Source organism: Talpa occidentalis, unplaced genomic scaffold, assembly GCF_014898055.3.
Source record: "Talpa occidentalis isolate TD23 unplaced genomic scaffold, MPIMG_talOcc4v2.1 talOcc4.14, whole genome shotgun sequence".
NCBI lineage: Eukaryota > Metazoa > Chordata > Mammalia > Eulipotyphla > Talpidae > Talpa > Talpa occidentalis.
Genome location: NW_023601433.1, coordinates 51,812,234 through 51,955,920, shown reverse-complemented (window position 1 = coordinate 51,955,920; position 143,687 = coordinate 51,812,234). Strand labels below are relative to the sequence as shown.

The 143,687-nt window shown below is 41.6% G+C and overlaps 4 protein-coding genes and 1 long non-coding RNA gene across 10 annotated transcripts in view; 1 reads left to right on the top strand and 4 right to left on the bottom strand.

Moving 5' to 3' along the window:
* Window positions 1-23,307: 23,307 nt before the first annotated feature.
* On the bottom strand, window positions 23,308-75,715 carry WDR37 (WD repeat domain 37). 4 transcript variants are annotated; one of them, XM_037510535.2, is made up of 14 exons: window positions 75,566-75,715; window positions 66,556-66,733; window positions 61,852-61,948; window positions 59,167-59,262; window positions 58,757-58,821; window positions 55,322-55,457; window positions 53,664-53,735; window positions 53,059-53,103; window positions 52,030-52,106; window positions 48,741-48,981; window positions 47,299-47,440; window positions 33,083-33,217; window positions 32,262-32,376; window positions 23,308-28,613 (listed from the first exon to the last, which is right to left on the bottom strand). In XM_037510535.2, the coding sequence occupies exons 2-14, from the start codon at window positions 66,691-66,693 to the stop codon at window positions 28,482-28,484; spliced, it is 1,491 nt and encodes a 496-aa protein (XP_037366432.1). In that variant the 5' UTR covers window positions 66,694-66,733; window positions 75,566-75,715; the 3' UTR covers window positions 23,308-28,481. The 4 variants fall into 4 exon arrangements, with proteins under 4 accessions (XP_037366432.1, XP_037366435.1, XP_054551029.1 ...); XM_037510538.2 differs by having other exon boundaries at window positions 48,741-48,978; XM_054695054.1 differs by lacking the exon at window positions 75,566-75,715 and adding an exon at window positions 73,321-73,921.
* Window positions 75,716-80,427: 4,712 nt separating this feature from the next.
* IDI1 (isopentenyl-diphosphate delta isomerase 1) lies at window positions 80,428-88,258 on the top strand. 3 transcript variants are annotated; one of them, XM_054695053.1, is made up of 5 exons: window positions 80,428-80,514; window positions 84,114-84,286; window positions 84,886-84,978; window positions 85,453-85,583; window positions 86,740-88,258. In XM_054695053.1, the coding sequence occupies exons 2-5, from the start codon at window positions 84,145-84,147 to the stop codon at window positions 87,055-87,057; spliced, it is 684 nt and encodes a 227-aa protein (XP_054551028.1). In that variant the 5' UTR covers window positions 80,428-80,514; window positions 84,114-84,144; the 3' UTR covers window positions 87,058-88,258. The 3 variants fall into 3 exon arrangements, with proteins under 3 accessions (XP_054551028.1, XP_037366431.1, XP_037366430.1); XM_037510534.2 differs by lacking the exon at window positions 80,428-80,514 and adding an exon at window positions 80,680-80,747; XM_037510533.2 differs by lacking the exon at window positions 80,428-80,514 and adding an exon at window positions 80,781-80,842.
* Window positions 85,363-103,882, bottom strand: LOC119244644 (uncharacterized). Its single transcript, XR_005125097.2, has 3 exons — window positions 103,706-103,882; window positions 91,813-91,992; window positions 85,363-85,572 (listed from the first exon to the last, which is right to left on the bottom strand). It is a non-coding gene; the product is annotated as an uncharacterized LOC119244644 (long non-coding RNA).
* A 1,049-nt stretch (window positions 103,883-104,931) lies between these two features.
* On the bottom strand, window positions 104,932-117,101 carry LOC119244162 (isopentenyl-diphosphate delta-isomerase 2-like). Its single transcript, XM_037509832.1, has 3 exons — window positions 116,921-117,101; window positions 105,739-105,869; window positions 104,932-105,249 (listed from the first exon to the last, which is right to left on the bottom strand). The coding sequence occupies exons 1-3, from the start codon at window positions 117,099-117,101 to the stop codon at window positions 104,932-104,934; spliced, it is 630 nt and encodes a 209-aa protein (XP_037365729.1).
* An 18,795-nt stretch (window positions 117,102-135,896) lies between these two features.
* Window positions 135,897-143,687, bottom strand: part of GTPBP4 (GTP binding protein 4) — a 21,770-nt gene continuing 13,979 nt past the window's right edge. Inside the window, exons 14-17 of the mRNA XM_037510532.2 lie at window positions 142,354-142,551; window positions 141,197-141,262; window positions 139,190-139,333; window positions 135,897-138,490 (exon numbers count right to left, since the gene is read on the bottom strand). Coding sequence (XP_037366429.1) covers window positions 138,338-138,490; window positions 139,190-139,333; window positions 141,197-141,262; window positions 142,354-142,551 — 561 coding nt within the window. The 3' untranslated portion in view covers window positions 135,897-138,337. The remainder of the gene's footprint in view (window positions 138,491-139,189; window positions 139,334-141,196; window positions 141,263-142,353; window positions 142,552-143,687) is intronic.

The window sequence follows — 143,687 nt, the reverse complement described above, 5'->3', positions numbered from 1 at the left end:
GTGGTTTAAATGTATTTTTTAGAGAAAGAATGATATCCCTAATACTGTTTTATTAATATCTCAAAAAACAATGGTGGCTACAGACTACGTGCCCTCTACCTGCTCATCCGGGAGCTACCCACTGGTGGTCACTTCACCAGCCTGTGCCTTAGTTCCTTCTTAATTCAATGGATGCGACAAGGTACCTACTCACAGTGTAGGGGACAGGCTGCACTCTGTGCCAACCACAAGGTCAGCACTCCACAGTATTAACCATCCCTGGGGGCAGGTGGCATGGATTCCTCTGCTCTACTCCAACACCAGCGAGTCCTGTCAGCAAGGTGATTTTGCCCTTGGGTTCAGACTTCTGCATCCTGAGCAAGAGGGCTCAGCACAGCACCTGCCTAGATGTTAATATCGAGAAAGGGTATGTATGGAGCAGGTTATAACTTTATCCCCAGAACTGGCCTAGAGCCCTTGGGAGCTGGGGATGCTGGGAATCCCAGCCCGACCTTGGAAATTCAGGGCACCACACACAAAATACCCGCTGCCCCACAGCTAATGCCACAGGGAATCATTTTTCAAAATAAAGCCAAGTGTCAGAAATGCCCCAATAGAATCTGACCAAAAATGATGGGGAATTGTGGGGAGGGGACTTCCACAGGTGCTAAAGGGGGCCAAGGACAGAGGTGTGGACAAGCAGAGCCAGAACTCTCTGAAGGTTGAAATTAATCAGCAGATGGCTTGCCCTGGAGGTCATTCTCCTCATTCAACCAACACAAGTGAATTTTTCACAAGTATCATCTTCTTTTAAAATTTCTCTTGCAATGTCATGATACAAACACAACCACAAAAAGGCTTTTGAAGTGACTTGGAAGCACCCAAAGTTACCCGTCCCCTCGTGGGTGAAAGTCCACCCAAGCAGGATTGGCCCAGAACAAGGCCCCAAACCCTGCCACAAGCCTAAAGCATCTTCCAGTGGGGACCCACAGAAAAGGTCAGAAAAAACCAGACAAGTCTCAGAGGAAAAGAGCAAAATCAAAATCAAGGCAAAAACCGCCAATGTCACCTCCCCACGGGTCTCACCCACATCTGTGTCACCCAGTCCACGACCAAAAGGCAAACGCAGTTTCTTCACGTGTCTCTAGCTCCATGTGCCTCCTCCAGGTCTCCTTCTGGCTCCATCCTGCTTCCTTCCTTCCTCAGTCTCTTCTGCAGCTTCTTCTCTCTCTGCTCAGCTCCACCCTCCTTTTGGGTGGGGCAGGGAACCTGGAACCTCCCCCTTTCCGGGGACCACCCTGTTACAATACCAGAGGGGCATTTTCTGTACTTTACCCATCCAATTCCATATCATTTGATAAAAATTGTATTTATGTGTATAGCATGGTGACCTGATTTACATACAGACAGTAAAATAATCACCACAATCAAGCTAATTAACATATCTCCTCATATAGTAACCATTTATTTGTTTTTCCCTCATATTTTTAGGGCTAGGTCCTGGAATCTACCCATTTAGGGAATTTCCAGCATTCAATGCAGTTTTATCTGTGGCCCTCAGGCCATGTGTCCAGGCTCTAGACAACTTTTCTCTAGGCAGATCTACTCTGATCCCTTGCAGAGCACCTCCCCGCTTCCCCACCTCTCACCCCAGGTGACCAGCATTCTGCTCTCTGCTTCTGTGAAGTGGACCTTTGAGATCCCACATGTAAGTAAGACCATGCACTGTTGTCTTCTGTGGTTAATTTCACTTAGCATATAATCAGTGGGGGAAATCTAAATCTTTTCCTCTAGAATCAGAAACAAGACAAGGAAGCCCACTCTTACTGTTATAGAGCAGCCCCGATATTGAAAGGTTTCCTGGCTGTGAGTCCTCACCCGCGCACTTAAAAGGGACTTATTAATACTCCACTACATGCACACACAAAAGGTTAATAAAAGGTTGATTTTGGGCCTCCCCGGTGGCGCAGAGGTTGAGCGCTGGGTTGCGAAGCTGCCCGCGGCCTCTGCGGCGCCGGTTCGATCCCCGGCTGCTCCCCGGCCACCAGAGGAGGGTCCCACATGGCGCGCAGACCTCTCCTGCCGCCCACTGCTCCCCTCAGCAGTGTGCTTCGGTCCTTCTGCCTGCTCTGCTCCCTGCTCTGGCTCTGGTGAATTCTCTCACCCTCCCGCGCTTCTGACTGTACCCAGTGCTTGTATAAACAAAACAAACAAACAAACAAACAAATAAATATATAAATAAATAAATAACATGCCTCTATTAAAAAAAAAAAAAGGTTGATTTACAAGGGAAAAGGAAATAAGGAAAATGTACAACTCAGGGAGAAAATAGGGAAATAAAGTCTTTAATGCGTCCTACCCGATCCGCCGACCTGGAAACCCAAAGTCACTCTCAGAGCTGGCCGGACACTGTGAGCTGGCGGGGAGCCAAAATGGGGGAACCCCCCCAAAGCCCACGTGTCTGGCTTTATACCAGCCTGGCTGCTTAGCCCCACCCTCAGGTCCCAGCCACCTTCCCTTTGGTGGGGATGGGATTTGGAGTTCCCAGTGTCTTTGGCTTTGACCTGGGGTGGGGGTGGAGTCCACAAAGCCTGTATGGAATTAGCTTTAGGACATCCTTTTCCCCCTAACATTACCACTTCTACTCAACATAGTGCTGGAAGTACTGACCAGAGCAAGAAAAAGATATAAACACCCAAAGTGGAAAGGAAAGAGTGAAAGTACCTGTTTGCCAATGACTTCATCCTGTGTATAGAAGACCCTGAAGACTACACACACACACACACACACACACACACACACACACACACACACACATGCACGCACCCCTGTTAGAACTAATAAACAAGTTCAGTAAGGTTTCAGAATACAAAATCAACCTACAGAAATCAGTCACATTTCTTCACCTCAACAACCATGTATTCGAAAGGAAATCGAGAAAACAATCCCACTAATGATAGCATCAGGAATAAGCCAAACTCCATTTTTGAATAGGAGAGTGCAGGCATCCGTGCAGAGTCCCACAGCAAAGAGAAAGAAGGAAAGGTCAGTTCCCCCCACAGGCTTCAGAAGCACCTGCCCAGGGGGCAGCTCCAGGCACAAAGGAACAAAGGACTCGCACTATCCCCAGCACAAGGGGCCTGCCCAGCCCTTGCCCTGCAGTGGGTGCTGAGAGGTGCCCACACAGGGCAGGGGCGCAGCCTCTGAAAACAGACCTTCACCGACAGCTCAGGGCCAAAGGACACATGCGCTGTGCTGCAAATGGAAGCCTGTGAAGCCCTATTTGTGCTCAAACACTCTACACATTTTCTGGCCACACCCAATGACAACGCTTCTGTGTTTACTTAAAACTGAATATTCGACTTGGTCTTGAGGAGAGAGCACACATCAGGTTTTACCCAGCGTGGGTAAAACGCATATGTGGACATGAGAGAAAAACGGGCCCAGATTCACAGCCGGTTCTGTCTCCCCTGGAGCTGCCTAAAGTTTCCGGTGTGATTTCTTCATTTATCAAATAGGATAATAGTGTAACAAGGTGGTCCCCAGGAAAGGGGAAGGTTCCAGGTTTCCTGCCCCACCCAAGGGAGGGTGGAGCTGAGCAGGGAGAGAAGAAGCTGCAGAGGAGACTGAGGAAGGAAGGAGCAGGATGCAGAGCCCAAAGGAGACCTGGAGGAGGCACATGGAGCCTAGAGACACGTGAAGAAGCTGCGCTTGCCTTTTGATCATGGACGGGGTGAAACAGATGTGGGTGAGACCCGTGGGGAGGTGACAATGGCGGTTTTTATCTTGATTTTGGTTTTGCTCTTTTCCCTCCAGACTTGTCTGGTTGTTTCTGACCCTTTTCTGTGGGTCCCCACTGGAAGATGCCTTAGACTTGTAGCAGGCTTTGGGGCCTTGCTCTAGGCCAATCCCATTTGGATGCAGTTTTACCCACAAGGGGACGGGTAACTCAGGGTGCTTGATTTAGAAACTAGATTCTTTGCCTTTCCTGTATTGTTTCCTAGTTGTATTAAAATTCTTTCCCATTAAAGTGTAAAGTCTCATATGTTTTGTGTTGATGTGGCGGATGGCAGAACCTATTTAGAGCAGGCAGGTTTGCAGGGTCTGGGCTGCCCCTCTCCCTGCCCTGTAACAATAGCAGCTAACTTGCAGGGTCTTTAGAGCACTAGAAAGAATGTGTAAAATATCTGTTATGTAACAGCCAAAAAATGAATATTATTATCTGTAATTGGCAGCTATTACAGTTATTGATAGTTATTATAGTTATTGTTTTCATTATAAGGGCTCAATAACACTTTATCAATAGTGATGCGGATTAAAGAGAAGCTCTCATTCCAGGAATATCAAAACACACCCAAACACGATTAGCTATAACTTTATACACACTTGTCTCACCAACTGACGGTGATTTCCCTGCAGGTACAGAGACATTTATCACAGGGACTTAATACCTAACTTTCCAGTCAGGGGATGTCCCCTTTGTCTAAGTGATCAGATTTTATCATGGGCTTTGTGTGTTAAAGGGGGTTGGTTTGTTTAATTATCTTTTATTTCTCTTTGGGAAATAAACAAAGATAAAGAAGAAGCACTGGATTGCCTAGTCCATCATGAAAAGATTCGCATTTTTGGCTGTTAGGTTAGTGCTCCAGCATAGCCACTGCACTCACAAATAATAAAGACACAGATGCCACCTCTTTCAGGAAACCTGAACCCCAAGATCAAGGGAACCACACAAATAGTCTATCCCCAAGATGATGCAACAAAGAAAATGCCAACTGACTAACTGTAAAAGCCCACTTTTAGAACTAAACTCCATTCTGATCCCAGCTTGTCATTCATTTATAATGGGATGTTTTCATTACCCAGAAAAACTTCAACAAAGTTTTCACACCATTTGTTCTTAGGAGATATGACTACATTTAAGACACCACTTCCACCGTGGAACTAAAAGTCTTGTTTATGAAATCATTGAGGGCACAAAGTAAGACCTATTTGTATTTTCAAAATTCTACTGACTACTGGAGAAATTTCTATTCTAGGAAAACCAGCCAATCTGGAGAAAAAAATCTCTCCCAGAGATTACAGAATATATAGAGAGTGCTCAAATACATACAAAACTAAATAAATTGTATGGATAAGTCAGCATGCATGGCTAGGACAGGGTACCATTTCATGTTTTATCAGAATGTTTCAAGATTGAAGAACACGTTCATGCTTTACTGTTAAGTGAAGAAGCAGTTCAAGACATGTGTAATCAGACTTGCAACTTTATCTGAAGATATTTAATTAAAAGACAAGTGTCATTAATGTTTCTCTCAGGGGTGGGGCTTTGAAATATTTCTACAATTAACACATTTTACATTCATAACTAGGAAAAGTCATTTTCAAAACATCAGTGCCCATGTAATGAAGCCAAAGGGTGATTGTGCTTAATATTTTAACATGATGCAATGATAAAGAACTCTTCACTTTCTACAATGAAGGTAATTTTCTTTGAATTTTTTTTCTTTCCTATGCAGGGATCTCTTTAAGCCCCTTTCATTTGAAAAGTTAATTAAAGAGGAGGAAATACCTAAAGACGTCCCTGGAAACAACCTGCCTCTTCAAGTCTGTCACAGCAGAGCTGTTGCTGCCTCCTTCTCATCCCATGGGTCCACCTGACAGGCCGGTCCAGATTGCATTTTTTCCCAACCTAAGCGCCAGCATTATTCCTGCATGACCCACACTTCCAGTAGATTCCACAGCATTGCAGAGCACAGCCTGCTCAGCACCTCAAAGGCCAAGTGTCCATCCACAGCTGAAGGAGGGATCCTGTGGTCAGGCAGCCCCCTGCCAAGGTGCAGGTAAGGTTCCTTCTTGAAGTTTGAATAATCACAATGCCTCAGCCTAGACCTCGCACCCTGGGGTCCTGGCAAAGATGTGAAAAGGTACAAGGAGAGTAGTGTGTGGGGATAGTGAGAAGGCAGGATTTAGAAGCCAAATTTCAACTACATCTCCCCCAGACCCCTTGGTAGTCTGTCACTGCCTCCTGGCCTCTCCCAGCCCCAGGAACCCTGCAAGTCCAGTCATGAGTGAGTGTGTCTCCATCCACAGCGGCCAGGCTGGCATCCAGATCAGCAACACCTGGTGGCAGCTCTGTTACAGGGCACCCCAATATAAAACGTGTTGCCTGACTGTGGGTCCTCACCCGTGCGCTTAGAAGGGACTTATTAATACTCAACTGCAGGCGCACACAAAAGGTTAATAAAAGGTTTGTTTACAAGGGAAATGTACAACTTAGGGAGAAAAGAGGAAGATAAAGTCTTAAATGCGTCCTACCCGTACTGCCGACCTGGAATCCCAATGGCACTCTGAGAGCTGGCAGTGAGCCAAGAGAGAGCCTCAAGACCCACATATCTGGTTTTATTTCAAACCTGGCTGCTTAAGTCCACCCTCAGGTCCCAGCAACCCTCCCTTTGGTGATGATAGGATTTGTCTTTCCCAATGTCTTGATGGCTTTGGTCTGGAGTGGGGGTGGAGTCCGCAAAGGCTGTATGGAATTAGCTCAGGACATCCTTTCAACCTAATAGCTCCACTGCCTGGAAACTGGCATCCAGCCCAATGGCCAGATGCCCAGTGACAAGACCTTCAGGGGAAGAGATGGCTCCTTCAACACCCTCTTCAGTGAGATGGGTGCTGGCAAGCATGTGCTCAGGGCAGTGTTTGTAGACCTGGAACCCACAAGTACCAAGGCACCATAAGCTGGTCTCCAAGTCATTACCAGAACCCCAATCACAAGGCTCACATGCATACAGATGGATGAACAAGGGTAAGGGGAGAGTTACAGAAGGAAAGTCAGAGGAAAGTGATCTGCAAAACCTGATCAGGTTCTTATCCACTTCCAAAGTGGCCAACCTCCCCTCATTGCAGAGGTAGGTGTAGGCCTGGGAAGCTACTGACCAATCATGGAGGACATGAATAGAAAAAAACTGAAAAGGAGGTGCACTACAAGACCAGAAACCTGGCTCACACAAGGAGGTGGGGGTAGAAGAGATTAGCACAGCCATTGACCCAGGTATAGAAACCAAGATCCTGTCCAGATTACAAAGCATAAGATCCAAGCTGGTGTCAGACTGCTGTGGGGAGTGTCCAGAGCACAGGCCCAAGGGTAAAGGTATGGAGATTGAGCCCAACAGACCCCAAAGGTAAAGATAATGGAGATTGAGCCCATTGTGGAATCTCGGGTCCCTTTCAGATTCTGCATAGTTATCCCAAATCAACAACTAATCTGAAGGCTCACAAGGAGTGGCCCCTCCCAAACAGAAGACTCTATCAATGCAGTCTCTGCTCTGGCTCAGGGCAGCAATCCCTCTGCCCACCTGTGCCTATGCAGGTGCCACTTTTCACCAGCTCTCTCCCTCTGCAGGGCAGCAGCCTCCTGCCTGCCCGTGACCTGCACCATGCCGGGACTTCTCTTCACTGACCTCCCTCAGCAGCAGAGGCAGCTCTCCTCAAGGCCGCCCGCCTGCAACCATGCAGGCCTCTCTTAGCAAACCTGTTCCTCTGGGGCAGCTCTTCCTGCCCGCTTGTATCTATACTTGATCTTAGCCAAAAGGCCGAGAAGCGATCCGCTTGTATCTATGCAAGTGTCCCTCATTTGTCTGTCCCCTTTCCCTAATAAACCTGTTCTTTAAATATAACTAACATTTCTGTCTCGTAGAGAAATTTACCTGGAAACTTGCCGCTTGTCACTGAAACAGGAGCTCTGGTGAAACCTTTCCCAGAGTGATCCCAAGGACCCCGTACTCCAAACCCACAGACTCCAAAAATGACACAGCCAAACTGTGTTTGCTGCAGGAGAATGGAGAGGAACTTTGACTCTGCCTTAGCTCTTGTCTTCCAAGTTTTCATGCATCTGTGATCTTTTCCTGTCACTGATGGCATGTAACACAGTGCTTCCTGCACAGCATCGCTGTTAAAGTAAATGAATCCCCATTTGGTGTTTATCTTAACTAAAAAGTGTCAAGTACTTGACTATAGATTGGGCACTGCTTCACCTTTCATTATCGTTTTTAGCCCTCACAACTTCAGGGAAAAAGAACTATGTCCTCATTAGTAAATGAAAACAATCCCCTGAGAGTCTAGATTACTTGCCTGATATGGTGAAGCTTCAAGGTCTGAGTTCTTCTCCCCAACACACCTTCCAGCCACCCCAGAGGGTCAAGAACTTGAGCAGATGGTAGTTTATCAGACTTGATTCTCTTCTCTTTGTCCAGTTAGAAGCTGTGGTTCTCCCATGAGGGTCTGAAAAATTTTCTGGGACCTGAAAGATAGTGTAACCCCAAATTCAGGTTTCCTTGGAATAAGCTCTGGAAATCAAAGAAATAGAAGATATTTGGGGTTGCTGACCTACACCAAGGAAACTACTGTGGTGGAGAGATGATAACCACACTGCACCTGCCGAGCACGTCTCTGGGTTTGCAGGCCAAGCACACGTGCTGCCAAGGGCAACCAGGGCTGCAATGGGATCAATGAACTGAATGGGACCTGCCTCGGTTTGTCACATGCACCTATACGCAATTTACATATAAAGAACATGTTATCCTCACAAGACTGGTCACTGTGGAGAAGTATCATCAACAATGATCCAAATCCCTGAGAGAGTTATTCATGAAATTCTGGGTCCATTAGCACAACCTTATGTCTCTCCCAGGGAAGAAAGTCTTAGTTGCATCAGGAATATGTATATCTAGGGGTCTGGAACACAGACCTACAACGGAAAACAGCCACATCTCCTTGGAGGCCACCTCCCCTGAATCATTTGTGAACTTGTTGGGACCATTTCTCACCACAGAGACTGGAAGTCCTACATAGACCACTCTGCACCCCCCCACCTCACCCACCCCACCCCCACACCCCACACCTAGCCCACCCCCTACCCCCCACCCCCCCACCCCGCCAACTCAGTAGGGAGGCAGGCTTGTGAATTAGCCCTGACCTATCCACACTCACCCCTGAAACTCAGTCTGGAGCTAACAACACAAGGAAACAGATTATTCCTGCTGAGCCACACCAGCACAGCTTCCATCCTCTTAGTCTCTGAGGGTGCTTTGGCTCTTTCCTATCAGCAAAAATCGTGCAGCTCCCCAGAATCCCAATGTCCTCATGTAACAGGGTAGTCCCCAGGAAAGGGGGAGGTTCCAGGTTCCCTGCCCCACCCAAGGGAGGGTGGAGCTGAGCAGGGAGAGAAGAAGCTGCAGAGGAGACTGAGAAGGAGGGAAGCAGGATGGAGCCAGGAGACCTGGAGGGGGCACGTGGAGCCGAGAGACACGTGAAGAAACTGCGCTTGCCTTTTGGTCGTGGACTGGGTGACACAGATGTGGGTGAGACCCGTGGGGAGGCGACAATGGCAGCTTTTATCTTGATTTTGATTTTGCTCATTTCCTTCCGGGCTTGTCTGGTTACTTCCGACCCTTTTTTGTGGGTCCCCACTGCAAGGTGCTTTAGACTTGTGGCAGGCTTTGGGGCCTTGCTCTGGGCCAATCCCATATGGATGGACTTTTACCCACGAGGGGATGGGTAACTTTGGGTGCTTGATTTAGAAACTAGATTCTTTGCCTTTCCTGTCTTGTTTCCTAGTTGTATTGAAGTTCCTTCCCATTAAAGTCTCATATGTTTTGTGTTGATCCAGTGGATGGCAGAACCCATTTAGAATAGGCAGGTTTGTGGGGTTTGGGCTGCCCCTCTCCCTGCCTTGTAACACTCATAGCACATTCCCTTTACAGTTAACCAGAGTCAACCTCTGTTATTTACATCTAGAAATCCCAAGTGATAAAACAACACACAGCCTGATGAAGAAGTAACACAATAGTGGAATATTTACATTATTAAGCAAGTTATTTCCAGGTTTAAATGTTACTATATTCGTTCATCTAGCAAGGCCTCCACTATAAACGGCAGACTTCCCCAAACCATGCAGCAATATTGTATTCCTTAGGTCTTTTTAGATTTAGAACCAGAGAGCTCATGGACATGCAGGTGCAAGTGATGGGCGCTGCACAGCTTTCACAGGTGGTATGAGAGTAACAGCAGTCAGCAAAATTAAAAGGTGTTTTCCTTTTAGCTAAATCAGGAGGGAAAAGCACTCTGGAACAAGACGTCACCAGTACCTTACTACACCGAGAGATTGCTCACCAGTGGAAGCAAGTCCAGGCTTCCTTGATGCTACATTCCCTCTTGCTACAGTTAACAAGTTTGTCTTCTCCCCAGTTTTTGCAATTTCCCCTTATTTAGTATTAACAAGATAAACAGTTTGCCTGTCGCCATTTGTTGCAGCTTCCCCTTCTCTTAAGAAGAAAAGGAGGGCCTCCCCGGTGGCACAGCGGTTGAGCGCTGGGTTGCGATGCTGCCCACAGCCTCTGCAGCGCCGGTTCGATCCCCAGCTGCTCCGGTTCGATCCCTGGCTGCTCCCCGGTGACCGGAGGAGGGTCCCACATGGCGCACAGACCTCTCCTGCCGCCCGCTGCTCCCCTCAGCAGTGTACTTCAGTCTTTCTGCCTGCTCTGCTCCCCGCTCTGGCTCTGGTGAATTCTCTCACCCTCCCGCGCTTCTGACTGTACCCAGTGCTTGTATAAATAAATAAATAAATCTTTAAAAAAAAAAAAAAAAAAAGAAGAAAAAGGAGCTGACACCCACCTGGCTCTGTGCGGCCCCTTCTGCCTCCCCTTCACAGACCCCTGCCCATCTCCCCCTTGTATAAATACACCTGCACTCTGCCAAAGAGCAGGACGGTTGTCTTTCAGACATGAGTCTGCTGCCCTCCTCACTTGTGGACAAATTAAACCACTTTCCTTTTCCTCGAACTCTGTTTCCTTTCATTGGCTGAGGGAAACTGAGGCCGGCATTCGGTAACAATTTTTCATCTCTATACTTTCAAAATGACTAGTGAATAGGGGCCTCCCTGGTGGGGCAGGAGTTAAAGTCTCACCACTATCAAGCTATCACCAACCACCGTGGCCTGAGTTCATACCCAGCCAGGGAGTTACCCACATGGCGCAGCAGACGGCTCCTGTCTCACCCACCGCTCCCCTCAGCAGTGAATATCAGTAGATCCACCTGCTCTGCTCCCCACTCTGTCTCTGGTGAATCCTCTCACCCCATCGCATCTCTGGCCTTCACCCCAGTTCCTGTATGCATAAGTGAATCTTTAAAAAAAAAAAAAAATGACGAGAAAAAAATCCTCTTTCCAAGTGGTTAACTATGACGAAGATCAAGCTGCAGTGGCTGCGGGTGTTTTAGAGTGAGGTTTGCTGGCTGGCACTGTATTTCTGATGCTCGTCCACCATCGCCAGCAGCGTGTCTAAATCCTGAGTGCAGAGAGCAGGGCATACCTGCCTACCGGGTATTTTCTTTCACATACTCCTGTGTGCTCTGACCACCTGAGGGACTCCCCTGCTGTACAGCCAGGTACTCACACCCCCGTGACCAGAAACTCCTGGGAGGGTGAGGGGGCAGACATGGAGGGGGGGGAGAACAAAACAAAATGAGGTTCCCAGCTCCTTCCCTCCACCCCTGGACCTCACACTGTGACACACCATCAGGTCTCACACCCACCCGTGACTGTTGGTGTGATCGTCTCTGAAATAGTCACCATCAAGTAAAGACCCTGGCAGTTCCTGATTTAAGAAATCAGATGGTCACAGTGCATCCAAAGTTGAGGAAACATTTTATAGATGAAAATTTTCACAGTTTCCTATGCTGCAAACATGGAGGACGCTCTCTGAATTTTCTGTTCTGTTTCAAGCCATTGACTGTTTCTTATTTCTCACTTTTTATTTATGACAAGCCAACCAACTAAAATTGATTTCATTCGACAGCTCCCCTAGCATGCTGGCTAGACTGTAATAATCCCCTGTTTTTGGAACAACAGATTACATCTTTGAAGGTTTCAGGTTGGGAGGCCTATCACTCATCAGCTATCTAACAGGATTTAAATGTTCTGAAAGCAAGTGACCCAAACAGACAAAGCTTTCTGGAAAGGTGACCTCAGATATTGAAAAGCAAAGTGCATGGGGAGCCTCCCGCTGGTCCCCAAGTCCATCAAGGCCATTGCTGGAGAGCAGCCCTTCTCCCCAGCACACATTAACGTGGGTATAGTGCTGGCCCTCCTGGAAGCAGATCTGACCCAAGGACCTAAAAGCAAATGATTTGTTAAGGACCTGTGTCCCAAAGAAAATGTCCAGGCTTTGGATGAAGAGAAGGAAAAGAGCCAAATGGATAGGATTGCAGGTGAAACCCAGTTGCTCCCTCATTGCCAGAGACCACCAGGTTCCAAGGTGCCATCAGTGAGCTCAGTGAAGGTGACGCAACTTCTAGGAAATGTCCTTTCATGGGGTATGGCTCCCAGGTGTTTGCATCAGTCAATGAAACTAAGGTTAAATGGTTAAATTGCTCTCAGACCCAAAAGTACAAAAGAAAAAGAAAAAAAACATTAATTTATCTTTGAGGCTTGTATTTAACTTCCATCCATTTCACCCCTCTTGCAACTCATTCACTCCCATATTATTCAGGCATTTTTGAGAAAGCTTGGGTCCCTGACTCAGACTATCCTTGAACTGTACTGCCTTGAAAACTGCTATTTCAGTAAGGAGAAAATAAACACTCTAAGCAATATAGCAAAATTTTTCAACATTTGCAGCGATATCTGCATATTTTTAATGACTCTAATGATCATAAAAAATTGATAGATAGCCCAAAAATCTCATTTGCAGGTATGGAAATTGAGGCGCAAAGAGGACTTGCTCTTGTTGAACAACTTTTGTCTGATTTGGACAGAAAAGGAGTGATAGTAGAGGCAGGTAAATACACTTTCAGAGAATGGCTAGAGGCTGAAGAGTATAACAAGAATCATATTACAAAGTCTATCAATGCTACAACACAAGAAGAGTTTAGAATTATACATAGTTTTAGATGACTGGATAAAAAAGTTGTGATATATATGTACAATGGAATACTATTCAGCCATTAAAAAGATAAATTCCTGCCATTTGCAGCAACATGGATGGAGCTGGAAGGGATCATGCCCAGTGAAATAAATCAGAAGGAAAAATAAAAATATTCCACTTGTAGGGGAACCAAACAAGGGATCAGGGGGGGAAAAAGTATCAGACAAACTATCGGAGATATTCAGCAGGAAAGGCAGAGGGAGAGGAATCAAAACGGGGAGGGAAGAGCACAAAAGACTATGGTAACAGTTCACAGGTAACTTGGTGGTGGGAATTTTATGGGGATTACACCTGAGAGGAGAAATCAAACACTGTACAAAATGAACAATGATGGGCCTCCCTGGTGGCGCAAGGGGTTAAGACGCAACCTTTGAAACTAACCACAGCCACTGCAGCACGAGTTCAGTCTCTGGCCTAGGAGCAACTCACATGGCTCAGCAGACCTCTCCTGACTCACCCGCTGCTCCCCTCAGCAGTGTATTTCAGCTGATCTGCCCTGTTCTGTTCCCCACTCTGTCTCTGGTGAATCCTCTCAACGCCCACCCCACCACCTCTGGTCTGCACCCCAGCTCTTGTATGCATGAAAATAAAATAAATCTTTAAAAAAATGAACAATGATGTAAAATATATCTATATAAATTTAAAAAATAAATTAAAAATAGAATTACACATAGTTTTAAAACATTATGTGATAAATTAAGATCATATTGCAGTCATGGAAAGAAAATTATTTAAAGAGCAATCTAAAATTTGTAACAGCTAAGAAAGATAGAAAAATGGCCCCCAAATGTCTACATCTTACCCCATATCCTGTGAATATGCTGTATCACTTAAGAATTGATGCTGAAGATGATGTTAAGGTTAAATTAAGGTTGCTAATTTATAGACCTAATATCCGGGAGCTTGGCTCTAAGTGTCCTCTTACAGCAAGGTGTCAGCCACCCTCATTGTGGCCCATTCAGTGATCTATATACCAAATCATCAAGCTGTACACCTTAAAAACATACAGCTTTTGTCAAGTATATCTGGGGAAAATTGGAGGGAAAAAAGACAGGGACTGAGGGCAGAGCCGCCCTCATAACTGCAGCAGAGGAGCCACGGGGTCCTCTATCGTGTGCATGTGTGCACACCTAGGCACAGGCATACGTGATAGCAGGGAGCTCAGGAGAGCACTGGGCACTTGCAGATGGATTAGGATGAAAAAAGCCACATGAAGGGGTTTGAGGACAAGGATGACGACAAAAACCACGAGTGTCCCAGGTCAGCTGCAGGCTCTGGCTCAGCTCTTTACCAGAGCATGGGCAGCACACAGGCACCGAGACCAGTTAATTGTCTCTCCTGTCAGGCAAGAGCAATGGTTTCAAAATGCAGAGATTGTGAGAGATGGCCCTCTCTCCTTATCTCTCCCCCTTCCACAAAGAGACTGCCGAGCCACTCAATCTAACAATAGATCAGCTTTCCCACCAGGCACTGATTTGCAGAAGGGACTAATGCGCGGATTAAAAGTGGACACTGCTGAGGGAAGCAATCTCCACCTAGGACATTTGAAAATGCGATAGCTGCCATAGTAACACCGCTGCATTGCTGCTTGCCGGGCAATGTCTCACGGCTGTTTATTGTGGCCAAGAGATGAAGATGCACCTGCCCTCTGGAGCTAGACAGAATGTGATTCACACACCTCACGGGAAGCCAGTGCCTCCATATTTACAGTTAAGTGGCTTAAGGGATGCTCTGGACTATTTAGAAGATGAAAAATGTTAGTTACTATTTTTGTATATTGAAATTTGTTTTTCGAGATTTGGAGAAATTTGCTGAGGCGATAGAATGGCCCTGAACAGGACCAGCAGAAAGCAGCACCTAATTCTGGAAAATTGTCTGCTCTTTTAGTTAAGATCATGCATGAGCAGTGGGGTCCCCTGGGATGGGGGTGAAGCGTGGGAGGGATGTGCAGCATCTTTAAATGAGCTTGTTGGATACATGAGGTCAGGAAACACAGCAGGTAAGAAGAGTGTCAAATCCAGTTTCACTTTCTTAAGAGCTCATTATCATTCACTAGCAAGCCTTTCTGAGGGCTGCCATGGGTTAAATCTAATGCTATATTTCCTGGAGGATCTTACAGTCTATGTGAGTATAAAAAATGTAAATAATGACAGTGAGAAGTTACAGATATTACAAGTTGGAAAGGAGTATCAATATCATGGAGGTGGAAAAGACACTCAAGCAAGCTCAAGAGAGGGATGTTCTTTAGGCTCAATCTTCAAGCGAAAGTTGTAGTATTTCCAGAAGTTAAAGGAAAGGTTGTTCAAATGTGTCTAAGCCCTCCAGGGGCAAAGGCACAGGTGCAATATAGCAAGACAACAAAGGATCTCAGAGGATGAGCAGTTCAAAGGGCAGAGCCAGAAAATCGGAAGGCATCAGATCATGAAGGCACCGAGTGCCGTGTTCAACTTCATGCCACAGACCAGGGGTCAGCAAGCTGTGTCCATGGCCCAATGTACCCCATGCCCATTGGTCTCATAGTGCTTTCTGGGCACACAGCCAAACCATGTTCTTATTTCCTGCCACATAGGCTCAGTTGAGCAGTTGCCACAGACTGGCCAGCAAAGTCAAAGAATTTACACTCTGACCCTTTCAGAAAAGGTTCACCAATTCCTGCCTAGATCAAAGAGAGCTAAAGAAGACTTTAAAGAAAATTGACCATTTGGGTTTTATCAACCTTTAAAACTTTTCTTCAAAAGATATTGTTAAGCTGCAACACCTTCCAGACTGATGATGACACAAACCCTCCTCTCCCTGCACTTCCCCCAACTCCCACCCCCACACTAAGGGCAACTCAACACCTCAGAAATAATACAGCTAAGAGGGGAGCCAATCAGGTCAAGAGAATATAGCCAGTCAGGAAGCCTAAGGACACTCCAGCACTCTTAAAACCCCCACCCAGCCTGGCTTCTCCAGCCCCCATCACAGCACCTCTGGCCCCCCAGCATGGCACCCCTAACACCTGCCCAGCCCAGCACCCCAACTCCCCCACCAGCCTATCACCTCCATTTGCCCAGTCCAGTACTCTAGCCTCTCAGCCTCATCACAATGCAGGAGTACATGTGATATGGGATGTCGATGTGGGGGAAGCAATACATGTATATATTAGGTCATTCAAGTATTTTATTTCTAATTGAATACAAATAAGTTACATTTAATATGTATATTTAATATATATACACACATACACATATGTATAGGGGCAGGGAGTGTATGGGAAATTTCTGTGTTTTCCACTCAATTTTGCTATGAACCTGAAACTGCTCTAAAAATAAGAGAGATGGTAAAGGAGAGGGAGGAACCAAATGTGATAAAACAATATAAAATTTTAATTATAAAAGCTAAATGGTGAAAATGTTTTCATTGTACATTCTGTTTTTCTGCGGTCTTGAGGATTTTCATAATAAAATGCTATAGAAAATAAATGTTGATGCACTGTGCTTTTGTCATTCAGGGCATCTAGGACATCCACATGGCAGTGTCTGGAGCTCAGATTGACTGGAAATAAATTTAGACAGTGATCAACATTGCTTTGAGGGTGCAAATTCCAATTCCTACAGGTGCCAGATTAATGTAACTAAGCAAAGTGAACTGGAAGAGATGGGCTGCCTGGAATCACAGCTGAGCTATGCAGACAGGGCAGCTCCTGCTGACTGCAATATGTAAATACTGTCCTGAATTGCCTGGTAACCTAACATTTTCAAGAAAAGGCAAAAACCTGAATTTTAAATGTGCTAAATACTGGTAACATCTAAATGTTAATTTTGAAGATAATACAACATGTCTGAAGGCTTCAATGAAAGTGGTCTTTGGGATTCTGGAAACCTCTTTCCTTATAAAATCTGGAATGATTCCAGATGGGTCATGTACCATTTACTGACAAGTGATCCAACTCATTTATCTAGTTGCTATGAGAGCCATATAGTCATACACGGTCTCCCTTCCACCCATGGTAGGTAATTCATTGGAGGGAATATTACTGCATTCCTCTTTCCTAGCACATTTGGAAATCTTTGCAATACAGAACATATCCACTAACCAGAAAATTAACAGAATTTACATACTGCTTCACAGATACATCAAATATTATATAAGTTAAATAAGTTCAAGACAAGCAGATACTATGAATTCCTAGGCAATCTCTATTGTGAAGTCTGGTGTGTTGCCCTCAGCCACAGCAGTGCATCCTTTTCCTGAATAGCCACGAAAGAATTAGAAATATTAAGTGAATGCTGGGAGGTCCACAATCCAGAGGGGTGACAGTGCTGCCCTCACTCATTTAAATTATAGTGAAATCCACATAGGTCTGGAAAATTGCCTCTAAGAGATTCTGCAGAGGACAATGGATGGAAGCTAACAGTACATGGATTCTACAGAGAATAATGGATGGAAGCTAACAACACAAGCATAAGACCGGAGGGGCAATGGTAGCACGGACACATCTCCATTTCTTTACATTTGTGCCATTTTCATGCTCAGTCCCTGTACGACAGTCTAACAATGGGTAAGAAAATAACAGCTTTTATAAATAGAGAAGAGTAGACCAGATGTTGGGAGTACCATTAAATAATCCCATTGTTGAAAACAGTACATGTCATGTAATAGATTTCAGCACAGGAGCAAAAGTTCTGGGGAGAAATCTCACCATAGCAGGCAGGAGCTGGATTAGAGTTGACAATCAGAAACCCTGACCCTACTGGAAGGTATAAGGGTCTTGTACCACACTGCCCTGTTCTCTTTCTTCAAACAGGCCAGTAAAGATAACTATGATATAGGATGAATTGAACAGAGACAATTAATAATCCATTGACAAGAGTCACAAAGGTGCAGATCTCAATGCTCCAGAATCCAGTAATTTGTTTTAAATTCAATTTTACATTTGAAAAATATATATTTCATACCGAGGAAAGTTTAAAATAACAATATAAAGTGACTGTGCAATGTTTCATGAGATAAAGGGCTAATTAAATGTGATATTGGTTTGGTAAAGATCTTTGTGTAACTTAATAAAATGTTTTTACTTGAAGAACAACAAAAAAACTGCAGTGTGTCACCTATTTTAGAAGTTCTTATAATCCACATAATTGGATATCATAGGAACATAATTTTCAAAAAATCTTCCAAGTGATGAGTTTTGGTGAATTAAAATTCATTTGTTAAAAATATGAAAATATTATAATTTCCAGTTATATTGCAAAAAGAATGATTTGGCATCAGAGAAGATACTTTTACACATAAAAACTTTTTCTATTTTTTTTGTTTTTGTTTTGCTGTGTAGGATTAATTATGCAGCAACATCTAAGGAGCATAGCCCTAAGTATGCAACAAATATTGATCAATGCATGTGAGAAAAACTGTCTAGGTTCAAGAAACAATGACCAGAAGGGATAAGCGGACCTATATCCACAGAGTAAAGACTGCTCCCACCAGCCAGACTCTACCCAGATCTTTACCCTAGTTTAATAAATAAATACTGTCTTTGTATTTGATTATAGCACTAAGTAAAGCACTTAGATGGATCTTTCCATAATACTAAGAGATAATTAACTGTAAACTAACTATTGTTCACACAACAGATCTTAAAAGCAAGACTGATAAGGATCAAATGATTTCAAAGTAACTTAAGCACACTTTAGAACAAAAAGCAAGAATATTTATAGGATCATATACCTAGCACAAATAAGAAAAAAATTCACATCTGGCATCTAATCAAACATTACATAGTGTGCAAGAAGAAGAAACATATTACCAAAAATAATGAGAAAAATCAATCACAAGTGACCCAAAATTGATACGGTTGTTAAAACTAGCAGCTAAAAAGAATATAGAGCTACACTAACTGTTCTCCATGTGTGCAAAAAGCTTAGAAAGATTGAATGTAATATACAGAGATGGAAAATTTAAAAAAGACTCAGCTTGAATTTGTAGAGATGGAAATTGTAAAAAAAAATGAAAAGCAAATTAGAAGGCATTAATTACATATTAACATTACAGAAGAAAATACTAGTGAACTTGAAGATAAATGAAAATTGAACACAATGAGAAAAACAACTTTAGAAGTATAAACAACTCACTGTGGGAAAACTTCAAGCAGCTAAATAAACAAACAATTGGAATCCCCAAAGGAGAAAAAAAAATGAACAGAAGGAAATAATATTTGAAGAAATAATGACTAAAGATGTTTCAAATTTTGTGACCATAAAAATACACAGATCAAGAAGCTCAATAAATGCTAATCCACAAGAAAGAGAAAGAAAACTAGACCAACACCTGCCACAAAATGTTCAAATCATGTTTAAAGAAAATATCTTAAAAACAGAGAAAAAAAGACACATTACACACAGAGGGAAAAACAGTTGACTTCTTATTGCAAAAGAGAAAGCAATAGCAATATTTTTAGGTACCTAATAAAAAAAAGTTTGAAAATATGAAAAAGCAAAAAACTGGTAGAATTGTAACAAGAAATAGGCAAATTCACAAATGACGGGAAAAATACTTTAAAAGACATAATGATCAGTATCAAGAGTGAAAGAGAGGACATTACTATAGATTCCACAGATATTATAGAATTACAAGTGAATAATATGAATAACTTTATGCCAATGATTCAACTGCTCAAATGAAATGAACATAATCTTGAAAACATAAACTTCATTACTCAAGTAAAAACATATAACCTGAATATGTATATATGTTAAATTTAACTTATTTGAATTCAAGTGGTAACAAATAACCTGAATAACCTAATATCTATTAAATAATTTTAATTTATAATTAAAACCCTTCCCACAAAATACAAAACAAACAAACAAGACCCTCCAGGACCACATGATCTCACTAGTGAATCCTAGCAGACATTTAAGGGGAAAATAATAGCAATTCTATGCAAATTTTTTTAGAAATTTGAGTAAGGCCTCTATTACACTAATACTAAAACCAAAGAAAGTACAAGGAACTACAATCCAGCATCTCTCATAAACATGCAAAAATCTTTAACAAAATGATAGCAAGTCAAATCTAACAACATTAAAAGGAATAGTACATGATGAGAAAATGGGTTTTATGTTAACCATTGTATTAAGAACTACAAATGAGAAACCATATGATTGTTTCAGTAAACACATCAAAAAAGCTCTTTAAAAATCCAACATACCTTCTTGATAAAAATTCTTCCACAATCTATGACTAGAAGGGAACTTCCTCAACTTGATAAAAAAAAAAAGCATTATAGAAAAAACAGCTAATATCGTAATAGTGAAACACTAACAGCATTCTCCTTCTCACCAGAAACATGGAGTTCATGTCACCAATTCCATTCAATGTTTTACTAGATTCTAGCAAGTGCAATAAGGAAATAAGAAACAAGTGGCATTATCAGTTATGTAGAGAATCTGACAGAATCTATTTTAAAGCTGTAGACAATAAGTGAACTTAGAAAACCTTCAAAATATGAGACAAATCTACAAAATCCTCCAATTTTTGTCTGAGAAAGTCTTCTTCACTTTTTTTTTTTTTTTAATTTATTTATATAAGCACTGGGTACAGTCAGAAGCGCAGGAGGGTGAGAAAATTCACCAGAGCCAGAGCGGGAAACAGAACAGGCAGACTGATGAAATACACTGCTAAGCAGAGCAGCGGGCGCAGCAGGAGAGGTCTGCATGCCACGTGGGACCCTTGCCGGTGGCCGGGGATCAAATCAGCACTGCAGAGCCTGCGGGCAGCTTTGAAGCCCAGTGCTCAACTGCTGCACCACCAGGGGAGGCCCAAATCTTCTTCACTTCTACAGGATAATTTTCTTAGACAAAATATTCTACATTGGAAGCTTTTCAAAACAAGTCTCCATCTCTCTGTTTACCATTCAGTTCTTGCATGTTGTCTACATTTCCCTTTACAACTCTTAAAATAATAATCTAAGTTCTTTCAAAATTTGACTGCAGGGCATGATGTATGAGGTTAGAAGACTAAGTCTGATTGGCCTCAGACTGGTTTTATTTTTCTCTGGCTAGGATGAGGCTGTACCCAGTGCTACTCTAGCTGTAGTGCAAAAGCTTCAGCTCCCTTTAGTGTCATGGGTTCTGTCCTCTGTTCTCTTGGTTTTCCCCAAAAACTCCTCAAACAGATGTGAATCTTGCAATTCTTTCAGCTGTTATTTTACAGAAGCCCAGTCAATATGGTGGTCAGGTGCAGGGACAGGAAGTGTTCATAGTCCTGAAAAGATCTTCAATCTTTCAGTGAGCTGTGCCCCTGGGATGTGAGTAATTCTCAGCATGTACTTGCCCCTTAGGTAAAATAAGAAAGCTACAGGGTGCTGGATCTCAGTAAGCCCCTTTCCCAAGTCAGACATGACACTCTGGTAAAGCTTTTCTTTTGGTCAGGAGGCATTTGTGGTAGAGAAAGCTCTAGCCTTAATTCAAGGTGGTGGTTCTTCCCAGCTGCAACCAAATATGAGGGAACTTCACTCTGATCTTCATAATGGGAACATGGTGGTTCATCTGGAAGGAAAGCCATGTAAGTGCACTGGCCTCTTAGTCTGGGCCTCTAACTTTTAACTCAATCCAACATACAAGTAACCTGCAGGAAGTATTTAGAGCTACTATCTAATATCCTACTAGTTAATATTCTCCTAAGTTGTGATTCTCTGATTCCACCCACCTGTCTCTCCAAGTTCCAACAATAGCTTGCCTTGTGACCTCAATTCTCTAAAAGACCTAAGAAAAGTCACTGATTTCAATTTGTTCACCTTTTTTCTGTCATGAAGGGGAGACAACTTCTAAGCTCTTTACATGTCCAAGCAGAACCAGAAGTCTCCAATCACTTGGAAAAGTTACTTAAAATGTTAAAAGCATATCAACCATATAATCCAGCCATTTCACTCCTAGTTATTTACCCAAAAGAAGTGAAAGTACATGTGAATACAAAGACTTATATACAGATGTCCATAGCAGGTTCATTTGTAATAGGAAAAACTGGAGCAACCTTAATCTCTAGTGCGTGTAAATGGATAAACATATGTGACATATCCGTACCATGAAATACCACATAGCATTAAAAGGAATGATTTGATACATATAACAACAGGAATTAGTCTTGGAACAATTTTTTTTAAGTGGAAGACAAAATTAAACACATATTGTATGACTGCTTTTATGTAAAGATTATAAGAAATGCAAACTATTCCTAGTGACATAAAGAGATCAGTGGCTTTCCTGAAGATGGGTGGAAGAAGAGGCAGCAGGTAGGAAATCAATGAGGCACGTTTGATTGATAACTACTTTACTTTCATTGTGCAGGTGATTTCATGGGTGATTATGTGAAAACTTTGCCAAACTGTATACTTTACATATTTGGTTTATTTTATATCAATTATACAACAATAGAGCTTTTTTAAAAAGAAAAAAAAGTTGTCTTAGCTTCATCTAACACTAGATAGGGATTGGTTACAGAATAAACACAATTTTATCACTGAAAAAGAAAAAATAAAGTTTACCAGTAGACCATCTTTATACTATTTATTGAGAATTAATTCAGACCCAGAAGACATATGTAATGCATCATAGCATCATAGAAAATTATATTTTTAGCAAATATACAAGAACTTACCTATCTAGTCAAATAAATGCTTTTTTCCCCCAAACACAGAATAAGGATAAAAATTCATATTCTGATATGTTACAACTGTGCAACACAATTTTTGGACCATCTCCTGGATTTGAAATTATTTTCAGTCCCAGTTTATGAACAACATAAGGAAACTACATTTATTGTTTTATGATCACACCTGGTAAATGAAATCCTTATTACATTTCCCACTTTAAAGCTTGGATTTCCAAAATGTATTTGAAAACAACCCAATTTTGACACAGGGTAACACACTGCCTTTTCACAATTTCCTCGGTGACTATTTTTTCAAGAACATTATCTTGGAACAAAATTGACTTTTCATTGCCTCCAATGGATGTACACACTGACTGAAAAATAAGACATTTCAGAATCATAAAAGTACATGTTTATAAGGGAAAAAAGAAGTAATAACTGAAGTAAAATGTTCTTATGCAATAAGCTTGAAATTGATGCTGTCAAAAATAATATAAACTCCCCCATTTCATTAGCATTCACTTTCTCTCTCTTTGGGATAACTTTAGAATTTTTTTATTACTCAACTATGTAATATTAGATACATCAGAGGAACATTTATAATGATATTTATGTTATAATGTATGTAAACTGGAACCGGTTAGTATACCCACCATTCAAAGAAAGAACTGGACATTGCCAATTCTGGGCTTTCACTGAACCCACTCTCTCTGCTCCCATTACACCCTTCAGTCCCTCCCCAGGAATGCCATGCTGAATTCTGGCTTCTTCATTCCTGTTTCCCCAAATAATTGATCGTAATTCTATCTATCTGATTGGGCTCGCTTGTGCTGCACAAAAAAAGTTTCATACTGTGTGTAGTTTTAGTGGCTTTTTTCATTCAGCACTATGTTCCTAATAACTGCATGTAGCTGTGTGTGATTCACTAGTTTACCGCTGTGCATATTTCATTGTGTAGACATAACAGTTTGCTGACCCATCCTTGCCGATGTGTGGTTGGGTTGTTTCTAGTTTGGTATTATATCCTTCCATGTAAGCACACACAACAGTTCTTCAGGACCATGGATCTCAAACCGAACAACAGAATCACATGCAGATTCTTGGATCCTATCCCAAGATAGAAATTCTGAGTCAGCGGTTCTTGGACCCAGGAATCTGTAATTTTAAGACACGCGAGTCTCCAGACATCACATTTTAAATAAACTATGTTCAAATACACACCTGAAAGTGCTGGAGCAGGGAGACAAGCATTCAACCAGACTTGGAAGATTGTGCTTTCCAATTTGCTATATTATTTTGTATCTAAACCAACAGTCCTAAAGAAAAGTTCCAACAGTCTATAGACTTGGCAGTTTTTCCCAGTCCAATGTTTGTGAAATGATATTCCATTTTGGCCTTAATTTTCATTTCCTGGTTTATTTATTGACTATTCAAGGTTCCTCTTTTGTGATACACCTATTCATGTCTGCTGACCATTTTTCAATTATTCTATAGACATGTCGAATTTTTTTATTGCCCTGGATAATAGTCCTTTGTGGATTACACATGTTGCAACTACAATTTGTGGTTTATTATTTCACCCTTCTAAGGTGTCCTATAATGCACAGATAATTTAACATGGTTGAATATGTCAATCTTTTCTAGTACAGTTAATGTATTTTTGGGTAGTTTAATAAACACAGTCACAAAAATGTTTAATGTCAATGTTTTTCCTTTAATATGCAATACTGGGATTGATTTTGCTTGGTATGGGGAAGGGACCCAAATTCATTTATTTTTTTAATATGAATAACCAGTAGCACTAAAATCATTAATAGGCTACTTCCTTTCCACATATAATCTGTTGTGAGAGTATATGAACTGAAATATTTCACATATGCATGAATGTATTTTGATACATCAATTTTTCCATCCCTTTGTCAATAACACACTTTTTCATTTACTACAGGCTTACTAGACTCAAAGCAAATCTCTTTCTCTTTTCCTCCTCTTCTCTTCTGGGCATTTGTCACCTAATTTTTGTTCTTTATGCCCTGATACCTTTATCAATCCTCAGACGTGAGTAAATCTCATCTCTTTAGAGAAACCTCCTTGACCAACTTGTCTAAAGTAGTTTCCTTGCCATTCTCTATTACATCTCACAAGTCAAAAACGGGCAGCATTTGTCCACTACACAGAGTTCTTAGAGTTCCCAAGAATCGGTTTCATCTATATTCATTTCTACCACAAGTTGCTTAGATATTTTAATAAAATTAATTTTGGATTACACAATACTTTGGTTTCATCTGTACTTTCTTCCCACCATAATATTAACATATTATGACTGCATATAACAATACAAGTGTTCCCAATTTTGGAATGTTTTTAACTGCTAAATTAAAAGAAAACAGAAAAATCTAAGAATAGGGAGCGATATCTTAGTAGCATTTTGAGGAAATCATATGAAACTCTTGAATCCTTAAATTTTTTATACTGCGAACTTTTGAATGTGACTATAGATTTAATTATGAAATTTAGACAACAATCATGTTTTTGAAGAGTAAAGTAAAAGTTAAATCAGTGGAAAATTTCTGCCTCTTGGGGACTGACTGTACCCTGTACCTGTACAAAGTAAGCAGTAAGCATGACTAGTTTAAAAAGGTACCATTGACAGGCAGCAAAGTCCAGGTAGTGTGTGAACACCTCCGGATGCAAGTCCTGCAACAATCACAGAGTTTCATTTACTTGGGAGAGAAAAGATCAGTGAGTAAACAGCCAACTGCCAATCCTGATTTGCATTCTCCCACAGAAAATGGGGCCTACTTTCTGTTACAAGAATTTTTTTAACTTTCAAAAAAGCTTAACTATAATAATAGAAATAGCATCACATGAAATGGAGAAACTTTGACAAATGCCTGTTTTATGTCAAATTATTAACATCCTTCAGAAATTTTGGGGGTGGTGATAGAGGAATGAAGAAGCAAAATCATGTATCGTTTAACTTTAGCCTAGTAGACAGATAGGAGATACATCTGATCTTTTAAGTCTAACATTAAAATTTTTCAAGTGACAATACTGTAATAAATTTGTTCAACTTCTACATCTTTTTTATGTTTAATAGCCAATAACAATGTTTCATAAAAGCAAAACATGAAAAAAGCTAAATAATAAAGACTCCTAATAACATAAAACATAATTACAATAGTAATTACAGAACATGGTTTTTAATGAATTTCATATTGCAATAAAGACACTGAACACTTAAAAACAATTACATCAATACAATAAAAACACTTGCTTCCACGTAACACTTACAAATGCATACTTCCCCCCCCAAAGAAAAACATTTTTTCACAGATTTAAGTAACAAATGATTTACACAGGATTCTTCAAAATTCCAAACTATATACAAGAATTTTGGACTCTACAGAAATGAATGTGCAGTGGTTGAGAGAGTGCTGCTTTGTCCAGCAACACATCTCTTATGCATTCTCTATCAACACACGTTTTTAGTGACCACGTATTTTCCTTCCATTGTAAATGAAATTCTGGACACGTCAGCATTTAGGACAAAACTTCCCATTTTCAAACACTATTTCAGATGAAATCACATGTGACTGATCACATGACTCAATTTCAGCTACACATTAAAACATACACGCACAGACTCACGCACACATGCACTCACTAGCCCCAATCTCCTTCATGACTCCTGAGAACACCAGCACAAGGCACAGAGCAGCTGGATGGAATCACGTCAGAGGATCATGTGGTGTCGGCAGTATCTTATCCTGCTCCTGAGAACTCGTTCGAGCACCATGAGGTCTACCGCCTAATAGAGACAGTGAGAATGTCGCTTCCTCCCCGCCCCCATCAGTGAGGGAAGGTGGGTAGCTGCTGGCCATGAAGCGTGCTCATCTGTACAGAACTAAATGGCCATCACAAATACACATTTTTAAAAACTTCAAATTTTTATCTGTTGTGTAAGTTTGACTTAGTTGTGTGCATACAATTTTCAATGCTCCTAACAATGATTCTAAGACACCCAGACATTCAAATTGAAACAAAAAAAAGAAGCCAAGTGTGGCTGTGCAACTTATCCTTCAGAAGCCATGGTGCCTATATCTTTGGGGTGTGGTGCCATGCAAAGAGATATGGCAATCAGACACTGTGTCTGACTTCGCTGTCAGTGTGACCAGGAGAAATATCAGGCTTTTAAACACAATAAACTCTTGAGATTTAAAGTTAAAATTAAAGTTGCTCTAAGACACTTGCTATTTGTCCTTTAGCAGCAACCGCAATTCTTATTACATCATTAATGGCTTTTCCTAGTCCCACCTCCCAAAAAGACCTGTGTGAATCATTTCAAAATCATTCCAATGACATAGAGCTTAAGTTCCTAAGATCAGCTACTGCGGAACCTGCACACAGGGCCACTGTGAGATGTGTCCACTCTTGGGTAGCTTGCAGCCAAGGACAACCTGCACACATTGCTCACACACCACCACACCAAAGGCACTCCAGCAGGTGCCAGCCCAGTCCTTCCTTCCCAGGAAACAGGGAATAGGGGCCACCCAGGACCATTTTTTCCACATGGCCAATCTCCGAGTGAACATATTCAAAAGATTAAAAATCTGGGGGGAAGTATACTGAGATGTCTCTTTATCAAAACTGTAACTTACTAAGAAACATGAACTTACAAACACCAGATGACAGTAACTCCTAAGAAGGCAAGAGTGACAGGCTCACTCTGGCAGTGGGAGGATTGGCACTGAGAGGTGTCCCAGCTGTGAGACAAAAGCATCTTGTTACCTGCAAACCACTGCTTTCACTATCCCCTGGTCAACCTAATCAAAGAACCTTTTATTTTCAGGATACATTTGCTATGATTGTCCTTCTTGCCTCCTGAATTGATTTCAATATTCCAGCTATCAGTCAAAAGTGCTTTAGCTAGGCAACAGTGAGACTCCCAAGTTTTCCAAATGCATTTATTTTTGAGGTAGTACTCATTTATTTGCATTGTTGGCTCTCAAATACCACCAAGGAAGTGAACCCATTTAGAAAATATGCAAACCAAAGGGTGTAGAAAATAAATAAGGTTTTGTTTTCAGGTAGCAGGGCCTTCTTAAAAAGGTCAAGTCACATTCAATGGATAAGTCATTTGAAACTTCTAAAAACTGTTTATACCATGACTATAGACTAAAGTGCTTTAAATTTTGCTCATTATCTGAAATCAGTGATTAGAATCATTAAATTTTAGAATTTGCTCATGAAATTTCAGGAAATTGAAATGATTTTCCATAAAAAAGAACAGAATCTTTTCTTTTCACAAGAAATTCTCTGAATGTTATAGTTCAATATTCTATGCTATTTTTTTAAACTTCTAAAACCCAGCTAATTTTACAGAACTGTAATAGAATATAGAGCTGAAGCTGGATTACATGATAGCACATGCTGAAACCTCACACAGAAATAAACATGGAGTTTTTGCTCATTCCTGCCATTCATCAAGCCTATACAGCTCTGCAACCTGCCTGGTACAAGGTAGGTATGTATTATTCCAGAAATGCAACAGACTAAGTACACAGGTTCACATTTAACTCACACAAATGTAATGCCCTCCTGTCATCTGTCAAATGCCAGTAACTTAAAATACACAAGGTGCTATGGGGAGAGGGGCTTCATTTCTACTGGCCAGAGGATGCCAACACATATAAGACAAAAATAAAAAACATGACCACACATTTCCCTGTACATTCATGCAAGCTTGGTACAATGTGAAAAGAACATACACAAATCACCCTTTTCAGGGTCAAAAGCTCACAAAAATGGCTGATCAGTATGAGAAAAGCCGGCACCAGTCACAAGGTCCATGGCAAACTACAAAACTAAGGAATGCTGGAGACCTCATTTTTCTTGTAACAATGCAGGGATGTTGATGTTCCAGCCAATGGCTTGCCTGTCAAAGCCGCAGGTGAACAGATTGCACATGGGGTGGTCTTCACTCCAGGCTGAGCAGCACACCATTCTTCTGTGGCCCTAGTACCAATCACACAAACAGAATTAGTGTGTTATCCCTGAAGCATGAGTGCTACAAAACTTCAGCCAAATTAACAACTATACCACTCAAAGCCACTGAATTGAAAGAAAAAAATTAACACAAGAAATGAGTCAAAGTGAGTCATAAATACTAAGCATGGAATCAGGCTTTGATGATGTGCTGGCAGAAAAGCCTCAATAAAATGAGTGAGAGAGAACACGTGATGAATTTAGTAAGACACACCAATGCACTTTATAATTCTTTTAACAAAATGAGCAAGCACAAAAGGTGCCAAGTCAGGAAAAGAGGAGGACTTGCTGAAGAGCTGCCATTTCTTCCACCTTCAGTCTCTGCATCTTTTGCAGAGCTTCCATCTGCGCTATCTGGGGACAGAGCATATTGAGGGGCACCACCTCTGTGGCCTGCAGAAGCCTTACAGGAGGGCCCAGAGAAGGATTTGTCATTTTCAGTGGAAAACAAATGAAAGTTATTAATTATGATAACTGTGTGCTTTGGTTCTGGATTTGTTGGACATTTTCTTTATAATAAGATAACAACAACTCAAGAAATAAGGATGATTTAGTTTATCCAAGAGATGCTTAAAGAGCAGCATTTTAAGAAGTACAATTTCTTTGAAATACCACTCTTGAACTCCGCATTCTGAGTTTACTTATGGTTGTAAATAAGCTTGGGAAATCTATCCTTAATGCCTCTTTGAAATACAATTTTTTTCAAAAATGAGGAAGATCATACAGACAGAAAAAATAATGATCAATAGAAATTTTTAAATGAATAAATGAAGCTAGATGATATTTGAGAATAAATTAAATGAAATTCACTCAGAGATGTCAAATGCCATTTTAACAAATAATTGGTTCAGGTAACAAAGGAACTAGAAAAATACATTTGGTGCCAAATAAAACGAGGATAAAATAAATGACCTATCAAGTAAATTCCTGTCATCTTCAGGAATTCCAGTTAAATATCAGAATGTGAGGAAAACTTACTACAAAATATTTGTGAAGTTTTTAATAAGACACACTTGATGAATATGTAGAGAGCAAGCAATGTCTTAAGATATATTCTTATGTTCTAAATTAATATGAAAGCTCTAATACACTGTCATCACTGTGTTTACACACAATAAACACATTTAAGGAAAGCTGACAAACTAAGTAAAAGAAACACTCAAAGAATGACACAAAATTCCCCTCTGCAAAACATTCCCATCAACAGCGCTATCTACATATTTGAGAGGAAAACAAACAGGTCATAAGAAAGGAAGCCACACAAGGAAGGGTCACAAAAGTTCTCCTATTGTTTTTCTCTTTAATAACTTTAAAAATGAACACCACATCTATTAACTGCAATAAAATCAAGTCTCTGGACAAGAATTAATCAAAGATGATAAGCTCAAGGCCCTCACCTCACCCAGGGACAAGGGATCACCTACTTGAAGGCTCCACACCCTCTCAAGAGTCAAGAAGATTAAAAGCCCTCTTAAAATAAAAGCCCTGCTTGCTTTCTATAAGCCTACATCTTACAAAGGCACTGTACCACAGAACCTTCCTTCCTGTAATTCCTGTTAACACGTCACTTATACTTTCCCAAAGTAAAACACTTTTAAACTTTTACATCATTAGCTCATTTCATTCTAGCTAGTAAGTTCAAGTAAATGATGATACTGTTTTCTCTTTTTAAAATGTGAGTTGAAAGAAGCTGGGATAATATAGCCCAGGGATTTCTATCTGAGCTTCAGTGCCTGAAAACCTTATTTATTTATCTGCTAAACGTTCAGATTGAAGGATTGAAGTCAAATGTTTCTCATTAATACCACTCACTTTAGGAGGGAATAAATTCAAGCATAGTAGAGTTCTAGAATTTCAACAAGGGGAAAGTTTACAGATAATTAAGAAGTGCAATGGCTTCCAGGGAATTAGTACCTAGAATGGCTTAGAACTATTTTAAGGGAAAATATTCTCAAAGTAAAGAAATCTTACACACACATACAACATGTGTGTTTCAAAATGCAGAATTTCATGTTGTATAGCAATTTTATTTAACTCACATAAACACATTCAAAGGAACTATGTTAAAGATGCAGCTTAAGTGTTTTATCAATGATATTCAGCAGTTGCCAAACTGTAAATTTCCCCTGGACAAGCAATTTATTAGGTGATGCTCTTTTCAGTTACTCTAATTTGAAGAGTAGTTTTTCCACTACGTGTGCTAAAAGAATTAAAAGCTCAGTACATAAAGTGAAACAACACAAGAACAGCTAGCCATGAAGGGCCAGAGTGGCAGATGCAGCCCCACCTCAGGGACAGAGAATTCTTGGAAAACTGGTCACTTTAAGGAAAAGGTACAACTATGTTGGCAGCAGATCCTCTGGTACAATTCATTTCCAAAACTATCCGGCTTCAGGTCTATAGCTTCTGAAGCCACACCCACCAAAGAGCCAGCTGCAGCTCAGTCAGGAGCTGCACAACGAGGCCTTGCACCCTGAAGGGTCTACACCAAAAGGCACTCGGGCAGCAGGGGTGGAGAACACTGGCGCATGCAGACACACTGGCGGCAGCACAGGGAACCTTGGCTTATCCACCACACAGCAGTCAGGGCACATGCAGAAGAAGCAAAGCAAGCAAAGACTATGGCAACCATGTGGTGGGGCTCAAGTGAGTACAAGTGCGCAGAAAGGGCTGCCTTGACAAGGGGTGGCATTGCAGAGATCGCAGCTACCTCCATACCCTGTGGAGGGGGGCTGAGTAGTCACCTGCTCAGACACTCAGGCCCTCAGGCTTCAAGTCACCCAAGGGACAGATCTAACAAGGGGTTCCTGGTGCCCCCAGAGATTCTGATCTAGTAAGTCTGAGCTCAATTCTTATCACAAATTCCAAGATAACTGATGAGCAGTCCAAACACCATACTCAACTAAGCCCTGACCCAACTCCTAGTCCCTGACCCAGCACATCATCTGGGCTGAACAAGGAGCAGTGACCAGCTCACAAAAAAAGCTGCATTTAAAATGAGTGTCTTCTTGTTCTGGTGATCAGCCATGGAAAGTGGTTTTCTGACTGAGGATACAGATTGGGGTTCTTTCTAAAGCACCACCACTGCTTCTGCTTGACTACATTAAATTCTTATCATTTAATATGTTTCCAGATTGTATAAATCCAATTGCAAATATCAAAGACTGCTTTCCAAGAGGGTAGCCACTAACACATTCACAAAGGAGCTCTAAAAACGTGTGAAACTGAGGAGCTAAACATTTAATTTTACTTAAGTTTAAACTTAAAACTCATGCTCAGTTCAGCAACTGGGAAACATTTTTGACTTTAGACTTTATGAACTCCAAACACAGATCAAGTATGTCCAATAAAAATCTAGCATTCAAAGATCTATTAAGAAAATAAGAATGTATATTCTCTAACATTTTATATTGATTACATGTTGAAATTACATTATTACAGATATATTTGGGTAAATAAAATACATTGTAAAAATTAATTTTTTAACGTGGATATTAGAAAACATAAAATATATAGAGGGTTCAAGCTGTATTTCTATTAGACAGTGATGATCTATGATGTACAATCCAAGTTCTTCCCAAGGTTCTTAGTGAGTACATACATCAACAGCATGGTTACCTGTCGACTGCTGCGGGGAAGCCGCGCTAGCCTCACACCTGACATATCAAACAATCTCACTTGTCGGTTGTCATGTGGAAGGGCAATGATTTTCTGGCCTACGCATACATTGATCCTGCAAAGCGGAGATAAAAATGGGTTATAAAACAATGACAGCCTAAGTTTTTGAGCTTAAAGATTATGATGCAGTAGGATATTTCTTACTATTTACATTTTAAGGCAAAACTACAGCAAACTACAGGTAGCATCTATCCACAGAATAGAGATAAAAGCCCTATCAAGTTTGACCATGAGTGGCTCACTCTTAATCTTACAAGACCTGTGACACCAACCTGATTTTATACTCACGTTTTAGTATTTGGGGAATCCTGAACTTGCATTAAAGGATCAATAAAAAGTATTTTCCTGGGCCTCCCCGGTGGCGCACAGGTTGAGCACAGTGCTGTGAAGCTGTCTACAGCCTCCGCAGTACCAGTTCGATTCCCAGCCGGCCAGGGAGAATCCCACATGGCATGCAGACCTCTCCTGCCACGCCCACTGCTCCCCTCAGTAATGTACTTCGTCAGTCTGCCTGTTCTGCTCCCCGCACTGTCTCTGGTGAATCCTCTCACCCTCCCACGACTCTGGACTGTACCCCAGCTCTCATATAAATAAAAATAAATCTTTAAAAAAAAAAGAAAGTATTTTCCTAAAAGTCTAAGCCACTTTTCCCAAGGTATGATAGGTTTAACCCTAAGTTTATAAGAACAACACATTATATTACAATCAGCCCTTTCAGGTCAAGCTAAACAATCATGTGATGGGCAGTTTAGTTTCCTTACCTGTTGATGGCAGAGTCTGTACGAATAGTTGCAATGGGGGACCTCATATTTTTTAAATCCCAGACCTTCACAGTGCGGTCATCACTGCCTGAAACAACATTATCTCCAACGGTGAAGACAGCAGAGGTCACAGTACTACAAATAAAGGACATAGGGTAAGAATCTCATCAATAAGCTCAGGATACAGGGGTCTCCCCTGGTGGCACAGGTGGTTGAGCGCCGCACTGTGAAGCTGTCCGTAGCCTCTGCAGTGTTGGTTTGATCCCGGCCGGCAGGCAAGGGTCACACATGGCATACCAGACCTCTCCTGTCTCGCCCGCTGCTCCCCTCAGCAGTGTATTTCATAGTCTGCCTGTTCTGTTCCCCGCTCTGTCTCTGGTGAATCCTCTCATCCTCCCGCACATCTGGTCTGTACCCTGGTTCTTATATAAATAAAATAAATAAATCTTTAAAAAAAAAAAAAAAAAGCTCAGGATAGACATGAGTTCTGTCCATATATTGCATAGTAAAGGCATGGTTGCAGTGACAGAGATTCTGGCAGGGAGTGGGTAGGGGATCAGAGATGCAATTTCTTCTATCCTATAATTGTTCCTCTTTGCTTAAACAATTCCTGCACTATCACAACAGCCAAGTTATGGGAACAAGTAAAGTGTCTGTGGATGGATAAATGGATATATAAAATGTGGTATATACACACACCAGATATTACTCAGCCATGAAAACGAAGAAAATCCTGCCACTTGTGACAACATGGATGAACCTTCACTTACCATCATGCTAAGTGACGTAAGTCAGAAAATGATGATGCTATATGATCTCACTGATGTAAATCTACAAAATAAAACTACTCACAGAAATACAGTAGAGTGGGGGCACCAGAGTCTTGGGGGTGTGAGGGTAATGAAGAGATACTAATCAAAGGTACAAACTTCCAGTTAAAAGATTAGAAAGTTCTGGGATCTAAAGTACAACACAGTAACTATAATTAACAATACTTCACTTCATACTGGAAATCTGCTGAGAGTAGAGATATTAAGTTTTCTCACCACACATACACACACACACACACACACACACACACACACACTAATTATGTAAGGTGGCAGATATGTTAAAATTAGTTTGATTGCAGTGATCGTTTCATAACATATACATCAAGTCATCACATTATACATCTAAAATATATTCATTTTTCATGTCAATTACACCTCAATAAAGCAGGAAAAATAATTTGTTGAATAACAAGAAAGAAAAAAGAAAATGGTCTCATATATTCCTTAGACAATTTTGGCCCTAAATAACAACCTCCCAGGATAGTTAAGAGCCATATTTTTTAGAGCCCTGAAAACTAACAGCACATATTTAACATATACGACCTCATTATTTCTCACAATAATTTCAAACTACTTTTATTTCACTTAGAGTCTAACACAGGAAATAAACTCCACAGGTTCAGAAAACCCAAATCCAACCAAACCTCAGATGTACAACTGCTCTACCAGAAAATACACAAAAGTCAAAACTGCAGAGTACAAACCAGAGTAATGCTGTCAACTTCAGCACTACTGGCAATGAAGGACCACTCTGTGCACGTAGGGGTGAGCATACTCCCAGTCTCTGCCCATCCACCCCCCTCAGAAATGGTCCAATGGCAGGCACCATGCTATACCCAAAGGGGCACAGAGAAAAGACCTCCTGCAGGAGGCTGTGAAGGACACAGGGAGCAGGCAAAGACAAAGCAATCCGGACAATGACCCAATGGCCCACCTGAACTCCCTATGGAAAACTGAGAACAAGGCAAATGTTACACTAGAAATGGGGTGCTGCTGAAAGGCACAGGTCACGTGGCTCTGGAAAAGCGTCACTACTGGCAGAGATTTAGAGCAAGTGCACAGAGCTTGTGATTTGTCTCTGCACTGCATTCTTCAGAAGGTTTTTGCCAAGTTAAATTTTCAGTTAACATTCTGCTAAATTAATGAAAAAAAGGCCTCCACAAAAGACCGCTAACCCTATGTTAATGAAATGCTGAAAGACATTTGGTTTTTAATAAATCACAATCCTGACAGGTATTGTGGGGCATCAAAGGGAGACTGGCAAGGAGGCGGTTGTTTTAAAGGCACCCTCAGACCTAGGTCCCGCGGGAAGCCAAGTGCCACAACCACTCACTGGAAAAGCTCAGACACTGCAAACTCCAGCCAACTCATTTATCTTGTCGCAAAGAGCAGTCGAGCATGTGCTTCCAGCTGACAGCGTGGTACCTCCTCGCCGCACACCACTGCCTGATCTGGAACATTCCGATCCCTCCGTGGGTCTCAATCAATGAAAGACTGTAGCGCTAGCACTCCTCATTAGGACTAACAGCTGTCTCCCCATCACACAGAGACACAAAACTGTTTTGCATAACAATCTGCTGGAATTTCACGGCTAAGAAAAAAATATACGATGTGGAAAATGCTGCAGCAGGGTGCTCTTTTTGGCTCCACCTCAGAAAATGCTGCAAAACTCCCATTTCTTATTTTGAAGAAGTAGCTTCCTACAAAACAAAGCACTGCATTTACCTCTGAAGACTAGAGCAGAACAATCAGCACTCCAGAAGAGGATGCAGGACAGGAGGGCTCTTCCTCGGAATAGTGGCTGTCAGCTCTGCTCACAGAAGGCCATACTTGAAGCATCTGCGTGGGTGTCAGTGTGACTTCTTCCTTGCGCCAGCTATCACCCAGGCATACTATGTGTTCACATAAAAGTGCAAATAACACCTGTATGGACATGGCAGAGGGACCGCCAAAACAGAACTCCCTCATGTAAACAGGCGACTGTGACTACACCCCATGTACAAAGTGGTCCAATGCCACATTCTTTCCCAACTATCATTTTCCACACAGTTTTTTAAAAGCTGAACTTTTGGCACATGAAACAAGTCTTCACTCTCAACAGCTTAAATAACTGACATTTGCCAATCTTGAAAAGCAGGTGCTTCTTTTGTCTTTTACAATCACATTTGCTTTTCAGAATTTAAAGAACTCACATCAGTCATATTTTAAGATCTCAGACACATTAAAGAGAAAGAGAACTAATCTCCAAATAAAACATATTCTGAATATTCCTGGAAGGCTAACTCCCCAAAATAGTAGATAGACATAAAAAACAAGTAAAAGTCAAACTTGGATCACACGTGATTTTTTTTCAGGATTTAATTTCAACTAGTCCCTGGGGAAAAAAAGACATTACTTCACCTTACATGCAGCCAAACAGGACCTTCCCTCTCCAGGAATAACTGAGAGATTTCCAGCCTAAACTGCTGAGAGGACTGAGCCACAGAACTGTTCACTGACAACTATTTCCTGAACACCTACTGTGCACCAGGTCCTGCTTGTATGACAACATGCAGCAGAGAAGAGGCTTCAATGTATTGTCCAGTATTGCTTCAATGTATATGTCCAGTGGAAGTGACCCACGTCACACAAAATATGTACTGATGTGTATATATAAAATAAGCAACAAGTGACCTCCAACTGATGCAGAAGTGGTTGCTGCTTAAGTAACTATGCTGAAGAACAACTATTTTAAAATGAAAAATTTGATTTATTCACAGAAGGACACTGAAAGAGAGAGATCAGTTGGCACCAGGAAGCATACAGACGTTCCACACTTCAGCAGGGAAGGTGACTGAAAGTCAAATTTCACTTTTTTTTAAAAAGATTTATTTATTTATTTATACAAGCACTGGGTATAGTCAGAAGCACAGGAGGGTGAGAGAATTCACCAGAGTCAGAGCGGGGAGCAGAACAGGCAGAAGGACCAAAGTACACTGCTGAGGGGAGCAGCGGGCGGCAGGAGAGGTCTGCGTGCCATGTGGGACCCTCGCTTGGAGGCCAGGGATCAAACCGGCGCTGCAGAGGCTGCGGGCAGCTTTGCAACCCAGCACTCAACCGCTGCACCACCGGGGAGGCCCCAAATTTCACTTTTAAAAGTTCAGAATTCATTATTATCTCAGTCCTTCAACATCCTGTACTTCCTTATTCGTTAAGAAGAGCCAGGCAGGTGAGCACCTCCTGCTTCTCTAGCACAAGATTCCCACGTGGTCCTAGGGGCCAAGGTCTGCAAGCACACAGCATCCTGTCACCTGAATGAGCCATAGCAGTTCTCTACACTAAACCCCACCCCTCTGAGGGATACACCCTGCATTGCTTGCTCCCCTTCCCACCACTACAAACCCCCACTCCCTACTGTAGCTGACCCACACATCCCCATCCTAAACAACAAATCCTCCTGACCCACCTCTCCACTCCCTGGGCAGCAGCCACCCTGCAGGTCTCACCATTCCACAGAAACGCTGCGTCCAGGCTGCCTTGAGAGTCATGGCTCATGGCCACCCACAGGACACCTGCGCAGCGGGGAGCCCACCTCCCCTCCTTCTGCATCCACTTCTTCACTCAGCCTCGCAGTCCACACTTGCTCTTCCTACTCAACAGCTGTTCTGTCCCATCATCCCTGGGAAAAAGCAACTATCTGACTCATGTTGTTCTTAAATGGCAACTCAGGTCATCAAGAAGTAATGCCTCTCCCTCAGGAAACTTTCCAACCGTGTAGTAGGTATTATAGATGTTGAAATAACTCCTTCTTGTAAAAGGCACTCTTTTATATAAATATAAATTTGTATACATTGTTTTTAATTCTCCCCACAGCCATTATTATCGAGAAAGTAGAATACCAAGCAATACTTGAATGGCAACTTTAAGCTATGACACCCTCCTTCTCAAATTGGACAAAACAACATTTTGAGTAATCTTTTTTGTTGTTAATCCAAATTAAGCTCACTTTATTAAATAATTTATGCTTATTATTTAATGCCTAAAAATAAGGTTCTAAGTTAAGCTCAATAATAATGGGGCACAGGGCCTCCCCAGTAGGGCAGCAGTTGAGCGCTGGGTTGCAAAGCTGCCCACAGCCTCTGCAGGGCCGGTTCAATCCCCGGCCACCGGGCGAGGATCCCACATGGCGCGCAGACCTCTCCTGCCGCCCGCTGCTCCCCTCAGCAGTGTATTTCGTCAGTCTGCCTGCTCTGCGCCTCTCTGACTCTGGTGAATTCTCTCGCCCTCCCACGCTTCTGACTGTACCCAGTGCTTGTATAAATAAATAAATCTTTAAAAAAAAAAAGACATCATTTCTCAAAATTTAAATAATAATAATAATAATAATGCAGCACAAAAGGACAGTGAGACTGTCAAGTGATTTACTTAGCAGAACAAGAGTATCATCTAATACATAAAGGAAGCAGAACAGCAACAGATACACCTATGATGCTGCCTGGTCGAATACCAGCTCTTAGCTCTGTGTTCTCTAGATGAAGTACTAGCTCTCATTGCTATGTTCTCCAGATGAAGTACTCGTGCCCAGTGCTGTATTACCTGAATGAAGTACTAAGACTTAGTTCTGGGATGTCTTACTTATCTTTCCAAGAAGATCAATTCTACTTAAGCACACAGACCCTCTTACAATCATCTGCTTTCAAGTGTCCTAGTCACATATACTCCTCAAATGTATGTTCTTGACTAACTGTGGAACATGTCTTCTCAGAATATGTCAACAGAAGAAAATTCCTGCAATCCATGCACGCATATCTTTTCTTTATAGGAATTGCTCTTAGGGTTTTCATTTAGGGTTAATGTTATATTACTGCAGTTAGAAATGTTAGGAGTACATGAGAAGAGGATATGATGATAGAAAGAGAGACATCAGCACAAAACCAAGCAAATGGTACCTGGCACAGAGACACAGAAATCAGTGCACACAGTGTGAAGGGCTGAGTGTGTGAGCAACAACATGCTGAATGTTGCTGCAAGCACCACTGTTCCCTCTCATTTCTCTCTCCATCTCTCTCTCCCCCTCCCTCCCTCTCTTGGTAGCTAACGTCTTAATTTACAAAGTTTTGCTCTTGGAGAATTCTGGAGAAAACACTGTGTGGAACATCTTGCCCCCGAGGCTGGCAGGAAATGAGCTGTTCTTCTGCACTGTCAGCAGCTCTGAACCCTGCAGCTCCAGCACCAAGATGAGTGGGGCCACAGCTGAGTGGGAGCAGGTGTAGGTGCCAATCAGATGAGCCAGGCCCACCTGGGCTCAGTATGTGCAGGGACCAGACACACCAACATGATCAACACCATCTTTCCAAACAGCCCAACTTCTGGCAGCCGCTCTCGTCCCCACTCTGCTCCTTGGATAGCATCACTCCATGGTCTCTGCCAACAACTGGAACCTGGTCCAGACACATCACTTATCTGTCTTAACAAATGAGTAACTGTGCATTTAACATCTTGAATTAGGAAATTCTTAGTCTTGGTTAATACTCTCATAATTCTTGGGTAGATCATCTCAATGTCAAGTACTCTGATAGATAGCAACAAAGCTGACCAGTATGACTTAAAGGCACTCATTTTCTGCAAGTCTTTTTCTTAATTAGTTGTTGAACAGCCATCTCAAATGATAAATTTTAAAGCCCAGAGTGGGGAAATGTTAAATCTCTTCTTTAAAAAAAAAAACTATACTCTGAATTGGAAACCAATCTAAAATATATCAACAGGAGATTGGTTAAGTGAATTATGTGCACCCAATCTACAGGTTAGAAGCAGAGAGAGATGGCTCAGTAGGTGCTGACGCATTAAGATCTAGACCTCTCAACCAAAGACAATGATTCTTGCAAGATGACCTCATTTACAGAAAAACACAACTAGTTTAAGAATGCAAGCGTGCAAATGCATACTTCTAGCAGCTTAAACTGCACACTGTTTATCAAATGCAATTGCTCATTTCCATGGTAAGACAAACATCCACTAATTAACACAAAATTAATCTGCCACAGATTCATTTCACAATGAAGTTGTGAAATGGGGTACTACATTGGGAGTTTTCACTGTTAATCCAGGAGGCCTTAGTGACCCTTAGTCTTGGCTTTATTATAACCATTGATATCAACCAACAATTGCCAAGAAATAGGTCTCTTCTAATTACTATCCATCTAACTAAAAAGAGGTAGAATCAGATTTCCAAGCATCTGGAATATAAACTTGAGAGGGAGTTTTAGGCTCAAAAGCATAAGCATACAGTCTCAAGGCCACTGTAATCTTACAAATCCTTTATAGTTTCACCTGTAATTTCCAGGCTGAGGCACTTCTGGAATTGTCATGCCAGTCCCTAAAAGACACCACACAATAGAGTATCTGTCTCTCCTCCTCAGATCACCGAGAATAACATACTTACAAACCAAGTGCAGTCTACCAAAATCTCAGCCTCCAAGGCAGTTTGCTGACAGACTGCTGCCCATCCCACATGACCTACACATAAGCCAAGCCACTGACCAGGCACATAATACAAGACAGTCAAACTCAACCACCACCCAGTTAGAAATATCATTCTGTAAAAACATTTTTTCCTTCTAAAAGCATAAAGAGAACCCTTAAATCCATAATGAAATGCAAAGCTATATTCGCCCTTGTAAGTTTATGATGCAGAATGTAATATTTAGTATATCTTTAGTATATCCTTCCTGGGTATTTGGTAATAAAAGCATATAAAAGTGTCACAACTATACAGCAATCATAATTTTTAAACTGATTTTCTTAAATTTTGTTTTGTTGGATGTGCTGACCTATTTTCTTTAGAAGAAAGTGCTAAAGTTCAAATATGGGGGTGAATTTACATTCATATGGAAAGAATAAAGTGAAAACAGAAAGAAAAAACTTTGCATTCTCTGATATTTTATCTGTGCTGAGCTCATTTCACTTTTTTTCAGTGCCAGAGTTTATTCACACTTATAAATACAGTCAGCCGGGTGTAGACCCGAGTCATTGGCCACCCACAGGGAAGCTTAATGACCAGTGACTGCCTAGACTGTTAGTCCCTTTTTATAGCAACTGAAACAAAAGGAAAATGGGGTGAGGGGGGCTCTACCAAGTTCCACAGGGAAGACAGATGGGAAGCAAAATCTAGGTCCTTCTGCTAGTGAACAATCTAAAAGGGAATCTCTCACTTCCTTTCAAAGGCAGTTAGTGAATTTAACGTGCAGAAATGTGCCTGGGTCCACAGCTCATTGTTGTGGGTCTAGCTAAAATGAGCTGCAAGCTATGCACAATGAGTACAGGGACCACAGTGAGAGGCAGCAGAATGTCTGATCTGACCAGACTTCTGAAATAGTCAGCTCAGTCTACCAAATTAAACCATCAGGTGAAAAACACATGTATATATAAAAGTATAGGTCATTTCAGATGAAAAGCACTAGATTTCAGTTCCAACTCTTGATGAGGAAATATATATATATTAATAGAAATACATGAGAAATAAAGTGCCAATGTTCGAAATGCCTGTGACATTCCAAAAGTTTCCAATTAAACGCATCTATTGTTTTTAAGAGTACACAGTACAATTTGTATTTTAGTTATTACAAAAACAATTTATTATATAATCTAAAATTACTTTTCATATACGTTGATACACCTTGAAATCACTAACAACCAGTCAAATAATAACAATCACACAATTATACCAGGCAAAGCCCACTACGGCAAAATTCCTATTTAATTGGAGATCTCATTATACAGAGTGAAAATAAACATAACACATCAAATTAAAAAAGGCTTATTTGTCCTTTCTAAAAATTTGCAATGAAAGCCTTACACAGAGCTTATGTCGAGCAGTTCTCTGGCTATCTAACAATAGCAATGCAGCCCAGGTTGCAAAGGGACCCATAGGGCTACAGATTTTTACCTTACACGAAAGCATTACAATGCAAACTCTACTTTTTCAAAAAGGTATAGAATCCATGTGAAAGTACAATGATGACAGAGAGGAAAAAAAAGGGGGGTGAGGGGAGGGAATACCACATCTCCCACTTCCTAGAGAAACTGAATTATAAAAGTAGGCAATAACATTGAAGCCTGTACAGCTACATCTTGCCTCAAGAAAACCCAATTACAGGATCCAAATTAATTGGACAGTGAAATAAACTACTCACATTATAAAAGACACTGAATTCTAGCATGCTTTACTAAAGAATTTGTGCTGGGTTTGATTAATGAAACCTTGCCCTAAGATAAAAGTTTTCTAGGATATTCCATATCACATAAATATGAAGTATATGATTACATACATTTAAGAAATATTGCCTCTGTTTAAGCAATGATCCACTAAAATAAGTTTACATACAATTCTTCAGGGCAACAACACCAAGATGTAAAGCACAGCGAAGTTCTTCAGAACTACATGTCTGAATTTGCTCTGCTTTTAATGGTCAGAAAAGAAATGGGTACAAGGACTCCAGGGAATCACCCTGGAACTCCAGGGGGTACCTGCCAGCTTAGGAAGCAGTGCTGCAGGCACAGAAGCCAGTTCCTAAGAGAACATTTCAACTCCCCCCCATAAGTGCAGGCACCATGCCAGCTAGCTGGGAATGGAGCTGGCCCACCAGTCTCAGGTCACTGAGCAGCCCTGGGTCAGGAGTAGAAACAGACAGGAGCACAGCTGCAGGGCATGAACACTTGAAGGAGAACCTCTGCACCAGGTTCACAGAAACGGGTTTGAGGGGAGAGAGAAGAAAAGTAATCCTCTGTGAGGAATTAGAACATATCACACGATCAGCTACTCCTTTGCTCTTAATAGCAAAGCAGGTGCTCAGGTTTGGTTTTAATAAAAGCATCCTTGCCTTTGAGTGGGTCCACATTTATATCCATTTGCAAAGGTGATATATTCTGTTGGTTTTGTCATTTGGACTTGAACCTACAAAGCTCATGCCAGAGACAAAAAGCAACAGCTCTGATTAAGAAAAGTCAATCTAGTGCCACCCTCTGAAGCCTCTCACTTCCCGATTTTCCTAACGAGGTATTTTTAAAGAAATACCTGAGGTAACACAAAAAAGAATGTGTTATATGGGATGAAGCAGCCTGCAGCCCCACCTGCTGACCATGGAGTGTGGGTCTCACCAAGCAGGGGAGCAACAGACACAGTGAAGGAATCTGGAGTCAGACCCACCAATTCCCAAAGGATTAAGAAAAGTTAACCCTTTATCTAATGCATACCTAAGGAAATTAGTGCCAAAAAGATAACTTTCTGAAACATATTTCTCTATATACAAATCAACAAAATATGCTGGCTCATACTTATACAATTGAGAAAAGAGAAAATGAAAATAATTCGATTTATATTCTGCTTTCTTTCAAAAGTTCACTTTTTCTCACAGTTACAGAGAAAGTGTCACTGGACAAGGTATCAACCTGGGGTTGACATCTGTATACAAGGTATACAGATACCTGTATACAAGGTATCAGTCTGTTCCCCCAAAAAAAGCAATGAGTCAAGAAAATTTATGGCAGCAGGTGTCTCGTCCAAAGTCATCAGGTTTTTTGTTTTCTTTTTTTTTAACTTCTTATTTACCAGCCTGTGGGAATAGTAAAATTCTTGCAAAATGTTGTCCTTGATTCCTATCTTGTCTCTGTTCTGGGGCCCTGTCTATTTCAAAAGCAAGCATATAACCTATCTTAGGAGATCCAAAAAGGAAACACGACTCCAAGTCCACTTTAAGCCACTTCTGATCCCACCAGAAAAAAACCTAAGAAACTGTATCACAGACCCACATTACCAAATAAGAATCCCTTTATAACTATAGTTCTCAAAAGTATGTCTCCAATAAACAAACATTTCATGCATTCACCAGTTTTAAAAAGATACCATAAATATTTTAAACGACACCAATATTCCCTATATTTCACAATCATAGGGAGATAGATGACCACAAATTGTTGTTAAAACACCTTTCAAAGCTAAACATGAACTTCCATCAATTCCCAGTAATGTAAATATATTCCTGGCTATTTTTGCACAAAACAAAAATATAATATTTCAGATAAATCAAATAAGGCAAAATATAGTATGTGACTAAACGTTCCTTAAATAAAATTTAGACACTACTCCAGAAGAACACTTAAATTCACCTCAAACCAGGTAAACTTCAGGAAACAAACTCATCTCTTGTACCTCAGTTTACCTTTCAGAACCTGGATGGACTGTGAGGATGGAACTAGTTGAGTATATCTTCACTCCTCACTGTGCTTGTCTCACACCACAGACTCAATACAAGCAGCTGCTACAATTCAAGTCTGCCCCTTCCAGACACTGGCCAAGAGCCAGTCCTCCCTGGATGTCCGCAGGCCTTTTACCTTCCATCCAAGCTGCATACAAAGTTTAAGTCCCAGTTACATTCTTTCTCCTAGAGGCACATCACAAGTACAGATGCCCTGCTCTCTAGGCACAAAACTCCCTTCTGAACCTAATCCTCACATCTCTGATGAGATTTTGCTCATCCAGTAATTATGGAGCAGAGCCAGTTTAGTGAGCAGACTAGGCTGCTCCAGTCCAGTGTAAGTTGGGAAGACTATTGTGCCAGAGGCAGTGAGTCCTTTAGTACTGGAGGGTAAAGTCAAATAGGGGAAGCCCACAGGAAGCACTCAGCAGTCAAATCTATAAACAACAGCATCCGTGAAAGTTAATGACAACAAAGTGAAAAAGTCCTTAAGTCTGTACTAATTCTGAACTATATTAATGAAGAAAATCCCAGCCAATGAACTGATTCTAGCAAGTCGCTGACCACGTCAGACCTACTGAATGAAAGGTATCTAGGGAACAAGATTTTCACCTGTCTCAAAGTGTTCCTTCACTTGTTTCAAAGTGCAACTTATATCTTGCAACAGGGAAGCCTGGAGACACCAGCTGGGGGCCAGTTCAGCACCCCCAATGGTGGGATGCAATGTATACCACAGGGGCTGTGAAGGACTTCTGGCAAAAAGGAAACTACAAGAAAAAACGCAGAGTATGGGGTATTCGAAAAAAACTGTCTTGGATTCTTCACAAAAAAACTGAACATCGCGAAAAATAACAAAAAAATAGGTGGAGGACTATCCTAGATTAAAAGACAGGAAGAACACAGAATCTAAATGCAGTGAATGAATTCTGATTAAATCCTAAACAAAAGACCCAAAGACACTTTGAGGGACAACAGGGATAACAATGAATATAGGTTGGGTATCAGACATTACAGAATCCTTCATTCAAGTGCTTAGGCGGATAATGGTACCGGAGTTAGCAGAGGGTAGGGAAACAGGAAGAAAGGTGTGGGGCTCCCGGGTTTGCAGTGTTTGTTTGGGCTCCACTCAGTTCCCGCTGCCCTGTGCTTAAATAACACCGCACTGCACAAATTACTGACTTCAGGATTTTCTGTAATGGGGCCTTGTTATGGAAAGAAAATGCCTCCCTTGAGTCAAGATGAAATCATTCCACATACTGAAGCTCTCAGAGCCAGTCATACACTAAGATCCCACTGTGTGCTGCTATTTACTGCTCACTGCAAACAGCTCAGCAAGCCTCAAACGACACCAACTTTTTTCCCCAACTCAATGTCTTAGAAAACTGTGCCCTAGTTTTAGATACTGCACCAAAGTTACTGGCCAGTTTGAGGATGCAGATGTTGACTAGAGAAAATGACTTACGCTGCTTTCAGGCTCTGCTCTTAACTATAGGAAAGAACTTGGTGCCTCTTCCTCTTGGAGTGAGTATTGATGGAAGACTGCTCCATCATCCAAAACTCACCTGAACCAGTTCTTTCTTGAGACAGACTATATTGAGACAAGTTGTCACCAGCAGAAGAAATTATGACCTTTATTAACAAAGGTGAATTAACCAAGAGCACACTTGTTGTTTATCCTAAAATTTTCTGTCTAGGTATTCTCTAAATGAGCTTATAACTCGTGCCTTCATTACCTGCATCTTCTGTAACCAGCAGGCCTAGATGGTGAAAATGCATAATAGTTCAGGGGTATAGGGAAATTGGAGAGAGGCTGAATCTAAGTTATACCTATTTAGGGCCTAATGATACCTTTAGAGACCTCAAGAGAAATCTTAGCCTCTCTTCATTTTCCACAGGGGCAAGGATCTTTTTACTAGTTTAGGATCCAGATTAATCCATTCAGGTATCTCCAGGCAGCCTCGTCAGAAACATCCCAGCCACATATACTAGCATTAATACAAGTGCTTCTTACTAGCTTTTGCTGCTTTCACCATGCGTCCTCAGTCTATTCTAACATCTTAAGTTATATCCTTTAATTTCCAACCTCTTAGGTCAGTTTCTTTAATAGGACAATGAAATTGGGATGAAGTCCTCCCTTCAAGTACTTCAGATGATAATTGTTTTGTCTTTGTAATAGCTTAATAAATCTAGGTTTTCTATTTTTAAAAAAATTGTCCTAGTTTTCAAAAAAATAAAGAACAGAACGTTTTACTAATTTTGAACATTAAATCTAAAATGTAGGATAAATGTCAAACACATAAAACTGCGTGGTGCCTCTTCCTCTGTGGAGTATTGATGGAAGACTTCTCCATCATCTAAAACTCACCTGAACCAGTTCTACTGCATGCTAGGAGGCAAAAGTATTCACTCATTAAAGTGTGTGTGAGCACTACCACATGCAAGTGCCTTTCTGGGCATTCAAGAGAAGGCAGTGTGTGGGGACTGTATGTCACAGTAGCAGAGGTCAGAACATGAAGAAAGTACAACTGGACAGAAGCCCTGCTCACAGGCTAGAGGGGCACAGTGGGAGAGGGGGAGGTCTGTGGCATGAGCAGGTGGTACGAGAGTCATAGCACTTATTAAGAAGGATCAGGCTGGGAGAACACGTTCATGGAAAGAAACAGATTTTTGTTAGACAAAGTTACGCCTGAGCTCTCCAACAGCCAGGCAGGCAGAAGGGGACATTACATTTAGAGGATCGGGGTGTGTCTGTCTCTTCTCCTGGAACAGACTCTGCAAACAACATGAAAACAATCCCAGTGAGATTATTTGTGAGTGGCTGTGAATAGCTCCATTCTAATCCTCTGTAAAGATGAGGCTCATGCCACCAACCCTGGACTATTTCTTAATTGTTCTCTGACCCTCTCTATCCCACTGCCCTACACTAATCCAATCCAATTTCTTGAGAAATCATCAAGGACTTCCTCTTAATTTCCTAAATTCTTTGAATTCTCCAAGATAGAGGTAAATGTTGAGAAAAAGAACGGCCATGATGAAAGATAGTGGAATTAGAAATTAATACTGAAAATTAAGATAAGAATTTTTAATACCAACCCACAGAACTTTTTTTCATGAACAGTGAAAAAAAAATCTCTAAACAACTGCAACTCACTCTGTGTGGCCCTGGAAAACATTCACGGAGTGGATGGAGGGGTCCCTGAAATCCCAAAGACGGAAAGTTGTGTCTCGGGAGGAGGTCACCACCAGCCTCTGAGTGGGGTGTGTGCAACAGTGTGTCAGCTCCTGGTCATGGCCTACAATGCAAGAGAACAAAAATGCAAGATCACCCAGCTGCAGATATACGGTCACATGACAATTTTTTAAACTGTATTGTCTTTTTATCGAGGTAACAATGGTATACAACACTATACAGACACAGAGGTACCACTTCAACAGTAAAACTTCTCAATAAACAGAAGAGTCAAAAAACAGTCTTTATGGGCTCCACTGCTAATATCCACTGTGAAAATAAACCTACAGAATCACTTAATAATAGCATATGGGGGTCACAGTGGGGCTCATTTTTACTCAGAAGCAAGAAGTCCTTTCCTTCATGCATTTAAAGGGAACAGGAAAATGTGAGCACAACCACTTTAAGACCTAACAGTTTGGAAGTCACACAAATCCCTTTAACAAATTAATTTTCATCTCTTCACTTTCAGAATAGCTTCTGATTACATAACATGTAAAATACAATCTTTAATACTCAATGAGGAAATGTATTTACTGACAAATTTGCAAAAACACCTATGGTGGGTAAATTGCTAAGATGGCTCAGAGACCCCTATGTCTGGTATACAACCTCTATGATGCTTTCCTTTGAGTTTGGGCAGAACCTGCCAATGTGATAACCTATCACTGTGGTAAATCATGATACATTTTAAGGTAAAATGGATTTTGCAATGTATTTAAGGTTCGTAAATCAGGTAGCACTGGGTTAATAAAAGGAAGACTGTTCTGGGTGCACCTGATAATTAGGTGGACCCTTTAAAAGAATCCAGCAGACACACTTCTGCTGGCCTGGAAGAAAGCAAACAGCCAGGTGGTGAAAGGCCTTTACAGGGAGCCACTAGGACAGCCTCTGGATGCTAACAGATATCCCTGCTAATAGCTAACAAGAAAGCCATGAGGAAATGACTCCTTCCAACAACAGTAAGTAAAAGGCTCCAAAACTTCAGATGAGCTCACAGGTCCAGACAACACTTTCACTTGACCTAATGACCCAGAGCAGAGAGCCACCAAGCATTCCCAAGGAATTCCTAATCCAGGGAAACCAGGAAGTTATAAATTCATGTTATTTTAAGATATTAAGTTTGTGAAATTTTGTTACAAAGTAACAGAAATACACCAACCATATTTCAAATATCTAGATACTACGTGCTACAATTAAATAAGATAATTTAATTACCAACAATTAGAAAGGATTTCTGAAAATTATAACCTGAAAGCCAAGATAACTAAAAACAAATCTGGACAAGAAATAATTTGCAAGATAAGATACAAATACATGATTATAAATGCAAAGTACCCAACTGGAAACAAACTTGACAGTACCTGTCAGAGAGTGAACAAGCTCTGATGTCTCCACATCATACAGATTCGCTGTTCTGTCCCATGAGGCTGTCACGGCCTGCTTCCCCCCAACCAGCCAGTCAGCTGCTATGACCACTCCCTGGTGGCTCTTAAGAGATGTCAGCGGCACCCGAATGGTAGGACAGTCACTGGACACATCACCATCTACGTCAGGCTCATCTTTATCAGAACACTCTACTTCATCCTCGCCACAGATCTGCTGCTGAAGGTAAAAGCAGAGAAATTCTCTGGGAATCTTATGTCTTTTCTAACACAGCTACATGATCAGACCTTTGTTATTCTAGGACTTAGTCATCATTATAACCAACACCAGCATTGTATCTGATGCTGGATACATGTTTATCATTTTTATGAGTATCCACTAAAATCCAGGACCAAATATAAGAAGTAAAAGATGAAGGCCACTGATATCAACCAAGGTATAGTAGTCTATTTCTACCAGCCAAAATGGCAAATGAGGTTTTTTTTGAGTTTTTGCCATTTATCAGTAGAAATGTAATTAAATTAAACCAATATAGTGGAAAGTCAGTAATTTATCACACTAAAAAACAGAATTCTCAGGAGCCTTTTAAAATATACTTAGAATTCTATAGCTATAAGTTTGCTTTATTTTGCTATAATATTGCTTCAATTTTTATCAAACACCAAGGATAAAACAAGAACATAATAGTCAACCTAGGCTTTAGCTCTTTAAGAAAATGTTTTATCATTCAACAAATACTTATCAGGGCCTTACCCAGAGCCAGGCCCTAGACATACAGCAGAGAAGGGAGCAGATGACCTATCTCTAACATACACAATTAAACTGTGTAGAGGCCATGTGATGAGAGCACTGGAATCAGAGACCAGCAAAGTCCTGCCTCACAGATCTTACAGACTAGCAAGACAGGTCACACACATACTATGCTACGTGGAGACACAGACACAAATGGCAAAATAGGGAATTTTGCCATTTGTATATAAAACACGGTATAGGAATATGTGTCATGTATACATAGTATAAGACTATAGATGACATAAGAGAAGGATATGTATTATATGTATACACATAATATAGGGGTGTGTGTCACATGTACACATATATTAAAGGGAAACATGTTAGGCAGTAGTAAGCAGGATGAGGGGTTGGATAGTTATGTGGGCCACTCTTTTTTACAAAATTATCAGGTGAACAGTCTGTGCTAAAGTAAATTTGAGCTGCTACATGAAGCAAACAAGAGAACAGGTATACAACTATTTAGGGAACAGCATTCCCAGCAGAAGGAACAGCATGTGCAAAGGCCCCAAGATCTACACAAAGAGCAAGGCTGCAGGAGTAGAAGTGGTAGAGGTAATTTCATGTCACCTGTGAGTAGTTCATGTAAAACATGACAAACCATGGACATTGAATTTCATTCTCTGTGTAATGGAGAACAGTTTTGAGCATGGAAGCGAATATGTAAATTACCTAAGGATCACAGTGCTGTATGAACATAACAAAAAGGGAAAAAACCGGTGTATGTAAATGAGTGGTCGAATATCCCCCCAAAATTTGTATGCTGAATATTCAGAAACAGTATGTAAAAGTGTGAGTTAAAATTTAGGATTAGAACTGCTAAGAAAAGCTGAGTTAAGACTGGCAGCAGGGCTGAAGAAATTAAGTTGTTTTCACTTGGAGAGTATCATTTACACTGGGAATGCAATCACAAAGGATGTGTTCATGCTCTACTAGGAACGAAACAGAAACACTCACCCCCCCACCCCATGGCAGTGTTCCTGCAGGGCCCAGTAATCATGTGATTCAGTGCACCTTGAGCCCAGAGGCGTTCCCCTTTGAGCCTAGGTTATGAGGCAGTTACTACCAAGTATGAAAAGTCCTTGTGTCCAATGCAAGCAAAATTACAAAAAGAAAATAAAATCAATTTAAAACTCTAAGTAAATTATTAAGTATTTTTCATGTAAGAACTATGCATGATTTTTCCCTGTGACAAACTGTTAATTTGAAAAAAATATCGAGGTTATCTCATTTTCTGAACTTTCTGAACATAATCCTCACCCTCATCTCTCTGCCCTGTCCCCCATCAGCATTCACTGCTTCTTCAATAAATGTATGCTAAATATGGCACAAATTCATATACAGCAGTATATCAATTAAAAAGGAACTAAAGCCCTCTTAGCTAAAGAAAATTCATTCTTACCCATCACTGGAATTTATTAAATGTTTAACCCATCTCCAAATAGCACAATGTTTAAAATGTTTTTAAGAGAGAAAAGTAAAAGAATATTCAAAGTCAGAAATACCAAAACTAGAAGATTACCATTATCCCTCCAACTATTACAGAAAAATCACAAACATAAACCTAACTTTCGCTTAGCTACATAAAAGCAAGGAACGCTCTGTCTGGGTTGTCATTTCTCCCTGCTTAAGCAGCGCAGGAAAGGGTTAATCATTTGTGACTACTATACAGCAGAGAGCTGCCCTGGACAAAAACTAGGAAGATCCTTTCTCTCAAATGGATAATATTCCTGGTTCTGAACACAGGGTGTTGGGCCAAAATGATGCAACTGTATTCAATAAGGCAAGACAACAGTAATTGAAGGGTTTTTGGTCTAAATACATTGATTCAGTGTTCTTAACATAAAACCTCTTTTGTTACCTATGTTAAAGCTTTTCCCACATAAAAATGCCATGCATGCCGCTGAATTACATGGCATATCTTACATGAAAGATAAACAAGTTGTCTAACATCAAATACATAAAATATTAAGAAGTATAATCTAATCATAAAAGAGGAAAAAAATGGTAAATTTTCAATACTCGTGGAAACAAAGGAAAAAGCAAATATATGCATATATAAATAAAGGTACTTCTTAGACACTGTCACAGTCTCTTTGGGCTACCAGAAGAAAACACCAAGACTGGGTGGCCACGGTCAAGGTACAGGCAGATTTGGATTCTGGTGAGGACTCTCTTCCTGGCTTGCACACAGCTACCTTCTCCTTATGTCCTTACATGGCCTTTCCTAGTGCCTGCGGGGAGACACACACAAGAGAGCTCTCTGGCGTCTCTTCTTGACCTGGACCCTTTAGAGGCCCCATCTCCAAGTAGAGTCACACTAGGGGGTGAGGGCTTCAATATATGAATTTGGGGTGGACACAAACATTCAGTCCATAACAGATATTATAAATTTATCCTAAAATTTGCAAACATCCAGAACCCTACCAACATACCCCATGTCGCGTTTTCAGGGTAAGTAAATGTGCTGCTTACACTAGTGTCAGCAATGGGCTGAGGTGTCGGCAGTTGAACCACATATCTCCAAATGTGAGCAGTCTGGTCTCCCGAAGCTGAATAGAGAAATAGGGGGGAAATTATCCAAAGAGCACACCATGTGTAAAAATGCTTCTTGCTAGGCTCTGGCTAAGCAACGTCAATCAGACTTTTGTAATTTAGTGTTCATTTAGTGAGATGAATCTATTTTCCTTAAAGAACTATTTCTGAAACTATATAACACTACTGAGAATAGAGTAGATGTACAAAAGTAAGAGAATGACCACTTATAAAAATAGCCCCTTTCATTTCAGAATATTAAGTAGTGATAATTCAAAAAAAATTTACAAATAAAATTTCCCTCCATAATCTGAGTGAAACCCAATTATATAATAACTTATGACTACAGTAGGTTCTGAGGTATATCACTTGAGTAACACAAAAATGTACGTTTTCATCCACACAAACCTCAATGACCAGGTGTTAGGCAATTTAATAGGAAAATATTCAGTACAGTTTAACAAAGATGTTCTCAAAGCCACTGTATAAAATTATGATAAGTCAAGTAAATACAGGTTAGGCAAACAGTCTAGACAGGAGCAAACATGCTGGCTCTGCAGATGGCCACGATCCAGGACTGCTATCCTTCTCATGTCTATATTTTGGGCACATACAGGGTTGAGAACTTGGCAGAATCAAAAGGGCTTCAGAGAACCAAGTTACAGTATATGGAGAATGGAGAACTGTCACAGTGCAAGCAGGGAAAGAGGCAATAATGAAGAATTTCACAAAAAGACTTCAAGAAGAACAGGAATCCATTTTAATCTCACAATAAAGTCAAGTTCATCTAAGTGGCAATTCACTGTTGATTAGTAATATATTTTTCTTTATTCATTTCTCACTTAAGCCATAAAATGTTTACCATGACTGTCCAACTTTTGTAAAAGGCTACTGATGCTACTGATAAGGAAACATTAGTTGTTTTAAGATTATCAATAATTTTGCTCAATAATGGAAAAGTCAACATACCAGTGAGAGCCAACTGCTCTGATGGATGAAATTTTATAGAATTTACTGCAAAATAAAAATATTACAAAAACAGGTTTATAAAAACAAGAAATTATATCAACATTATTATAGATACAGCATGTACTGTAAATTTTAAAACTGTAAGTCGGTGATTTTTGGTCACAACACTGCCCACACAGGGGTATAACTGAAAGGGTGGAGAGAGCTGCTACATTCCCTTCAGGTGTGCACCCCAGAAACATACAGCACCTTCACTAGCCATGAATACAGCCAAAGTACTGCTATATCTCCAAAATGGCACATAACTTTTGATAAGTAATGCACATTCATATTTCATGTCCAACAGTGTCACGTGTAGTCTTCTAGACAGTGTCAAATAACATGTAGACAACTCCTATTTGCATGCGATTGGAAAACTGAGCTTTTCCCATTAAGAAGCTCATATAGCTAGAGGCACACATTTGCTTCTTCGGCTGTGGGAATACACAAATGTCCTTCCTGACAGCCACATGAGCACACCTTTCCAACAGGAACTACAGTCAAGTTTATAACACAAGATTTTACCAAGCCCAAGCTGGAAACAGCACCATTCAGCATATGCTCACCTGAGCCCACATGGCCTGTGTACTTGACTAGGCACCGCCCTGTCTCAATGCTCCACAGCAAAGCAGTGTGATCTGGAAGACAAAAACCAAGAAAAGTGACTGCATCATCACCAATGTTATAGTTTTTTAAATAAAAGAGTAAGATGTATGTTTAAAAATGAGAAGTTACATTACCAGTAATACCTTGCACAACTCTAATTATACTACTCTGTAGTTTAATTGATCAAAGAAAGGATTTCCAAAGCGAGAGAAGTTGATGACTTGTCTGAGGTTATGGAAATATGGAGACCTGAGTTCCAAGTTCACTGCTGCACTGATTGTACCATGCTTGAAACTTAAATACAAAGGATGTTTATATCATGGGTTTATTTTGTGGAAATATTAAAACTTTCTATTTTATGTTTATCAGTAAAACATTCAGATGCAAATGGTGCAAATCCAGTTATATGTTATTTGAGATAATAAATACACTTTTGGACCTTTCCTCTTATGGGAAAATAGTAAAAAGAAAATTGGCATAACAATAAAAAAGCAGACAACAGAAAATCTGAAAAATATATGCCACTTAGTCCAAAGAGATTTCAGAACTATAAAAGGACCCTTTATTCTTTTTTTTTCCCATTATAATCTCCTGAGCTCATGTGTAAGCATCATTTCAACAAGACGAAGAGCTTTCTTCATTATTCTAACTAGGTGAACATTTTCTATTTCCACTTTAAAAGACAGAATCTAGTGAGCAATTAACTTCTCACAAGCTGGGAAAAGTCATTTTCAACAAGTGAGCACCTTGTATAATTTTAGCAATTCTTATCTGAAGGGGTATTAAGTGATGCACCTTAGATAACTCTCATAAAACATCTTTTCTTTAATAAGCAGGGGTCTCTGATTCGCCCACCCTCCCCGCTTTAGCCCCTGCAGTCAGTGACCCTGCAGGCAAAATTCCCACTATCAGCAGCTCCACTTCCACCCAATCCTGAGATAGAGTGAACCTTCAGGGATCAAAGACCATTTCCCTCCACTATACTTCAAGAGCACTTTCAAAGCAGATGTATACTTGGTTATGAATAAAAAGAAGAACACTAATCAAAAAATACTTACTATGGGCCTCCTGGTGGCAGAAAGGGTTAAGTCTCAGCACTATGAAGCTATTGCCAGACATTGCACCAAGAGTTCAATCCCCGGCCAGGGAGCTAACCCACATGGCACAGCAGACCTCTCCTGTCTTGCCTACTGCTCCCCTCAGTAGTGTATTTCAGTCAATCTGCTTGTTCTGCTCCCCACTCTGTCTCTGGTGAATCCTCTCACACACACCAACACCCCCGCACCTCTGGCCTACACCCCAGCTCTTGTATGCCTAAATAAAATAAATCTTAAAAAATAAAGTTAATATATTTAAAATGCATCCCTACTTTATGTTGACTCCGCTATTCAAACAGCAATTCCTTACCACAGCTACATCCCACAGAGCAGTATTCACCCCTCACAGCCTGCAGCAAGACAGGAGAACCAGGCCCATCAAGGTTGAGAACTTTTGATTTTTATGACTGCTCAGTCACATCTGCTTTCAGGGATCACTCTGCTACCTACACCTATAGGTCAGTGGTTTGCACCAGCTGCCACACAGTCATGCACACAAGCAGGGCTGGCTGTGCACTCACCTGCAGATGCCGTGCCCAACACCACAGGCTGTGTCCTGGCCACACTGACATCCCAGATGCCATCCCTGTGGCCAATGTACTCCTTCACAAGCTGGCACACAGCCCTCGATGTGGTGGTCTTGAAGCTGGAGACAATCTACAATTATGATGGGAAGGAGCATGTAGACAATTTATTGAGCAACTGTTTCTAAGTTTATAAAGGTAAAACAGAAAAAAGATGTTTTGTAAAACGCATAAATCATTGCTCAGAATATTTGAAACATTAAAACAGCAACACTCATCCAATTGGATATCACAAGCAGGAATGAAGGTCTTGCTAAGACCTCATAGGGTCTCACAGTTCTCCCACCCCACATAGCACACACATCCAAAGAAGGGAGCTTATTATGCATGACAAGTCACTCTCCCCCAAATCCAAACCACCAGACAAAATTTCAAAAATTAAAGAAAAAAAAAGTTAACTGGACATGAAAAAATGAGGAAGGTACCCCAAACCCTTTTAACACTAATTACTTTTATTATTGGAGGACTTTGATTTTTTTCTGTTTTTGGTAATTTATACCAACCAGACACTATCAGTAGGAAAACCCTCCATGGAAGGGAGGAATCAAAAGACGACACTTCTAACAGACAAGCAGTTTTGTCCAACAGTTTTTATTGAGCGCATGTTCAGTGCCAGCACTGTGCCTTGAGGTGTGAATGCAAAACACAGAGACAGTGGACCCTGGCCTCAGAAGCGCACAGTCTAATGGGGACAGAGCCAACAACCACACAGAGGCACACACGATGGGAAGGTATTATCTCATATGATACATGCAACAAACAGTTCTCACTGTCTCTCATAAGTAAAAATATAAAGTGCGTAAAGACATTAAACACAAAAAATACTTCAGTTCGGTTTTTAAGTTGTTCTCAGATACAAGAATGGCTTTTCAGTTTTTAAATAAATCAGAATAATGTAGATGAACCAGAATATTGAAACCATAAAATCAAGTGAAAAAGAAAAGCTGATGTTCTTATAGCTGTTTTAAACATTGATTTAGCAAAGCTCTGAAATGTATCTAAATTCATCCCTTATAAACACAGTAAAACATAATCCACTATTACATTAATTTGGTATAAGCATTCAAATTATTCCCCTGATACAGTGAAAGACTAAAACAAAATGCTTGATGAGGAGACAGACTTTTACCAGTAATGTAACAGGTTTAACTTGTTTTAAATTTTAAAGGAATTGTGAAAGGACTTGCTCAATCTCAAACCCATCATCAGCATCATCAGCATCATTTTTTCTTCTTGAAAGTTAATATCCTACTCATCCTAGCAAAGCTGTCCCTCCACCACATGAAAAGTGCTTTTGCTGGCAGAAGGTACCATTTAAATGTGAAGGAACAGAACATTAAGAAAGAATGATGTTAAAGAACATGCAAACTCCCCCACATATGTTGTAGTAAATTTCATTTTCCAAGTCTTCCACCACTTCTAAGACAACATTATGGTAAGAAATGAACCACTAGAGTCACATTACTCAACAACCCCATTCAAATGATAAGAACACACCGCCCAGAGACTCATACCAATAACATTTCCGGTGGAATCATCAAAGATAACAGGCAGTTTATGAATGTTATAACAAATTGTTTCATGTGTTGCTTCCAAATGCCCTTTACACTGACCATTTTAAGTGATATAACCTAAAATAGTTTAACAAAATCATAAATGGTTTTTTCCACAATGAAAGATATTTATCTTTATAAAAATATTTGGTGAAAATTTTCACCAGTTTCTTTAAACTTAGACCAGAGCTTAGACTGTCAACTCCTCCCTTCCAATGAAACATTAGAAATACATCATCAGTCATCCAAAAAGGAGAAAGACCTCTTCTAGGTTTTATTTTTAATAACCTTTGGTTGTCCCAGTATCTCACCAAACACAATACTTGCTTTTCACAGCTCCCACATCAGAGCGAGAATAAAGAACCTAGAATGTAGTACTTTACTTTTTGCATTCATACTTACAATGTAGCACAGATCAGAACACATTCTGTTATCAAATGTCTCTAATTTTCAGATGCCTCATATTTTCATTATTACTCTTTAACGTTAGGTACACACAGTGTACACAATGCTACAAAGATCATTAGCAGTATGTTTCTTATAAATTCAAATGTATTACTAGTTTCTAAAACAACTGGGGCTTTAAATATCTCTAATACATTTTTTAAAAGTATTATTGTGCATATCTTTACCTCTGCCCAAATATTTTTTTACTGTCATAAGAGACAATCTTATATAATGTTGTCTTCCTCTACTACAGAAATGATCAGAAAGTTTTAGAATTCCAAAACCACACACTGCAAACATGAACTGTAACCACTGGAATGCATAACACAATTTAAGATAACAAGAAGATAAATAAGGAAGAACATAATCTCACGCTACATTTTGGGAAAAAAAGTTTAATATTAATTTATTAAAAACTTTAAAACTCACACATGTAAGAATTATAACAAAAAATTTTAAATCAGTAACTTAGACTCTCAAACACAAGAAAATGGTCAGCAATATTCAGGTGCTTTTAGTAATAAAGAACTACCAAAAACTTTCAAATAGCATAAATAGCAGGAAGTCTGAATGTGATCTATCTTCACTGCATCTAATCTCTCTGTGGATGTCATGGTAAATAACTTTAAGCACAAGGGAACAAGTTGAAAAAAAAAAGAATGCTAAAAACGACGCTGTTATAGCAGAATCACCATAAATTTCAACATTTCCCTCAAAAGAAATGTACATTCATTGAGATTAGGTAATTGATTCATCTTTTATATATTCAAAATAGAGATGGACTCAAAATTATCCCAAAATATTACTTCATAATAGTATCCCTCATAAACTAATTCCCAAACAATTAATTCTTTACCACTCTCAGAAAACCAGAAAAAGACAGCTTTGAAAAAAAGCAAAATGCCACAAATGTCCCTATTTGCCTTGGTAGACAGAACCTCACTTCTTAATCATACTAGAAAATTAGAGAAGATGGTGAACTAAAGTGTTCATTCGAGCTCAGAACTATGCCCACTTACTAGCTTTATGCCCACTTACTAGCTTTATGCCCATTTACTAGCTTTCTCCAAACTCAGTCTCTATATTTAGCCAAATAAAGAAAAAATGTATTTCTCCTTGAAAAGAACAATCCTTTATTAACGCATAACATATTAAGTTCAGTAAGTAATAAGATACATTAGGGTTTACATGTCTACATACTATGGTCATTTAATATATTTATGATAGTCCTTTTAAAAATTACATTTTCCTAAACACCAGAGGTTTACCTTTTTCTATTACACATGTCTATCTGGAAAATATGCAGCTTAAAATACACATCTGCACACCTTAAATACCACATGATTGGCCCAAGAGCCAGCGTCTCGCGTACCTTGCTGGTGGAGGCTTTGTATGTGGTCTTCAGTTTCTGAGAAAGCTGGCTGGTACTATGACTGGCTGCAGAGACAGACAACCAAAAATCAATACATTTACACAACCAAAAAAAATCACAGAATCTCAGAACTAAAATAGACTGGGGATATCCAATCCACGATCATGTCACACAGGAAGACAATGGACCCCAGAGGACTTGTTTATCTACGTTGTCATGAAGACGATGGCAGAACTACAAGAATCCAAGTCTCCAAGCTCTGCATTTTTTCCTTCAATACCCATACTTGAATCATGTATTTCAAATATTCCGGACTGTAAAAAGCAAATAAATCCGTGTCCTTCGTTAAATTTCAAGTGTCCTCCACATATAATTTGTAGGGCAATCCTTTCAAGAGTATCCAGCCTTACCTTTTGTTTTGAGCTGGCCCTTACTCAGTTCTGCCCCATCGATCGCTTGTCCTTCAGCAGCTAAACGGTCATTAAGAGTGTCGATTTCTCTACGCACTGAGAGTTAAAAAACATTTTAAGGAAAAATATGTATGTTTAAACTCAACACTTTCAAAATCTGAGCACAGAAAAATGTTACATACTTATATTACCAAAACAAAACCATAAAGAATATCTTAATATACAAGATCACAGTTTTATAGTGTTATCCAAAAAAGTCGAGACCATCATTCAAGACAGTGTTCCAAAAATAAAGCACAAATGCTCTTCCTATACTAGGGAAGACATTATGCTATCAGGGTTCTGAAGCAAGGCTTTTGGATTTTAATATAGTTTCCTTGGTACTTTATTCTGTACATTAACAAATATTCTAGTACTGCCTGCAATTCAATGAAATACAGTATAGCTGAAAACAATAAAATGGGGGGACACATAATAAAAAGCAATTATTGCATGGCAAGATAGAGTACCAAGAGAGCAAGAAATTCAAGGAAAATTATGAAAAATGAATAAAACAGAATTATAGGGGCAAAGAGAAAACAAGGATGGACATCAGTTTTAAAGAAGAGAATGAGCAAAGTCACTGTACAAGATCTATGCAAGCTACAAAGTGATGGGTCAGGGAGCAGAGCCTGGGCTAGAGTGTGGGATAAGATCAGGGTACAAGAAGGCTGAAACAGATCCAGTCTAAGTAAATGCTATTATGTTTTACTAGCAGCAGCAAGCCAACAAAATCATTAAGCATGTGACAAAGTTAACTCAAGTACCTTTACAATTAATAATTTAAAATCCTGTAATTTTTCTTGAACAAACCTCATGAATTCATAAAAATAAGAATTTATGGGGGCCTCCCTGGTGGCGCAGCGGTTGAGCGCTGGGTTGCGAAGCTGCCCGCAGCCTCTGCAGCGCCGGTTAAATCACCAGCTGCTCCCCGGCCACCGGAGGAGGGTCCCACATGGCGCGCAGACCTCTCCTGCCGCCCGCTGCTCCCCTCAGCAGTGTGCTTCGGTCCTTCTGCCTGCTCTGCTCCCTGCTCTGGCTCTGGTGAATTCTCTCACCCTCCCGCGCTTCTGACTGTACCCAGTGCTTGTATAAATAAATAAATAAATAAATAAATAAATAAATCTTTAAAAAAAAAAAAAAGAATTTATGACAATGAAAAATCAATATTTCAGTTGTTAAAATCCCAGTAGTCTTAAAAAAAAAAACTTAAAACTATATGCAGTACATAATACTTTGATACTTAATTTTTACTTCATAAAAATTTGGAAAACCTCTCCCTCCAAAAATTTTCAAGGCAGACTTATAAGGAGAATCCAACATTAAAACACTAAATTTTCCAATAGCAAAATTTAAATGAAATAGTAATACATTCTCTTCATTAAGATTCAACTACAACACTTATTTCTTGAGTGAATAATATTTTAATAATGCAATGTTTATAAGGATTCAATTTTGGGAACTGAGTTATAAAGCATGAAAGACCTAATTATGTTTACATTTGCATAATACAGATTTCATAAACACAAACCCTATATAAACAACAAAAATTGGAAATGAACAGAGCAGAGCAAGATGAAGGACAAGGTTGTCTTGCTCCACTGTGAAGCAGTGGATCATAAAGTCTAGTGACAGAACTAAAAACGGAAGTGATTATTTTCCTTTGCAAAAATAATCAAAAAAGAGCTAAAAGCAAAAAATGAAAAAAATGCTCTCCTCTGCAGGAAGGTAATAAGCAGGCAGGGGTAATGGTAGGTAAGTATCTTTTCTCTTTATTCTATTTGATTTTTTAAGCATAGGAAGACATGCTTCTAAAATAAAATTTAAAACTATAGCCAAACTAAATAAAAATTCTTTTTATTTACCTTTAATAAGTCAAATAGATAATATACACATTTTAGGAAATTTTTATAATACGGCATATTTTCAAGAAAAACAGGAATCAAAGTTTTCCCAATTTATAGTACACAAAGTATACTACAGAATCATAACTTAGATCAACAGGTATGGTGAGCTAATTACTGCCTCCCCCTTGAAACCCCCCAGAGATGCCTATGACATAATTCCTGGAACTTACGAACATGTGACCTTCGTGGCAAAGAAACACTGCAGTTGTAACTAAGGTAAAGAAACTCCCAGTGGGGAGACCATCCTGATTGGCTTAGATAGCCCATCCTTCCAGTGTCTCAGGAGGGGTCACTGAGGCACAAGAAGGACTCTGCCACTGCTGACAGCTTTGAAGAAGCAGGAGCTTTCAGCCAAGGAACATGCCAGTAAGAAGATGAGAACCACTGTCCTAACAGTGCAAGGGAGTGATACCTGTCACAATCCAAACAAGCAGAACATATCTACCTTCATGCCTCCAGAAAGAACAGGGCTCTCCTACACCATGATTGTAATATGGATGCCAGTCATGCACAACAGTCATGCCAGACTTCTGATTTCAGAGTTGTAATCAGTTTGTGTTATTCTAAAGCACTAAATTCACTACAACAAAATTACAAATGGACAGAGAGAAAACTTTAAAATACAGTAAGAAAAAGAAAATAGACACAGTGGTGGATGTTCGCTCGTAAATTTGTCTGTCAAAGATTTCTATGGATAAATGAAAAGTAATAAAAGCATATTAACACAGGAAATACTCACATTCTAAGTTTTCAATATAAAGGTTTTCAAATTCTCTTTCTATTTGACCAAACAGTTCCAAAAGTGTACTGCGAACTGAGGAAGGCAGCTTAGAATCCTGCAGAAAAGAAAGATTTTATTTCGAATAAATATATGAATACTAGAGTGAATGAATGTGAGAAACTGATACCAAGTACCAAGATACTTTCCAAAGGGAATTATAATTATCATTTCTTAAAACTCTTATTATATCTTTAGATATTTTATTTCTTACATGGTAAGATGTAAGAAAATGGTAAAAGAACTTAGTTTCAAATTTCTATAGATGAAACTAAAACCAAATTGTACAAATGGTTGGCCAAGATAACATAAAATACAAATATAAGCACTTCTTAAAATACCCATTTTTTTCTTCTAAAGAGAGAAAATAAGCCTACCTGATTCAAAAACTTCCCAACTTGTGAAGAAGAAAAACAACCTCCATAAATGCAACTGTTACAAATAGTCTAAGTGCTATTATTTGGTACTATAAATTACTTTTAATATGCTATATACTAACAGACATGTCTTATAGAGTTCTCATGGTCAGTGTGCTTCCACCAAAATAAACTGAGTATTTCCTGTAAAACTATTCAATACCTACGAGAATGTTGTAAAAAGAGAAAAATGAAAAATCTCACCTGTAAGAGCACAATATGTATGAATTCAATGAAAACATTAGGTTCTCATCTGCATGCTCTGCAGGCTTGCATGTCTAAGCACCTGCTCTGTACACCTGTATAAACTTCCAGGGGACAACAGGCAAAAGCAACAGCCTGACTTTTTAAAGTATACTCAAAGTAAACGGTATCCTAGGCACCAACTGTGTTCACAAGATTTACTTTCCTGGGCCTCCCTCATGGCGTACGGATTAAGTCTCAGTGCTATTACTGCTGTGGCTTGAGTTATCAACCAATGTGGCCTGAATTCAATCCCTAGCTAGGGAGTTAACCCACATATGGCATACCAGACCTCTCCTGTTTCGCCCACTGCTCCCCTTAGCAGTGTATTTCAGTAAACTTGCCTGTTCTGCTTCCCACTCTGTCTCTGGTGAATAGTCTCACCCCCTGCATCTCTGGCCTACACCCCAGTTCTTCTATGCACAAATAAATAAATCTTTAAAAATAATAAACTCAAAATAGTCATGTATAAATATAAAACAAGACAGTTCAATAAAAAAAAAATACTTTCCTGGACACTGGCAATGATAGGAAACTAATACTGTCTATACTCCACACTTATCTCCTAAGAGCATGGTCTATAATTACTATTTTGTGTGGGAACAACCTCCTCCCAGCAAGTAGAGTGTTTTCAACAAAATTCTTAACAAGTATTTCTAAAATGCTTCAAATCCTAACTGCTGTCAGTGTAATTTTCTAAGTGACTTTTCAAATTTATACATAACACAAACTTTTTGATGTTTAATGAGTTGCAAATAAAAAATACAATGTTTATTAAATGTTTTCAGATTAATGTCTTAGGAAAACAAATTTTAGGGAAATGATTTCTAATGATATAGGCATGTTAGTAATCTGTTTTGAAATCACCACAGAATGCTCAAGTAAACTTTATAAGCTACTTAAAAATATATATGGAGCTATTTATTTAAAAGTACTCTGGTAGAATTAGTAATAGTCTCTCTCAGCAGCTGTCTAAAATAACAAAGAAGGGCCTCCTGGTGGCGCAGCGGTTGAACGCTGGGTTGCGAAGCTGCCCGCAGCCTCTGCAGCGCTGGTTCCATCCCTGGCTGCTCCCCGGCCACCGGAGGAGGGTCCCACATGGCACACAGACCTCTCCTGCCGCCCGCTGCTCCCCTCAGCAGTGCGCTTCGGTCCTTCTGCCTGTTCTGCTCCCAGCTCTGGCTCTGGTGGATTCTCTCACCACCCCCCACCCCCGCCCCGCGCTTCTGACTGTACCCAGTGCTTGTATAAATAAATAAATCTTTTTAAAAATAAAGAAAAATAAAAGAAAAAAATAACAAAGAAAAAAAATGAAAAAGCCCAAAAACTTAAAATAACAATAAAAATTAAAATAAACCATCAAAATTATGATTTAACACACTGCCTCTCCTCCCTCCCCCATGGTCTCTGCATAGTCCCTGCTCTGTGAGCCACATTCTTCCAACAGCCCTCAAGTGTCACTAGCTTGAGAATCCTTTCTGATTCTTGTACAGGTCTCTCCTCTATGTGTCTCAATTCCTAGTCATCTTATTACTCACCAACTAAAATACTGCACGCACCTTAATATAAAATATAATTGTAACAGGAGACAAAACTGAGATGTCAGTATTAATTTCATTTCATAAAACAATCACACAATGGAATGTGTGGTGAGAACTTTTCCACTAGAGGGCAAGAGAGCCAAGTCAGAGAGCTCCTTACAAAGATCCTGTTATCTTTTGTAACAGTTCTCCTTTCTAATGCTGTTCAATTTCAGAGACCCTGAATTGAGAGATGCTGAACTTCTGCTGCTAGCACTTGAGAAAATGCAAGACAAAGGAGCTACTGTGATCCAGTCACTTTCAAATGAGTCAGACTTTTATCACATTAGCACACACATAGACCAGGCAGACTGCAATGCCCATATGCAGGGGGTTTGGTGATATACCAATTTAGCACTTCTCTGTAAAAAAAGACCAGCCCTGCCCATGCTCATCATTGCTTCCTAAAATATTTCAAATTCATGAAACTAAGGCACATAAAATTACCATTAGCTCATTCACACTAATCTTCATCTCTTTTTAATGCTGTTCCCCAACACCTGAAGAAACATTACTATAACCTGGTCTAGAAGTAACAGTCTATTGTTCAAGTCCACTGGCAATGAGCCATCTGTGCTCTTAGACACTGGCACTTACACTTAACATGCCAAATGCTCACACCAAACACCAACACTATCTTCCAGAAAATGCTGGACACCAAGATGAGGGTTCTGGGATAGTGACTAAGCTGCTCAGGTTGGAGAATTCTGAAGTACATTCATAAAAGGTCACCTGAGATTCAATTACCTACTTTTCTACATCACAATGGAGGACAGGACACCAAGAGAAGAACACATTTATTTCATATGGGAGCTAACTCTAAAAAATGCTAGCACAGGTGACAGAATTGTCAGAGCTAGAAATACAAGTAAATCTAACAATTAGAAAAACATCTTAGACTACTCCCATGTAACATCCAAAATGGTAGCTAATAACCACATTTACTATTTAAATTTAAAAGTAAATTAAGCAAAATTTTATAAATTCACATGTGATTTAGGTCGAGAACATTCCATCATTATACAAGTTTCACTGCATAGTTCAGATGCAAACATTCACTTTCCTGAGAGTTACGGACTGAACTGTGCCCCTTTTCCTCCCAAACTCATATGTTAAAGTTCTAACCCCCAAAACTTTAGAATGTGACTAGATTTGGAGATAGCAACTTTAAAGGTGATTAAGTTAAAATGAGGTAATTAGGCCCTAATCCCAAATGACCAGAGTCCTTATGTTAAGAGAGTAGGACAGAGACACACACAAATGGAAGACCAAGTGAAGACACAGGGGGAACACGGCCATCTAATGCCACTGAGAAGGAGCGCAGAAGAAACCAGTCACTCCAACACCTGGTTCTCAGACTTCCATGCTCCAGGATGCCAATGAATGAATGCTGTATAAACCCTCATTCTGAGCTGCTTTTTCACAGCCACCTAAGTTTACTGACACACAAAGAATATCAACACCATTTTGAAGACTCTTTAAAGTCTATAGTTTTATTAAATTGAAATGTAATCATTTCTCGCAGATTCAGATGTTTGTTCACATATGCATCCATTCAACACAGTACAACAGGATTCTAATTGAATAGCCATGATGTGCCAGCAACTGTGCTGCACTCTGAGTGTACACTGCTGCCCTCCTAGAAACTACATCCCAGAGGACCAAAGAGATCAAAGTTCTGGGATCCATCATTCCAATGAACTAATTTCTCAGCTTTAAGCCTTATTTTCTTGTAACGTTATAATCCATGAATTAGTTCTAATTGTAAAAGAATGATTACAAATTTTATGTATTTATAGTTCTGCCTATAAATATGTATAAACTTACACAAACATGTATTATTTATTTCATCAAAACATATACTTTTATTTTGTCTCCATGGTATTCTTTAAAAATCCTAATAACTTTCATCATCATAGAGGAACTAGAAAAAGTATAAGTGAAATCTGTCAATAAATTATTAGTTCATTTAATCAAAGGGAACATCAAATTATGGGAAAGATATGCAATGTAATAAACAGCTGACAACACACTCACTACAGCAGACATAGGACAAAGCAAAGTTACTGAAAGGATGCATTCCAAAACTTCAGAAAACAGAAAGAGATCGTTAAAATTATATCTAATTCTGTTCTTTTCTTGGGACTATCAGAAACAAGAAACCTAAAATTGTACTGTCAATTAAACTGTACAAAGAATAAAAGCTGATCCAAACTTACACCACTTTTTTATTACTAGGTATTTTAAAAACATTAATCTGTCTCTGTTAAGCTGTTATACCTGGCTGCAGTTTTAGTTGGTTTATTGGAGTGAGGAGGGTGCTTTGCTTCTTGGTAACCCACATTTGTCCTTTGGAATTCTGTATACATTTAGCTTTTTTTTTTTTTTTTTAAGAACACCAGCTGCATGTTCACAGTAAGACTTACTTGTCCTTCTAACATTTCTCTCGGCAGACCCGCCCTCTCCTGCTCTGAGCTGTTTGTTCTTCGTATGGAAAGGCTATGAGATTTGCGTTTCTGTTTTGCTTGGCGAGCAGTTGAACAACTCCCGCTTTCTGTGGGCATTACTTCTAGAAGGTGATGTCCTGGTCACTCCTGCAATAAGCTAAACAAAAGCAGGAAAAACAACTACTTTATTTCTGACATGGCAAAAAGTCAAGAAAAACAGTGAACAAGACAATTATTACTTTTAATTCCAAACCTCTTTACTCTGGTTAACATTTACTATGCAATTTAGAATAAGAAAAATAAAGATGTTTTAAGGTAGAGACCACCACATTTGTTAGAGATTTTTTTATAAAATCTCATTAACACATTTTATTTTGTTTTTAAAGATTTATTTATTTATACAAGAACTGGGGTATAGGCCAGAGGCGCGGGAGGGTGAGAGAATTCACCAGAGACAGAGTGGGAAGCAGAACAGGCAGATGAACCGAAAACTGCTGAGGGGAGCAGCAGGTAAGGCAGGAGAGGTCTGCAGTGCCATGTGGGTATCTCCCTGACTGGCCTGGAATCGAATTCATGTTGCAGTGGTTGCGGACAGCTTCACAATGCTGTGCTGAACCCGCTGCACCATTGGGGAGGGCCCCAATTCCTTTTTAAATGTTAGTAGCTGGTATATAAAACTAAAACTGATTTTGTGTTATGCGCTTGTGTCCAAATTCTTACTGAATTTATTAATTCTTGATTTTTCCAGATTCACTGGCATTTTCTTTAAAAAGGACAGTTTTATTCCTTTCTGATCTGTATTGCCTCTTAGTGATTTCACTAGAAATTCCCGGACTATATTGAATTAGATTGGTGATTGCTTTGTTCTGATCTCAAGGTAAAAATATTGCTGGGCTTCCATTCAGAACCACCCAGCACACCCTAGTGATCCCAGCCTCCCTATCATCTGCCCTCTGATCTAGACCCCTCTGTGGTAGGGGCAGTAAGGTTTGGGGGTGATACAGCCTAGCAAACAGGAAGAACTGAGGCCCTACAGAATAAGCAGGGCTCAGGATCCTAATCCTGAGGGAAGGGGAACCTCACTCCTCCAGATCAAATTCCCACACCCACCTCCAGGGCAGGCCTCTACAACGACCAGGCTCATTTTCTCCTTCCCAGCAGATGTGGGGCAGCCCTTGCACACCAACCCTCTCTGCCCCATCTGCCATCCTCTATCCAAATATACACACGGTGAAATAAACCTCCCATACCACAAAAAAAAAAAAAAAAAAAAAAAAAGAAATATTCCATCTTTCACTTTTAAATAAGATGCTAGCCACAAGTTATTTGTAGGTTTTGTTTATCAAGTTAAAGTTCCCTCTGGATTTTCTTTTATAGCCTGCTACAGGGATGGTTTCCAAATGACAGCCCAACTGTTCTCCATAAAATAAATTCCACTTGGCCTTAGTAGATAATTCATCCTCTCTCTGTTCTCTCATTTTGTTTGTTTTCTTTTTCGGTTCTTCACAGGTTACCTGAACATTTTTTTTTTTTTAATAAGACTTCTTTTTTTAGCGATTTATTTATGCATACAAGAGCTGGGGTACAGGCCAAAGATGCAGGGGGTGAGAGGATTCACCAGAGACAGAGTGGGGAGCAGAACAGGCAGACTGACTGAAGTACACTGCTGAGGGGAGCAGTGGTGAGTCAGGAGAGGTCTGCTGCACCATGTGGGTAGCTCCCTGGCTGGCCGGGGAATCAAACTCATGCTGCAGAGGTTCTGGATTGCTTCATAGTGTAGTGCTTAACCCCATGCTCCACCAGGGAGGCCCTACCTGAACATTTTTTAGAATTTCATTTTGATTTAGTTTCTAAGCTCATCTCTTTTATATAACTTCTTTTAGTAACTGCTGTAGATATTACACTGCATTTTTATAATTTATCAGTTTACTGTCACCAACATTTTACCAGCTCATGGCAGAGTATAGAGACCAATCTTCCATTGTATCTCTTTACCCTCCCCCATTACCTAATTATCTGAAATATATCCAGAGAACCACATCAGAGTTATGCTTCAACCTTCAAATGTCATTTAAAGAAAAAAGAACGTCTACCAAATTTACCAATATTTTTGCTCTCCTATTGTTTGTTCTTCCTTCCTGATGTTCTCAGTTTCCTTTAGTCATTTCCTTTCTGCTTAAAGAACTTCCTCTTTTATTTCAGGGTAGATTTGCTTGTGGCAATTATGTGAAGGATGTTTCTACTTGATACAAAATTCTGAGTTGATAGTTCTTTTCCTTCAGCACTTAAAAAGGTGCCATTTCTTTCTGTTCTCTAGATTCTTATGAGAAATCTACTGCCATTCAAATTGTTTCTCCACTGTAGGTAGTTAAGTGCCATTTCTCTCATTGCTTTTTTGTCTTTAATTTTAGAAGTTTCACTATAAGGTGTCTTAGCGTGGATTTCTTTGAATTTACCTTTTATCATGGGCTTCACTATGCTTCCTAAAATTACAAATTTTACTTGCCAAATTTAGGAAATACTTAGTATTTCTGAAACACACATTTTCAGTTCTACTGTCTTCTTCTTCTTTCTAGGATTCTTTTGTTAAAGTCCCACAGGTCTCTGAGGTGTTTTTGTTTTTTTTACCAGTCTCTGTTGTTCAGACTGGGTAATTTCTATTGTTCCATCTTCATGTTCATTGAGTCTTTCCTCTGTCCCTTCCATGCTGCTAAGCTTTCTACTAAGCTTCTTATTTCATTTGTTATATTTTTTCAGTTCTAAACTTTCCATTTGAAACTTATATATTGCTACAAATGTGACTTCAATAAAAAAAAATTTAAATAAAACTTACATGTTTCTTCTTTAAACTGTGTTTTTCTTCCTGAGATTTTTCCATTTTTTCACTTGTTTCAAGCCTAACTGCTCATTGCAACACTTTTATAATAATTGCTTTAAAGTCCTTGTCAAAAAATTCTGACATCTGTGTCATCTCTGTAGTGCTATCAGTTCTCTTATTGTTGAGATTTCCTGATTTTCATGTGACATGTGACTTTCACATGAAGCCTCAACATTTTGTGTATTGTCATTCTTGGGAGCTGATTTATCTTGTTACAACAGACAAAAAGGTGCTATCTTGTTCCTCTCAGTAGGTACAGAAGGTCAAGGCGGAGACAGAGGTTAAGGTTTCTACTCTGTTGATCCTGGCAAGAGGTATTCCTAGTTACTGCAGGTGGAGTAAGAGTCCAGTCTCTACCTTGGCCTCCACTCATTCCACCCTGGCTGAACCATGGATGAGCCTCTATACTGGTCCCTACATGGCCTCATTACCACTGGTGGTAGAAAAATAACTGAATCTCTACTTGTTTTCTTCAAACACCACCCCAGCAGGAAGAGGAATGGATATGTTATCACCTGCAGAGATGAAAATCATAGCTCTTCACCCAGCCTTCTCTGATACTACCCTTGCAAAGGGTCACTTCATTATACTTCTTAAGAATTAAAGTCTAAATTCCCCATCCAGGCTTCAACAGTGGGAGGGAGGGTAAAGGCTTATTGTTTAAATAGTGCTCCTGGTGGTGCAAGAGGTTAAGACACAGCACTATGAAGCTATCTGCAGCATGAGTTCGATCCCCAGCCAGGGACCTAACCCACATGGTGCAGCAGACCTCTCCTCCTTGCCTGCTGTTCCCCTCAGCAGTGTATTTCAGCTGATCTGCCTGTTCTGTTCTGGTCCCCACTCTGTCTCTGGTGAAACCTCTTACCCCCCACACCTATGGCCTACACCCCAGCTCTTGTATGCATAAATACATCTTTAAAAATTAATTAATTAAATAGTGCTTTATCTGGTAAGCTGTCCTTTTCCTGGTCTTTTGATTAAAGAGCAGATCTTTCTTGGAGCTTTCTGTCTAGCCCTTTGGTGCTCTTGGGTTACTGGCTTATCCAGTACCAAATCTAGGATATGAGACAGAAAAAAAATCCATCAAATTAGCTCTGAGTCATCTCTCAGGTCCCAAAGTATCTCCGTCATTCTTTTTCTCCACCTTTCAGTCTTCTATTTGTCTTACAGATATAATGTCCACTGTTTGTAGCTGTACTCAAGGAAAGGAAGAGGGAAAGTTCATCTAGTCCCCATCTTTCCATAAATGTTTTTCAGGTTCATAAATATGCTAGGTACTAGGACTAGAAGTGGACAAAACAGACTTGGTCCCTACATCAAGACTCTTATAGTTGAGTTGTAAGGCACTGAACACAAAATCTCATAGCTTATTACAGAAATTACAAAGTGTGATGAATGCTATAAAAAAGAAATGCAAATCTTATGAGATGATCAGATGATCAGTCAAAGAGTGAAGAAGGTCATTTTGAAAAACTGATATAACTAACTGAAGAAACAGTTAGAGGTCACCATGGAGAGGATTAAGTATTTTAACTTAAAGGAACCATACATGCGAATATCCTGAGCTGGGAATGGTTTGCTAGCAATGTTAAAAAAAATGTATGTTGTGGTCCAGAGTGAACAATGGAACAAAATGGTGCATGATAAGATAGGAGAGAACGGATTGCATTGTTCTTTTGTTTAGATTTTATCCTCAAAAAAAAAAAAAGGAAACCACTTACAGATTTTTAAGCAAATACATGACACTAGATTTTATTAAAAGTCACCCTGGGGACTTCCCCTGCTGGCGCAGGCGGTTGAGTGCAGTGCTGTGAAGCTGTCTGTAGCCCTGGTTGGATTCACGGCCGGCCAGGGAGATTCCCACATGGCTCAGCAGACCTTCCTGTCTCGCCCACTGTTCCCCTCAGCAGTGTATTTCAGTCAGTCTGCCTGTTCTGATCCCCGCTCTGTCTCTGGTGAATCCTCTCACCCTCCCACATCTGGCCTGTACCCCGGTTCTTGTATGCATGAATAAATAAATCTTTAAAAAAAAAAAAAAAAAAGCCCCCCTGACTGCTGTGTGAAAATACAGAGACTAATTGAGTAGGAAGGGGGAAATCAGTTAGAAAGATACAGAAATAGTCTAGGTAATAAGTGATGGCAGTTAAGATTAGAGGGAAGATGATGGGGGTGGAGAGAGCAGTATCAGGATGGTCCTCATTTCCGGAGAAGTAAGTGATATAGTAGTCATTATTGAGATGAGACAGAAGATTTTGAGATATCAGGGCTAATATTGAACACATTCGGTTTGCAATGCATTTGAATAAAATCCAAAGAGGTAAGAGGTATAAAGGTCTGGAGATGAACAGAGTAGAGAACTAGGCTATTTTCATTAATCTAGGGGTGGTCCACATTTAAAGATGGGCATTTTGACCCAGTCATGCCTCTAGATTCGATTTCTTACCTCATCACTCTACTTTGTAAGAAAGAGAGTAAAAATTTTACTGGTTGAAACTGGGAAGACAAAATAAATATACAGTACCTCAAATGATATATGGAAAAAAATTGATTGAAAAATGACAAAACAAATCTTAGTGATATTTAGAACTAAAAATTATAAGCTACAGAATTAGGATATGGTTGAAATTAGGGCATAAAGAAAAATGCGTAATGATAAAATCTATAATGGTAGAATTTCATATAGTGAAAAAAGGTAATATTATTAACACTGACAAATTTAAGTTTAACATATCTATGAATTGGGAAACAATTGATATGATCTAGCTGAAGAGCATTTCAGTAATTTTTTAAATGGGAACATTTAGAAACTATTTTACTGTGCTATATACAAAAACTGGCCAAGAAATCTGATTTAATGGACTCTTATCCAGAAATTATATTTTTCATACAAATATAGGTAGATGAATGATTCTTTTCCAGTGATGACACATCTTAATAAATTCATAAAGCATATCATTATAAAAACCATTCATAAAATAATTTACCATACTTAGTTATGTTGCAGCTTATCAGGAATGTTTTATAAAGGAAAGAAAATATCCAAATATAAAAGCTGTCCTGATATGGCCTCAGAGGGAGATTTTAACATTAGATATTGAAATCATGTAAATAAAACAAAACAAGCAAGTACTTCTATTTCCTAACTGAAGAATGTTATCAGAAGATGTACATAAGGTAAGTATAAACAAGATTCTACTAGCTGATTATACAAAATGCAAAAAACTGTAATAACAACCTCCCTTTCACCTCAAAATTGTAGGCTTTGAATCATGACTTCCTTAAGTATCACACCACTGGCTTTTCCAGCCACAGTATCTTCACAAGAAAATAAGCATTCTTCTTTACAACTACATAATTCTTTACATACTCAAGTTCTGCCTTTCACTGAGCCTTCACAACCCCCCACCACCCCCACCCCCCCACCAAACCACAGAGTCGTTTCTGGCTTTGACTGCTTTTGTTTTTCACTTTCATGTAATAGTGGATACATTCTTATCTTTCCTTTTGATCAAATTCCAACCAAATATAAACATTCTGAACAATTATAAATTCTAACTAAACTCAAGAAGTCGTAGCTCAACACAGGCTCATAATGCATGTGTCATATGCCGAGTTATCAACACTAAGATTATCTGGCTAGTTGAAGTTCTGCCTTTTCCAATCATTTCTCCAATCATTCACAACTGTTCCAAAATTAGATCTGTAAGTTCCTCTAGATCTTCTTTTAAATGTCTTTTTCTGTTGTTAATCTTTCACAAAATCTTTCCCAAAATAAATCACAATTTTTTTTCTTGAAACTCTTTCAAATTTTACTCTTGTCTTTTCATTCACATGCTCCAGCTTTCCCCAACATTCTTCAGACTTACCACCACACTTCCTTCCTTCCTTGGTGGGGAGCAAGCCCTGGGCTCAGGGGCTAAACTACCATCTGTCTTCACCTCAGGCCATGGGTCAAACTTGTTAAAAAACAAGTTTAGGGTTTTTTCAGGTTGGTATCATGGAAAGAGAGGCAAGAGAGTTGCAGGTGTTTGTAAAAGAAAGATTGACATGACGTAGCATGGAATCTAAACTGAACAAGAGGAAGGGTAGACAAAATTAATGGAGGGACACTAATGGATGAACAGGTCTGAGATAAAGAACTGCCCCAAATGGTCATTTGCTGTGACCTCAAATGATCAGTAAAAATAGTCACTAATTCTCACAACATCCATTTGAGATACAACAGGCCCCAAACATTGGCAGACAAAACACTTTAGCAAACTGGTTATAAAATTATTTAAAAAAAAAAAACTTCACTCTGAAAATAAACTACTTTAACCACAGCAAGCTGTTTCACCTAAACATAAACTACTACAGATGTCTGAAATTCCAAAAACTATTTTTTTTCCTTCAGATAGTCACACCAATTTAGTATCAAAGGACAGATCAGTAGTTTAAACAGAAGATTTATGTGAATAAAATGTCCTACTTTTTTTATTTTAACATTTATCATTTTTTTAATTTTTTTAGACAATATTTGCTTCCCCCCTCCCCCTCAGATTGAGTCCCCATAGAATTTCCTTCCCCAAGGCACCCATGCACCAATTGTCCTATTTTTTTTAAATACTATTGTCAGGAAAGTATAATTAGCACCCTCCAAAAATCCCACCTCCCTATCCTATCATTCAAATAAATAAGAATTATTTGTTCAACTATTCAACTCATTTGCCCTCATATGCTGCCACATGCTTATTACCCCTACATACAAAACATTATGATTTCATATATCCAGAGCAATTTTAAAACAATTTTTAGGAGAACAGTTGCTCATGAACTTAATTTCATGAATGTTACTAAAATGCAAAAGAATGGCTAAAGGATATACTTGCATGTAGTATTTAAAAACATAAGGTGTGACTGAATTTCCAAAGAACTTCAAATTTTTTTTTTTCATAAACATCTTACTGTGAAAGCACTGTTAAGTAAATTCCTAGTGAGCTGAAACGTCAGACTCAATTGCTGAGCAACATCAATGAAGAGACTACCTCAGAATTCTGTCACCAGCCTTAACCTGCTTAAAATGATGTCACTGTTCTAGATATAATCACAGAATGCATGTTTATCAACTCTGTGCGTAACACTGAGCTGGGGGACACCAGTAAAACAAGATCTTTTAAAGATCTCAATAATTAACAGAGCGAGCTCCACCAATAAAGAATGAAATTCAATAAATGGAAAATTTTGTCTTTAGAAAAACCAAGACAAGACAATTTAGAGAGCTCTTAGTGTAACGTCAGGGAAACGAACTTAACAGTGTTAGTTCAGGGCAAGCAAAATAAGTGAAAAATCTAAAATACCTAGCCAAAAACAGTGCTGCAAGAGGTCTAGAGGAAGAGTAAGAAAGCATACCTAAAGACCCCCACTGCAAGAATGCGCGGCCCCTGTGTGACAACCTCAACAGGAGAAGGCAGGGCAGTGGAGATATTAGGCTCCTGCCCAAGGTCGCGGGACCGGAGTCCCCTACCCTCAGGTCCCTATAGGCATCGCGCATAAGAAGTGCGGTCTCCTGTGAGGTCTCACAGGGAGATGGGAAAACCAGCACTACAGGCACGCCTGGAAGGACGAGGCGAGCACGGAAGGGAGGTGGGGCAAAGGGAGACCTCGGCCAGGAGTTCCCGGGTCAGCGGGCTCAGGTCAGCACTCTAAAGGCACACGCTGGACGGCAGGCACCGTGGCACTGGGACCGACGAGCGAGCAGGTGGACAGAGTACCGTGATGCCCACACAGGCCAGCGGTCAAAGTGGTGCCTCGATCGAGCCACGGTGGAGGTGGGGAGGGGCTGCCGCAGGGCGCGAGGTCCAGGGCCTGGGTCTCAGGTGCAGCGGAAAATGGCACAGGATCGCGGGGTCAGAAGCGGGGTCAATGGCCAGGTAGGTACCAGGTAGAAGGGTGCGGATTCAGAAGCTGGATCGGGAGGGGCGGGGTCTGCGGACCGACGTCAGAGGCCGGGGGCGCGGAGAACGCGAGGGTGTGGGGCAACCTGTCCCTCCCGCACTCCTCCACCTCGGCGAGGCCGCAGTCGCCTATCCCCGAGCTGAGCGTCCGGGTGGAAGATGGCGGCCCGACACTCACCTGTCACGCCTCCTCCGCCCAGTGCCCGCCAGGCCGTGAGCTGCCGCCTGTCGGTTGCCAGCAACGTGGCGCCCGGGACGCGCAGCGGGGGTGCAGGACACCGTGTCTCCACCTAAAGCTGCCCCACCACCGGCAGCCCTGCTCCCCGCACTTCCGCCTCTGCCGGAAGTCCCGGGCAGGCCACACGGCCCGGCGGCCGGAAGTCCAATCCCCATCCACCACTCCACGCCCCTCGCCGCCGGAAGTCCCGCCCACCTTCGTTCCACTCCTGCCGACACCGGAAGTCCCTCCGCGGTCAGTCTCCACCCGGGAAGTCACGTCTAGCCGAGAGGAGAGCCGGAGGTCATGGTGCGGTGTCGCTCGTCCAGCCGCCCTGGCGCCCATCCCGCGGCGGTGGTCATGTGCAGGCCCGTCTCTGGGCCCGGAGCCGCGACTTGGCGAATTGAAACTGGGCACCAAACCGGAGTCCCCACTGCGACCTGACTGTGCGAGAGATACTGTCCTGGTGGAGCTCACAGAGGCAGGACCAGTGGTTTGCAGATGCCTGCTGATGACTCGTCCAGGTTCCGCTCTTCGTCATTTGCTCCCCGTGGCTAAAAAGGCAACAGAATCACTCATTGAAAAAGGTGAAACTTGAACAGCGTCCAGGCCCTGTTCCAAGATTGAAAGGCTACATAACAGGAATCCGCGGCTTAGCTCACACTGAGCGTTTGAAGTTTCTCATTTTGAGTCAGTCAAGAACATTTTTACTTTTGTTTGGGTCAACGTTTTTGCTCCTTCCCTTAAAAAATAAAGCTTCGGATTCGAGAACCTCTTCTATGATTCTTGCACAAGAAACAAATGTAACATACTTGAGGATCCAACTAACAAAAAAAGTATGTAGTTTAAAGACTGAAAATATGTCTGCATTGTGTTATAACAGTTTATCAGTAAGAACAGTTCAATAAGATCAACTTTTAAGGATTTCGGACTTTTGGAAGTTGTGTCAAAGCAACAGTTTTATTTCGCACATAATATAGTCTGCTTGTGATAGTTGATAAAAAGCTGTATGAACCACAATGTCATTTTTCAACTAGTTCACACACTAATATGTGGTTTTATTTGCAACAAAGCATTCAGTTTAGATAAAGTTACGACATTTTTAGTTTAAGTTATTCCCTTGGTGTATTTAGGATTCCACAAAAGTCACTAAAATGAGTTCATTAAAAATGAGGTGTCACAAAACTAAAAAGGGAAAGGAATAAACATTTTGAGAACTTGTGTGCCAGGCATTTAGCATATTTGGCAATTTCTTTAACAGTAAAGTAGAAATTCTAAATTGAATTCTCATTAAGCATGAAAATGTTAAAATATTTTTCATGAGTCAAAAAACTGCTATATGAGGGCCTCCCTGGTGGCGTAAAGGGTTAAGACACAGCCTGTGAAGAAATTTGCGGCCACTACAGCACAAGTTTGATCCCCAGCCAGGGAGCTACCCACATGGCATGCCTCCTGCTCTCCTCAGCAGTGTATTTCAGTCAATCTGCCTGTTCTGTTTCCTACTCTGTCTCTGGTGAATCCTCTTACCCCCCACACCTCTGGCCTGTACCCCAATTCCTGTATGCATAAATAAGTCTTTTTAAAAAAAATAAAAATAAATATTCCATTCAGGTGCTAACGATTGAAAATGGCTTGTAGGGTGGGGTACTTTGTTTTTTTGTTGTTTTTTGTTTTTTTTTAAGATTGATTTATTTATACAAGACCGGGGTACAGGCCAGATTCGCAGAAGGGTGAGAGGATCCACCAGAGACGGAGTGGGGAACAGAACAGGCAGACTGACAAAACGCACTGCTGAGGGGAGCGGCGAGCGTGACAGGAGAGGTCTGCCAGACCTGTAGCCCTTTGCAGAGACTTGGCTGCTGTACTTGCCAAGTCCTTCCTTCCTCCTTGCCTGCAAGAAGGCCTAGTTGACCTAGAGCCTCAAAGAGCTGTTGGCTATTGGTTCATACCAATAGCTCACAAAGATCTATTAACACTGGTGTATTTGACACTGCCTCATGGTAACTGGTGACTGGCACTACAGGGCAGTGTTATCCAGCACTGTTGACAGGTGATTGGTATTCTGTGCCCAGTCACCTTTGAGAGCTGTCCACTGCTTCTACTTCTCTGTCACTGCCTCCTGGTGCTACTAACCTCCATTGCTGTCTGGTCCAGTGCCACGTGCTGTCTACCCCAGCCTTCAGGCTGTTGATATGAGCTGCTACAGTATCACTTCAAGGGCCCCACCTGTTAGCACCTCCAGCTGTCACCGTGAGTTAGATACTGACTCACCACTTGCCAATGTCAGCTCTAGGCCATCTGGTGGCATCCAGGTGGCAATCACTTATTTATTCAAGTGGAATGAATAAAGGAAGACTATGTTCGAATTTTAAAATTCAGATTACATATGCCATCTTGCATAAGAAGACTTTGACGCTACAGGATGCTACAGATACTATCTGAATTGAGACAGCTGCTTGTGGCCTTAGAAACAATATTTCCCCACTCTCATTTGTTAAATAAACCCATTGTTATAGCTCTGTAAACTGACTTGTCTTGCAATTGTTAGCACACAGGTGAGAACTCAGACAGTGACCTGTCCCACCTTGGCACTGCCCTTTGACCCTGTTTTAGCAGTTTTGATTAGAGAAGACAAATAAAATACTTCCCAATTTTTCTACCTACACATCTGGTGAAAGGCCAGATTTTCTTCATATACTTCAGCCCAACATAACATATAACACCTGTATTCTGTAGTTAGCCATTAAGGAGATTTGCCAAAAATGTAACCAGAATACCCACAAGCCTCTACTAATTTTTGTTTGGAAAAAAATAATCATTTTTCATTGAAATGTTAACATGCAATGTATTGATCATCTTTAAATTGATAAAATATTTTAATATATCAATTTTATTGTTTCTAATAAGCTAAATAGGGATGGATACAAATTGTAAGAAAAAGCTCACTAATGTCCTTAATAAATTTTCGGTGTAAAGATGGCCTGAGACTAAAAAGTTTAAAATCCACTGCACTACTTCACTAAGCTCACTCAGTACAGAGCTTCCTCAAATTATAGTAGGTTTATGTTCCAATAAAAACATAATAAAATGAAAACATCATAAGTCAAAATATATTTAACACGCTGTAGGGTAAGGTAAAAATTATCAGGCTTTTCTGCCCTCCTGCCATTAGGATAGATGACGGAACCTTGCGGTCCTGAATGCATGCCTGATGGTGGGCACCTGGAATAGGGTGTGGGTGTATGTAGATGGGATTCACCTGTCCTAAGACTGGGCTTTTAAGGATGGCATCACAGGGAAGCCAGCAGGAGCAGAGAAGCGAAGAGAAGCAGAGAGAATGCCAGAGAGCCCAGATAGAGTGAGGATTTGCTGAGGGCTGCCAGCCTCTGGGCCCTCCAGCACCCCTGCCTGCCATATGCCTGGTAGATCCAAATAAAAAGCCTGCAAAACCCACCGAGGACACTCTAGGACTCCTTCTTTACCTGGTCTGCTGCATCAGAAAACCTGCACTGTGTCCTTTTTGTCCCTACACACACCTACTGAATTGTTTGCCTACCAGAACATTGTAGCCTACTTAGCCTACCTTAAATGTGGTCACAGTAGCCTACATTTAGCAATAGCATCCAACACAAAGTTATTTTTCTAACAGTGTTGACGATCTCACACACAGATGGGCAAATTTGCTGCAAGAGCACAACAGACAATAGTGACTGCCATATTGCTAGGGGATCCTATAGCTAAACCTAGGGCTGGGAAGGGTGGGGGAAAAAATCGAATTTCAACATTTGAAGTATTGCTTCTACAAAATACGTATCTCCTGTAAAGCTGAAAAGTCATTAATGGAACCATCATGTCCCAGACTATATTTAAAGTGTCACTGGCATAATGAAAGAAACAGCTTAACTTCAATACATATACTATTGTAGAAATAAATTCTAGCCTTTCACCCAGGCAGAGGAAGAACAAGCGGTACTTCAAGAATGGTGAGGTCAGGAGAAGCTTTATTACTCATGCATGAGGTCCCAGACCTGGGTAGCGTGGTAAGGTCTGAGCACCCATTTAAAGACCAAGGGTTCCTTTTATACACAACTGTGTCCATATCTGTTACATTGATAGCATCGTTTTTCAGCAGGCACAGCCATTTGCAGCAAAGTTCCCAGACAAGGGGAGAAGATGCAGGCATTCAGGGATGACATTGGAGGGAGAGAGAGAGAGAGAGACCAACATGGCCGGCTGCCCTACCTTATAGATAAGGCCCTGGCCATGAATCTTAAAAGGGCAGGAGCTCTAAGTAAGTAAACTTGTTGATTATGCCCGCAATGGAATGTTCATTGCACCTGGGCTGGAAGTTATGCTGCAATCTTTATTATATTCATTTGCTCAATAATATATTTTCTCACCAATACACTAATAACAAATATTTTTAATATGAAAAATAATGTTATATGTAATCTGAATTTTACAAGTCTAACATTCTTCCTTTATTCAATCTACTAGAATAAAATATGGCCGCAGGGGCTTCTCTGATACAAAGTTTCTCTACTACAAATCAACCCTTACAAGGTTCCTGACCGCCTGCCTCGGCGTCGTGCACACTCATGGGGCCTCTTGCACAAGTCCCAGACAAATCCTCCGGCCTTCACTCCCGGAAGTCGGCTTCGCCCGCACTCGGGCCACGGGAGAGGGCGCCACATTTCCGCCACACTTAAAGGGGTGAAGGGGTGGGGCGCCGCTCCCAACGCTGGGCGGCCGAGAGCCCCTAGTGCGCACGCGCGCCCGGAGGACTTCGGCCGGACCTCGGCTCGCCCAGCCCTCAGCTCCCCGCGGTGCCACAGGCAGCCCACCCGCGGCGAGGCTTTCAGGTCGGCGGCCGGGAGCCGCCTGGAGGACCTGGGCGAGGAGGACTCCAGGTCAGGTCGGCAAGCGATCCCACGCGCCGAGTGTGGTGCCACCGCGCGGCCGTGACTTCAGACGCGGGTCGGGGCGCGATTGGCCCGCGGGCATGTGGCGCGCTCTGGCCTGGGCGCGCGCGGTTGGGCGCCCAGCGCCGGGGGGCGTGGCCTGGGGCTGGGGGGGCTCAAGAGCGTATCCTGCGAGCTGCGGGCGCCACGGACCCTGAGGCCTCGGGACGCCGGCGACTGAGGTACCGGGTGTCTGATGTCAGGGCATCGCGGGGCGGCCAGAGAAACGGGGTGCAGTGGCGTTCCGCGGGCACAGATGGCAGGGTGGGCTTTCCCGGTGAGGAGGGGTAAGAGATGGGGTGCAGGTGTGGGTTCTGCAGGGCTTGGACGGCAGTTGGGGGTCCCTGCGGGAGAAAGCAGCGGGGAGGTGGGCCCCGCAGGAGCCCGCGAGGGAGAGACCTGGGAGGCGCCCGGCTCCGGCGGTGCTGTGCGGAGCCCTACCCCGTGTTAGGGGCGCCTCGGGACTCCAGCGGGATTGCACAGACCCCACCCATCTTTTCGTAGCATCTGACCGCCTCCGTGTTGAATCGATGTCCAGGTGACTCGCGCCTGCAGGTGCTCCCTCCTGGCCCCCAGCGGGAGCATCCCCGGGGCGCGGGGTGCATAGTAACACGTCGTAGCGTGCGTGGGGGTCGTGGTGGTGGATGTGCACAGTGGTGGAGCTGCAGTGCTGCAAGTGCACAGCGGCGGATGGAGCGGCGGGGACGGACTGGTACAGTGGGGCGTTTAGGTGATGCTTGACAGGTACAGGGGTAGATACGTGCGTGCAAGGGCAGAGAGGAGCCGGCTGGAGGCTGGTAGCCCAGCAGAGTGGGAGAAGCGGGTTGGTGGTGAAGGCCGAGCTGGAAGGCAGGTGTACACACCGTGGCACCTGGTGCAGGGGATGCATTGTTACTTCACTTGTCCCTAGAGTCGCTAAGTGAAGATACCTCAGTCTTTGGGGAGTGTGACTTTTAGGGAGGGAAATGACTGGAAAGTCTGGTTTCCATGTCAGTGTGGGAGGCAGTTGAGGTAGCTCTGACAGTGAACAGGTCCCCTTATCAACCTGTCTGCTGGTTTAAGAGGTGACTTGCAAGTTTCGTGGTGGGTAAATGTTCACATGCCTTTTAAAAGGTGTTTGTATATGCATGAGTCTATAGACTTGTGAAATCAACTCTTTTTAAGTTTAAGGCATTTTAGATTCTGAAATGAATCCTTTTGTCAGCTACTAGTGAGCAGTAAAAAGGAAAGATCTTCATCTACACATGAAAGCATAGCAGAACTTTAGTGGAATGTTGAATATGAAATTAAGTCCCAGAAGTCTCAAAAGTATAATTCCCCTATTTACAAAGTGTTCAAAAACAAACTATAGGCTATGATGACTTAATTTATATTACACTAGCCTATAAAAGTAGGCTACACTTTCTAGCCCATTGTAAAATCCTATTTCTGTATACGTATATCTATGCACATGTATGCATGATATAGATATACATTATCTACAAGGAAATAATAGAGACAAAAGTCACTAACTTTTGGAAGTGAGGCAGAAGGGATGGACAGCATCACATTCTGTAACTACTCTTGTTTTTTTTCGGTTGGGTGAAGTGTTCCAGGATCTTCTGTATATTATCTTAAAATGAACTATCTTGTGATTATAAAGTTCAGTCTTAAAATCTGAAACTGGGGGAAAGAGAACATGACTTGGAACATTGTTATATTCTGTAGTAATAGAATCTACCTTGGTGATGCACTCAATCTGTATTAAACTAGCCTATAAAAGTTGTAAATATGTATTTTTTAAACGAGGCTAACTTTGAAGTTGACTTAAAATATATCTTGCACAATATTCATCTTGCTCTCTGCTTTTAGTTATTAAGGTGGTTTTCCATTTTTTGCGCTCATTTTGTCATATCTTCACTGATTCCTGACACCTCCTCTCTGGCAAACACACAGTTCACTCCAGGCTGTATTTAGGGTGAGAGCCTTGTATCAAGTGGCTGCTTTGTACTTACACATAGTTGAAAGAAAGTCGCTAAGTAGAACACATAGAAACTTCAAAATATATAGTATATATTTTATATACACATCAACTCAGGAAACTGAGGATAAACTATGCATTAGATGCTTTGAAAAATGACAAGTACTGAGAGCTTAGAAATCCTGGATATGGATGTGTAAAAAAGATTGAGTTGGGCTATAGAAATGCTTACGTGAGTGCTTTAAATCACTGGGAAGAGAGAAATCAAGGTTCAGAACTTTAAGCCTCAATGGGATGTACTCCATCAGCTAGATCCTGTGGACCAAATCTGGCTCTATTGCCCTATTTTGTTATTTCCTGTGACCTAAGAATATTTTTTTCATTTTTAGTTGTTGTTATTGTTGTTTTTGGTTTTTTTCTTTTGGGGGGGAGGGGGTACTGAGGGGAGAAATCAAAATATTTCATTGTATGTGAAATTCAAATTTCAGTATCCATAAATGAGGTTTTATTGAAACACAGACATGTCAATTGAAGCGTTGCTTAGGCTGCAAAGGAAGTAGGATACACTTTCTGGCCCTTTATAGGAAAAATTTGTGAACACGACCCTAAATATCCATTGACTATGATGAATTAAATTCTCTTTTGTGCATCTGGATGGTTTTAGTTCTGTACTGCTGTTGGGAGAATTGCCACACAATTTGATTAAGAAACCTTGGAGAAAACTAGATTAACTAGTTACTGGGATATTGGTAAAAGGGGTAAATATTGGGATATTGAACGTTGGAGAATGAATTTCAGGTGTGTGGTTTTCTTGAGCAACGACAGAGGCAGGGAAGTATTTGGGATGGTTATGGAAATAGATAAGAGAGAATGTAGAAACTTGTTGAAAGATAGGATGAAAAGTTAGGTTGAGACTAGATCTTAATGGACATACACCTAAGGAAGAAAAGTATATAAAGGGGAAAACATTCACTGCCACGTGCTGCAGAGGTTTCATGATAAGAATTTAAGTGAACATTGAGTTTAGCAGTTAAGAGATTGACAACATAAATGGCCCACTTTGGTGGCCTGTAGGAGACATGATGACTGAGATGAAGTGAATGATGGACCAGAAGTATTTTTTTTTTTTTTTAAGATTTATTTATTTATCCACGAACTGGGTACAGGTCAGAGGCACGAGAGGGAGGGTGAGAGAATTCACCAGAGACAGAGCCGGGAGCAAAACAGGCAGACAGACCAAAGACACTGCTGAGGGGAGCAGAGGGCGAGGAAGGAGAAGACTGCCAAGCCATGTGGGTTTCTCCCTGGCAGGCCAGAAATCGAACCTGCGCTGCAGAGGCTGCAGACAGCTTCACAGCACGGTGCTCAACCCGCTGTGCCACCGGGGAGGCCCTGCACCAGAAGTATTCCTGGGGACCTGATAGGGATGAAGATTCTTGCAAATAAGAACAAGAATCATTCCTACCTTTGGCAATGACTAGATTGCTTTCTGGGCTCATAGATTTAGAATTGTTTCTTCAAAGTCTTTATACAACATGCAGAGAAACATGGTATAATAGCCTATCCTTCTCTTCTTTTTTAATATTAGGATTCTAGGACAGATTAGACATACTGTGACAATGCCTGAAATAAATACCGACAAACTCGATAAACAACAGGTTCAACTCCTGGCGGAGATGTGTATTCTTATTGATGAAAATGACAATAAAATTGGGGCTGAAACCAAAAAGAACTGTCACCTGAATGAAAACATTGATAAAGGTACTGTTTTAAAATATTCTATTTAAAAGTGTTTTGCCTAAGCATTACAGGTCAACTGAGAAAAGTACTCAGTAAAGGAGATGTGATTTTTTTAAACATATGATTTAGTTCTGATTAGTTAAGATGTGTAATAGTAGAACCAACCTTGCTACTTTCCCTGTATAACAGCTGTTTCTTTCCAGTTCATGTCTTTTACACAGTTTATTCAGGGTTTTTTGGGGTTTTGTTGTTGTTGTTAAGGGGAATAGTGTAATCTTGACAGAATATCATTTCTCAGGCTTTTCTCATAAATGGAGAGAGGTGTCATCAAGGGAAGCACACACCTTCCTAACTTTCTCATAAGTAGACTGAGGCCAACCTAAAGGTGTCTGGAAAGGAATTTGGCTGGTAGCATAGCTAGCAGTTTACCATATCTTTCACTTGGTGACCATCTTTTTGCATCTGCCTGAGATCACCATCATAGCTATGCGGAGACTCTCCAAATAGAAGCCTGAAAAAAAGCTAAAATGGCGTCAAGTTACTAATACTCTGAACCCCAAATGGAGAATCAACCAAATTACTGGTATTTTTAAACTAAATGTTATCTCTTTTGCTTTTAGGATTATTACATCGAGCTTTTAGTGTCTTCTTATTCAACACGGAAAATAAACTCTTGCTACAACAGAGATCAGATGCTAAAATTACCTTTCCTGGTTAGTACACTTAATGTATGATATCTTGTTGGAAACTATGTTTAGTTTAAATTTGTCATTTGAACTTCTTGGTAGCCAAGGTCCAAAGGGAAATCCTGTGACTGACTTAATTTCATTTTCAACATAAAAGAAGCTTATACAATGAGTGCAACCAAATAAATAGCAATAAAAAATAAGAACTCTTAGATACGTGTTATGTATATATAGATTTAGACATTTAAAAAATCTATACATTTTGATCTCTTTGGTTATAAAGGCATTAATAAAGAACATACTACACATGTCTGTTTCACAGAAATGATTACTGATAGTCCATTATAATTGATTTTAAAAATCCTAGGCAATCATTCTTTTTTTTTGCTGTTATAAAAAAATTTGTTTTTCTTTTTTTCTTATTTTTTGTTTCATTAATTTTTATTGTCTTTCAAACCTATCTTGAAGAAAAGTGAATTTACATATGTTCAAACATTTCAGGTTGTTTTACCAATACTTGTTGTAGTCATCCATTAAGTAATCCAGGAGAACTTGAAGAAGACGATGCAATTGGAGTACGAAGAGCAGCTCAGAGGCGCTTGAAGGCTGAATTAGGAATTCCTATGGAAGAGGTAGCCAGTTTTGTACAACTAACCATACAAACTGAAATCTTTTTTTTTTTTAAAGATTTACTTATTTATGCATAAAAGAACTGGGGTACAGGCCAGAGGTGTGGGGGTGGAAGATTCACCAGAGACAGAGTGGGGAACAGAATAGGCAGACTGACTGAAATACATTACTGAGGGGAGCAGTGGGCAAGTCAGGAGAGGTCTGCTGCACCATGTGGATTGCTCGCTGGCTGGCCGGGGGATCGAACTTGTGCTGCAGAGGCTGCGGACAGCTTTATAGGTTGCATCTTAACCCCTTACGCCACCAGGGAGACCCCAAGCTGAAATCTTTTCATTAAGCATTTTAAAAGATTTTTTAAGTACCAATGACAAAGTAAGAAATTACAGGTAACAAGAAGGAAACTTCTCGGAAAAAACTATTACAATTAACACAGAAACAATAATTTACTACAGTATCAGATAGGACATACACTTCAATATTGAAGTTCTGAGAACATTAGAAAAAGCTATTATCCATTCTAATCAGGCTTCATCAAGAAAAAGCTAAATAATGTTTAGTATATTTGGTTTTCATAAAAACAAAAATGAGTAAAACATACTTTTATATTTTATCCAAAACAGTAAAAACTTTACTAACCTACAAGGTAGACTTTAAGTCATCTATAAAACTCAGCTGTCCAAAATAACTCACTTCCATGGTTCCAGAGAGCCAAGTATTATAATCAACAAGCTTAAATCTTAAGTGTACATTTTCAACATAATTTTAAGTTCAGATGTAGGTAAGTTGCTGATTTGTAGCCTCTTGAGTTATTAGTTAAAATGATAAATTTTTTTCCTCCCAAAAAGGAATATTAAGGAATGAAAAATATTCATTAAGGAATATTAAGATATGAAAGCAATAGGTCACAATTCCAGTTTTTAGGGACTTTTTAAAAATAATTCAATAAAATCAGCTTACATGTTTGGTCTTCTGGGAAAAACATTAGACACCTGGAACTATGTAATATTATTTCCAAATATGATCACCTAGGAGATTAATATTTTAGAATTCCAATTCTAACACTGTAATTCTGTTGTTCAAGGTAGTAATGAAGTATAGTAAATCAATTTAGATGACTTTTTTGTTATTAATGGTTTTATTGTTTTATTTTAATTCTAGGTTCCTCCAGAGGAAATTAATTATCTCACTCGAATTCACTACAAGGCGCAATCTGATGGTATCTGGGGAGAGCATGAGATTGATTACATTTTGTTTGTGAAGAAAAATGTAACTTTGAATCCAGATCCAAATGAGATTAAAAGCTATTGTTATGTATCCAAGGAAGAACTTAAAGAACTTCTGAAAAAGGCAGCCAATGGTGAAATTAAGATAACTCCATGGTTTCAGATTATTGCAGAATCTTTTCTCTTTAAATGGTGGGATAACTTAAATCATTTGAATCAGTTTGTGGATCATAAGAAAATACATAGAATGTGAATACACCAAGAGCGAATGTGTAGACAAGTACTGAAAAGTTAACTCTACTTAGTAAACATAAAATGATTTTGTAAAAATTTGGCTCCACTTTAGGAGAACTCTCATTCAAAACATTACAACCAGAAATTGTGTGGAAAAGACAACCAGTTTCCTAATTTTGTATTACACTCCCCGCATACATACACTGCTCTTTCTAAGAAACATTTATGAGAGGTTATTGTAAAAAAGAGGGGAACAAATAAACTTGTGTGAATACATGGTCATGATAAATTTGAATAAATGAAATTCTTCATTTGTGATGTGTTGAAATAAGCATTTTCAGAGCACGTGGCTATTTGACATATATATATCACTATGACATTTTTATCATAGTCAAGAAAAATGCAATGGGAACTATTTGCCTAGCTACTCTAAAATAGTCAACATTAACTTTCCTATTAACAGATTTGACTTAGTAGAGCAAGTTCAAGGGGAATTAAATGGTATATATGCTAGTTTCTGTCATTCTGATCTGATTGTATGACTTAATCATTCTGGAAGAATCATTTTGATGATTAAAGTCAGGCATTTAAATCTTTTAGATAGTCTTAACAATGAGCAAAGTCTGTATTTTCAGAATTGTATTGTCAGAATTTCAACTGACAGCCTGTTGGTATATGGAAATTGGGTCATAATCGACAAGTTTTCTCAACCTGGTCACTGTTGACATTTGGGACTGGTATTTTTTGTTGTTGAGGTTCATCCTGTGCATTGTAGGACGTTTAGCAGTATCCCTGGGGTTCTACCCACTAAATGTCAGTATCACCCCTTCCCCATCACAGACCAGAGGCCAAATGTCTGCTGAGGGTAGTCATCCCCATTTGGGATCTACTGTTCTATGAAGCAATGCCATATTGTAATGGGAGAAAATTAGGAGAAAAGCTAGTGTTCGTGTTAAATAGATTTGTGTAATGAAATGTATTTATTGACTTTTGAATTGTACCTTGAAAATGCACTTTTTAAAATTCTTGAAACCATAAAATAGCTTTATTATCCCTGAATGCTACATTATAATAAATACTAAAGATAAAAATTTGTTTCATACAAAGTTAAATGTTTTATAAATTCAATAGAAAAATCCATTTCTTGTTATTGCTGAATAGTTTATTTCAGGCAAATTTGTATAACAAGTATTTATTTTAAAGAAAAACAATAAAGAAAATTACCCACTTTAATGCCGTTGTCTAGTTTGTTAAAATTTTATACAAAAATAATAGATTAACTTGACAGTAGTAGCTAGTAGTAGTAGTGGTAATAGCAGCTTACAATACTCAGCAAATGTTAGATACGGCTAAAACAGGTAGGTATGACTATTCTTTGACCTGATCAACTCCTTAGCATTCCATCTTTTTAAAGCCAATTAAGGCTAAAATTTTTTTTTCTAAATTGCTTAAAATTCATTTTGCAAAATATATAACTCTTTGATGCAGTACAGGCCACTGACAGCTCTTGAGGACTAGATACAGAGCAGAGGTTATCTTCTATAAAATTGCTTCATCTGTACCCACACCTGTATATATCCCAGAAAACAAGGGCGAAAAAGAAGGTATTGTAGGAAGAAGGAACACATTTTTCTTAGTGGCCCAAGCAGGCAGGGCCAGGTACACATGAAAGGACAAGTCCAGTAACGCTGAAGCTCAGAAGCAAGTTAGTAGATGACTGGGTTGTGCCCCAGATAATTCTCAGGTGGAAGCTGTCCTGTCAGCTCCCTGGAGATGCTTGCTTGATGTTTCATTCCCGCAGTGAGTTGGTCTCAGGGTTGGGAAACCTCTGTTCTAATTCCCTGACTCCCTTCTTTTGACAAATGGGGTGTTTCCTTAATATTTCAAAATGCCTCTTCCTAATTCCTGCCTTTTCAACCCTAAAACTGTATTTCTAACTCAACCAATTTTACAGAGTGAGCTTGGTATAAATTTGTGCATATTTAAATGTGCTAACAAATAGCTTTCTACTGTATAACTTTATACATTCTATTTACATATCCAAACGCTACAGACTCCAAAATTTAAATCTCCATGGAATTCTATTCCATATTGCTATAGCCGGCTGCCCATATGACAACTCTCCTTGTATATGAAATAGTTATCCCGGGCCTCCCCTGGTGGCGCAGCAGTTGAGCGCTGGGCTGCGAAGCTGCCCGCAGCCTCTGTAGCACCGGTTCGATCCCTGGGCCCGCTGCTCCCCTCAGCAATGTATTTCGTTACCCTGCCTGTTATGTTCCCCGCTCTGGCTCTGGTGAATTCTCTCACCCTCCCGCACTTCTGACTGTACTCAGTGCTTGTATAAATAAATAAATCTTACTAAAAAAATAGTTATCCCACACTAAGGTTGAGCTGAATGCTATCCACACTCTCGACAGTGGCTGAAACCAATGCCTGGTAAGAGTACAAGCACTTGACAGGTTAGAGCTGATAGTTGTTAAGGTTGTAGGGATTTACATAGAGTACTGGGTAGGAATGAGTCCCAGACGAGAGCTAAACTCTGCAAAGAAATACCCTTGTGTCCTAGCTGTCAGTGAGAAAGCAACTAGCTTAGAAAGAGCAGTTCCTGGAGTTTGAAAGTGAATAGACATGTTTGAGGTCTTCACCCCCACTAATCTGGAAATTGTCACATCCAACCAGTCAAAGGCAGGGAACTCAGACATACCTTGGGTATGTCATGCCCACGGGTGAGAGCTATCCTTTAGGATTATGAAAAACCTGAAAAAGACTGACCCAACACTCAGCCTCAGCAGAAAATTATTTTTGTTCCCTTTGGTGAAATTGTCAGCATTTCACTTGCTGAAATGGCCTCAGCATTACACTGCCTGCTGGGAAAATGTTCTACCCATTTGGAGCTGATGGGAATGATACCATTTGCTGCTATGAGAGGCTCTGACCCTGGAGCTGGACACCAGTCAAATTCTCTGAGTTTCCATACTCAACAACCCATCAAGCCTCATGATGATGACATGCTGTAGGTGGCGCTACCCATGCTATCTTGACAAGGTCCAGGCATTGGGGGAGACTCCCGAGAAGAGGGGAGTTCTGCACTTCCCAGAAGATCTGAATAAGGGAATTTCCACAGCAATACCTACTAATACTCTTCTGTTTGTTCTTGGTTAATGCAAAAGTATGTTAGTTATAAATTGGCTTGTGAAAACCTAATTCGGACCAAGGCATTAATTGGCCTGTTGTTGTTACGCTTGAACTATTACAAAAGAAAGTAAAATTGCTAAGGTATAGTTAGGAAAGAAATGTTTTGGCCCTGAGAACTATGGAGAACAAGATGTCCGGAACCAGCTGTGCTTGGCAACCATAGCCCACCCAGGGGGTACGTGTTTGCAGAAGCAGTACATTTCCTGGTGTCTGCAAAAGGTCAATAGTTCGCGGTTGTGTGGAGATTAGGTATTTCTAGTTAAGAGTTAGGCTTCAGTGGAATTAAAATAGATTTGATGAGTTACTTTAGGCCACTTTGAAGTAATTGATAAATTAGCTAAGTTAATTGAGTGCTAGGGAGATAGGTTGATTTTAGTAATAGAATATAGGATAGGACTTTCACGCCCACTCCGAAATTAGGAAAGTTTAATAGGATGATTAATTGTTACTGAATATTGTGCTGTCTTAGATAATTGATCATGATGGGAAATGAGTTGCACCAAGAAAACTAATTGTTCCTGATGTTTTTCTTAAGGTGATCAAAGAAGTGCCCTTTTGGTATGAGAACAAGAGGGTCTCTATATGTTCATGAGAAAATATGTAATGATTGTCTTTGTTTTGGTTCAATGCTTATGATGATGTAATCTCACGACCCGCTGAGACCCTCAGCAGGAGATACTTGCACCTCATCAAGTGTCAATGTCTCCTCACTACCTCATCTACCTCATCTCACCCCTCCCCTCATCCCTCAGTTTTACCGACGCCACCTCATCCTTTCAGGGACTCCTGACACAACATTTTGCCGGAGCTGGCTTTTGGCAGTGACATTGGGACATATTGATGCCAGGAGAAGCCAACTCCAGAGAGACATGATATGTACCTTGTCCCAGTCAGCACCTGTCTTTCAACTTATCTCTGTTACTCAGCAAGTATCTCATGTCTTAAAGTCTTCATTTGATCCTGGTTAATCCTTTGCTGAGCATACTTCATCTATTTCCACATGTCCACATTCCTTCCCCTTCTGTTAATCTTACCAAAGCACTTATTCTGGTACCCGTTCAATCCCCTTTGCACTTGATGTGCTACACTTCAGCTTCACCAGTGGAGCCTTTCGTCCCCTATGCCCACCTCAGCACCCTTTCACCTTCTCTAGGAAGTCCTCTTCTTGATTTCTAGGGAGATGAACTTTCGAGATCTCAAAAAGTAGTAAACTGAGTCACTGAGAGAAGACTCTGGGAAGGAAATGTTATGCATCAGGGAGATAATTTAGTGCAAAGAGTTTTTGTGCTTTTAAGGCTTACAGAAAAATCTAACCTAGAATTTTGTTATGAATCATAGCAGAAGCAAAGAGGACACCATACTGAAACCTGGGGTCAGTCCCAACCTTCAGCCCTTCTCTTTCTGTCCCCTGAGAGGAGGCTGTGAATGTGGGTTTAGGGCAATAAGTGGAGACAGAACACTTTGGTTTCAATCTCTTTCCACAAACCAAAACTCAAATATTTTCTATGTAATATTTTTCCTTTATAGAGGTAACATTTGTTCACAATACTTTATATGCTTTAGGGAAATAGATTCATACCTCCTCAGATAATGGCAGTGGTGGCAAGTCCATCCATGGGGAGATAAATGGTGAAGAGAATTTTACCCTGAAGCGTACAAGTCCCAGAATCTTGTCTATGGCAAATGCTAGATCCAACACAAACGGCTCCCAGTTTTTCATTTGCACAGCCAGACTGATTGGATGGCAAGCAAGTGGTCTCTGTCAAGGTGAAAGGGGACATAAATACTGTGAAAGCCATGGAGGGCTTCAGGTCCAGGACCAGCAAGAAGATCACCACTGCTGACAGTGGACAAATCTAAGAAATTTGATTTCTGTTTTACCTTAAACAGCAGACCATTCCTTCTGTAGCTCAGGAGAGCACTCTTTCATTCCCCATCTGCTCAAAATATCTTATAACTGTTATGCTCTCCATACAGATCTTAGGATTGCATATTTCCCTTATCCCCTTCTAAGTCTAGCTGGATTGCAGAGTTAAGTTTATGATTATGAAATAAACAATGAACAAGATAGAAAATAAAATTTAATTTTTCACACACACAAGCAAACAAATACACACAAACATACTAATTTGAAATAATAGTTCTAAATATTTTGTAAGTAAAAAGAATAGGAGGGTTTGCAATAGAACATTGAAATGTAAAACATGAATGATCAATGGTAGGCGCTGCTGGAATCAGGAACATGTAAATGATAACAGCACACAGCAAACAGGCACAAGACAGATACAATTGTAGCCTTTATTGTTTAATTCTTGCAGTAAATCAGAATTCCCAAGATATACTCATTCTCATAACATTGAGTAAAAGAAAATTCCTGAATAAAGTATTAGAAACTATTGTTGAATAGTGAACCTTCATCCTTGTATGACAAAATCCCTTAAAAGGTATTGTTGCAGGTGACGCAGGCAGTTGAGCACAGTGCTGTGAAGCTGTCTGCAGCCTCTGCAGTGCTGGTTCGATCCCCGCCGGCCTTGGAGCAACCCACATGGCGAGCCAGACCTCTCCTGTCTCGCCAGCTGCTCCCCTCAGTAGTGTATTTCATCAGTCTGCCTATTCTGTTCCCTGTTCTGTCTCTGGTGAATCCTCTCACCCTCCCGCGCCTCTGGCCTGTACCCCAGTTCTTGTATAAATAAAAAATAAATCTTAAAAAAAAAAAGGTATTGTTGTAAAAGGTTCTACAGAATCAAATGAAGAAAATAATGCAACAGACCTTTTGAAAGGTCCCCTCAGACATATGTTATTCAAGCTTACAAATTCTATTCAAAGCTTCTGTCAGTCAATAAATACCCCAGGGCTTCACTCTTCTTCGTAGCCGGCCATGTATTGGGTCTCTGGGCCTTCCCCCACTTGTGTAGGAGTTCTCAAAATATCAATAGTTGTTAAAAGTATACATTAGTTTGCTCTTATATGCTTTTTCACAAACCCTGCCTAGTCTTGGGGCGCTAAAAAACCCAAGGGAATGCAAATCTAGTCTGGAAAAAGGCATGGATGTGCCCTCCGTGAAGGAAATAAATTCATGAACAAAAAAAATCATACTTGGTGAAGGAATCTTTATCCACTCACTCAATAGATGTACCTGTGACATTGTCACAGTGCTGGGTGATCACACTTACTCAAGGTTGAAAATAGGGAGTTCATGGGAGATGATAATCCATTCCTGTAGGGCAGGGCCCGTGAATTTAATCCAGGAGATTTAGGTCCTTGTTAAATGTCAGGGTTTAACAGAAGCAGTTTGCTGGGCTGGGCTCATCAAGTTCCTTCAATCAAAGGCTCAGAAGTTAAGAGACAGGAAGCCCATGCCAGGATCAGCCTGAAGGTGGTCATGAAACATTTAGCTACTACTAGGGAGATTTTCTTCTCTTCATTTTTTTTTCTGTTTAAAAAGTAAGCTTAAAAATATTTCAGAATAGATTTAGATTTATAGAAAATCTGCAAATGTAGTATAGAGCATTTCCATATACCCGGCACCCAGTTTCCACTATTGTTCCCATCTGACATCCATTCATTGTTATTTAGTGAAGTAAATATTTACTCGTACTGTCTCTGTTTTAATCTAACATCCTTTTTCTGCCCCAGGACAAGCTTGTGATATTTATCTTATCTTGTTAGTAAGAAACTGGCTGTTTCTCAGACATTCCCTTAAAATTCTTCAGAAACTTTAAAACATTGTTTTAAACATCGTGTAACCAAAGGGCATCTAAAAAAAAAATCAAAAAGAAAATGTTGGGGGAGAAGTAGTTATATTATGGCTAGTCCAGATATCCAAATGGGTTCCTTTGCTAAAACTTGGAGTCAGAAATGAGGTTGAAAAGAGAGGATGGGCTGGGTGGGAGATTTTGATTTATCTTGAAGGTTTAGGCATTAGAGAGCCTAGGTTAGGAGGCTTAGGCTGGAACCCCAGGAGCAGCACAGCGGATGGGATTACTCGCAGCACAGGAGCACCCTTTGGACTCTGTGAGCCCTTACCACACAGACTGGGGAAACAGCCAAAGCCAATGACCCTGTCAGCTGCCCCCAGATACCTGCAGGTGGCTGGAGCATGCAATGAACCACTAGCTGCCCCTGCCCGACCCTCTCAGGACTTTCTGGATGCTTAACTCTGATATTGGTCATGCAACCAGGCACTCCCTGTGCTCTCACTGCAGCTGGTTCTAAATGAACTGGGATTAAGGAGATTTCTATGCACTTTTGAAGCTCACTGTTGAATAAACTTAGGAGAAACTTGATTGCAGAAACATGAAGAGATGACAAGGACGCCTGGGTGGCTGCTTCAATCCTTACCGCATCATCATTTTGTAGAAATGAGTATTATAAAATGTGCTGCAGCTCTGGAAACTGTATTTCTCTAAATATTCATATTCACATTTTAGACATCAATCTTGTTAGTTATATGTACTATAGTTAATAATCATAAAATTATCTATTAATTATACTCATTTTTAAATTACTTTTATACTAGTTCCTCTTTCCCTCTTCAGTTTAAATCCAAATTCTGCAACCTACCTTGAAATCAGGTAAACAAAGGCAAGAAAATTTGCCAGTCTATGGGGGGAAGGATAAAGAAAGAAAAAACTTGTAAGAAGGATCCATCATCCCACTGATTCAGATGTTTTATTGCCAAACATAGAAGATCATGGGAATGAAATTATCAAAGACATAGTAGAAGAAAATTGCAAAGAATTGAATGAAACACTAGTGTTGAAACAGCCCAGAGGATGCCAAATCAAATAAAGAATCTGCATGTTGGCATATAACTATGACATTGTAGAACATCAAGTAACATAGGCTATCAAGGGGAAAACAGGAAGATGCTGGAATGCCAAGGGAAGAAGCAGATACCCTCAAATTTTCAAGAAGAGAAAACAAGTCTTCCATGCGCAATAGGAACCAGCCTGCTCCTCCTAACCACTGTGGAGCCTCATCACCCAGATTTTAAATAGAAATTATCTTTGATTCACAAGTGGGTACACTGTCAAATGCAGAGTGGAAGTACTTGTAGACATAGTCTCAAGGCAGCTCAAAACCATCTTTCTCTTGGTCTCAGTTGATGTAACCCTTTTAATTAATAAAATTTGTTGTGGGACTTCCCTGGTGGCACAAGGGGTTAAGACTCAGCACTATCAAGCTGTCAGCAGCCACTGCAGCCTGAGTTCCATCCCCAGCCAGGAAGTTAACCTTACCACTTGGCGCAGCAGACCTCTCCAGTCTCTCCCCCTACTCCCCTCAGCAGTATATTTCAGTAGATCTGCCTGTTCTGCTCCCCACTCTGTCTCTGATGAATCCTCTCACCCCCTGAACCTCTGGCCTGACAGGAGAGGTCTACTGGGCCATAGCTCCATGGTGGGGATCAAACTCACCTATGGCCTACACCCCAATTCTTGTATGCATAAATACAATTTTTAAAAATCTTTTAAAATAAATAAATGAGTAAAATTTGCTGTGTATTAAATAGTATAAATATATATTCCATTTGCTCACGCTGTCTTAAGGATTATTTGTTTCTGTATTCACAAAGAAAGTGGGTCTGTAATTTTTCTGTTTTTGAATTGTTACCATCTGGTTTTGCTGTCAAATTAGTAGTGATTTCATGAAGTGAATTGGGAAGTGTTCCACTTCTTCCATGTTTCTGAAGAAATTGTGCAGAATTAATGGTCTTTATTTAAATAGTTAGTAGGATTCCTCAATGAATGTGGAGAGTGTGGATATTTCTTGAATCTTCAATTTCTTTAATAGAACAGGACTTCAATTTCCTTAAGAGCACAGAACTACTCAAGGTGTGTTTTCTCTGAGTTATGACTGTTTGTACTTTTTAAGGAATTGATCCATTTCATCTAAGCTGTCAAATTTGTAACACTCTGTATATTGGCCTATTTTTAGCACCTTTATTAAAATAACTGATTCGGGCCTCCCTTGGTGGCGCAGCGGTTGAGCGCTGGGCTGCGAAGCTGCCCGCAGCCTCTGCAGCACCGGTTCGATCCCCGGCCGCTGGCGGGGGTCCCGCATGGAGTGACAGACCTCTCCTGCCGTGCCCGCTGCTCCCCTCAGCTGTGTACTTCAGTCCTTCTGCCTATTCTGCTCCCCGCTCTGGCTCTGGTGATTTCTCTTACCCTCCTGCTTCTGACTGTACCCAGTGCTTGTATAAATAAATAAATAAATCTTTTAAAAAATAAAATAAAATAACTGATTCTAATTTTTTATCTGAAGATTGTTTTGGTTTTACACACATGATCATGTTTCTGAAAGGTACTGCTGTTTTTCCTCTAAATAACTACAGACATTTAATCTTTTTTCCTGTTTTATCAGAATGACCTGCAGCAGAGTTTGTTGAATGAATGATGGTGATACATGCAGTGCCAAAAGTGAGAGAAAGCATGGTGTGTGTGGTCATCTTGAACTCTAAGCCTAAAACTGAGGTTTAGGTTAAACCTGGCATCCTTGTCTCATTCTCTGGAGAAAAGCTTTCAGTATTTCACATTAAGTAAATCATGTAGTCCTCTTTATCTAATTCAGAAAGTCCTTTACATCTCTAGTCAGTTACTAGTGTTTCTTTTAGTTTTCTAAGATCACAAAAAGATGCTGAATTTTATCAAGCTGTTATTGGTGCATATACTAAAATAATCAAATTAGTATTCTTTTATCATGTTACTATGGTGAACTAAATTGATGGGCTCTGATGTGAAACAACTTTTACATACCTGGACTAACCTGTCTTCCGTGTAATGTAGTATCTTTTTTACATTTGCTAGTTTTGATTCTGATTTTTCCATTTATGTTCATGAGTGGAATTAATAAGGATGCAAGTTTTGCTAATATTTGGTACATTTTGACATCATGCTCACAGACAACCACATCTAAGGTTGAAGACTGGTAAAGCAATTTGGAAAGTGATTAAGACCAGTGGTATTTGTGTCTTATTGGTCTGATTAACATTGATGGTCCTGGAGTTGTCTTTGCAAAGATGGTCATAAAATCTAGATCACTTTCTCTAATAGTTATAAGACTTCATATTTTCTATGTATCATTGCATTAGTCCTGGTAAATTGTACAAGAACTTATCAATTGTCTCAACTGACTTTTTACTGGGGTGTAATATTCTTTGCAAAATCTGAGAAGAAAATGTTTTTCATTTTAACTTTCCCCTGATTAAAGTGAATTTACCTTGGAAATAATAAGCTTTACATTTAATATAATCAATATTATAAGTCCCAAAGATGAAATAACATTCGTTACAGTCAGAAGAAATTTATCTACATAAGAAAATACTTTAAAAATACAGTGATTCAAAAATCTGCAAAGAGCTGATGAGACTCAACAACAACAAAGAAAATAATCCAGTCAAAAAATGGGCAGAAGAGCTTAAAAGAAACTTCTCTGAAGAGGAAATGCAAATGGCCAACAGGCATATGAAAAAATGTTCAACATCACTTGTCATCAGGGAAATGCAAATCAAAACTACCATGAGATACCATCTTACACCAGTGAGAATGGCACATATTAAAAAAACTAGCAACAACAAATGTTGGCGAGGGTGTGGAGAAAAAGGAACTCTTCTGCACTGTTGGTGGGAGTGCAAACTGGTCCAACCACTGTGGAAAGCTGTATGGAGATTTCTGGACCTACTAAACATAGAGCTTCCATAGGATCCAGCAATTCCACTCCTAGGTATTTACCCAAAGGACACAGAAACATCAATTCCAAAGAACACCTGCACCCCTATGTTTATAGCAGCACTGTTTACAATAGCTAAGCTTTGGAAACAACCCAAATGCCCAAAAATAGATGACTGGATCAAGAAGATGTGGTACATATATACCATGGAATATTACTCAGCATTCAAAAAAGATAAACACATGCAATTTGCAGCAACATGGATGGCGCTGGAAGGGATCATGCTCAGCGAAATAAGCCAAAAAGAAAAAGAAAAATACCGGATGGTCTCACTCATAGCAGGAATCTAGAAAACTAAATAAGGGATCAGGAAAATGAATAACTATAAGAAAGTGAAAATCAAAATCAACAAAAAACTATGAACCAGAGACACTTTTAGGGGGGCGGGGGTGGGAGGGGAGGGATTGGGGTCAGAATGGGGGGGCTGCAATTGTATGGGGAATATAACAATAAAATTTATTTAAAAAAAAAAAAAATACAGTGATTATTTGGAGGGAGGCGTTCAATTTTCATATGAAAATGATTGTAACTACTGAATGTTAATAGTGGCAATTTTAGCACTAGTATCAATTTTTTAAATAAATTGTTTTATTTTATATAATTCTTACATCATTTTTCATTTTTGCATAATGTATGCATTTTCATTTTGGTTATATTCCCCATACAATTCCCACCCCCTTTTTCTGACCCTAATACCTCTTCTCCTCCCTCCATCCCCCACTGTAGTATGTCTCTGGTCTATGGTTGCTTGTTGATTTTAGCACTATTATCAATTTTAAAAGTTATAATAAAGTCACATCTTATTAGGTTGCATGTTAATGAGATTCCAATCAGATTTATCTAAGTTATTAGATCTAATAAAGAGCTCTCTTTTTTTCATCTAGTGAAGAATGGAACATATTAGCATTTATTATCCAATAATTATGACCATCAATGGGGTGTAGACTTTTAAAAAGGCCAAACTTGGTGCAAGGGGTTAAGCACAACACTGTAAAGCTATCCACATCCTCTGCAGCATGAATTTGATCCCCACTTGGTCAAGGAGCTACCCATGGCGAGACAGACCTCTTCTATCTTGCCCACTGCTCCCCTCAGCAGTATATTTCATCAGTCTGCCTGTTGTACTCTCCACTCTGTCTCTGGTGAATTCTCTCACCTCCTACACCTCTGGCCTGTACCTCAGTTCTTGTATGAATAAATAAATAAATCTTAAAAAAAGAATCATCATGAAAATAAATTTAAAAAAGGCCAAATTACATAGTGAGAGAAATGATCTATTCTGGTTCATGTAAAAACTCTGAAAATATGTGTCCATCTCAAATGAGACCTGTAAATCTGAAAACCTAAATGCCATTCACCAACACACCTCCATTTCTGTTCTTTATTTATCTGTACAAGCACAATGTTAACATTACAACTTTGAGAAAACAATGTAATCAGTTAAGGTAGAAACCTGGCTTTTGACAATTATGTTAAGTTATCATGCCAGGATATTTCTTTGCGCACCAAAATGTAATATTTGAAAGTATAATCACTTAGTTTTAAAAATATGTGCAGGGCCTCTATAGTGGTGCAAGGGGTAAAGTGTCAGTACAATGAAGGTAACAGCAAGCACAGCACTACAGCACCAATTTAATCCCCAACCAGGGAGCTAAGCCATATGGCCCAGCAGACCACTCCTGTCTGGCCCACTGCTCCCCTCAACAGTATATTTCTGTAGATCTTCTTGTTCTGCTGCCCACTCTGTCTCTGGTGAATCTTCTGCCCCACACCTCTGGTCTATCCCCCAGTCCTTGTATGCATAAATAAGATAAATGTTTTTTAATAAAATAAAATAAAATAAAAATATGTATAGAATACATTCAAAGTACAATTATCTTTATTATAAGCAGATTACTGAAGTATAATCTATAAAAGGAGAAAAGTAGATATAAAGACTAGACACATCTTTCATGCTGCTTATGGTTGCAGAAATTAATCTTTGTGAACAGAAATTCATTTTAAAGATGAACTGAAATGAATATAATTAAGTCTTAAAACACAAGAGCGAATGAGTATTTCTCAAAATTAAACCTTATGTTATACTGTGAAATAAATGATGATTAAGAAAGAAACATTATGCCAAGACACTATCTGTTAGGACATATTGATCTTGCCCTGGACTCCCACTTGCTGGAGACACTATAAATAAACAACTGCACCAGCACTAGGGTCTCTGTTGCTCTGCCACAGCCCACCTTGTCCCAGCCTTCACTAACACGTCTGTTCTTGTCTTTCCTTAATCACCTACCATCCTCCCTCAGATTCTGCTTGATTCAGCTGGTCGGGGCAGAGGCTAGAGAAATCAAAAACATGTAAGAAGGATCCATCATCCCACTGATTCAAAAGTTTTATTGCCAAACATAGAAAATCATGGGAAGGAAACTATCAAAGACATAGTAGAAGACATATGCAAAGAATTGAATGAAACACTAGTGTTGAAACAGCCTAGAGGATGCCCAACCAAATCAAGAATCTGCACCTTGGTATGTCACCATGACATTGCAGAATGTCAAGTAATGTGAGAATATCAAAGGGAAAACAGGATGAAGTCAGAATGGCAAGGGAAGCAGATAACTTAAAATTTTCAAGAAGAGAAAAGAAGTCTTCCATGTGCAATGAGAACCAAACTGCTCCTCCTAACCACTATGGAGCCTTATCACCCCGATTTTAAATAGAAAATATCTTTGATTCACAAGGGGGTACACTGTCAAATGGAGAGTGGAGGTACTGTAGACATAGAAAGTCTCCAGAGAGCTCAAATTCCCCCTTCTCGGTCTCAGTTGTCGTAGCTCTTTTATTTAATAAAATATGCTATGTATTAAATACTATAAATATGTATTCTACTTGCTCATGCTTTGTTAAGGATTATTTGTTTCTGTATACATGAGGGAAATGGATCTGTAGTTTCTCTATTTTGAACTGTTTGCATCTGGTTTTGATGTCCAGGTGCTAGTGGGTTCATGAAATGAACTGGGAAGTGTTCTTTCATGTTCCTGAAGAAATTGTGCAGAATTGACAGTCTTTACTTAAATAGTTAGTAGGCTTCCCCAATGACTGAGGAGAGTGTGTATATTTCTTGAATCTTCAATTTCTTTAATAGAACAGGACTTCAAGTTCCTTATGAACATGGGACTATTCAAGCTGTGTGTTCTATATTGAGTTATGACAGTTTGTACTTTTGGAGGAATTGATCCATTTTATCTAAGCTGTCAAATTTGTAACACTCTGTATATTGGCCTGTTTTCAGCACATTCGTTAAAATTGCTTCTTCTGATTTTTTTATCTGAAGATTGTTCTGGTTTTACATATATGGCCACGTTTCTGACAAGTACTGCTGTTCTTCTTTCCAAAGACTACAGACATTTAACCTTTTTTCCTGTTTTATTGGAAGGACCTGCAGCAGAGTTTGTTGAATGAAGGATGATGGTATATGCAGTGATGAAAGTAAGAGAAAGCAGGGTGTATGTGGTCACCTTGCTCTCTAAGCTTAAACCTGAGGTTTAGGTTAAACCTAAACCTAAGCCTAAACTTGGCATCCTTGGTCTCATTCTCTGGAGAAGAGTTTTCAGTATTTCACATTAAGTAAACCTTGTAGTCCTCTCAGATTCTCTTTATCTGATTCAGAAAGTCCCTTTGCATACCTAGTCAATTACTAGTTTTTGTTTTATTTTTCAAAGATCACAAATAGATGCTGAATTTTATCAAGCAGTTTTGGTGTATATATTGAAATTGTCAAATGATTTCTCTCTTTTTTTAAAGATTTATTTATTTATATAAGAGCTGGGACACAGGCCAGAGGTGCGGGGGGTGAGAGGATTTACTAGAGACAGAGTGGGGAGCAGAACAGGCAGACTGACTGAAATACACTGCTGAGGGGAACAGTGGGCGAGACAGGAAGGTCAAATGATTTCTCTTTTATCATACATGGTGAACTAAATTGATGGGCTCTGATGTGAAACAACTCTTACATATCTGGACTAAACTGTCTTCTGTGTAATATTGTACCTTTTTATATTTACTAGATATGATTCTGATTTCGCCATTTATGTTCATGAGTAAGATTGATGAGTAAGAATGCAATTTTTACTAATATTTGGTACATTTGACATCATGATTTGCGAACATCTAAGGTTGGAGACTGGTAAAACAATTTGGAAAGTGGGGCCTCCCTGATGGCTCAAGGGGGTTAGTCTCAGCACTTTGAAGCTATCGGCAGCCACTGCAGCACGAGTTCGATCCCCGTCCAGGGAGCTGACACACATGGCACAGTAGACGGCTCCTATCTCACCCGCTGCTCCCTTAGGCACTGTACTTCAGTCAGTCTGCATGTTCTGCACTCCACTCTGTGAAGGATTCTGATGAATCCTCTTAACCTTCTCCTGCACATCTGGCCTTTGCCCCAATTCTTGTATGCAAAAATAAATAAAATAAATCTTTCCAAAAAAACTGTAAGGTGATTAAGATCAGTGGTATTTGTGTCTTATTGGTTTGATTGATATCAATGGTGAGGTCGATGGTCCTGGAATTTTCTTTGTGAGACGGTCGTAAAATCTAGATCATTTTCTTTAATAGTTATAGGATTGTTCATACTTTCTACTTCTACATTGCACCAGCTCTGGTAAATTATACAAGAATTTATCAATTTTGTCTCAATTGACTATTTACTGGGGTAATAGATTTTGAATATGCCATTCAAAATCTGAGAAGAAAATGTTTTTCATTTTAACTTTCCCCCAAGATTAAAATGGACTTACCTTGGAAAGAATAAGCTTTACATTTAATATAATCAATATTATAAATCCTAAAGATAAAGTAACATTTAGCTACAGTCAGAAGAATTTTTTGCTACTTAAAGAAAACACTTTAAACATACAGTGATTTTTTTTGGGGGGAGACATTAAATTTTCTAGTGAAAATTTTAACACTAGTATCATTTTTTTAACACTAAAATCAATTTTAAAATAGGGCCTCCCTGGTGGTGCAGGAGTTAAAGACAGTCCTATCTTGGATCCCCAGCCAGGGAGCTAACCCACATGGCACAGCAGACCTCTCCTGTCTTGCCCACTGCTCCCCTCAGCAGTGTATTTCAGTAGATCTGCCTGTTCTGCTCCCCACTCTGTCTCTGGTGAATCCTCTTACCCCCACACCTCTGGCTTATACCACAGTTCTTTTTTTTTTTTTTAAAGATTTATTTATTTATTCATACAAGCCCTGGGTACAGTCAAAAGCACGGGAGGGTGAGAGAATTCACCAGAGCCAGAGCGGAGAGCAGAATAGGCAGACTGACGAAATACACTGCTAAGAGGAGCAGTGGGCAGAAGGAGAGGTCTGCGCGCCATGTGGGGCCCTCGCCCCGTGGCCAGGGATCGAACCGGCGCTGCTGAGGCTGCGCGCAGCTTCGCAGCCCAGCACTCAACCGCTGTGCCACCAGGGGAGGCCCTACCCCAGTTCTTCTATGCATAAATGAATAAATCTTTTTTAAAAGTTATAATAAAGTCACATCTTATTAGATTGCAAGTTAATGAGATTCAAAACATTTTATCTAAGTTTTATCTAAGATTTATCTAAGTAATAGCTATGATATAATAATTAAGAGCTCTCTTTCTTTCACCTAAGGTTGAAGAATGGAACCCATAAGCACTTACTATCCAATAATTGTGACAATCAATAGGATGTAGACTTTTTAAAAAGGCCAAACTTACATAGTGAGAGAAACGTTCTACTCCAGTTCATGTGGAAACTGAAAATTTGTGTCCATCTCACGTGAGACCTGCAAATAGGAAAGCCTAAATGCCATTCACCAACACACCTCCATTTAGTTCTTTATATACCTGTACAACACAATGTTAACAGGAAACAGTGAGGAAACAGTGTAATCAGTTAAGGTAGAAATCCTGGCTTTTGACAATTGTGTTGTCACACAGGATGCTTCTTTGTGCATCATAATGTAATATTTAAAGGTATATCACTTTGTTTTAAAAAATAAGTGCACAGAGCCTCACTGATGGTGCAAGGGGTTAAAGCACTGCACTATGAAGCAATCCGCAGCCGCGGCAGCACAGGGAGCAACTCACATGGTGAAGCAGACCTCTCCTGTCTCTAGCACTACTCCCCTCAGCAGTGTATTTCAGTCAGTCTGCCTGTTCTGTTCAACACTCTGTCTCTGGTGAATCCTCTCACCCGCGCATCTCTGGCCTGCACCCCAGGTCTTGTATGCATAAATAAATCTTTAAAAAAAAAGTGCACAGCATATTTAAAGTACAATTATCTTTATTTGTAAGCAGATTACTGAAGTATAATCTATAGAAGGACTGAAGTAGATAGAGGTAAAGAGTAGATACATCTTTCATGCTGCTTATGGTTGTAGAAATCAATATTTGCAAAGAGAAATTCATTTTAAAGATGAACTGAAATGAGCATAATCAAGTCTTAAAACACAAGATGGAATGTGTATTGCTCAAAAATAAAACCTTATGCTATGCTGTGAAATAAATGATGATTCAAAAAGAAACATTATGCCAGGGTCCCTTTCTGGCTGAGAAAATTTGGACAAAGCTGTTGAAAGGGAACAATCACAGTTGTCCTAACAGGCTATACAGCTGGTTTCATTCCTCTCACCAGGAATTTGGGGATCAGCTACTGCTAAACTGACCAACTGCTTACAAAATGGTAATTGTCAGAGGAAACATTAAATTTCCGCCTCACTGCTAGGCTGATGGAAAATATAAAAATGAGGAGAAAGGAAAATGTTAAGATAACAAAGTAGATCAATAGGATAAAATGAGTGATTTATAGATCATTAGCACTCAATCGCCCCTCCCCCTCCTTGGTAAAGGTGCTCAGGGCCAGTCACCCTGGGTGGTGCCCGCCTGTAACACAGCCTTTTCCTGCAGGAGCAGTGCTCATGCTGGCTCTGCTGCTCATGCTTTCACACTCTGTGTATCCTGTGATGCTCCATAAATGGGGCCAACTCATCGAGGTGAGGCCACCACTTGAACAAAAACTTCTCAGCGATGCTTCTCAGCCAAGGGGTGACCTTTGCTTCTCCCCTGGCATCTCTCTCCAGGAGATCTTCCAGCTCCTCCTGGGTCATGTACTGGTAGCTCTTTGCCTCGCTGGGGTCTGGATTAACAGTAACATCCTTTCTCACGAGCAGAAGATAACAAATTTCATGATCTCCCCAAATTCTATCTGATTTGGCTCTGTGATGATATATGGTCATAAATACAATGTCATCTGGAGAAATCTACATCAAATGTTGACGCAGAGTTAACAACACTAATTTAAACACAGAATCTGTAGACAAAACAGAGAAGATAAATACATATTCATTTTCCTCAAAGGGGTTTGCCAAACCGGAATCCTGGCTGACTAAATTTTTGTAGAGTCCAACTTGAATACTAACCTGTCTTACTATCTTGGTTTCAATCAAGCTGTCTGTGTCTTACTTTTAAGAACCGGCCCTTCAGCCCAGTAGAAACTGGCCAGTCTCGTCAGGAAACCACCCATGCCCTCTCACTCTCTGTCCAGGTCAAGATCAGGACTGATGACATGCTCACAGACAGTGTTGCTCTGACCCCAGTGTTTCTCGGAAAGCCGACTTCTGACCATCTCAACTCTACCTAAACGGGAACAAGGACCCCAACAGCTCTGTGTCCTCCTTGTGAGATGTGCTTGTGACATGAAAACACAAGGACTCAGGTTCAGTTTTGCCCTTTCTGGGCTGAAGTGGTACCTGATCAGGGGGGATGCCCAGCTCAGCCTGCAGGCACCTGCAGGCCGCATGTCTCACTCCCAGGGCATCTTTCTCCTCCAGTTCTGCAGGAGTGCTCAGGGGGTGACTGCAGCAGGAGTCGCTGAAATATCCTGGACAGAATTCACAAGGGAACTTTACTCTTGCTTTATTTCTTGAAAACCGAATACATGAGTTAGAGAGACAACCTTAAGGGGTGGGAAAGTTCAGTGAGCAGCTTGGCAGGGAGGGAGGAGACAGTGGATGGGTGCAGTGGCTGTACCCCTACTCCCACACCAGGATTTGGTTTAGGCAGGTGCCTGAAAAAGAGGCATCAAGTGGACCCTGACCCTGGCTATCCTGGGAAGAAGCAGCCTAGACCTCTCACCTGGCCCCCAATCCAGACCTCCTGGTACCTAGTGGAGCCATCCTAGAAGTGTTTTGGTGGGGAGCAGTAGATGTGCACCCCAGCCCTATCCACCTTCCTCCTCAGACACTGAATGTTTCCTGCAAACTTTGCAGGAGTCACTGGTGCAGGATACACCCTTGCAATCACAGGAGCTGGGTGCTGCTTCTCCTGAAGGTGACTTACTTTTGGTGGGAAGGTTTAGAGTGAGGCATGACTGCTTGCCATGGGACTAGGGGCCTCGGCCATCCTTCCACCTTGACAGCTCAGGAGTTTTCCTTAAACAAACTTAGCTCAGCTTTACAAAGCAGCTTAGCACTGCAATGTGATCAGCTGCTATGGAGGTGGTTTGGAGAACGACCATGATGCCTCTCCCAGACCTCAGAGAAAGAGCACTTAAGAGCAAGAAGGGATCCTCTATTGCCCCCAACCTTTTATGCTGGGTCCTACCCACTTGTTATGGGTTCACGCAAGGTGCGGTTTTGAAAACTCATGCTCCATGCCAAAACACTTCAATGAACCACAGCTGATGTACATGCCACTGCACTTAAAAGGATAAGCCCACTCACTCATACTTCAGGAGTTAAGACATACCTTCATGTGTGCTTGTCAAGAATAGTACTGGTGTAGTTCGGTTGTTAGCTGTGGAGATGTGTGACCCAATTCTAATTTAATACCTTTCTGACTGGAAACTCTGGGATATATATCCCTACACATGTGTGTGTACTCATATATATTCTGGACTTTGAAGACTCCCTCCATTACCATTCAAACAACAAATTCCCACAAAAAGAGCGATTACCAAGGAAAAGTTCAAATAATGCTTTCTGTAGCATGTGTGTGAGGAAAAGGGCTAACTATACAACACCCCTGGGTTTGGGGCAGACTTAGCACTGTTTCCAGTCTTTTAGGAAAGCCAAGTTTCTTGAGTTGTTATTCATTCACAGAAAATCTTGTGCATCCTACCCAACACCAAGAATTACTCATTTGATGATTTTCCATGAAAATCTTTTGTTATAGCTTATATTCATTCAAAATATTTTCATGGGCCTCCCCGGTGGCGCAGCGGTTGAGCGCTGGGTTGCGAAGCTGCCTGCAGCCTCTGCAGTGCCGGTTCGATCCCTGGCCACCAGGCTAGGTCCCACATGGCGCGCAGGCCTCTCCTGCCGCGCCCGCTGCTCGCTTCAGCAGTGTACTTCATCACTCTGCCTGTTCTGCTTTCACTCTGGCTCTGGTGCATTCTCTCACCCTCCCGCGCTTCTGACTGTACCCAGTGCTTGTATAAATAAATAAATAAATCTTTAAAAAAAATTTTTTCATAACAATTTTCCATTTAAATAAATGCAGTCACTTCTGACCCTTACCACTAGTCTCATTATTTTTAGCAATCTGTTCACCAGCTAGCAAAGAAATTCCTTGACTGAAAGGAATATGTGAATATGGGATAGAAGAGAAAATAAGTGCTGAATACAAATAAAGTAAATAAATGAAGAAGAAAAGAATTCCCGAAAAAAAGGGCTCCGTACTAACCTCTCCTGGGATTTGAAGACTCCCAGGTACCAAGTGTGCACTGAAGTTGCCAGTTGAGCCAGTCCTTTTATACCCCGAGAAGTAGAAAGATATTATGAGGATGTTCTCAGAAAAAAAGAAATTACACCCTCTTTTTTATTGCTTTCTGTTTCCCAGCCCTCCATCTTGCTCTCACCCCCTCTTAATATAAACACAAAAGATTTACTTTTGCAAATGGACACTGAGATAAAAAAGAGAAAACAAGGATTTTAAACCAAAATCAGATCTTTGGTTTTGTTATAACACAGGTCTTGAAGATGAGTTATGGCAATGGTTCAGTCCAACATATTAATCAGTAGGAAGATGTTTCTACTGGACAGCAGACTCTCTGGTAGTAGAAGAGCTGTGGGGACAGCTGACTGTCCTGTCCCCACATCATCACCCTTGAGCATGTGTGTGTGTGCAAGGAGGGAATGCACTGTTAAGTACTCATTTCTGGAAATAACCATATTAAATCAGATAATGTTCCTTCTGAGTGGACTGTATGTTCGGTAAGTTTCATTCATCACTGTTGTATCTTAGAAAATACTAACGTTACTTCTTGGAGAACCAAATAATATTCCTTGAATAATAATGGACAAAAAAATTGCATTTGTGACTGAAGCAAGATATTTTGCATTTTAGAAAAGCGTTAAGAATAAATGTGCATGGGCTACTAGAAGGAAATGTCAAAATTCTACAAAGGGACATAATAAAACCTGAATACATGGGGCAAGTAAAATATCTACATAAAACAGGAATAAGCATTTAAAGTTAATCTAGAAATTTTAGGGCCTCCCTGTTGGTGCAAGGGGTTGAACACTGCACTGTGGAGCAGTCCACAACCTCTGCAACATGAGTTCGATCCCCGGACAGCCAGGGAGAAACCCACATGGCGCAGCAGACCTCTCCTGACTCGCCCGCTGCTCCCCTCAGCAGTGTATTTCAGTCAGTCTGCCTGTTCTGTTCCCCACTCTGTCTCTGATCAATCCTCTCACCCCTCCGCCTCTGGCCTGTACCCCAGCTCTTATAAGCATAAATAACTCTTAAAAAAAATATTTCTCTCTCAAATACACTCACGCACAGAAACACATAAATAAACTCATTTGCAATACTAGTTCTGAATAGGGCCACCTTGGTGGCAAAGGGGTTAAAGTCAGGGCTATCAAGTTATCCCAGCCACTGGGCATGAATTAGATCCCTGGCCAGGGAGTTAAGACCACACGATGCAGCAGACCTCTTGTCTCGCCTGCTGCTCCCCTCAACAGTGTATTTCAGTGGATCTGCCTGTTCTGCTCCCAACTCTGTTTCTTTCTTTCTTTTTTTTTTTTTTGTTAAAGATTTATTTATTTATGCATACAAGAGCTGGGATACAGGCCAGAGGTTTGGGGGGTGAGAGAATTCAACAGAGACAGAGTGGGGAACAGAAAAGCAGGTGAGTCAGGAGAGGTCTGCTGCACCATGTGGGTTTCTCCCTGTCCAGCCAGGGGATCGAACTCATGCTGCAGTGGCTTTGGACAACTTCATAGGTTGCCTCTTAACCCATTGTGCTACCAGAGAGGCCCCCAACTCTGTTTCTGGTGAAAATTCTCACTCCCACTCCCTCAACCTCTGGCCTGCCCCCCAGTTTTGTGTGCCCAAATAAATACAATATATCTTTTAAAAAATCATAACTCTGTAATACTTCAAAATTCAGAGGAAAGGAGGATTTTTGCAATACAAAATGGAAATGTAAAAACTGAAATCATCAATCTGATGTATAACTGGAATTAAACATGGAAATGGTAACAGGACATAGAAAATAGGCACAAAGCAGATAAAATTAGAGCCTTTAAATATTGTTTATTCTTGCAGAAAATCAGAATTTGCAAGCCAGACTCATTCTCTTAAAACTGACCAAAAGAACATTCTTGCAAGAGTTAAAAAGTACTGGGAAATGTTACTAGTGAACTTTCATTGATCCTTATATTGCAAAGTCCCTTATAAAGACATGTAGAACATATAATCAGGTTCGACAGAAACTGATGAAGGGGATGGCTCAACAGCTCTTTTGAAGAGAGATCCCCTTGTAGTAGAGTGGAGTAGATTGTTCCAATATTACATTTTCTTTCCAAAGCTTCATTCAGCCCGTAAATCCCCCAGGGCAATGCTCATCTTCACAGCTGCTCCCATCCTGCTTCTCTGGGTGCCACAGGAGATCACATACATTTGAGTTCTCCAGTTTCACAAACTGGAAGATCACACAATTATTTTGACCCAACTATATTTTTGGAAAATGCTCTCAGTTTTTAAACCTGTGGCCAATTATGTTCTAATAGCATTTGAGTATCAGCTTAAGTGATATTCCAAATACATATGGAAACGAGGGGGACTTATTCCAGGATCAATGAGCTAACAGGCTAGTTCTTCAGAAATGAATAAAGTCCTATCCTTCTAAAGTTGTAAAAAACTTTCTAGTACTTTCATAGGATATTCAGATGGATAGGAATTTCAGATTTAATTGAAAAAAGAAAAGAAATCATGGAAGTACAAAATACATATGTGAGTTAATATTTAAATGATGGTCTATGAAGAGAAGTTTTTCTAGGTGTGACAGTAAGAAATATAGACACACAGAAAAATGGTAGATTGAAATCCTTCTGTATGTCAGAGAAGCCAAAAACAAAGAAAAAGAGAAAGTGTTCAACCGAACATTTTATCTGGACACCGTCTTCACATAAAGACTATATCCTCAAGCCACCACCAGTTCTTTCCAATCACAAAGTTATGGTTACAATAGAAAATGATAGAAGAACATCAGTGAACAACTCAACAATGAAGGACCCTCCTATGTGAAGGAAATAACCCTTGGTCATTACAGCTGCTCTGGAAGGAATTTGAGTTGCTTCTGTAGCTTCAGGAAGTTGGTGACCATGAATTACTTTCTTCAGCTCTAATTCCATGCTGTAATTAATATCTGCCTTTGTGTGATGTTTCCCACTGGACTCTCTGGGCTCCATCTAAGCTGGGTCTAGCCAGTGCCAGTTACAGAAAGTGCATTGCTCTTTCTGGGTAGGAGGCCTAGCCTTTCTCAGCCTTCCTTGAAGTGTGTTTAGCCCTTACCTAAAGCATATTTTCATGCAGAAATGTTCCCCATCTGGGTGTCTCATAGCTCCTATTTTTTTTTTTCTTTAATATTTATTTATTTATTTGTTTGTTTGTTTATACAAGCACTGGGTACACTCAGAGGCGGGGGAGGGTGAGAGAATTCACCAGAGCCAGAGGCGAGAGCAGAGCAGGCAGACTGATGAAGTACACTGCTGAGGGGAGCAGCGGGAGACAGGAGAGGTCTGCGCGCCATGTGGGACCCTCGCCCCGTGGCCGGGGATCGGCCAGCGCTCAACTGCTGCACCACTGGGGAGGCCCTCATAGCTCCTATTTCAATAGATGTTTATCACTGCCCTTACCCAGTGCAGGCAGTCTACCTAAAGGGATGAGGTACTCTTTTAAAGGACAGTCCATTTGCCATTTTTCTGAGGTTTCAGAGGCAAAAATAGTCCTGAAGGGAAAAACGTGCCAAAATTATAATTTTTTACTCTATTTAATAGTCTAACAGTGTATCTACTTTTTAAAAAAGTATGGTTTAGGTGGGGAGCAAAATCATACCTCTGTCAAAGCTTAATTTTATTATCTCACATGCACAAGAAAAATGTTACATTCACCAAAATATTTAGAAAGTTTACTAAACAATGATTTGGTTTTTATGAACTCAATTACAGAGTTCTCACTATTGCCATAGGGAGAGAGGGTTTGAGTCCATTTTCTCATTAAGCCCAATAGTGGTAGTTTTTTTTAACACCATCCCTACTACATCTTTAAACCCTTATTTTGTACTTCATATGCATTGTATAGTTCATTCTTACAATAAAGTAAGCTAGAAAAAAGTGTTATTAAGAAATCACATGAGAAAAAGCACTTATAGCACTCCACTGTATCCATCAATCCTGCAAGTTTACATTGGTTACACAAACTGTCTGTCAGTACCTACATCAATATTGCCTATGGTGTATAGACATACCGAACTTTTCCTTAAATTATTCGATATTTCTAAACTACACTGTTCATCTGCAAGTTTTGTCAAATCATCACAAATCTCCAAAAAGTTTTCAGTATACATATTGAGAAAAATCTGTGTAAGTGGACATGTATAGTTCAAACTGGCATTATAATGGCCAGCTGTATATACACAACCAGGACTGGTTTATTTACTCTAACTGATAAAGTTACAGTCATTTGGAAAGACAGACAAATAGGATAAAGAAAAGAACATCAAAACAAATTCCGGTATATTTAGACTCTTGATCCATAACAAACGTCTCCCAGCAGAGCAGTGATTGGATTCTGTGTGGAAAAAATGATTGTGAAACAATATCCTTTCCCTGTGAAAAAAGCAACCAGATGGATTATTGATATAAATTATAAAATTATATAATTATATAATATATAATTGTGTGTGTGTATACATATAGATATACATGAAAAAATGCCTATTTTGCCATCAGGGAAATACATATAATACAATGTAGCTATACTTTTATTCTTATCTACTTAAAATTTGCTTTCTGTCCTATGTTCAGTTTTTTAATTTGATAAAGAAATGAGAACCAGAACATAAAAATCAGTAAACAGTAGATATATATTGGTAAAAAATGGCCCTTTGTAAGTGAGAGTTACATTTCTTGACGGGTAGACAGCCGTAACACTTGGTCACTTGAAAGGATATATACTCCCATTTCCACTAGATTTTCCTTTCCTACCTTCCATGATTGAACACAACAGTGCAGTACTTCAGTTACCTAAGGACTGTCTGATTACTCTGTATTCCTTGATTGCTGAGCGCTGTCCTTCATAAATGGCTCAGATTGCTTATCCTAGCTACAGTTTTAAGTTTCAACCTTAATCCTGGGTCTGTATCTTAAACTTCATACCTCTATCAGGTAGGTTTGGTTTGATCTTGGTTTTGTTACTTGCAGGAGGCCCCCATAGTCTTCATCATTTTTTCCAGATTGGACTGTTTCCCTGTTAGGACTCAGTGTCCTCCACTGGGTTGGCCATCACTCCGTCTGGGATGACATTGCCCTGCTCCTGCATCTCATGCTCCCCTTCCTCTTCTACCATACTTTGCTGGAGTGCATCCTCAAGAAGTAACCGAGAGAGGGCCTCCCCGGTGACGCAGCGGTTGAGCGCTGGGCTGCGAAGCTGCCCGCAGCCTCTGCAGAGCCGTTCCATCCCCGGCTGCTGGGCGAGGGTCTCACATGGCACGCAGACCTCTCCTGCCACCCGCTGCTCCCCTCAGCAGTGTATTTAGTCAGTCTGCCTGTTCTGTTCCCTGCTGTGGCTCTGGTGAATTCTCTCACCCTCCGGCACTTCTGACTGTACACAGTGCTTGTATAAATAAATAAATCTTTTAAAAAAAAAAAAAGTAACCGAGAGAAAGCTGAATTTGAGCTGTCTTAAGACTATGTCTACAAGTACCTCCACTCTGCATTTGACAACACCCCTTTGTGAATCAGAGATCATTTCTATTTAAACTCTGGGTGATGGGCCTCCCCTGGTGGTGCAGGCAGTTGAACGCCGTGCTGTGAGCTGTCGGCAGCCTCTGCAGTGCCGGTTCGATCCCGGCTGGCCTCGGAGCAACCCACATGGCAAGCAGACCTCTCCTGTCTCGCCCACTGCTCCCCTTAGCAGTGTATTTCGTCAGTCTGCCTGTTCTGTTCCCTGCTCTGTCTCTGGTGAATCCTCTCACCCACCCGCGCATCTGGCCTGTATCCCGATTCTTGTATAATCAATAAATAAATCTTTAAAAATATAAAATACCATAAAGTAAAATCTGGATGATGAGGCTCCACAGTGGTTAGAAGGAGCAGCCTGGTTCCCATTGCACATGGACGATTTGTTTTCTTAAAAATTTTAGGGTATCTGCTTCTTCCCTTTGCATTCTGACACCTTCCTGCTTTCCCCTTGATAGCCTATGTTACTTGACATTTGGCAATATCACGGTGATATGGCAAGGTGCAGATTCTTTTTTTTTTTTTAAAGATTTATTCATTTATAAAAGAACCGGGGCACAGGCCAGATGCGTGGGAGGGTGAGAGGATTCACCAGAGCCAGAGCCAGAGTGGGGAACAGAACAGGCAGACTGACAAAAAACACTGCTGAGTGGAGAGGTGGGTGAGACAGCAGAGGTCTGCTGAGCCATGTGACATTCTCGCCAGCCGGCCAGGATCCAATTGGCGCTGCAGAGGCAGATTCTTAACTTGATAGGCAACCTCTGGGTTGTTTCAACACGGGTGGTTCTAATTTTCTTAGAAACACAAATGGCAAACTCCAGTGTTAGGGACTCTGGCCTCCTCCTCCTCAAATAACTAGAAAATCTTTGAAGTATTTCTCCATCTTTGAAGCATTTCTCCACTCATTTTCTATGAGTGGCTCAAAATCAGTTGGAGGCAGTAATCTCGCTTTTGGACCTTGGCCACACCCATACTGTGGTGGAGCACAGAGGAAGAAAGTTAGGGCAGGAGCCCCCAGACCATTTGGATGCAATAGATTGTTATTCCTTTGAAAGGGTCTTAGTCCTGGGGCCTCCCTGGTGGTGCAACAGGTTGAGATGCAACCTATGAAGCAATCCGCAGCCACTGAAGCACGAGTTCAATTCCCGGCCAGGGAGGTGACCCACATGGCGCAGCAGACCTCTCCTGACTCGCCCGCTGCTCCCCTCAGCAGTGTATTTGAGTCAGTCTGCCAGTTCTGCTCCCCACTCTGTCTCTGGTGAATCCTCTCACCCCCCTGCATCTCTGGCCTGTGCCCCAGTTCTTGTATGCATAAATAATAAATCTTTTTTTTTTTTTTTTTAAAGGGTCTTAATCCTAATTGACAGAGATTGCAAGTGGGAAGGTGAGACTCTCTTACCTGGCTGGCTGATTCACTTAGCCATTGCCTACATTTTCCCAATTATTTAAATACAAGTTTCTTCCACCAGGATACCAGGGGAATCTCTTTCTGATGGTTATCAGGGGATCTTCCTCCTGCCACCTTGTTACCTTGTAGCCCAGCACTTTTGAGAGACCCTGGGGGATTGGTGGGTTGGGAGTGGTGGTAAGGGATTGAAATACCTTTAGGATTTCCTGGAATTTATCAAAAGATCTAGTAGATGGTACAGCAGCAGCTTCTACTTGAGTAAACATTTCCCCAGCATGAGCCTCTGGAGAGGGGCTGGGTCAGGGTCAGACTCAGGGTTTGGGTCAGAATCCAGTAGAGCTTCATTTTCCGTGTTTATTTGTCCCATGTTCTAGGTTAAATGAGCAGCTGATTCAAAACAAACCAAATAGAACATAAGCTAATGTAACGATTTTATTTCTTATCTTGTGGCGCCACTTGCTTTGTTTATTGTCCTTAGACTATGTAAGAGGGTTAGCTTGTAACTCCTAGTGTCCTTGCCCCATGTTTTAGAGCCGGCTCTAGCCTACTCTCACCTCACAGTGACGGCCCTTCCTGGAGAGAGCCTCCTCACCTTGTATGCCTGAAGTGTCCTTGTACTCAGAGTCCAGTTCCCTGTTGGGGTGCCACTTGCTCGGGACCAATCTGGTCAAGCAGAATCTGAGGGAGGAAGGTTGGAGATTAAGGAAAGACGAGAATCAAGTGTGTTAGTGAAAGCTGGGCCAGGTGGCTGTCGCCGAGCAGACAGAGACCCCAGTCCTGGTGCAGAGTGCTTATGGACACAATCTTGAGCGGGGGAGTGCAGGGCAAGGTTGATGCATTCCTAACAGTTCGAGTCTTGGCGATATCCGGAGGTGCCAGCCCTTGCAACCATAGGAGGAAATGGCATGCCTGTCCAGAGCTCATTGTTCTAGCTTGAAGTTCTCAGTGGGGAGACGTCCTCTTTCCCTGCCTCCTGACTGAGCAACTGTTGCCAGCTCAGGTCATCCTGCGTGGGCCGCAAGGCTCAGGACCATGGCCCCGAGAGCACACGCCCCTGGCTCTCAAAATCCTTTGCTCAATAGATTGGCAAAATTCTTGCCTTTGTTTTCCTGATTTCAAAGTAGATAGCAGAATTTGGATTTAAAGTGAAGAGGGGAAGAGGAATTGGTAGAAAAGTAATTTAAAAATGAATAAAATTAATAGATATGTTCATGATAAAATAATAACTACAATACATACAACTAATAAGATCAACGTTTAAAAGTGTAAATACTGACTATTTAGGAGGATATTTTCCAGAGCTGCAGCTTCCTCTTTCCTGCAGTGTTTGCCTAGACAGTCTATGGTTGCCATAAGACAGGAGTATTTTATCTGACTCTGGAGGTTAGTGGACATGTGACAATTTTACTATTTACAGAGGTTTTTCTCTCAACTAGCTTTGCAAGTGGGAGAAGGTAGGATAGGTAAGTTTTGTTATTTATTGGAAATCTTCTATGCTATGTCATCTGTAACTGAATGCACTTTTTTCATCTGTAGTGACAATTACTAAGAGGATAATAGTTTCAAGTATCTGTGTTGCTGGTTTTTTTTGGGTTTTGTTTTTTTTTTTAGAACAAGGTATAATGAAAACAATGAATAAGATCCTGCAAAGTGTTGTGAATTTCTTTGCCTCATATTCTCCATTTTATAATACTACCATTTCTACAAAATGATGACGAGGTTGTAAGATGAGCAAGACTGCAGCCATTTTGAGAAATAACTGCCATCTCAAAAGGGCACAGGTAGTTTCGTTTCGGGGCAAAAACCACAAGCCAAGGGTAAATGAAACCTAGCTGGCACCATGAGAGCTATTCAATCAGGGTGGACCCTGCCCCGGGTGTGAAAAGTCCCCGCATCCTGTCAACAAAGTACAAAAACAGCTGGTTGCTCTGGGAGGGGGTCCCTCTCTTAACCTGAAGGGACTGCTGTGTCAGAACACCAGGAAGAGTCAGACCCTAGCTTAAGGTAGCAATAAAGCCTTTTTGCTTTTGCATCTCTGGCCTCCGTGTGGTCTTTGGGAAACCCAGACAGAGTTGAGGCACCAACTCCTAACAAGGTAAGGATTGAAGCAGCCACCCAGGAGTCCCTGTCATCTCTTCATGTTTCTGGAATGAGGTTTCTCCTAAAGTCATTCAACAGTGAGCTTCAAAAGAGCAGATAAATCTCCTTAATCCCAGTTCATTTAGAACCAGCTGCAGTGAGAGTACAAGGAGCGCCTGGCCACATGACCAATACCAGAGTTAAGCATCCAGAAAACCTGAGAGGGTCGGGCAGGGGCAGCTAGTGGTTCATTGCACGCTCCAGCCACCTGCAGGTATCTGGGGGCTGCTGACAGGGTCACTGGCTTTGGCTGTTTCCCCAGTCTGTGTGGTAAGGGCTCACAGAGTCCAAAGGGTGCCCCCGTGCCATGAGTCATGCCATCAGCCTTGCTGTTGCTGGGCTCCAGTCTAAACCTCCTGGCCTCATCTGCCCCTTTCCTTGTGGTAACTTTACCTCTGCCAGGACTGGAGGACTCTCAGATCTGTATTTATCTCCAGGGCCCCAGCACCATTCTGGCCACAGACAGCTCCCATCAACACCCACTTCCTGCCCACTCCTGCAATCCACGGCACCCTCAAACCTTTCCCTCTGGTGGCTTTCACCAGCAAACAACCCCGCCTGACACATTCCTCTTCCTTAGCCCTGACTTGTGAACCAAGTCACCTAGGAGCCTAGCCCCAGAATTAGCCTCAAATCCTTCCTCTTCTCCACCTTTGCTTCCTCCTCTGCTTTAATCTCTGTCATGTAGCTCTTGATGATTTCAATAGATCTGCTCGTCTCCTGCCTCCTATCCCAGCCCTTCCAATTTATCCTCCACCCCACAAATGGGCTCTCTTGAAATATAACTTTACATTATTTTTACTTTCTCATCTAAAAATCCTTTAATACTCTCTAATGCCTAAACCTTCAAGATAAATCAAAATTTCCTTCCCAGCCCATCCTCTCTTTTCAAACTCATCTCTGAATCCACTTTTTAGCAATGGAAGTCATAATAGCTTTCTGGATTAACCAACCTGTCTTAATCACTACATCTCCCCCTCCTTTTTTAGATGTTTTGAGATGTCCTTTGGTTAAACTCCCTTATAATTCATTACTTAAACAACCTTATAATTCATTACTTTAAAACACTGTTTTCCTCTCTCATAGGAAGCATGGAATAACTACATTATACCACTTTCCCCACGATCAATGTACAATCTCCAGAAAGACAAACTCACTGACTATAGAAAGGGGATAATACAACTTTGCCAAAATTCTTGAGTGAAATCTCTTGTCGAAAAAGAAAAAAGAAATCTGTCAACATTTCACAAAATGCTGTTAGATATTTCTACCTCAGAGGGAGGATACTTTATATTGAACACACTGCAATTAGAGTAATGGCATGATGAACAGACACCTCTGACCATTTCTGCCCCAGAAGGACTTAGAAAAGCATCAGAGCGTCTTTCCAATTGGAAGAAGTTTCTTGGTGCCGCTGTAGCAACTGACCCAGAAAGTTCAGGTCCAAGATAGGATCAACAATGGAAGAAAAGGGAAGCTCTTTGACAATGAGGAAGCCCGACTGACACAGGCCAGTCAGGAGAGCAAAGTCAACACCATCAAGACAAGTGATGAGGAGAAGATGGGTGCTGGACATGATGTGGGGAGCATCTTCCTACCAAACCCATAACCACAATACAGCTGTGCGACAACAACTGAGGGGTCTACAAAACACCTCACAGAGCTCATTGAACCAATCAAGAGTATCAGAAACAGGCAACATCCATCTCCATGCTAGACACTGGCAGGACCACAGGCTTTTCCTGAGCAAACCCTGTCTGCCATCCGCTCCTTGTCCAAACTGCTCCCATCTCTCATTATTTGACTGTCCCAGAAACATGGTATCTGTTCCCAAACAGCCCCCAGCAACCCCAACAGTTTTACACATGTGGCTCCCTCATGCCCTGCACATTGTCATTCCCCTAGTGAAGCCTCAGGGCTGTGCACTCCAGCACAGGGATGGGGTAGTGAGGGTGTCAGCACCCACCTCTGTCCTCTTGTCATTAGAGGACCCACAGTTCCAGTCTCTACCCTGAAAAGAAAGAAACAGGAGAGGATTTGTAAGTAACCAGAACAGAGCTTTGCATAACCCCAGACTACATTCTAGAAGGGGGCCCTTCAGCTGGGGTTCTGCCTGGGCCACATGGCAGAGTTCACCCCGTGTGGGAGCCACACCAGAACTGGAATGGTATCTAGGGGTCAGGCCATCAGTACCTTTCTTGCAGGGCCCTGGATGGGGAGTGTGGATCTGGTTTGGAGTGGGCAACAGTTATCAGCTTTGAAGTTAGGCTCAGCATCACTGTGGGTTAAGTTCACATACTTGTAGCTTTGTTGAGTGAAGAGAAGATTGTAGATTGACACAAGTTTCTCAAATTAACCTCTAAAGAGCTAGTTCTTGACTAGCTGGGCCTCCAGGCCCCTCAGTTCAGCCTGGTGAAGCTCTCAGATGGCTCAAATGTCATGCCCTGAGTCTCAAGGCCGGCCCCTGGTAGTTCAAACCATATTGTCCTAGAACACTAGGTGAGCAGCAATCCTGCTCCCCTGGAGCCTCAGGCTGGCCCCAAATTACCCCCTTCCCAAGCTGCCCTATTGCCCTTCCCCAACCCAGGATGAGCACAAAGTTTCAGGGCCATAGGGTAGGGGCGGGGTGGGGGCGAGCAAGCACCTGCATCTCCAACATGTTTCCAGGTGACAATGCTGGCTCAAATACCATGCTCTCACCAGGTGATGGTGCGTGTTGCTGTTGGGAAGACCATAAAAGTTGGCCTCCACCAGACTTTCCTGCTGTCATGATGCTCTCATTGGAGGGTACAGTGGCAGGAATGGACACTGTGCAGGTTTTCTAGGATCCAGCAGACCGGGTAAAGGAGTAGTTAGAGTCCTCAGTGGTTTTGCAGGTTTTTATTGGGATTACCAGGTACACAGCAGGCAGCCTCCCAGCCCCCAGCAAGTCTTAACTCTGTGCTCTCCGGTCTTCTCTCAGCTTCTGCTTCTCTTGCTTCTCTCTCAGCTTCTCTTTCAGCTTCTGCTGGCGTCCCCGTGATGCCGCCCTTAAAAGCCCAGTCTCAGCCCAGGTGAATCCCATCTACCTCTGCCCACACCCTACTCCAGGTGCCCGCCATCAGGCATGCATTCAGGACCGCAAGGATCCATCATCTATCCTGATGGCGGGAGGGCAGAAAAGCCTGACATTTTTCCTTACCCTACAGAGGGACACTGCTGTTCCGTGTGAATGGATAGGGAACAAGAACAGGGGCTCTGTGGCAAGCAGCCAGGACTGCCTCCTGGAGCCTTGGGCTGGGGGCAAGCAGCCTTTCTGCTTCCTCCTGGAGCCAGTCTTGCAGGAATGGGAGGAGGTTGAGATCACAGGGTGTTAGCTGGTACTAGGTTGTTGATTTTGTTCAGGGTTAGCTCTCATTGGGGAAAATTAGGGTACAGTGTTGACTAAGGCTTGGGAGAGAGGGTTGAGGTTCTTTCATCTTTTTTTTGTGTGTGTGATGCAACAGGAACTAAATAAAATAGGCTTGAAATGGAGAAGAATGGAGTGGGATGGATTGTGAATGCATTGATGGAAAAATTTAATAGGAGACTAAATTTGGGTTTGCCCGAGTTTGGCTAAGGGCAAAGACAACAGAGAGAAACCCCTTTATGCTCCAGAGAAGGATTCAAGCATGAAAGCACTGGTTTGGCCAATGGAAGCCATCTGACCCAGGTAGGTAGAGTGAAACATCCAAGGATGCCTCTTCACACGGAACAGCTGGATTCTGGGGCACAAGGGGACTCCTACATTTCAATCCTAATGGGAAGGGATTAAGCCCCCTGGGGAGTTTTCCAGTGTGTCACTGTAGGGTAAGGAGAAAGTATCAGGCTTTTCTGCCCTCCCACCATCAGGATAGATGAGGGAATCCTGAATGCATGCCTGATGGCGGGCACCTGAAGTGGGTACACCTGGGCTAAGAGACCGAGTTTATAAGGGCGGCATCACCGGGACACCAGCAAAAGCCAAGAACAAACAGAAGCCAAGAGAAGAAGAAGAGAAGCAGAGAGAACACCAGAGAGAGCCCAGACAGAGTGAGGTTTTGCTGGGGGCTGGAAGGACTGCCAGCCTCCTGGCCCCCCAGCACCCCTGCCTGCCATAGGCCTGGTCAATCTAAATAAAAGACCTGCAAAAGCCACCGAGGTCTCCAGGACTCTTTCCTCCTTTACCCCATCTGCATGGGATCTCAGAAAACCTGCTCAGGGCCTCCCCGGTGGCGCAGCGGTTGAGCGCTGGGTTGCGAAGCTGCCTGCAGCCTCTGCGGCGCTGGTTTGATCCCCGGCTGCTCCCCAGCCACCGGAGGAGGGTCCCGCATGGCGCGCAGACCTCTCCTGCCGCCCGCTGCTCCCCTCAGCAGTGTACTTCGGTCCTTCTGCCTGCTCTGCTCCCCGCTCTGGCTCTGGTGAATTCTCTCACCCTCCCACGCTTCTGACTGTACCCAGTGCATGTATAAACAAAAAACAAACAAACAAACAAATAAATAAATAAAGCATGCCTCTATTAAAAAAAAAAAAAAGAAACGTTTGAGAAAAAAAAAAAAAAAGAAAAAAAGAAAACCTGCTCAGTGCCCCTGCAGTCACTGTTTCCAGGGACAAGGTGAGAGTGCCACTTGTAGCTGCCTCGGGCCTTCTCTGGAACTCCCTGCAGAGGTGAAGTGGCATCAGGTAGAAAAGTCACGTGCCTGGAGGACATACATTCTCAGTCCCACATTGCCTCAAACCCATCAGCTCCTACACCTCGGGGCAGAGCCCCTGCCCACCCCGTTTCTCCAGGCCTAGGACTCTCCTGGAAGTCACCCAACAGCCAGGCCCCCAGCCCCCACCTCCACTGTCTCACCTTTCACCTCATTGTACCTGACTCCATCGCCCATTCAGCCCCAGGTACCCTCTTGGCACAAGCTCAGGGGAGGTGCAGTGCCTCCCCTGACTAGCCAGCATTTCCTGTTTGTTTTCTCCAGTTTTATTATGCCATGGTTGATATAAACATTATATTGGCTTCAGGTTTACAACCTATGATATTTGTCGAGATTGTGAAATGATCACCACAGTAAGTCTAGTTAATGTCTATCCCTACCACATACTTGGTTATAATATTAACATTTCCTTAAATGTTAGGGTGTTGGTCATTGTTTACTTCACATTGACCCTGGGGAAAAGCCAGGTTTGCCTATTCTGTCCAGTGGCATAAAGGAGAGATGACCCAGTCATGTTAGTATTTCAAATTAAACTAAGTGAAACTTTATCTGATTACATGAAATTTGTCTACCCAGGGAACCTACCTTTCTTTCTTTCTTTCTCTTTCTTTCGTTTTCAATTTATTATTTTTTAAATGAAGTGCCATTATTTTACAATCTAGTTAATGTTTTGATAGTATAGGATTTCTCCCCTCAAAGGTGATCACAGTGCTCTCTCACCACAAAGCACCCACTGATATATAACATTATATTGCCATCAGCTTTACAACCTGGAGGTTTACTACCTCCACAATGGACCACTGTGCTCACCCCACCTACCTCACCCCAGCCTTACCCCTTCCCCTCCTCTCCTGGATACCTTAGATCTGTCCTCAGCTTTCAAGTATTGGTTTCTAGTTTGTCTTTGACCTTTGCTTTAGTTTCCCTATATTACATATATTACAAATACCATCCAGTATTTATTTATTTATTTTAATTTTTTTTTTTATAGAGGCATATTTTCTTTCTTTATTTGTTTGTTTGTTTGTTTATACATGCACTGGGTACAGTCAGAAGCGCGGGAGGGTGAGAGAATTCACCAGAGCCAGAGCGGGGAGCAGAGCAGGCAGAAGGACCGAAGTACACTGCTGAGGGGAGCAGCGGGCGGCAGAAGAGGTCTGCGCGCCATGTGGGACCCTCCTCCGGTGGCCGGGGAGCAGCCGGGGATCGAACCGGCGCCGCAGAGGCCGCGGGCAGCTTCGCAACCCAGCGCTCAACTGCTGCGCCACCGGGGAGGCCCACCATCCAGTATTTATTTTTCTCCTTCTGCTTATTTCCCTTATCAGAATCCTTTCCAGCTTGCTCAGGGAATTTTCAAGGCCAGCCTCATATGCTTTTTACTTTAACAATGTTAATTATAGTCATCATGCTGTTTATTACATCTCCAGCACTTTATTTTGTAGCTGGAAATTTGTACCTTTCATCACCCTCACTGATTTTACCTGCCCTCTACCACCTGCCTCTGGGAACTACCCATCTGTTCTTTGTTTCTAGGGTATGTGTTTTTTTCCCCTACGTGTAAGTGAGATCATATAGTACTTGTTATTTTACTGTCTGACTTATCTCACTTAGCATAATGCCCTCAAGTTCCATCCATGTTTTCAATAATAGCAAGATTTCCTTTTTTTTCTGAATAGCATTCTAATGTGTATATATGTTATATGGATGTATGTATGTGTACAACATCTTCTTTATCCAACCATCAATGGACACTTAGGTTGTGTCTATACCTTGGTTATTGCAAATAATACTGCAATAAACATGGGGTGCAGATATCTTTTTGACATAGTAATATCATGTTCTTTAAATATATGCCCAGAAGCTGCATTGCTGGATCATTTGGTAGTTTTACTTTTAATTTTTTGAGAATTCCTATCCTGTTTTCCAAAGAAGCTGTGTCATTTAACAACCCAGCAACAATGACTAGGGTTCCCTTTTCTCCACATCCTCATCAGCATGTAATCTATTGCTCATTCGATGATTATGATGATTGTCATAGATGTGAGGCAATATCTCATTTTGGTTTTGATTTATGTTTCTGTGATGACCAAGATATCCTCATCAAGATGATAAAGATGTCCTTTTTATGCTGCTGCTTGTTATCTTCATAACATCTTTGAGAAAATGTCCGTTCAGATCTTCTATCCATTTTTTTTAAAAGATTTGTTTATTTATACAAGCCCTGGGATACAGTCAGAGGTGCGGGAGGGTGAGCGAATTCACCAGAGACAGAGTGGGGAGCAGAACGGGCAGATGGATCAAAGACACTGCTGAGGGGAGCAACGGGTCTGCCTCACCATATGGGATTTTCCCTAGCCGCCTGGGAATCGAACTGGGGCTTCACAGCGTTGCACTCAACCAGCTGCGCCACCGGGGAGGCCCTCTTCTATCAATTTTTAAAATGAGATTTGTTTTTTAACTATTGAGTTGTTAACCATTAATTCTTTATGACCCAAACTGAGCTGAATTTGTCAACTTTTTTTTCCCCTGAATTTCTATAATATTTTTCTCTTCATCATATAAAAATATATATTTGGTCAAACATTGCTTTTTTTTTCTTTTTTTTTAAAGAGGGCACACACAAAAGCCTGTCCTGTCTCTCACTCCAGACAAAGCATTAAGGAGCACAGCTAGTAGAGTCATCAAGCAATTGTGAGGGTTTTTTTTAAAAAAAGATTTATTTATTTATGCATACAAAAACTGGGGTGTAAGGCAGAGGTGGGGGGGCTGAGAGGATTCACCAGAGACAGAGTAGGGAACCAAACAGGCAGACTCACTGAAATACACTGCTGAGGAGCAGCAGGCGAGACAGGAGAGGTCTGCTGCACCATGTGGGTAGCTCCCTGGCTGGCAAAGCATCAAACTCATGCTGCAGTGGCTGTGGATAGTTTCAGAGTGCTGTGCTTAACCTCTTGCACCTCCAGGGAGCCCTGCTCAAACATTGTTACTCAAATTCTCAGTAGTCTTTTCTTAAACTTCGTGATTTGTACATCTCTGACAGAAATGAGTTGAATCTCTCATTATAACAAAATCACAAAATTTCCTTATATTGTTAAGTTTCCCATATGCTTGCAGCTCAATGCTATTCATGTGACTGTTATTAAAAGCGTATACATTCCAGGCCGAGATGAGGGGGCCTGCCTGGGTGGTCCATGGGTGCTTAAGAGGGACAGAGAAGAGCTTGCAGGGAAGGCTTCCTCAGTAGCCTTAGTAACCAAGACTTTTGGGGGCGTCCCTGCGGAGTTAGTGCTGGCGCATAACTCCACCTGTTCGCGTTGGTGTTTTGGCAGAGGTAAAGGCTTTCAGGAGGGCAGGAGGGTGTGCGCGCCACGCGTGGCCTCCGCACTGAGGAGAACTCTGACACCTGAGGTTAAGAGGCGGCCCTCAGGGCCTCCAGGACTGCCCTTGCAATACCCCTCTTCGATACTCCTTAGGGAATTCTGGGCTCGTGGGCTGCGTGTGAACTTTCGAATTGAGCTTTTCAGTGTCCGGGCGAAAGTGAGACTCTGAGTCTGCCCAGGTTGAAATGTTAAGATTAGGACCGACTCTGCCCCCTTGCTTCAGTGCCATCTGCTGTCTGAGGCTTGTTATGCAAAAGAAGGAAAAAATGACCACAGCCGCCTTCTAGGAACCGGAGTTGAGAGTTTGAGGAGGAGAATGAAGAAATTTGGAGGAGATGCAGAAGGTGGACTTTTTTCTTAAGAATTACGATGCATGATGTATGGGTTTGGGGATGACCAGAATCCTTATACTGAGTCGGTGGATATTCTTGAAGACCTTGTCATAGAGTTCATTACAGAAATGACTCACAAGGCAATGTCAATTGGAAGACAAGGTCGAGTACAAGTTGAAGATATCGTCTTTTTGATTTGAAAGGACCCAAGGAAGTTTGCTAGGGTTAAAGACTTGCTTACTATGAATGAAGAATTGAAACGAGCTAGAAAAGCATTTGACGAAGCAAACTATGGATCGTGATACCATTTGTACTCTCTGAAGTGTTGTTACCTTCTAGGGAAACCCTTAATAATAACTATATTTTCCACAATGAGGTCCTGATATCTAGCCATGGAAATGAAAGATAGAGAAACACAAAGTTTTTAGCATTTATTTTCACATCTTTGATTTTAGAGTGATATCTGAGCCTTTACTTGCCTACCTATAGAATACCATACTTGAATTACTGACTGGGTTTTAATGACCACACAAATGGAAGTAACTTGCTGTTCTCTCTGACTTTCGGCTATCTAACACTGTAAAGTAGTATTTGTGTGCCATTTTAGGCTATACAGTAGTTCTTTAACATGTAAGGTCTAAATGGCACCTTTGACTTTATGATAGCTGAGACACGTTTTTCATATATTCTAGAGTTTTGAGACTACAGCAGTTTGAGGTAATTAAAAGATAGTGAACTGGTTTGTTCCTTTTAAAGGAAGAAGATAAGAAAATAGTCTTCTGTAGGAATGTTTCTGTCACAGGATAATATTTTTAATATTCCTTTTTTCAGATGAGGGATTTTTGGAGAAACTTAAGTTTCGTGTGAAATCTTCTGTGTTAGAGGACTTCTTTGATTTAAAATCTTTTGGGTCTATAACATAATTTGTCAAGATTTAGGATAACTCATTTCCCCAGGTCAGATTAGAGCTGCTAAAAATGAATGTTTTCAGTATCAGGAATGATAATGCTTAAAAAGCTGATGGCAGGATAAGTATTTCAGGTATGTTTTATTAAAATTTGTTAGTACTTGTTCAGTGTGGAAATGTGTACTTAAGTAGAACTCTATGTGGCTATGGAAACCTCATTTGTAGTTCAAGATATACAGGTTTTGTGTGTGTCTTTAGCTTATTAAGTTATTATTGGACTTTGCTTAAAATGAGGATTAAAAGGGATTACTGAATGTTACTAGTGAAACTGAATGTTTTGTCTGCCACTTATAAATATTATGAATCAGTAACTAAGAAAATTTTACTTTCTTAACCTATTGGTACAAAGAATAAAGTATGCAAAATTAAACAGGTCAAAAAAAAAAGCGCATACATTCCAGTGTTCTTTCATTGTGGTCGAGCCATGTCCACCAGTTTTGCGTCATCTTCCATTTTTAAGTCTTTGACCTATGTATACTGAATTTTAATTTCCAGTTGGATGGAAAATGTGTTTCTTTCTGCTATTGAATCTCTAAGTTTTAGTGTGATGGTGGGAAGCATGCCTAACCCACGTGGTGACTGTTTCCAGAACTTATTAATATTATCTTTAGAAAAGTCCCAAGGAAGTTGCTATAAATAGATAATTGTTAATTGCATTCACTGGGTTTTAAGGTATTAATAGCTTTACTTTTTGTATTTGTTCTGGTTATTATTTTTGATATGATAAAGCATCCCACAATAATGGTGGTATTTTCCTATTTCTCCTATCTAGATGTATGTAACTGCTATCTCATCTATTTTAAAAATTTGCATTGACTATGAAGCAATCTACAGCCTCTGCAGCATGAATTCGATCCCTGGCTGGCCAGGGAGAAACCCACATGGTGCAGCAGACCTCTCCTGTCTCTCCCGCTGCTCCCCTCAGCAGTGTACTTCAATCAATCTGCCTGTTCTGTTGCCCATTCTGTCTCTGGTGGATCCTCTCACCCCCCCTACTCCTGGATCTCTGACCTGTACCCCAGCTCTTGTATGCATGAATAAATAAATCTTAAAAAAAAAAAGCATGCTATCCTTTCATTTTGCTGATTTTATTCCTTTAAATTCCTATCACAGACTGAAAAATGTAAATTAAATTTTATGTGTTTAAAAAAAATAAAAATTTGCATTGAATTCCTGTTTAATGGAACTTTATAGTCTATCAAATTGAAATCTTTTCATTCTGATATTCGCATTTCCACACTACCTTTTTGTTAACTTATTACAGGTGTGTCTTTTTTCTTACCTCCTTTATTCCTGTATATGCAGTCTTTCAGTGTGGTTTTAAAGTGTTTCTTTTGAGCAGAGTGGTCTGTTTTGTTATTAATGTAATCAAAGAATCTACTTTCCCTCACAACTCTGTGCTACTTCACGTAGGTCGGGAGGTTTAATGGAAGATTGGCAATAATAGACTATTAAATATGTCACCCAGCATTAAAATCCATTTGTCATCTTTCTTCTCCATTTTATGCTAAGCTGTGAGATAACTATACATTCCATGACAAATAGAAAAAATAAAGCTATTAATACCTTAAGCCCAATAAACTATACATTTTGTCACACCCTTAGTGGATTAAGGCAAAATTTGTAGTTTTTTTAACCAACGAGTCTTTGGCAATATTCCTTCAAAAAGACTGCAAATATATGGGAATATGTTACACACCCACAGATGCAACTCCCATAAATACGGTAATGAAATGACACTGCTCAGCTCACTCCAGGTCTAAGGACGTGTGTGCAGGGATTCGACTTCAGAGGAGGTTAGTATGTGTCTTTGTCCCTTATATGGATGATGCTGGTGTCTTTTCTATCACTACTTTATTTAATGTTCTTCATGTTTCCTTCCAACATAAGTTTCTGGAAGGGGCTAAGTGATATTGGAGATCACTGGAAACTTGGTTCTATAACTCAGCAGAGTTCCTAAAATCTTTTTTGGAACAAGGGAAGCTTAAAATTAAAGCGAATGAAAAAAATAAAGAAGCTCCTGACAGGGATAATGAGTATAGATCCTCATGGTGAGTTTCCTCTTCATGCTTCATTTCTGCAGACATGATTTGTACCAGGGATTCCCAAAACCCTGTAGGATAATGGAAACCATGAAGCTTTCTTTTATAGCTAAATGCTTAATTTTTTAAAGATTTATTTATTTATGCATACAAGAGCTGGGGTACGGCCAGAGATGCGGGGCATGAGAGGATTCACAACAGACAGAGTAGGGAACAGAACAGGCAAATTGACTGAGGTACACTACTGAGGGGAGCAGCGGGCAAGTCAGGAGAGGTCTACTTCGCCATGTGCGTTGCTCCCTGGCCGGCTGGGGATCGAACTTGTGCTGCAGAGGCTGTGGCTTGCTTCATAGTACGGTGCTTAACCCTTTGTGCCACCAGGGAGGCCCTAAATGCCTAATTTCTAAACATTCACCCCATTCTATGTAATTACTGCTTATCTTTCCATGTAATTCTTTTTGTTGACAGTTGAGGATTTGGCTGCATGCTACTTTGTTTTCTGCATTTTCCTGCTACATTGGGGAACAATGCCCCTTCTCAACCTGTCCTCCTTTGCAGGTATGTCTGAGGTAAGACGAGGCCACCTAGATGAGCTGCAGGTGCAGAGGCTGGAGGAGATGTGCATTGTGGTTGATGAAAACGATCGAGTCATTGGGGCCGACTCGAAGAAGAATTGCCACCTGAGGGAAAACATCAAAAAGGGTGAGGAAGGAGAGCCGCATGGGGGCAGCCTGTCCCCAAACTTGACAGGCATACTGAAGGGCTGAGCAGGCCAGGCTCCCCCTTTGAAATGCCAAGGGAAGTTCAGGAGCTGCCAGGCCTCCTGTGAACCCTGCTAGGGGCCAGTTTATCTACAGCTGGGAGCTGGAGAAGCCCTCAGGCTTGCCTGTGCCCACCCTCAGCAGGGACAGCAGTGGTAACAGGTCAGAGGCATGAGGTTGGCTGGTCAAAACCCTAGACCAGTATGACTAGTGTGGACAACTCATTTCTTCACCCTGTGGTCTTAACAAAGAGGAAGGGAGGTCAATGCCAGGGGCAGGTACTGCAGGAGAACTTCCCAACAAGAACATATGTCACACACCTGATGCCCAGCATAGGGTAGCTCCTGAGGGGAGTACAGACCTTTTCCTGGATGGGAAGACAAAAGGAGAACAACAGATGCCTATTTGCATGGGTCATGTTTAACCAGCACACCCCTTTGGCAGGCCTGTTACACCGAGGCTTCAGCGTTGTCCTGTTTAACATGCAAGACCAGCTCCTGGTGCAGCAGAGGTCAGAGGCCAAGTACACATTTCCTGGTGAGTCTTCTTGAAAGAATCCTGGGGGCACCAACTATGTTGCACTGAGGGGGCTCTCTGAAGGAGGCATTTGTCTTATACTTGTGAATTTGGAGGCAGTGAAAGACCTTTTAGTTCAAAGGAATTGAGGCTTTGCAAGCAATCACATTTGACAAAGAATTGAAAAGTTGAATTGATGATGAGGTGATCAGAATCAAATCTATTTTGTCCACTAAATCGCACGTAGGAAATTGTCTCCTTTATTAAAGCAGGCCCCACTAAATCAGTCTCTCTATCCACTTTCCAGGGCATTTCACCGACTCCTGCTCCAGTCACCCCCTGAGCAATCCTGAGGAACTGGAGGACAAAGATGCCCTGGGAGTGAGGCGTGCAGCCCACAGGCGCCTGCAGGCGGAGCTGGGCATCCCCCCTGAGCAGGTACCACCTCTTGCTTCTTCTTCTATAACTTTTTGTAAAAAATGTTAATGATTTAAAAATCTTAGTTCCAATCAAGAATCTAAGGGATAAAACAAACTTTAGGGTGAAATGATGTATTTCAATTATGTGTAGTTTTCAATTATTCATTCTTGGTTTTTACCACATGAAAATAGGTGAAAATTAAGAATCTTATTGGTTGTTACTTGGTAAACGATGCTGAATAAATGAAAATCAAAAACAGAGCCCAGTTTATAGATGACCTATGAACAAACAAATCCCTCTGAAGTTATGGTTTTCATAGATAAAATAAGACTTTTTATGAAATTGTATGGTATGTGCTCTATAGAATTCTCCCCGTGATTTCCTTGTACCTCTTCTCTTACTTCAGTTTTCTCCATATAAGTATCCCATTGAGAGCACAGTAAAATCAAGTGATCAAGGCCGGACATTTCTTTATGTTGGTCTCCCCTGTGCAAAATGAGTGATTGGCCATTAATGGATACATTGAGTCTCTTCCAAATAAACGAAAGAAAAATTTTGACATAGCTCTCCAAAGTATTTTCCTTTGGTTTGAATTAACACACATCAACTTTTATCACAGATTTCCATAGATGATATAATCTTTATGACCCGAATTTACCACAACAGTCCATCGGATGACATCTGGGGAGACCACGAAGTTGGCTATCTTCTGCTAGTGAAGAAAGATCTCACACTGAACCCAGACTCCAGGGAGGTCAAAGGTTATTGCTACATGACCAGGGATGAGCTGGAGGACCTCTTTGATAGGGCAGGCCGGGGACTGGAGAAAGTCACCCCATGGTTCAGGACCATCATGGAGGGCTTTGTATTCAAGTGGTGGGGGAAGACGTTACAGGATGTCTCCCAGTTTGTGGAGCCTGACACAATCCACAGACCGTGAGGAGGGGCAGGTACAATCAGAGTCCTGTGTCACCAACCCCAGGGCCTTTGGCTCCAATTTCAGGTTAAAATGGTGTGCTTACTAATGAGAGTGCAACACAGGGATTTAGCATGGGATCCCTTTAATCACTTAGATTTAGATTCAGAATCTGCTTCAATTTTCCCCTAGTGTCCTGTATTTTCCTCCATCTCTCAACATGTTTCCAACGCTCGCTATAGAAAATGATGTTTTTCTCCTAAAACTTGCCCTCTGGTGGCCTTTCATCCTCCAGTAGTTTCCTTTTGGGCTGTGAGGTTGGGGTGTTTTGTGGGAACTCTGTCAGGAGTGAAAGATCCTTCTCAGTTTCCTGTCTCAGCTCCACAGACATTTGAAAGTCAGAAGGGCCAGTTGATGCCAAGCCCCCTGGAGAAATGTGCAAAAACCCACCCAAGCTCCACATCCACCAGCTTCTGTGCTGCCATTCTCTCATCTGGAGTGACGGGAGATGTCCAGGCACTCAGGATGAAGAACTGGGGTACACTCATAGGAAAGTATGCGAACTTATGAAGGTCCAGATTCTTGTCTCCCAACCAGCGCCTTCACCTCCAAAACCTTCCTGAGGTCCCAGATGTAGGCAAGCTCTCACAGGTACAGAGCTTCCATGACCTCCCCACCTTCTGTCTGCACTGTCCTTGAGGAACCTCAGCCCCGTGCTGATGACATGTGGAAAATGCTATTTGTATTAATTGGGCAAATAAATCTCAGGAAAATATTATTTTGACATGCAATGAGTTAAACAACAACAACAAAAAAATAACTTCCCGCTTCATTTCCATTTTAATCCAGTACTTATTAAAAGAAATATATACCTATTTTGTACAAATACAAAATAATTTTGAAAATACAATTGTTTAATTCCTTTAAGATAGGGTTAGAAATGAAACTTACTAAAACGTTTACTGTTCATTAAGACCTAGACTTAAAATCATTATTGAAAATGTATGAAAATGCAAAAATTGAATAAGTAAACTTGGAGAGCTAATTTAATTCTTTGGTGTTCTGCATAAATCCTGACTATGAGAAAACTGTTTTGATTTGAATGCTTGTTAAATTCTTTGCTACCTGTAAACGTACCAGATCATTCTGCTGAAAATAAATAAAAATCTGCTGGAAATCGTTTAATCCTTCTTTGAGGATTTTCTGGCTGGACGTCTAGGGGTTATTATTCCAGAAATGAATTCACAGGGTAGAGTTTCAGAGCTCACTCCTTAGAGTGGCTGGATGCCAGCATTAGAATTCCAGGGTCACATCCGTTTTGTCTCTGTCCTGTTGTAATATTTATTTATTTATTTATTTATTTATTTATTTATTTATTTATTTTCTAGAGGCATGTCTTATTTATTTATTTATTTATTATTTGTTTGTTTGGTTGGTTTATACATGCACTGGGTACAGTCAGAAGCACGGGAGGGTGAGAGAATTCACCAGAGCCAGAGCGGGGAGCAGAGCAGGCAGAAGGACCGAAGTACACTGCTGAGGGGAGCAGCGGGCGGCAGGAGAGGTCTGCGCGCCATGTGGGACCCTCCTCCGGTGGCCGGGGAGCAGCCGGGGATCGAACCGGCTGCAGAGGCTGCAGGCAGCTTCGCAACCCAGCGCTCAACCGCTGCGCCACCGGGGAGGCCCTCCTGTTGTAATATTTAAACAGAAGACTTTTATCCTAATGTACATTATGGGGAAGAGCCTACAACAGTGCAAAGACCTCAGGAATCCCCAAGGCCGGGCTTCACCCTGGGGGATCTGGCGCCCCCTACTGACGCTTCTGGCTGCGTGGAGCGCCGCGTGTGAGGAGGGTTCTGAGAGTGACAGGGGGAGCACCTGAGCACCTGAGACAGTCTCCCGCGCGTGTGCAGTCACTGGAGCGTCAGTTACTTTTCGAGGTGTCTCCCGAAACACAGACAAGACACTGCGATGCTTGGTGGAGCGAAGCCCGGAGCAGGTCCAGGGCGCGCACCGTGGTGGGGCTCAGGGCCAGGGCTGGGGTCTGAGGGGCGGGGGGAGAGGCAGCCGCTCCGGCTCGCGCGCCAGGGGCTCTGGGGCCACCACCTGGGCCCTGGCCGCGGGGGCGCGGGGGCGGGGAGGGCGCACACCTGCGGAGCCGGGGCCGGAGCACAGAAGGCGGCGTCTCGGCGGTTCCCGCGGGCTCGGGCCCCGCAGCGAGGGCGGACGCGACCCCCGGGAGCGCCGGAGAGAGCCCAGAGCGAGTCAAGTCCCCCACTGCTCCGCGTTTTCACAACCATGATGGGTGTAGAGAGGCAAGACCCTGCCAGCCCCCCGCTCCTCAGCCCCGGATCCCCGGCCCCTCGGCCCCCGCCCGCCCGCCCGCGCCCGCCCAGAGAGCCTGGGGAGTCGGGGTTCGCGGGGGCCGGGAGCCTCCCCCACCCCCGGCCCGGGCCTCCTGCCCGCCCTGTCCCGGGCGCCCAGCTGCGGTGTCCGGGAGGACGCGAGAGGCCCTCGCCAGCCCCGGAGCCCCGGGACCTCCGCCCGCGAGCCCGCAGCCCTGCGGAGCCGCCCCTGCAGCCGCCGCCTCCCGGCCCGGGCGGCGGGACCCGGCGCGGCTCCTCTGCGGCCCCCGACCCGGCGCCGGGGGGGACGACGCGCACCGCGGGGGCCGCCGAGGACTTGGCCCCGCGCAGGGCGGGACTGGGGTGAGCGTCCCTCGATGCTCTGCCCGGGGGGCGGGGGACGACCCTGGAGGCGCCGCGGACCCCAGAAGGCGGACGCGGCCCGGGAGCTGCGGGAGGAGACCTGGCGGGGCGGGGGGAGCTGCCGGCGGGACCCCCAGGGCCCCGAGCCCGACGCCCCATCCGGGGCCCCCACGGACGGCGGGGACTCGGCCACGCCAGAGGCTGCGGGCTGGGGCGGGTGATGCCTTCTCCGTGGTGCCCGGGGGTGTGGGAACAAGGGGATCCTCTGCGCCCCCGAGAGGAGAGTCGAGGCCTGGGGGCGCGGTTCTCCGCAGCAGGAGGGAGAGTCTCAAAAAGCCGCTCAGACCAGGCAAAAGCGGGCGCCCAGGGCTGGCGCCCCGACCTTATGGGACGCAGCCCCGGACCCTCACAGCACCTGTGGGCGAGCCCCGTTGGCTTCAGAGCGAGGGTGAGGGAGAAGGAACCTCTGGGGGCGGGTGGGGACGAGGCCTGTGGGGGGCCCCACGGCGGAGAGGGGCCCGGAGCGCCCCCGCGGGGAGCGCGGTCTCCATGACCCGGCCCGCGGGCAAAGGGCTGGCCTGAGCGCAGGGCGCCTGGCAGCGGCGTTGAGACCTGGTGCCGGGGGGACCGCAGTGAGTACCCCTGGGGCTGGGCAGATCCCCCCAGGAAAGCTGAGGGTCTCAGACCTCAGAGTGCGCACAGCTGGGATGGGGGTGGGGTGTGGCTCGTGCTGAGACCGCAGCCTGGAGAAGGCCCGCGAGCCGGACGCCCCAGTTGGGAAGGCGGAGTCGGCCCAGACTGAGCAGTGGTTCCCCCTGGAGGGAGCTGGGCTGTGGGGGGCAGTTGAGAACCATCATGGGAGCGGGGTGGGGGGGATGAAGGGGGGCAGGCAAAGGAGCTCCCCATTCAGCGCTCGGGGGTGCCCTGCTGGAAGGAGAGGGTTTCTGCTGTGTCTGTCGCGATGTTGTGCACAGTTGCGCCGTTCACCGGTGTGGGTCACGGCTGCAGGGTGCACAGGCCAGGAAAGCTCGGTGGAGACGGTCGAGAGACAGCAATGGCGGGGTAAGGGAAGGAAGAGGGGTAAGGGGAGATTGCTTCCTTTCTGGGATTGCGCCGAACGCCTTAGTGGCAACCCCGCAGCTGTGAGAACAAGGGGCCTTTGGGACGTAGGCTTTCGTTGACTGCCTGAGGGTGGGCACCTGGCCCGAGGGGTGGGCATGCATACACAGCACACCTGAGCCTGGGGGCTGAGCAAATAAAGGCTGCAGCAGAGAGCAAGGAACAGACGAGGACGTGGGAGCACAGCAGCTGAAAATAAGGTAGGGGGAATGTGGAGGGACCGGGGGGTAGAGGGTACCCGTCGGTCGGTCTTTGCCCTCGGGGGATCTGGCGCCCCCTACCGACGCTTCTGGCGTCGTCAATTTTTGTTTCTGCCCGTCCGCCCAGTGGGGTGGGCGGGGCTTCTGGCAGCAGCTGGGGCTGCACCTGGCGGCTTCTCAGCGCTGCTGTCAGGTGCGGGCTTCTCCCATCAGGGATGCGGGTTGCCCCCGGCTCGCGCGGGCTGGGGGGTCCTGGAGGGGTGATTTGCATTTCCTGGCAGTGGTCACGGTCACCCGCCTGCCTGTGGCTGGAGGGGGGTGTCCTCCCGGAGAAGTGTCCACGGGCTCCTCTGCCCACGCTGCTCCTGGGGGTGTGCTGCGCGCGCGGGGGGGGGGGGGGGGGGGGGGGGGGAAGGTGACGCCCGCGTCAGACGCAGCGCGTGCGGGTCCTTCTTTGGATTCTGGACCTCCCTGTTTTGTGGCGATGGCGTTTTTGGGGTGGAAATGGTTCTCAAGTTTGCATGGACTCTGTGGAGCTTCCCTTGGCTTCCATCGCGCAGTCGGCCTGGTTTCCTCCCCCTGGCAGGGAGACAGAGCTGGGGGAGGAAACCTGGGGCAGTGGCGCACTGAGGAGGGCAGCCCCTCGTGCTGCTCACCCCATCCTGCTCTTAGGCCGAGGGCCGGACTTGTAAACAAGGCATAAAAAGGGGGAGATGAGCGAGTGTGGCCAGGGGGTACTAAGAGGGTTGGGGAGTCCTGGTGATGCAGAAGCTGGAGGTCTGGGAGGCGGGGCAGGGTGAGTGCTCCCCTGCTCTTCTTGGAGACCCAGCTCTGGCCAGCCCCTGCAGGATGAGTTCCACCCCCACCAGCCACGAGCAGCCCACAGGTGCAGCAGACCTCCAGGGTCTCCCTGCTGCTCCCCTCAGCCTCGGGTTTCAGTCCATACACCAGGTCTGCTCCCCACTCTGTCTCTGGTGAATCGTCTCACACCCCTGCACCTCTGGCCTGTACCCCAGTTCTTGTATACATAAAGAAATAGATCTTAAAAAATAAACATGTAACTAAAGAAGCGTTTTATTATGAATCTGATGTTTTGGTTTGAACTGCTGGAGCACATCTGATGCAGTTACAAGTGACCGGTCTCTCATAGCAATGAACAAGTTGGTCTCCCCCATCTCTTGCAATTCCCCCCTTGTCTGGCAGGTTTGTCTTCTCCCATTCCAAGGAGTTGAGAAAAGCAACCTGGAGCTCACCCATCCAGTGCTGACCCCTCCTCCTTCCCCGTTGTGGACTCCCATTCCAAGGAGTTGAGAAAAGCAACCTGGAGCTCACCCATCCAGTGCTGACCCCTCCTCCTTCCCCGTTGTGGACCATCCCTCATCTCCCCCTTTGCATAAAGACCCCTGCCCTCTGCCCAAGAGCAGGACGGTGGAGTCTGCTGCCCTGTTTGTCCACAAATTCAACCACTTTCCTTTGGCTGAGGGAAACAGGCTGGCAAATCCCATCCCCGGGGTCCGGTGGTGGGTCTCCCCATGGGCAGGCAGGCAGCCCGCCAGCCTCCGGGGTCCCTGTCGGCTGGCTTCCTAATCTTGCAATATCTGGTCACATAAACAGGGTCAAAAGGGAAAAAATACAAAGGAAACTAAAACAGGCACTGCTCCTCTAAATTTCTGAAATCTGATCCAGCAGGTGGGGGGGGTCCATTGTCTATACTCTTGCCGAAAGATGCAACAATCAAATCACAACCCCAGTATTTGGAATATGTCCTAGTGCCCAGATCCCCACAAATGGCTCCAGGAATGTAGGCACAGTAACTGCACAGGGCTTGGGGGTGGGGCTAGTAGAGCCCAACAGGCAGGGCTAAAACTGACCGGAATTAAGTGTGACTACCAGTCAAGCTTTTCCCTGGCAGATGCAAGCCTTCAAAGAGACTTCAGAGTTCTTAAAAGTTACAGCAGACACATTCTGCCAGGGAACTGTAATCTCGGTAGCGATGGATTCCTGGTGCTTCCTGTAATCTTCCCTGACATCACTCAAGTGTGAATCTCTCCTAAGACAACCTTTTCCAATATATATAAAATCTTGCTTTATATTCCAAATGCACCACAACCTGTTAAACACGCAATGTGTACAAAGGAAAGCTTCAAATTATATTGCAAAACACTAGAAGACAGACACACAGATGTACTTTAAAAGCGTTCCAAGAGTCAGCAAAGGGGACTTGCCAAGGAGAGGCATCTTCATGTGAAACTTCACAGAATATCAGTGGTAATAATGGTACCTTCTGTGCTCAAGAGATGCTTAAGAACATCAGGTTCTAACATATTAGTTTGTGACAGTCTACATTGGGGGGGGGGTACTGAGATGACATATACCTCACAATTATCTTCACTTAAAATAAATAGATACAGGCTCCCAGGAAGTACTTCTGTAGTTGTATTGGGTGTGTTTATATTTCATTAACACAGGTAATTTTCAGCAATGTACTATAGCACACTTAAGTGCTATAAAGGCTTAGACAACATTTTAGTCCACAAATCAAGTAGAATGCTTTGAAAACAAAAAAATAATCATTTATATTTTTCCCTTTCATTTTGGTCAAACTGATTTGTAACTAACCCTCCCCCCAAAATAAAGAATAAAAGAGTAGATAAATTAAAGCTACTTTCTTTTTAAAGATTGATTTATACAAGAACCAGGGTACAGGCCAGATGTGCGGGAGGGTAAGCAGATTCACCAGACAGAGTGGGGAACATAGCAGGTAGACTGACTGAAATGCCCTGCTGAGGGGAGCAGCGGGCAAGACAGGAGAGGTCTGCCACGCCATGTGGGTATCTCCGTCGCCGGCTGCAATTGAACCCGCCCTGCAGAGGCTGCAGTTAGCTTCACAGCACTGTGCTCAACAGCCTGCACCACCAGGAAGGCCCTTGAAGCTACTTTCTTTTAGAAATTTATACTGGATAAAATAGTTGGAGACAGATTACCATGGCATATCATACAAAAAGACAAGAAAATAATTTAGTTCAGACCCATAAACTCACATATACCAAAGTTTACCAGAAGGTTGGTAGCCATCTGCATACAACCACAAGTGGGGGTATCTTTTTTTCCCCCCAAAAGGCTCTTCAGATACAGTGAATAATCCCTCTTGCACAAAAAAATTAGAAATTTTCTCCATTAAACACAACATAGACACATCAATACATCGTTGCAGTTCTGCAAATCTGAAGCAATAAAAATTCATTAAATGCAGAAACAACAATCTACCCCAAATATTTGTAATAAAATATTTGTAATATTATGGAGTTACAAATATTTCCCACACCTGTATAGCTAAGGGTTAACTACGGTTTTCAGCAAAGCAACAAGTGCTTTAGTTATGTCACCATAGTTTTCAGTTTACGGTCATGACTTGAGCTCTGGGAAACCACACCAAAGCAAGAAACAAACAGTCCAGCCAAACCATCTCACAGCAAAGGACACTATCTCCTGTCCTTTTTACCCGATTTCCTCTTTCCAGACAGTAGATGCTTAGGTTTCATATCAAATACATGTCTGTCTGCTTCTCCCTTCTTCCCCAACCGATTCATCTTCTTCTGGGCATTCTTCATCATAGTTTTGGCTTTCTTCACCATCTGTAAAGGAGACAAAAACATAGTATGTTAGCTACTAAAAACCAATTTCCATGTGCAAATTTTCTCTACCTGATGAAGTCTATTCTGTGAGGTGAGCTGAGCCCTAAGTCCCCTTCCCTGTTCTCTTCTCGCACAACCTCCTTAGCACCTGCAGGACCTTGACCAACACCTGTGCACCAAAACAGGATGGAAGTCTTATCTAGATAAACTGTATCAGATACATTTCAGACCTGGAAGATTAGAGCACATCTGTTTTAACTCCCTTTTAGATAAAGGAAGAAACTAAGATTCTGGCTCATCGAACTACCCCCATCACACTGTCAAGTGGTAATGCCAATATTAGAACCCAGATTTCTAGAAAGAGATGGTGAGAATGGAAAATTCAGGTTCTATAAAATAAAATGCCATATTTATAGCCCTTTTCCAATAATGAATTTTCAAAGTACTGAAACTACCAATTTTTGCATTTTGTAATAAAAATAAGTTTCAGCAAAAGAGACTGTGCATAAGCAAACTATCTTTCCCAAAAGACTGAGCAAAACTGCTCCCTTTGGGTTGGTTCCCTGCAAGAGCTTGCTGGTGCTGAGCATGCCCAGAATCCCCGCTGCTCCACAGGACCGCTCAGGTGTTTGCCCTGCGCTCTCATGTAGTCAACAGCCGAGATGACCATTTTATTGATCACACATTTCTGAGACTGACCTTGACATCCCGAAGACCAGAAACATCTCGGGGAGTTCGAGAGCAACTGCGACTTCGAGTCACCGAAGAGGGTGGGACAGAATCTTCCCGCTTCCTTTTCCTAGTGACACTCCGAGACCTTCTGGCCTGAACAGCATAATGGGCCTGAAAAGCACAGCAGGCAAACTTCAAATTTCAGCATTTCGGGACCCCAGCCTTGCCTCCTGGCTGAGTGACAAACGTGAGTCAGCAGAGAAGATGGTGAGGCGCTTTAGAGCCATTATCAAATAAGCTAAGGAGGCATAATCCAGAGAGTTAATCTTACATCAATTATTGGTCAAACATTCTTTTCCACTTGACAAAGATACCTTATGTATCTCTGATACTTTATGTAAGATACTTTATGTAAATATGGAAAAATTTACTTAGAGCTGCCCATTCAATATTTTCCCTTTCCCTAGATAGTTTTACACTTTGTATTTTATTTAAGGCATAAAAAGTTCTCTCCCTCATTCCACCATTTTTGAGTTATCTATCTCAACAGTGACAGCCAACAGAAAGCTCAGCCTCGAGGTTAAGCAAAGATGTGCAGATGGCACAGATGCTGTAGCCCTCCCTGGGCCAGTCAGCCCTGCCTCATGTAATTGTGGGTGCCTCGTTTGACCTGATGGCCGCCTGGAGATAAGGACACCAGCACTACCTCGAAAGGCAAGCAGGCACTGGGCGCAGCACTGAATCAACAATCAAAAGTCAGAATCTATGAATACACATTAAACTAATACCACATGCTGGCAGGACAAGGCAAACAGGCACTTTCACATACTGGAATAAAAATTCACAGCAGTCTAACCCTTTGGAAAGGAACTTTAATACAATGTTATCTCTTTATCTGGGTAGTTCCACTTCCAGGAATCTATTCAGAGACTATAATTCAGAATACAAAAAAGTTAGTTTTTAAAGATGTATATACTCTGACATAATTCGTCACAGCAATGTTAGAATTCTAACAAGCACCTGATCTGCCTTCTAACTTCTGGGCTCCAGGAAAATAGTTTTAAACTACAGCCTAAATCCTCTCATGTTGAGCGACTTAGTCACACTTCATATTTGACAACCATGATTTCATAAGTATGATTTGATAACTAAACTGAAAATAACTAAAGCACTATGTAAAGATGTTAGTCACCAAAATCAGTCATAGTTCAAGTAAATAATTGTGCAGGAAAACATAACAAAACATAATTTTGTTCTGGCTGACATTCTATTACAGTTTGTACTTCCCCTCATGCGGATATCCCACACCTTACTTTTTTTTTTTTAAGCTGCAAGCAACCCAAAAACAAAGAGAACAAATTCTGACTCAAACATGTGAGAAAATCTTCCTGAAATGAAAAAATGTTTACATCACAATAAAACAGATGCAGCAATATGTGGAATGTGATCATACATAAACCTATTTTTAAGAAAGAAACAAAAATGAAAGACCACTGGATTTAAAAAAAGAAAAAGAGGGTTCTACCACACCTAGTTTTTTGCACTATAAACACAAGCCATTGCTTTTTCTTCCTAGCTTTTGTTATTTTCCTTTAAGCTGGAAATAGAATACATATAAAGACCATCTGACAAAAAGCAAGAAAACACACCAGGACCCCCTGACTTAACTGACTCTTAAAAGTAAACAGAACCTGAGAGCAGCGCCAAGTGCTTGCCCACCCAAGGACAGGATGCACAGTCTGTGGCCATTTTCCAAATGGTGACTGATCTGCACTGGAAAGCTCCACCCTCTGCACCAACAGCAGGGGCCGTTGAGTCAAAGACCCCTTGTATCACTCTGATAGGAAGAGGGAAAGTATGACAAACACATTCAATTCTCACCCAGACACTTAAACAACAGCTCGTGCCAATGAAGCTCCTCAAGAAAAATACTGAAAGTTCTCATCTCTGTCTTACTTGACCTGTAATTCTACAGGTTTCGAAAACAAAACTGTACCCAGCCACACATACACGTGAGATCTCTGACACACTCACATTGTCTTTGTCATCCATGTCAACTCCGAGACTGCGCATCTCGTTCTCCAAGTCATTCCGCTGAACCTGAAAGGGGGCAGAAGGGTATTTGTTTTAAGTAAATTTAGTCTGATAAAATGTCAAAAAAACAATTCAAGGGAAAATGTAACTTTCATAATCATCTATGATTATAAAACTTTTTATAGAAACTGCACCTTTAATTTAGGCTCAAGTTTGTTCATGATGCTCATTAAATCCCAAGAAAACTAACACTTCCTGGGCAAACTGCTATGTGTAAGACACATGTATACATCACATCCTTGGATTTTCCACCACCACTCAGGGACGTCCCTGTGTGCAAAGTGTAGAGGTGTCAGGCAATGCAACCAAAGACAGGTTACAGGACATCTCTTCCCAAGTTCCTGAGCACCACTTGGGAAATATAGTAAAGAACCACCACAAGCAAATGGTATTTCCAAATTACACACATAGATCGAGGGGTGCCCAGAGTCGATGTTTTCCTCCCCTCACACTACATTTTCACTGTCCTGCACATTACCCTCTCTCTTTGGGAGCTGCTCCTACCTTTCTGCACACGTCCCCTGCTATGGAGAAGAGGGGCAAATTCAGGACCTGTCCTGGTCACTGGGTGACTTTGCTGGCCACCCTGACAAGAGCATGGAGAGAGAAAGAAGCCTGTTGGGAGACAGGGCTGAGGATGGGAAAGAATCCTGACATCATAAGCTGCACTTGTGCCTGAAATATGACTCACCCCACCCTAGGCAATCATAGGAGCCAAATAAATTGCCTTTTCGATTTGAATTAGATTGGGTTAGATTTGTGTAAATTTCAAAAGAACCTTAATTTAAAAATTAAATAAGAAAACATTAATTAATGGTTTTATATCTACAAATCAGAAATGATGATCTTAATGTTTACAACTACAAAATGGTTGACTCCTATTGTACTGAACTTGAAAGTCACCAAGAAATGGCATTAACAATCAGAACATAAAAAATCAAGACTCAAACAACTTGGGAAGTCAATATAAATCAACAACAGCTTGCACAATCTTGTGGTCACACATACTTTTAAAATGTTGTATTTAGCAATGATTCTAATAAGAACCCAACATTATAAGGAAACAGATCATGCCTCTCAGAAAATACAAAACTTGCCTTCTTAGCAGTTCGAGGCATTCTAGGTCCCTGTGTATTCTTCTCTTTGGATTGCAAAATTTTCAACTTCTTTTTCTCTCTGATTTGTTTTGCCAGCTGTCGGATCTCTGCCATTTCTTCATCTTCACTTTCAGATTCACTGTCATACTCTCCAGCAGCTGTTCTTAGCTCTTCCTCTTTTTCTAACTCCTCCAATTTCTTTAAAAGGCATCACAATCAGACAAAATTAACAATGGAAAAATGAGTAAGTGTGGCAACATTTCCATTAACTAGGCTTCCCATAAGTCAGGATGCAATGAATGTTGGAATCCAGTCTCACCGTCAGAGTTTTTGTCCAAAAAAACCCAGCCCAAACAGTGACAGCACACTGCTTACAGCTTGGTGCCAGTTCTTTCTTCTTTAAAAATAAGTGCTCCCAACACCAAGTTTAAAATGTACAGCCTCAACCTACTGCAACTCCCACAGCTCTAGCAGGTACAACAAAGAACCGCAATTCTTGAAGGACTTAATAGCTCATCTAAAGTGTATGAAAACACCCCACTTATCCATTTAAATGTCATTCCAAAACACAATTTCAATGACTATACAGTTAATAATCAATTAAATTAAATGCATGTGTATCATAAGCTAACTAATACTTTGACATGGATCCCACAGTGAGATGTGCCCCCATCATTTCTGTATGAAGTACAGTGGAGGAAAGGCAGAAAGGACACAGGCTGGGCGCAGTAAGGAAACTGGACATCACATCATGAGAAATGAAAGCACGAGGCACAATTGAGAGGTTTAAAGATATGATTTCTGACCTGTGGGAGTGTAAACAGCAGAAAGGAAGGGGGAAGAGACTGGGAAAGCAGAAAGAATCAACAAAATCAAAGGCAGTGAGCGTGCAATAAACAAAACAGAAACGTAAAGGAGGCTCATTACTTAGATACTAACGCACATCAGGATGTTATGAACCACAACTTCTAGTGCAGGAAAGAGTTTGAAATGTCAGTGTGAAGGGCTTATGTGGACAATGACAGTGAAACTGAAATGGCATATTAAAGACAGTACCGAAAACCTGGGAGTGCAAAGGGAACAAATGTAGACTGCAAATATTTTATTAAATATTTTTGCTAAAAGGTGGAGAAAGACATAGGGTAACTACCAATGGAGGACATAGGGTTTAAGAAAGTATTTAAATTCTGAGAGAAACTTATTGAGATATATGCTTAGAAAAAGTAAATAGGGAGGGGACTGCAACAGGGAGGTGGGTGAGGAAGCAAAGCTCCAGGAAAATGAAGGATGGGATCAGAAACACGCTAAACCCAGAGCCTATAGATCAGGACAGA

Bases quoted from the DNA above. Each gene is read 5' to 3' on its own strand.
- WDR37 (XM_037510535.2), bottom strand. From the start codon at position 66,693: ATGCCCACAGAAAGCGGGAGTTGTTCAACTGCTCGCCAAGCAAAACAG. The intron at 48,982-52,029 runs GTAAGCAGCACA...TTTTACCTTCAG, and splicing joins AGCCCATTGCTGACACTAGT to CAGCAGATCTGTGGCGAGGA. The intron at 32,377-33,082 runs GTAAGGAAACTA...TCCGCTTTGCAG, and splicing joins ACAGACTCTGCCATCAACAG to GATCAATGTATGCGTAGGCC.
- IDI1 (XM_054695053.1), top strand. From the start codon at position 84,145: ATGCCTGAAATAAATACCGACAAACTCGATAAACAACAGGTTCAACTC. The intron at 84,287-84,885 runs GTACTGTTTTAA...TTTTGCTTTTAG, and splicing joins GAATGAAAACATTGATAAAG to GATTATTACATCGAGCTTTT. The intron at 85,584-86,739 runs GTAGCCAGTTTT...TTTTAATTCTAG, and splicing joins TAGGAATTCCTATGGAAGAG to GTTCCTCCAGAGGAAATTAA.
- LOC119244162 (XM_037509832.1), bottom strand. From the start codon at position 117,101: ATGACTCATGGCACGGGGGCACCCTTTGGACTCTGTGAGCCCTTACCA. The intron at 105,870-116,920 runs GTATTGGTCATG...AATTCTGTCCAG, and splicing joins TTTCTGGATGCTTAACTCTG to GATATTTCAGCGACTCCTGC. The intron at 105,250-105,738 runs GTACCACTTCAG...CATTTGATGTAG, and splicing joins TGGGCATCCCCCCTGATCAG to ATTTCTCCAGATGACATTGT.